Source organism: Scardinius erythrophthalmus (assembly GCF_964197995.2).
Source record: "Scardinius erythrophthalmus genome assembly, chromosome: 16".
Lineage (NCBI taxonomy): Eukaryota > Metazoa > Chordata > Actinopteri > Cypriniformes > Leuciscidae > Scardinius > Scardinius erythrophthalmus.
The window spans coordinates 24,883,333-25,004,220 of record NC_138236.1 but is presented as its reverse complement, the minus strand read 5'-3'; the positions used below and the strand labels follow the sequence as shown (position 1 = coordinate 25,004,220).

The 120,888-nt window shown below is 38.8% G+C and overlaps 7 protein-coding genes across 9 annotated transcripts; 1 reads left to right on the top strand and 6 right to left on the bottom strand.

Moving 5' to 3' along the window:
• Positions 1 to 3,607: 3,607 nt before the first annotated feature.
• Positions 3,608 to 6,302, bottom strand: hoxa9b (homeobox A9b). Its single transcript, XM_081389474.1, has 2 exons — positions 4,661 to 6,302; positions 3,608 to 3,981 (listed from the first exon to the last, which is right to left on the bottom strand). The coding sequence occupies exons 1-2, from the start codon at positions 5,187 to 5,189 to the stop codon at positions 3,743 to 3,745; spliced, it is 768 nt and encodes a 255-aa protein (XP_081245600.1). The 5' UTR covers positions 5,190 to 6,302; the 3' UTR covers positions 3,608 to 3,742.
• Positions 6,303 to 7,875: 1,573 nt separating this feature from the next.
• On the bottom strand, positions 7,876 to 12,078 carry hoxa10b (homeobox A10b). Of its 2 annotated transcripts, none has more exons than XM_081388513.1 (2): positions 10,260 to 12,078; positions 7,876 to 8,832 (listed from the first exon to the last, which is right to left on the bottom strand). In XM_081388513.1, the coding sequence occupies exons 1-2, from the start codon at positions 11,050 to 11,052 to the stop codon at positions 8,558 to 8,560; spliced, it is 1,068 nt and encodes a 355-aa protein (XP_081244639.1). In that variant the 5' UTR covers positions 11,053 to 12,078; the 3' UTR covers positions 7,876 to 8,557. The 2 variants fall into 2 exon arrangements, with proteins under 2 accessions (XP_081244639.1, XP_081244638.1); XM_081388512.1 differs by having other exon boundaries at positions 7,876 to 8,835; positions 10,260 to 12,075.
• Positions 12,079 to 13,700: 1,622 nt separating this feature from the next.
• Positions 13,701 to 17,115, bottom strand: hoxa11b (homeobox A11b). Its single transcript, XM_081388234.1, is given in 3 exon segments — positions 13,701 to 15,208; positions 15,994 to 16,624; positions 16,626 to 17,115. Coding segments are annotated over 3 exon segments (1,002 nt in total). The 5' UTR covers positions 16,764 to 17,115; the 3' UTR covers positions 13,701 to 14,975.
• A 6,210-nt stretch (positions 17,116 to 23,325) lies between these two features.
• hoxa13b (homeobox A13b) lies at positions 23,326 to 25,073 on the bottom strand. The gene is made up of 2 exons (XM_081388514.1): positions 24,434 to 25,073; positions 23,326 to 23,756 (listed from the first exon to the last, which is right to left on the bottom strand). The coding sequence occupies exons 1-2, from the start codon at positions 25,056 to 25,058 to the stop codon at positions 23,515 to 23,517; spliced, it is 867 nt and encodes a 288-aa protein (XP_081244640.1). The 5' UTR covers positions 25,059 to 25,073; the 3' UTR covers positions 23,326 to 23,514.
• Positions 25,074 to 31,131: 6,058 nt separating this feature from the next.
• Positions 31,132 to 44,907, bottom strand: hibadhb (3-hydroxyisobutyrate dehydrogenase b). The gene is made up of 8 exons (XM_081388294.1): positions 44,761 to 44,907; positions 44,012 to 44,172; positions 43,762 to 43,871; positions 42,892 to 43,013; positions 34,832 to 34,965; positions 34,659 to 34,735; positions 34,373 to 34,529; positions 31,132 to 31,830 (listed from the first exon to the last, which is right to left on the bottom strand). Exons 1-8 carry the CDS (start codon positions 44,900 to 44,902, stop codon positions 31,672 to 31,674), a joined length of 1,062 nt encoding a protein of 353 aa, XP_081244420.1. The 5' UTR covers positions 44,903 to 44,907; the 3' UTR covers positions 31,132 to 31,671.
• A 235-nt stretch (positions 44,908 to 45,142) lies between these two features.
• tax1bp1b (Tax1 (human T-cell leukemia virus type I) binding protein 1b) lies at positions 45,143 to 84,395 on the top strand. Of its 2 annotated transcripts, XM_081389470.1 has the most exons (18): positions 45,143 to 45,712; positions 60,855 to 61,051; positions 68,844 to 68,946; positions 69,428 to 69,618; positions 69,703 to 69,861; positions 70,622 to 70,770; positions 71,713 to 71,803; positions 73,887 to 74,072; positions 75,081 to 75,332; positions 75,750 to 75,905; positions 76,021 to 76,078; positions 76,179 to 76,294; positions 76,371 to 76,496; positions 80,139 to 80,225; positions 80,870 to 81,053; positions 82,276 to 82,427; positions 83,210 to 83,289; positions 83,510 to 84,395. In XM_081389470.1, the coding sequence occupies exons 2-18, from the start codon at positions 60,875 to 60,877 to the stop codon at positions 83,703 to 83,705; spliced, it is 2,463 nt and encodes an 820-aa protein (XP_081245596.1). In that variant the 5' UTR covers positions 45,143 to 45,712; positions 60,855 to 60,874; the 3' UTR covers positions 83,706 to 84,395. The 2 variants fall into 2 exon arrangements, with proteins under 2 accessions (XP_081245596.1, XP_081245597.1); XM_081389471.1 differs by lacking the exon at positions 80,139 to 80,225.
• Positions 84,396 to 84,895: 500 nt separating this feature from the next.
• Positions 84,896 to 109,547, bottom strand: jazf1b (JAZF zinc finger 1b). Its single transcript, XM_081389475.1, has 5 exons — positions 109,330 to 109,547; positions 96,285 to 96,357; positions 92,651 to 92,847; positions 91,716 to 91,885; positions 84,896 to 86,809 (listed from the first exon to the last, which is right to left on the bottom strand). Exons 1-5 carry the CDS (start codon positions 109,442 to 109,444, stop codon positions 86,633 to 86,635), a joined length of 732 nt encoding a protein of 243 aa, XP_081245601.1. The 5' UTR covers positions 109,445 to 109,547; the 3' UTR covers positions 84,896 to 86,632.
• Positions 109,548 to 120,888: the final 11,341 nt, after the last annotated feature.

The following is a 120,888-nucleotide window of genomic DNA, read 5'->3' as shown; positions in this document are numbered from 1 at the left end:
TAAACAATATGCAAGCATAGTAAATGTTAAAATTAAACCATCAATTACTTTTTAAGTTATACACTGAAATTTGCAAGTGCACTGAAATCTGCACCTGTCATGTAATCTTAACAGTAAGCCTATATAATTTCCACGCATAGGTCGTGTAGCCAACAGATTTCCGGTGAAATATTCATTTATTATTGCATATTTAAGAAATAAACATGTCACATTTTGAGGTTTTAGCAGCTTATGCAGTGTCTCTGTCTACCTGGTGCACTTACTCTTCTTCTCTTAAACTTAAGGGGTTTTTCACCCCCCAAAATATGAGTCCTTAGGTCATACAATGAACATTAATGGGTCCAGTGTTGTTTGAACTAAAATGTTCTGTAGCACTTTTTCCCGTACGTACTATATGTACTTATAGTAATAACTTGGTAATAACACGGAACCTATACCTAAACCTAACCTTAACCCATGTTACCAGTACTTTTTAGGCAAGCACACTGTAAGTACACATACTGTAAAACAAAGTGCAACCAAATGTTCTTCTGAAAGGAAGTCATACAGGTTTGGAATGACATGAGGGTGAGTAAATGATGACATTATTTAAATTTTTGGGTGATCCCTTTAACTGATTTAACCCCAACCTGACACTCCACCTCCTCATGCATGATTGTGTACACAACTAATAATAGGTATAAAGGTCAAAGCTACAAAGTGTATCCTTGGTTCAGTACACTCCAACACATTCTAGCTCTTTCTCATTTTCCATTTGGCTACAAATCCATTTGGATACATACAACATCCAGTACACCCCTCTGATCTCAGTTAACACGTTGGGACCTGATACCATACTCGATTTGTTTTCAAGTTCAACTTAATAAAATTAGGTGATGGTTTGAATTGCAGGTTGTCGTCTCATATTGACTTATATTGCGTTCCCATAGAACCTTTCAATTAAAAGTTCTTAAAAGAACCATTTTTTTTCTCAGTGTGAAGATCATTTCTAAAGAACCTTTTTCCAGTATATACTCTCTTATAAATTGGCATCTGGTTCCATGAAGAACCTGTAACATCCATGGAACCTTTCCACTGGACATATAAGGTTTTTTTTATAGTGGAAGTTCTGTAGGTTCTGTCACACTAATATTTTTTTTCAAGAACTGTTCCCTGAAAGGTTTGTTGGGGAACCCAAAATAGTTTTTCTATCGCATCACTGTGAAAACCTTCTTTTGAAACCTTTATTTTTAAGAGTGTAAAGAACCTTTTGTCAGTGGAAAGGTTCCATGGATGGTGGAAGGTTTTAATGGAACCATATAGCAATAAAAAAAATAAAATAAAAATCCAGATTTATTGGTGAAACTGGGGGAAACTACATGGTGGGAGGTCATGTTTGTTCTTGTATATAACTTATAAGGGTCAGCATTCAAGAGAATTCAAATAATTTTCCAAACATCAATCCATGGTGTAGGCTACTTTTAATGGTTGATGTAAATAAAAAAAAATAAAAAAAACGTTATTTAAATCAAAATGTAACAGCATATAAAATTAGATGCACGTGATATGGGTTCTTAATTTTTTGCAATATTATCATTATCAGTTCAACTTGAAAGTCTTGCATTAACGCTCAAAATAAAAACTAAATGAAATGAGAATTCAATCTGACTTTGTCCACAGGCCTTTTTAACCAAAAAAAAAAAAAAAATGGTTTTGAACCTTAATGGACAGTTGTTGAAATATTTGCATCAATAAATAGGTCTTGTTCGTGGCTGGCTGGCCCTTGTTAAGTTAGGTTGCTGTAATGCAGAATCCGTTTTGTCACTTGGTATTTTGAAACAAACCGCTGTCGCCACCTGCTGGATACTATTGCTAGTGGCTCATGTAATGGTAGGCCTAGTGGTGGCTCATTTGGCCAGTGTGTTTGTTAAAATACAATATAATGTTTCCCAATTCTGATCAAGGAGGCCCCGCACTGCCGAGTTTTGGTGTCTCACTCATCAGACACACCAAATGTAGATCATGAAGCACTTTATTAATGAGCTGATTCACTGATGGATCGGGTGTTAAATAAGGGTGCAACTTTACCAAAACGGAAATATTTAGAATTCCTATAGTCATACCATTTAGCAAAAACGAGTGCACCTTTATGATTCATCTTTAAGGCTTAAAAAACAGAACAAGAGTACATAAAAGTAAACAAATTAAATAAATCAAGTAAAAAAAAAAAATGCTTAGGCTACGTTTAAATTACCAAAAATGCAAAATAGCAAAGATACTGGACACAGCAAGAAAAAGTACAATGCGTCAATAGTTTTGTTTCCGCAACAAATGGGTGATCAGTTCTGCAACGTTTTAATTGTTGCTGAGGAGTAATAAAGTAATTAGCAGAGGAAAAAAACAGGCAGTGTGGCTATAAGCCCCATTTTACGATGCTGTCTGGGTTAGAGCCTTTGAAGATCTGCAAGCAAGGTAGCCTATAGTTTTTTTTTTCTTTATTTTGTGTTTATTTAATACAGATAATGCAAATAATAGTAATAATAATAATAATAATAGCATAATATTAATAAGAATACAATAAAAAGTAATACAAAATAAACTTTAATTTTTAAATAAATAAAAAACGTACATTCAAAATTTTATAAAATATATCCCATGTAATTGTATTGACACGCCTACAAAAAGTCGTAGTTCCGCCCTCAAGCGCTTTGCACCCCATAAACAGTTAAGACTGTGATTGTGGTTTATTGCCGCACGGCCACTAATATCGCTCGCAGGGGCGAGGCACAAATAGAGCAGGCCTACGAGCATCAAACTAAGCTTTATTTATTCGGATAAACGGCGTCCTGGTCGTTAACAGGACACTAAACAGTGGGTTGCAAGATAACGGTAGCCTATAGCGCGCATGAGAAGTGTAAAACTTTTTGGAGGGCGGTAAAATATTTCTCGAGTAAAAATAGCACGGGATTGCAGTCACTGTCAAGCTCGTTGAGGGACGATTTATTAATGTTGAGTCTTTCATGATTCTGGAACTTTATGTGCTGTATAGCACACAAACACTTGACTGCAGTTATTGCTTTATCGATGCAGATCTGCACTTCATTAGCAATTATTGTAACCAATGAAACCCAAGAAAAAGTATTATTTTCGAATAGAGAGTCTTAACGAATACTATTTATCAGAAATTTATTTATTATGTACACATTTAATTTGAAAAGAACTAACACTGTTGATTTGAGGTATTGGCGTATGCAATTTTCACATATAACATTACAAGCACGTAAATGTTACAAAATTCACTGAAATATTACAAAGACGAACAACACAACATAAATTAATTCATCTTAATACATAGGTAGTTCATATACATCTAGGTAGTCACATTAAACATTGATACATTACGCTACCATTTATTTTTGAATAATAATAAAAAAAATAGTCATGCATATCATCAGCATTTCATATCGCAGAAACTATTCCCTGAAATCATGAACTGGTATAGGCTACTTAAAAAAAAAAAAAAACACTTTTAACATATTTAAAATGTACACAATGCGAAATGCAGCAGAACAAATAAGAGAACTATCACCAACAAGCTGTATACAAAGACACAATCATATATATATATACAAGCTCAGATCAAAGGTTTGTGCAATCTAACATTACAAAATGTTGGCTATTAATAATAATCTACTGTGGTTGTGCATGAGGGAAAAGACAGGCTAATTCACATCTGCAGTGCGCATTTACAGCTTTCCACTTTTTAAATGTCTTTTGGACGGTCTTTATTGCATTTCTTCATCTTCATCCTACGGTTTTGGAACCAAATTTTGACTTGTCTCTCGGTGAGATTTAGGAGTCTTGCCACTTCATATCTACGGTCGCGTGAGAGGTACATATTAAACAGAAATTCTTTCTCCAGCTCGAGAGTTTGATGCTTAGTGTATGGACAGCGCTTTTTCCTAGTGGACTTCGCGTGCAGCCAGTTGGACGCAGGGTTATCTGCAAGAAGGGTCGGAGAGAGAGAGCTAGTCATGTTGCCACTTGGAAAATACTGCGGCCATTTTATGGCCAGCGCGCGAGAAGAAAGAAGAGTCTAAAATAAAGGCTACTTGACTAGAATTTTTTATATGCTGAGAAATTGGAGAGCAATATCATGGATTAAATGTTTCCGGCCTGCGGGTATATAGTTTATATGATCGAAAATTTTATGTGCAAGCTATAATTTTCTTCCTTCTGACAGTTTTTGGCATCCTTGAATGAAGGGGAAACAAGGGCCTTACTGTCTGTTAGAAGAAAGAAAATCCAGCTTTATATATATACAATTTAATCCAATGTATTGTGTCTAAAACCACACTATAATTTAGGGCAGCACTTCAAAGAATTCTTGAAAATATGTGGTTTTTAATTACTGGACACTTTCCATTGAAACAGGCTGTCAAATGCAAATGCAGATTATTGCCACCCACAGAACAAAAAGAAAAAAGAAATGGCTAGAAGAACTTTAGCTTTAGGCCTATACTGGAAAATGCTGGATAGCTGATATGCATACAATCTACAATAGATCTCTTCTCTCATTACATATCAAATCGACTCCTATTGGATTCATCTGTTTGAGTAGTCAAAAACGAAGCCTGTTCATATATATGAAAAAAAAAAACATTCTGATAGTTGCACTTACTTGGGTCTATATCTAGCTTCTTCTCTGCTGGAGTTTTGTCATCCTGTGATCCGTTGGAAACCGCATCGTCTGGTACCTTCCTCTCCGCTTGGCTCGTATTGTTGTCAGTCTCGGCCACAAGCAGTGTATGCGTGGTGCACTCACCATTCCCAACCAGTGGTTCTAGTTTTATATCATGGTGCGTATCTGTGGATAATCCCGTGAAAGGAAGGGCAGGAAGCGGTTCCAGCGCCCAGGAACGCACGGATGCTCCATCGGGTTCTCCTGTTGAACATGGGTGATGAATGTACGGCTGGTAGGCGATAGATGCGCCTGGGGGGTGCACTGGCACGGGACCCCACGACGCCCCGAAAATTGACGATTTGGCCTGGAAAGTGTACGGCTCCTGTTCGCCATATTCAAGTAGCGTCAGTTCGCGAGCCTGCTGCTGGACCAAGGGTCCAGATGAGAACCTCGGTGCCAAATGATCGTCATTCTCGTGTGGAATGTGTGAGTCAGCGTAGTAACTCAGTGTCCCCAATGTCGACATAACAAAAAACAAGCAAAGAGAGAGCAGCCGGACGGATACACCCACAATGAAACTGCCACAAAAGCAGAATCCGTTGAAATCAAGTAACTAACTACTTGACTTCGCGGTGAACTACAGACCTCTGATAAGTTGAATCACTGCAGAGATTGGATTGGATGTGCTAGACACGTGACTGTGGGAGATAAAGGGGAAAGCCTAGCCAGTACGCACGGTTAAATGGCCTCCATTTTACAAGTCATATTTTTAATGGTATAGCCATATGCTTTTATGAAGGTGGATTTGCTTTTATTCATGTTGTTAAACTTCAGCATATAATAACCGAGCGTAACAAAAATGGTTATTTGAGACGCGTCGTTGTAGAAGTTCGTATATCCAAATTGTAATGTATTGGGCCTAGCCTACTGTTTGCGATAATAAAATAAATCCATAAACATTGCGTTAATACATTGTCATATTGTAGGCTATAGCTTAATCACTGGCGTCCAGTTCAACATCAACCTTGCTTTAGACGGAACATGTTTATTTTTCACAAATTCTGCAGACAAATCTATGATGAACACGTATTCCGCAATGCCTTGTCGAGCACAAGAAGACATAAAATAGTCCAGACATAAAAATGATCTTTACGTGAGCCGTATGTATACTTTATATGGCCATAAGTGCCACTTGGATGGTTGAGATATGACCTGCTAAGTGACCAGTCATTCAGTAACGCGCGCGCAAACCTTCAGTCTTCTCCTCAGCAAGTTAAACTAAATCTGAACGCGAACGACTGATTGTGAATTAAATCTAACTGAGAGAGAGAGAAAAAATAAAATAGTGTTACAAAAACTTGATCAGATGCTATTTCTACAATATAAAAAATTAGTTTTATGTTTAAAATTAAGCTTTACGCATCTAAATAAAATCTTACAACAGCTGTGAAATATTAAAATGTAGAGATTAAAACGGTGCAAATAAAGAAATTAATAAATGGTATTGTTCAACCCTGCAAAAACATCATCTATCACAATATTATGGAACAATCACAATTTTGTTGTGATAGGCTACTGTTCTTGTATTCGTTATTAAGATAATATATATAGCAGAAAATGTTTGTTTTACAATATCCCTCTCTGTAAAAAAAAAAAAAAAATATATATATATATATATATATATATATATATATATATATATATATATATATATATATATATATATATATATATATAGCCTATATATATGTATGATTAATACGTTATGACAACATATTTGCTTTAATCAAAATAAGTTTAGCAATTTTCAACTTTTTTAATAGGTTATAATGGAATCAACTCAATTTTTAAAGTCAGTGTAATTTAAGTTAAAATTACAAGTTGATTCTAGACTAAAAATTTTGGCAACAAATTTTTGGCTATATTCAGTGACTTAATTGTAAATATATTCGTATAATTCCAGTGGTTAAATTTAAGCATCGTTGGACAGCATATGTTATAATCACTCAGAAAATAAACAATAGCCTGCGTGATGTTTTGAATATCAGAAACGTTGTTATTGTAAACTTTGACTATATACAGTGTTGTTCTAATGGGAAATAGTTGAATTTAAAGCTGATAACAGTCAAATCTTTTTAGCCTTATCCTTGAAAACATTGACAATAGAGGACAACCATTGGCGACCAGAAGCAAATTCTCTCCCTCTGGTCAATGAGCATTGCTGTGATCTTGTCCTCGGAAGAGTGGATCTCTGGGCACTTCAACAGACTCTGTTTACAACAGGGGCTATTACTCTGTTTTTCTTCGGGTTGTAACTTGGCGGTCTGGCCTGAATATGGCCAATAAAGCCTTTGTGTTTTTTTCCTCCGGCCCAGCAGACGCATCCGGCAATGTGGGCGTGCTCTCAGTCTCCGGTGCGCACGCGGCTTTGGCCAAAGTGCATTGATCGTAACCGAGGCCTTGCTATCAACACCTGCGCTCCACCATTTACTTTTTACGCCGATCTAAAGATTTCAGTTCAACAGTGCAGTTCATGCATTCAAATAACGTCGTTAATATATCAAATGTTGTTTAGAATTGCATAGTGTTTTTGTTTTAGCTAGACTATATACAGCTGTAAACAAATATATGATCAATAAGAAGTCAAAATATACAAAACTTTTTTTTAATAAGTTATACAGGATCAACTCATTTTTTTAACGTAACTGAAGTTGAAATGAATTAAACAACTTTTTTTATAGTTCTAATTAAACTCTTCTCAGAGTTTATTCTCGCAACATATTTGTCTTGTTGTTGTGCTGAATCCCACTGCGAGGCAATTAAGACAGTTTCGTGTTGTGGGGATGTAAAATAAAGCCCAACAACATGAAACTACCTAAATCACTCAGCAGTTGTCTTTGTTTCTTGCTTGAGGAGATAAGATGGCAACGCTGTATTTTTATCTATTTATTGTATCGACATTGTGTGTTGCACAAGCAAATAAGTACAATAAAAGGTTTTTTTTTTTTTTGCCCACACTGCTGTGATCCCACCAGTGTGACTTTTCATGGGATATTCCGTTGTATTTAAATTAGATTAAAATAATCTGAATGTCGACAGGAATAGATTTGTCACAGGAATAGGAATGATTGGAATAATAATTTGCGTGTGACTCTTCACGGGACCAGTACTGTAAAGGAAATAATATAAATCGTTTAATTTTACAGTCAGTAAAATTACAGTCATCACTACTCCATTACATAAAGAAAATCAGGAGTGTTTCAAAGAATCGTTTAAAAGTAGGCTATCAGTTTTACGTACATGCCTTTATTTATTTTCTGTCACGTATGAATAATTAATTTACATCTGAGTCCAGCCTGTGTTTTCAGAAAGATTGTACCTGATAAAACAATATAGGAAGCCCCGTCATGTTTATAACTATACAAGTTTCTAAGAACTGGACTTATGCCTAGAACAACAAATTACATGACAAGGTCGTACTTAAGAAGAAACGTATTGTTATTATTTAAAATGGTTCCATAATACTTATTATTATTACAACATGCAAATATCGCAATTATATACAATAAATGTACAATATAGTCTGAATGCTATGTACAATGAACACCTTCAGCATATATTTTCCTCTCTTGCTTTTACAGTGAAGTCTTGACAGTTTATAAATAACCATGACATGTTATGACGACTGGGATCAAATAAAATTATACATAAACAGATAAAAACGTCAACAGTATACGACACACAATAAGTTATCAATAGTATCTTGCACCAAGTCATTTATGCGCACGCACACACACACACACACACACACACACACCTACGGAGACGGTTTGTTGTATGGCACTGCAGCTGATGGAGGAGGAGGGCGCCAGAGATCTATAAAGCGAACAGGCTTCATGTAAAACTGAAGTTGGTCGACAACTCTCGGATTCGGTTTTCTCGACTCATTTTCTTCAGCTTCATCCGTCGGTTCTGAAACCAGATTTTGACTTGTCTGTCCGTGAGGTGAACACTGCGGCTGATCTCGAGGCGACGCTCTCGTGTCAAGTACATGTTGAAGAGGAACTCTTTCTCCAGCTCTAGTGTCTGGTGTTTGGTGTAGGGGCATCGCTTCTTGCGGCCACTCTTCGCAGTCAGCCAGTTAGCTGTACTCTCACTTTTGGAATCTCCTGCTGGAAACGTGAGGGAAATATTAGTTCAGTATTAGCCCCATTCCACAACACTTTATAGGCTCAATACGCCTAATTATAGTCTACCAACTAATGACTAAAGGAGAACACTTTATTTTACAGTGTCATTGTTACACGTTACATGTAGATACTATAGCAATAACTATAAATTATGCGTAATTACATGCAACTTACCCTAACCCCACTGTAACAAAAGTTGCTGCATTCAATTTTTAAGTACAATCAACTTGGATGTTGAAGTAAATTCAACTTAAATTACACTAAACTGACTTTAAAAATGAGTTGAAACTTATTTGACGAGTTAAAGCAATGTAAAACAAATTGTCATAACTTATTAAACAGAATTTGACAGTGTACATGCAGTTACTTAATATTACTCAGAACTTAATTACAGTGTAACAAAGACACCGTAGTAATAACACAGTAACAAAATCCATAAAATAATTACACATCAAGTATGCATTCTGTTCAGCAGTTGCATATTAGTACTTGCGTAAATAATGTTTTAATGTAAATTATGACCCTTGTGAGATTATTGCGTGTAGCCATATTAATAATATTGGCGTGCGATTTATTAATTCAGTTTTTTTGACTATTATCTGAAAGTTAAATTTGATTTAAAAAAAAATCAATATTTCGTTTTTGCCTTATAAAGGCACTGATGACGACGCTTTATCGGTCGTTTCTTGTGGAAAGATTAGAAGTACAAAAAAATATATATTTTTGTTCACGGGAAGTGTAACTAAACTAACTCGCCATATGCATCTAGATTTTTTTATAACCCACAGTAGATGATCTCACCAGATATCATGTTGTCACAAACAGCCTAATGAAAAACAGGCTTCCTAAATACACACTGAAATGGGGATAGTCCATGGGTCCAGACTCGTGAGCAATAGGCCCTGTTTGTTTTTTAAACGTTTAATGTGATCGTTTACATTTTTTTTAGATACATTTAGGAAACTGAAGCACAGTTTTGCGTGTGACACAAAGGAATGTATTGCTATGTGAATGTGTGTGAACATATTAATAAAATGTGCACTTTTATTAAATTATATATATTGAGCAATATGTTTTAAATGCTCTGTATGCTATTAAAAACAAGTGCTTGAAAAAAAATCTATAAGTACATTGCATTTGTCTCGAAGGAATGTTATGTTATTCTGAATTGGTTTGCGTGCTGCACATCGTCCGAAATGTATTTCTAAATGAGAAGAATCTCGCACATTATTATGCTTACTAAACTTGCCTTATGGGGTGTTTAAAATATTTTTTCTTTACTGTATATGGAATCTACAAAAAACAAATCCATATATGTATCGCGCGCAAGGGCGTTAATGTTTCCATACGCGCCCAAAGGACGTCCAGAATCCTTTGGTACTTTAACAATGGGCAACAAAACTAACCTTTAGTAACAGTGACCGCCTTCTCCGGGCTGTCCGGTGGCTCGGGAGATGAAGCGGTGCCAGTGGACCCCCTTAGCTCCTTGTTTCTTCCCGGGGCACATGGTGCGCATGCGGGGGGTTCTTCGCTCTCTTCCCGGCTCGCTTCTGCTGCTATGGCTGAAAGAGAGCTGTCAAATCGGCTCGAGCGTTGAGCAGCAGCAGCAGCAGCAGCAGCAGAAGCAAGATGAGTCGATATAGACTGGTTGTCTGGAAAACCTTTTGATGTGCTGCAAGTCTGCGATAGACGGAAGTAACCGGGCACCGGAACACAGCCGTTATTGTTGCTAGATGGACATGAGTTCGGTGTCAGCCGCGAGTACGATATATCCTCTGTCACGGTGTCTTTTGGACACTTCTCAGACTCGTATAAGCAGTAAGAGTTCTCCTCTTTTATGGTGGGCGAGAACGAGCGTGGGGTTATTTGGTTGTTAGGCTGTTCAATGCGACAGGACCTCGACGTCTCCAGCCATGTTTCCATGCCTTGATACGGCCCACATGTAGCAGGCACTACATTTTGCGAATTGCCCTCGTTCCGTTTGAGTCCAGAAAAATAGCCACAGTTCGACAGTCCATAAGAATACTCTGAGGTCGGCTGCAAGTAGACTCCGCTGTTTTGGTAGTAGTGTCCACTTCCCTCGGCCCTTCCGTGGATCAAGGAGTCTACCAGAAACGAGTTTCCAGATGGACTATCGGAGCATGACATCTTTGTGGTAAAATTTGACGGTGGAAGAAGATTGCCCTTTCTGGATGACATTTCTTGTGCAAAACATGCTGAATATAATTACTGATAACTATACAACTCGGTGTGAGCTAACAGCCAATTAAATCGCAACGAGCACCGGTGACTCCTCCCTCTGTGCGCGCACGTAACCGTTGTGTCCCATATCTTTTTCAAGCTGCTTGATTTTTTTTAAAAGTCAAATCAACATTAACCTGATCACTCGTTTTTCGGAAAGTATAAGCGAATAAAAACAGAATTTAACTTGAACTGCGTTATGTTTACGACCACTGACTTCGTTAACACTGACATTGCCGCTGAGCCTCGCGAGCCACGTATAAAACCAAAAAGCAACAAGGTATCGAAAAGGAGATCAAGTGCTAAAATTGTAAACCTTTATGATACACTGTAATTGCCCCAACAGTCCTTTAAGCACATAAACAGTGAGTTACAGACTGCTCTTCTGGTTTTCATGCACGCGGTGGGTCAAAACAATTTATTTACACTCAAGTTCAAAACGAGAGGCGGATGTGGATTTCCATAGAATATTATAAACAGTTAGCATGTGATAATCTTAAAGCTACATATAGGCCTATTTAAGCCTATTTTTTACAATACTGTTATGAGTTAAATCATTTAAAAGATATAATAACCTTCATAAATATAGAGACAAATCTAACCACAAACCCATGGCATTTAAATGATTTACGGATAATTTTAACGCAATTGTTGAATGTGATTCACCTTTGCATATTTTTGACGCTCATGGGATATTTCCATCTGAAAAGCAGCCTGTGTGTGTGATGTCCGCAGTTGTAGGCTATGTAATTTAATTTGCATTTAATTACAGGAAATACTATTACAATTTTTTCTCTCAGATTGGTTACTTTCTTTTTTTTCTGACTATGCGGCTGAAAAATGTGGTTGCTTTATCTCTGAACTTTTCTTTCCAGCGGTTTTTAAATGATATTCCTACAGAGATCCACAAATAGGCATAGCTCTTTATACGTCCATATCATCAATCGTCTTATAGCTGAAATTAACATATTTCTGATAACAAGATTGCCATTAACATGCGCTTTTAAAAAGTGACTAAATAGAACAATTGGAGGACTCGAGTCGAAAGAACCATTGAAAAAAAATGGGACACCAATATAAAGAAATAAACTAATTAAACGAACTAATTTTCTTGATAGTTAAGTTGTCCCTGCTCCAATAATCATGTTTTGAATCACATAACGAGTGACAATGTCACCATAAGAGACATGCTTTTTATTGCCTAAAAAAAATATATATATTATTTGAAAGTTAATCTTTTCGGCTACTTTGAGCGATTAATTTTAACGATTGGAATAAGCTACATTTATTTAGATTACATTTATTACATTATATTTATTTAGGTTATGCTTTACGCATCATCAAATCAACGGGCATTGTTTTAAAAGGCAATGCAATTGCATATTAATTAGCCAATAAAAACGAATAAAGAGATAATAAAGAGAATGTGTTTTTATTTTTATTTAACACATCAAAATAATCCGTAAAAAGACGTATTTTTATATTGCTTAGGAAATATTTTGGAATAAAAAAACTACAGTCCATCAAGGTTAGGCCATCAAGAATCAAAACAAGTCTACAATTTCTCAAAATTAGCCTACTTTAAAAAAAGAAAAGCTCTGATTGGCTAACTATCAGGAACAAACAAACACTTTCGCACTAATACAACTAGTTACTACTTAAATTAAGTTTTTTAATCATTCAACTTTACATGTAGGCTACGTTTGGAACATGATTGTGTTATTGTTATCTAAAAAAATAATAATAAATGCAATTCTGACAAAAAACAGATATATATCTAAATGGTTGCTTGGCTATATTTACCTGAAACAGCGCCTTGTATAGTCACGAAGATGTTGTCCTTTGCCCGCACACAAAGTAAACATGTTTCAGCAGGGATTTTAGATACCCGGCAATGACATTGATCTAAAGTGCGCCACCCAGTGTACATGAAGTGTATCGTCGGCGCTGCGAAATAGTGAACAATCCAGTCGTGGTTCCATGATGGGACTCTGAGACAAATGATGGCGGAAAAGTCCGTGAACACAAGCTTTCAATGGTTCCAGGCGTTGTTTTCTAGCTCTTAGTCACAGTTAATAACCTTGGTTCTCAGACGGTTTATGGCACCTCGCTCCAATTCTACAAATGCTCCAGACTAAGACTGGTTTTATGGCCGAGTTGCTGCAGCAACGGGGGGATGTGCCGTAATTATAGAGCGAAATTCCATCGAGCCTCAAAGGATGCGCAAACCGTCAGGGTCATCGCGTAAAACAGTCCTTATTATCTTATGGTCGCCCAGGCTCGCCCTGGTTTATTAGACTTCCGAGTGGCATGAGCCATATCATATTTGTGACCCTCTCGCTCTGGATCATACAAGGAAACTGTACAATTAGGAAGTAACAAGAGACTTTTCATTGTTGTTGTTGTTGTTGAAAGACAAAATAACTTTCCTTTAATTCTCAAGAAGGTTTGAGATGTTACATGCTTTCAAAACTGCAATATAATATGAAGACTTAGGCCTATCTGGATGGTCGACATCTATAGAACAATTTGTTGAAAGGCCATTTGATTCATGGAAACATACACAGCCATGTTTTTGGGCAGTTCCGTAATGGATACTAGGCATTAATAACAGCAAACACTTGATCCTTGAATCAAAGAAAACGCGTGGAGGCAATATAACGCAAGATCCATCAAACATTTGATACCGCTCCAGGAAAAAGAGAGAAAACACGAGATATTTCAAGACTGATTTATATAACACTGAAGAGACGTCATAAACATGAGAGATTATTGTGAACATGAATGAGCTCCTGCAACATTGATATATATTTGTTTCACACGTTTTAAAGAAAAAAGGTGGACAAAACACAGAATTAAAATACAATTGAGGTTCGGGGTTTCAGAGGGACTCAAGCATTGTCCGTGCTGGTTCAGTTATTGCTTTTGCCTTAAATGCCCAATGTCTGTTGAAAAATAAATAAGAATTCTGCTCTTTTTCTTTTTCTTTTTTTTTTTTGGACATTTTTGAACACAAGTGTTGTTAAGTGAACCGATTTTACTGGAGAATGCGCAGTGAGACGAGTAATATCAAATATACACTTTAAGTTAACACAATTCAAGTATAAGAGAATATAGCGCGCGTTATGCATTTAGATCACAATCAGCTCATGAAATATGCGTCATTCAATGAGAAAATCTTTTTTGTCTAATAATGTAGGCCTATAAAACACAAGGAACAGTATTTAACGGTAACGCTTTATAATAAGGTTTCACTAGTTAACATGAACTAAGACTTCTACAGCATTTATTAATCTATCAGCATTTATTAAAATCAAATGTTTTTTCTTAATGCACTGTGAACTAACATGAAGAAACAAGGAACGACTGTATTTTTATAATTAACAAAGATTAATAAATACTGTAACAAATGTATTGTTCATCGTTAATTCGTGTTAGTTAATGCATTAAGTAACAAATGAGACCTTATTGTAAAGTATTACCTATTTAACAGATTGAAAACACCTTTATGTCCACTAGAATTTATATCTCGCCCTCCCAAACATTTTTTCCATCTAAACAGATTTCAAGCATATACTTACTGCTATATGACACATATGTAAAAACTACAGATCCTGGTCAGATAATAACAAATAATTATAATAATAATAATAATATCAAAAACAAAATCCCTGTAAACTGAATAGTCACTTAACTGAATAAAATGAAACATCATAATAATAGTTTTAAATTCAAACGGTAAAGATTACAGAGGATATAAATGCATGTTTATGGATGAAAAAGTCTGTCAGAGGAATAAAGGTCTCATCTCCTCTGGGATTGTTCGGATTGTTCATCCACGAACTTGAAATGAACCATCTCGCCCTATAAATGATTTCGATCTAAAGCAAAGGGTTCGTGGTGTAATACTGCAAACGGTCTCTGTTTAGTTTTTTCTCTTTCATTCTTCTGTTTTGAAACCATATTTTGACCTGACGGTCGGTGAGGTTGAGCATTCTGGAAAGCTGTAGCCTTTTTTCTTTGTTGATGTAAACACTGAAGAAAAATTCTCTCTCCAGCTCTCTGATCTGATATTTGGTGTAAGGACACCTCTTTTTCCGTGTCTTCTGTCCATCTGCAATAGAAAGAAGAAAGTCAGTCGATGCCTTTGACCTTTAAATTGAAATAATTGCATAAAATAATATAGGCTACAATTGAAATAAATGCTTATACAGAAGAGACAAATAGTTAATAGGCTACACCCAATTGCCGTTTCCCTAAAATTATGCACAAAACTGTTTCCGTTATCTAAATCTGACTGTACTAATTAAACGATAAATCAGTAATAACACATTATAGTCTACATTCAGCCCTTAAATTGCTATTTTAATGAAATATCGAGTTCTACAACTATACACACACGTGTAGGCTCCTTTGATTATAATGGAGGCTTAACATTTCACCTTCTTTTCATTCACCACAAAAGTAAAAAAAAAAAAATAAAAAAAAATACGAATAACCACATAAGAAAACTGATAAGATTTGCCTTTTAGTAGCCTATTTAACATGAACGCAATACCAAACAAAAATGCTCTTTAAAATTTCCTGACGTAAAACGTGCAGTCAGAGGCGATAAATAAGCACAGGATATCCATGATCTCTTAAATAACGCTGCATTAACAAATAGCCCGACTGTAATGAGTCTTGAAAGCATGTTTTAGAAGACTCGAAGGGAAATGGCCTATCATTCACGGCCAATTTCAATTTCGAGCACGTGATCTCGCGTTTATAACAAAGTTTTGTTAGGGTAAATATACAGGGCCCTCTGTAAACCTTATATGCTTATAAAACAGCATATAAAACCTTTAACAACAGCACGTTACATCTGAAACTTTCTCGCGGAACTGCTTGAATACGTACTGCCGCTGCTGCCGCTGAATTTCTCTTCGTTGTTGCCGGAAGATGGCTCCGGGCTGCTGGTTTCTTCACACCGCTCTGCCTCCTCTGTTCCCCGGCAACTGTCGCTGACTGAGTCCGCGGGCGGAGGAGGCGCCTTCCCGGTCGCTCTGTCCGCCGGGTGCTCGCTCGGCTGGTTTTCCACGTTCCCGTACGCTGTCTCGAAAAACTGGTCGAACGCTTGGGGAAGCACTCCGTTCCTCCCTACGCTGCCATGATACACGTTGGCCGAGTGGCTCGTGTTGGAGTGGTAAAGAACCGAGTTATTTTTCGATAGCATGTCCCCCAGAGTTCCAGGATTGGACAGGCAGTCCCTGTGCACCATGTCCTCGGTCGCGTAGCAGTGTGGCAGATTGCCCCTGGAGTGCCACTTACTGGACGTGTCAATGGCATAGTCCCTGAAAGACACTTCTCTAACGCTCTGAACTTGTGGCAAACTGGACGTGGAGTATGAGTATGTCATGGGGCATGAAGACGGGGTCTGGGGCAGAAAAGGAGGAAGGCTGGAAAATTCCGTTCCAGACACGTAATAAGTGCAGCCGGGCAAATACATGTTAGACCCAACGGGTACCCGCTCATCAAAATCCATCATGACACTTGGTTGGGCACGCCACAACCATAGCACTGCCTCGCATCGTCGTACAGAACTGCTTCAGCTTCAGTGGCTTTGAAGCAGATCCGCCGAGCAGAAATTTTTGAGACGTGAGCTGACGTGGAGATCCATCTCCATCCATTCCAGAGAGCGCCAGTCATGTGACCAAGGGCAGAAATTGACATGTACCTCTTAGAATATTGTATGCCAACATGTGCAGATGTTCAAGTCGTGGAGTGAGCGATACTTTAATTGATGAACGTGTGCATGCAGTGGACCACAGTTGGTTATGTTGACGCTTTGGATTGCTGGAGAAACCCATCCGCATGCTTAACAGCCAACGCGCCCTTACTAAACATCACCATGGCTTCTCGTGTTTATGGATTTGTTCTATTGTCTCAGACATCTCATTTCGCTGTAACTCTCTCTCTCTTACTGTATAGGCTCTTAAAAATAAAGATTCCAGGAATTTCGCAGCGATGTGTACAATTTGAATTCGCAAGTGAGGTTCTTGTTAATTGAGAGTTGCCACCAAAGCGAATGGTATGCCTGTGTGGGGGAAATAAAACAGAATTACGTTGTGTTTCATATATTTGCATTTCTTTCACAATAGTTACTTCAGAACATTAAATATCCTTCGACCAATTTGCGCAATAATACGTTACGCTTTTAACTCATTTGAAGCCCTTTCTGGGGTTTTACTATATTTGGAAATTTAGATGATATTGAAGCAATATTAAGGATTTTATTTTACAAAAGGCGCTTTTGGATGGGCATGATGGTGAGCTAATATTATTTATAATCACACTGTTCGAAATAAAGGTTCCAAAAGGGGTTTTCGCAGAGATTCAATAAAATAACCATTTTTGGTTCCCCAAAGAACTTTTCAGTGAACAGGTCTTTAAAAAAAAACGTTTTTTTTTTTTTTTAGTGTGAAGAACATTCTAAAAATACAAAGCCCTTTTCCACTATAAAGAACCTTCGGTGGAATGGAAAGATTACATGGATGTTAAAGGTTCTTCATGGAACGATCAATGCCATTAAATAACCTTATTTTTAAGATACCTTTAAGATACCTTTATTTTTAAGAGTGCTACATAAAATCTAAATTAATTTGGATAGTTTTAGTTTTAATAATATGCGTTTTAATTTTGACTGCAGAATCCGGCTACATTTAATCAATTACATAATATGAATAGGCTAGTACACGTTCTTGTACAAGTATAAGACTTGTTTTGAGCGCCATTTGGTTCAAACCTATACATAAATTAGCTATATGTTTTTTTATTTGCTTCTTTATTTCATAATTTTTTCACATATCTAGAGTATTTATTCAAAAACACAATTTACAATAAGGGTAAATTTGCGTTCTCCCGTGCAGAATTCATAAAGCGTTTTACGCTTGCCAAAAAATCTTTGAAGGTACCCTGTAGTCTGTGTATAAGGCAAGACAAAGGCAGAATTTGCCTGGGTTGGGCACCAGAGTCATGCAGTGAAGCGGCTTGAAACCACAGTTGAGGCCCATTAAGTTTTAGCTTATATGACCCCCTTAGAATTACTTTGGATTAAACCATGAACAAGATCCGAAAATCTCAAAATACATACATTTATGATGAAACAAAGCCTGTAAAGCGATTGTATGTGTAAAACAACGAAAATGAGCTCTTTGTGAGATTAGAATGGTTTGCATTTTCCCTCATTGTCAACGCTGATTTCGTTGGTATTATAGCTTTTAATGAGTAATCTTGTGCTGGGAGGCAACAAAAACTAAAACCAGTCCAAGACAGACGTGGTTTTATGGTGCTTTTGGTATCTTCCTCCAGCCATTGTCAGCTCAGACAAGCCATGGCCGTCGGAGAGTGATCATGAGACGCCACCTACTTGGAATTCGTGAACTTCAATGAGACCTGAAGTCACGGGTAACAGTATATTAAAGGGAGACAACGGTCCCGTGCGTTGTATCGGGTGAGAGTCCTATTTTTAGCTTCTTCCAGGCTTAAATCCACAAGAACAAATGCAAGTGTTCATCGAAGGTGATCATGCATGTTTCGGTCAGTAACAATAATCGTGCTATGTATAGAGTTAAAATAGAAGATGCCGTTCAGTGTAGCATTGCTGACCAGGCCCACGACTGGCTCTATATGACTCCACAAAGAAATAATTTAATCTTTACATTGCGTTTTGGCTTATTTGAGAGTGTGTGAGCAAGACATTAAGGGTGATGGTCACTTCCACATAGTAAGTGGTAGTTTACAAATAGCCCTAACAGCGCCCCGGATGAGGATTGAGGGTTTCCACGAGTATAGGCTTAATTGTATTGCACGGAACTTTGGCATTTTCGTCAGCATTGCTTTTGACTCTGAAAGGAATTAGGCAAATGACCGATAAACTTTTCGCACTGGATCAAGTTAGCACTTCTTTCTTGAGAGGCACAGTATTGGTACAGTCCAAGCCAATTTGTCATCACTTCTACTCAGAACAAATTACATTTTTCTGTGTTCGACTCAATCCAGTTTGAAAAGCTGTGGTTTTTGGATTTTTTAACAACCCAAGTCTCATCTGAAAATTGTAAATCGTTCAATTGTCGTGTAAAAGCGCGGTAAAGCTCGCGCAAAATTCTATTTGGCGAATGCAGTGAATTTCACAACACTATTTTCAGTTCAATGCATTTAAAGAAATTTAGATTTGGCTGTTTACCTTACAAAGCTCTTTAAATTGGAATAATGAAAATATGTTCTTATGTTGAATGACGACACCTTGAGAATGCGAAGATTATAAATAGAAACGACACTTTAAATTAATTAATTTTTATATAGGCTAGTTATAAACGTGCCATTATATAACAAAATAATTGAAAATCTTTTTAGTAGCAAGAGTCTGTTTTTCAAAAAGAATGCATTCAACGAATACAATATTGGAAAAGCTATTTTATTTGTAATTAAGATTAATAAAAGAAACGACAATGGTTCATTTTGATGTGAAAATGTGATCTTACTGTCTTTGGTGCATTTACTTAGCACAGATTGTTTTGTCGCAGTGCAGTTGAGGGCCCACTTTTAATATTTCCATAGGAATGATAGGCTTGGAAATGTATGTCTACGTTTTTACTCTGTAACCTCTTATTAATAGATGAATTCTGTGAAATGTTAAAAATATAGAAAAAAATAACCCCATGTTTTTGTTTTCTGATTCCCGTCACACTGACTGAAGAAGGTTGCTAACGAGTGAACGTAAACCCAACCTTTGCCTTGCACTTGCACGGTAAAGTTTGGTGAGTGTCGACGTTGATGTCACGCTGACCTGGGAAAACAACAGTTTTACAGGGGACCAAATTTATCTGAAGTGCAGACCCGCATAGAAACCAAACAAGTGAAATAAAACTGTGTCTGAATATGTTGATATGAACAGCTTTAATGCGCCCTTCACTGGGGAAAATGCGATAAAGCGCATAAAAAAAAGTATGAAAAAAGCACACTTTCGTCTAATTTATGTTATTGAAACATATCTAAATATTTATTAGGGAAAAGGGGCGTTTCATAAATTCATGTTAGTATCAGTAGGAATATCAGAATTTATAGTTTAGTAAAACATATTTTATTAGTAAACGCTTTGTTCGGTCATCATAATTTTATTTAAAAAAAACTAACATTTTGCGTCTGTAAACAAAAGTGCACAAATTATGAAACTTTCAAAGCTGAATTACAATTTATAATTTGGTGTGCACCAAAGACTTGCTCATGCCCATATAAGTCAGACGTATATGAGGTGTTTTTCAGAATAATTAATTTTATGATTTATTTGTAAACTTTAGGCTATTTCTATTTAGCCTATCCCATAGGCCTGCAGAAATTAGCCTATTAGACAAGTATCTAACGTTGAAATGCTTTGGATGAGAAATGGAAGAGCTTTGTTGTCGTTGTTGCTTGTTTCTTTCAGTAGGCCTACGGTTTCACATCTTAACGTGTGTGTTGGCATCATCGTACATTATCCTATATTTGTAAAAACGAATAGCCTTCATATCCAAAAGTAGGCTATATAAACACCAGCCATTTTCTTTCGATAAGCTGAAGTTTATAATATCTAATATTTAGCAATGTTATAAACTCATACGCAACAGCATCTGAATTCAGTTTACACAGACATCCCCAATGTTGCCTATACTGGTTTAGGCCTACTAAAATGAATTTTTTTTCAGTGCCTTTGGGTGGCAGCACAGTCTAAATTGAAATGTCCTTTGATACACTGAAACGCAAATTGTAAATCCCGTCCATATGTACTCCTCTCCACACTTTCCGAATGCGCAGACGTTTTTCAAGACCGCAGCTCATTGGCTGCTTTCAGATCCCACAAATAGATTCTATGATCATTTATTTGCGACTATTCATACTGTGATATAGGCTGTGACATAACGACAAATTGCATAACGAATCTAAATGTAGAGTTGTTGTTATTTAATGCATTTATAGAATACAATAAAATCAATGATCAATTGTTAATGAAACATATTAACGATTAAATGTATCAGCTTATTTGAAATGCAATTGTATCAGCTCTGTAACAAGCACAAAGAAGTTGATGATTAGTCAAAATATTTCCGATTCTTTAAATAATAATATTTTTAAAAACTTGTGTATAAATTAACTGCTTCTACCGTTTTTGCGGAATAAAAACGTTGGCGGTGAAACATTGTTACACGATGTGACTTAATTAATTTCGAGAATGCAAAGATTAAAAGACAAGTACACAAAAATAAACTGGATTATTTATTATTGCATTTAATTTCTGGTGTGTGTGTTTGTATTTTATTCTTATTGATGTCTTTGGTTTGCATTTAACTTGAGCAATTGGCAAATGTACACCGATACTTTGTATTTAAAAATGCATTTGTTGGGCAAGTAATCTTTAATATGTCTAATAGTTCAAAGTTTCTAAAAAAAATATTTGAAAAGACTGTCAGAAATGAATAAATTTGAAACGGGAAATGTTATGTCACTAATTATTTTATTCAGTTCACATCTGATCGGAAATAGCCTACACTGTACGTGTTTATTCATTTTCTTTATTTTTAATGTGTCATTTGGTTTTCTCTAATTTGTGGAAGCTGATTTCAACGGAACTTTTTGTTGGTATTTATTATTTACGTATCTGTTTATTTATTTGCTTGTTCTTTTTTGGTTTGTTTTAAAATGATGTCTATAAAACATTGTAGGCCTATGTATAAATATTTGTTAGTTGGGATTCTAGAAGTAGGCTACTCCGTTAAAACCGTAATTTGTAATTTTGAGTGACTCCAAAGGCTAAATTGTGAGTCTTTTTTTAGCTGTATTTGGCTAAATTGGGCATTGTATGAAAAAGATTATATACACCAATATCAGGCATACTCTGTCTTCTGCCTTTCACTCACTTCTTTCTCCTTCAGATTTTTATTTTTGACAATGTTATTCATATTAAAGTAGCTTAATTTGCATGGTGTAAGAAAAAAACACACAAAACACCGACACAAACATACTGTAATATTACCCCTACTTTACCTGTTTTTGGAATCCGAGTCAGTGATCTTCAAGTCTTTAACAAAGAAAAAAATCATAGGTTTTCTGTAGCTTAAAACCCGGTTCTTGACTCAATTTTAAAGAGCGCTTCATGCCATAAAGGTTCTATAAGGATAAATGTCTTAAATGATTGCATAATACTTTCATGTTTAATGGGCTATTTCGATTATTTTCTAGTGATAACAAATTATGTTTACGATCTGTTTAATTCATAAAATGTAATTTAAACTAAATTAATTAATTAATTTAAACTAAATTCGCTAAAATATACCATGACGGGAACCACTAAAAAGGTTATTAGCCTATATGAAGCGCCCAAGTGTGTAGAATCTGATGACTGAAAATATGGAAAAATTTCTATTATAACTTTTCGGTGCTTTGCTAACTAACTCAAACACATAAACCTAGTATTCGTAGATTTCAGATCTCGAATACTTATATGAGGAACAGTGACCCAATTGCAGGAAGTCAGGGCAAATGCATATGTGTGCCACTAGATGGCAGCACTGTTACGCGGATGGAAAAGGGTTATTTAAAAAAAAAAAACACTTCTCAGGGATTTGGGGAAAGACAACAATATGATATCACAGCCATTATTCACTCATTCATATTAGCAGCTGATTCTTCTATTTTGCTCATTACTTTCTGGAAATAGAATAAGCTACATTCAAAATAAATAGATATTATTATGTTTATGTTAAACATTTTGGCAAAAAAGTTGACATTCGGAATAATTATCAAGATACAAATATTGAAATACATCACTTAAAATGGGGAGTTTTATTTGCATAGAGTCTGCAGTAACACGTGCGAATTTGTATAGTTCGCAGATGCATGAAAGCGACTTTTTATTTACAAATGGCGCATGGGGTTCAAAAAAAGAAAAGAAAAGCTCGAAACAGTCTTGGGGTAAATTTAGTGTACAGTTAGCGTAGCATGCATATCCAAAGTCTGAAAGGTTCAGTTGTTTGTATGGAAACGTGATGTGTAAAAATCTAAATAAAAAAATAGGCCTACACGAATTGCCATGGTTTTGTCTGTTTACTTCTCTGATTTTCTTTCACTGTGTTGAGTTGAATTTACAATCCTCCCACGTGTTTCTGTCAAAGACATAGATTAAAAAGAATAAAAAAAATCTATTGGTGAATATGGGTATATTGTTCTTGTTCTTGACATATAACAATGTCAGTGTATTGGCAATATGTACACATTATTTTCCCTCCTGCGCATCTCCGCGTAATCTCGTGAACAGATGATGGAATGGATTTCAGAATAAATAATGTTGAAGGTCCTTCCATTTATACCCCTTTGGTATTTCAGTTTTACTTTTTTTTTTTCCAGAGCTTAACTGATGGCCTTGTACTTGTTGACCACTTTCTTCTCTTTCACCCGCCTGTTTTGAAACCAGATGGTCACTTGTCGCTCGGTCAGGTTTGTGTGAGCAGATATCCTTCTTCGTTTGTCCTTAGTGATGAATTTATTTGTGGCATATTCTCGTTCTAGTTCCTTCAATTGAACCTTGGTGTAGGGAACCCGCTTCTTTCTCCCTCGACGCACTGACGCTCCATCGGTACCTGACACAGTATCTAGGGGTCAGAATCAGATCAAAATCAAAATAAGTTTGCTTGCAAAAGCAGTGTCAAATAATACAGCATATAATAATAATAATAAAAAAACATTGATATATGTCTCCAAGGCAGTGCAACGAAAAAAAAATGCCTCAAGTAAAACATGCACAAATAAAAAAAAACATAGCCTCTAAATAAAATAAAAATAAAAAACTATTTGCAATCATGAAAAGTGGTGGGAATACCATTTGTACTTTTTAGATGAATAATTTCTAGTAAGCTCCTGTTTTAATTGATTAGAATCTTCCTATTCCCACTGTTAAAAATGCTGGATTGTTTCAACCTGTTTGTGTCGAATATGGACAAACCGTTGGTTTACATTTTTTAATTAAATTTGTAAACCCAATGGTTGGATTTGTCCATATTTGACCCAAACATGGGTTGAAACAATCCAGCATTTTTCTAAAGCTCAAAATGATCAAGAAGTTATAACAACATATATTTTTTGCATTGCTTTAACTCATCAAAATAAGTTAAGCAAATTTCAACTTTGTTATACGAGATTCAACTCATTTTTAAGTCAGTTTAATGTAATTAAGTTGAAATGACTTCCAAGTTGATTGTACTTAAAAAATGTAAGGCAGCAACCTTCCCCCCCCCCCTCTCATAATAAAGCAGAAGTGCAGCATTTTTACCTTGGATAGACGATTTCCATAAGGTTGTTGACTGTGTTTGGTCTTTCGGGCAGTACACCGGACTACTCCACCCGTTCGTGATAGCCCAGGGCTGGTAGGTCTCAACAGGCAGAAGAGACTCGTGTCTCGGTTCCGCAGGGCTGCTCAGCGCAGGTACGACTGGCACGTCGAGATAACTCGGTACAGGCTGGTAAGGGCCAGACGAGTAACCCTGGTAGAAGGCAAATTCCTTAGCACGAGAGGGGAACTCCTCTCCAGAAACAGACGTGTCCATGTATTTTTCCCCATAGGAGGTGGGCTGCGGACAGGACTTGGGCATCCTACACGGGTAGTAGCTGCCGCCAAAGTATCCATAGGGCAAAGACGCACTGGGAGAATTCTGCACGGCCGAACACGGACTGCATTGTTTGACAGGTTCTCCCATGCCCGACCCTGGCACCTCACTCGACGAGTATGTGCTCGGGGCCAAAGAAGACGGGTGGGCAATAAGATTCCTGCACTGATTTGCAGCAAAATTGCCTCCCACAAATCCTTCCATGTTTTTGCTCATATCATCCAAGCCGTTGTCATAGAGAAACATCACCGGGTCAATCCAGCGGGAATGGAGGAGTAAAGACGCTGTCATAGCACGCCCTACATGGAGCCTAGCAGCTCTTTTAGAATTCCCCAAGACTGAAAGAGAAGCAGTGGATCAGTGGAGTAACAGATACCCATGCGTCCCGTGTGCGTCAAGATCCGACTATTATTGGACGAGCGGAGGCACGTGATATGCAAAGAGGCTGATAAACGTCTAAACTGGAGATAACGCCGATCTAGCAAGACATACAAACTGCGCTGAACCGAAACAAAGTGGAAGGATTTGGTCAAAAATACCTATAAAGATTCTGATGATAAGCTTTATCCTAAAGAGGAAACCAAGTGGCATTCCATTGCGCAATGGCACTACATTTTACGCACCCTCATATATAGCTATTTAACAGTAAGATTATTACAAATTCGTAAATATCATATTTTCATATGGGCTACTATTAAAATACAGTTAATGAAAAAGACAACGCGGATCGTTTTTCTAGTTGGTGCGTTTCAATCACCATATATGTTGTAGTAACATGCCTGCAACTGTTTTGGTTTATTAAGCTATTATTATTATTATTATTTTAGAAAAAGAATAATTTCTTCAGTCTAATTTTTTATCTCCAAAAATATTGATCACGCAAATTTAACAAGGAACAGAAAAAAGACTTAAAGTAGCTATTTTCTTTCTTTCTTTTTTGCGCCGCTACAAGGAACCATCTCTGTAATGCCATCGACTATATTTCGAGCCCATGAAATTGTCAAAAAACAAATCACACTTTATGAAAATGACCACCAGTTTATTACTCTATACGGCTAGAAATCCAGCCCACAATTTGGCAAGCCTCGTTTACATATGAGTTACACACGGCTGGAGGCCAAGGTCAAGTTGAAAGTTGCAGTCTAGCCAGGGCCCTTGTTGTCACTGAAGGCTAGACCGTCTGGCAGGAAACGACCATCTCTGGGTAAATTGTAAACAGGAGCACACAGGTATTACAGTGCTTGTGTTGTGATGCCACAGATTCAGCATTAGCGTCTCTTGATCAATGTTTCCAGTACAGTTCTGGTTATTTGTTGGCACAGAGGTCTGGCACTGCTGGAATTAAATAGCGAGAAGCTAAGAGAGGCAATATTCAGGCTTCGTATTATAGCCTATTATTGCTATTCACTGTAAAGATTGTTTTTTAAGTTGCTGCTTAATTTTTTAAGTAGCCTACAATCAACTTGGATGTTTGTCATTTCAACTTAAATGATATTAAACTGACTTAAAATGAGTTGGATCTTCTATAACATAAAAATGTTAAAAATTGAGTTAAAGCAACGTAAAAACATGTTGTCATAACTTATTAATAATATAATTTTTTACAGTGTTTTTATTATTACACTTTTATGCCTAAATTTGAAGTACAATCAAATTGGGTGTTTAAGTCATTTCCACTTGAATTACATTAAACTGACTTTAAAAATACGAGTTGTACAATTTATTTAAAAAAGTTATAAACTTATTTTGAGTTAAAGTAATGATAAAACTTTTACAGTGTGTGCTGTTATCATCACAGTAGGACACTATTATTATTATAATTATAATTACTGTTATATTGTTACCTCAATAAAAATGAAATAGTCGTTTTTCGTTTATTTAACTATTTTCAAATCAGTTTTCTTCTTAATAGCACACGGTGAGCGACTATGTGAGTAGGCCTAGCCTATGCGAACCCAGATTTTCATTTTAAACATGATACATTTAATCAGAAATTTGTAAGTTTCTTGTTGCGGTTGAATTAATAAACCACCTTGATTTTGGAACGATCCTTTAAAATAGTTAACAAATAATCTGAGAAACAGCGAGTCCCTATAGCTTTCATGAATAATATATCAGCCTCAAGAATACTGCAGGCTACAATTACGATAGATATGATGATTTATTTTAACAATATAGGTACATTTAAAATTACTATTATGCATTCAGCATAGCTGTTTGTTAGATGCATAGATGAAGGATAAAAAAAAAAAAATCAGGTCATTTTTAGTTACCGAGGGGCAGCCGTTTGTATAGCCTAGCTACAGCAAAGTAAAGTACACAGGAAACAAGCTCGCTGCTGGCGTGGAAACACTGGCATGTTAGGCGCCAAGTCCCTATTTGATCTTTTTAAGGTTTCTTGAGCTATTAGCGTTCAGCGTTGTCCGACCCTCTCACAATAGCTGAACGGTGTAAAGACAAAGTCATCATGTAAACAGGCGGATGTGAGAATTGTTGGTGCACAGACTAAACCCAGAAGATTCAATGCACAGCTACATTGACCTCGAAGTTTGAGACAACCGGCAATGGGCTACATTATTCATCAACTTGAAAAAAAATTATGATAATAATAATATTTTTTTCCCCTCAAGATTTGACATCTAAACCACAATTGTCGTGTTTGTTCGTCGTAGCCCAGGCCTGAAGTGGACTAATGTATGCGTTCTATTTTAGGCTATATACACAATCACATAGCATATTAAGGATTTAAGATGATGTTTATTAAAAATAGATGCTCTACTGATATTTTATGAGATGCAGAAGAAGAGAATTGGGATAATTTAAATTCTTGCATGCTATTTGGCTATACATAGTCACAGAGCATATTAAGGTCTTAAGACGATGTTTATTAAAAATAGATGCACTGGTATTTGTGAGATGCTGAAGACACTTGTATAAGGTTTGGGATCATTTGGGAGAACTTTCTAACTATATGTGCATGTGTAATTGGAATAGACTGAAATAAGTCTTAAAACAATTTCAACCAAAGAAATAACGAGGCTTGGATCTAATTTCCTCTCAAAAACACGAGCAAAGAACTGGAACTGAGTGAACTATTGCCTAAGACAAATTTATAAAATGTTAATTTCAGGTTCTAAACGAGCTATACTTCTGCAAACACTCATGAAAGGCAATATAGGCAGAGTCGGGGCTGCTGTATATTAAAAGTAAATATTTGAAAGGCACGAAACCTTCTGTCCTTATTTTGTACACTAGAACCGTGGCTTAAAATCTCACCTGGTAATGTATCTGTAGGCTATTTCAGACACACTGATATTGCGAACAGGTAGCTTATTTAATTAATAGGACTTTTAAAAAAAGAAAAATCACTTTCCAATCAAATTTTCGTTCAACGCAGTTTGACAGTTCGCGTAATCTTTTAAAATTTGAGGTAGCTATACTGGAAATGTTCAAAAATGTCTTTTATAAATTGAAATAACGGCACTGGTTTTAGCTACTTATAGCCAGATACATCTAAAACACATGCAGAGCACGCCTATTAATATAGGTAATCGATTATTAATTATCTTAATTATTAATTTACTTTAACGGATTTAATGTTAGGAACATCTTTTTCTGACGTTATTGTAATTAAATTATATTTACATAAATGTAAAATTTTCATAAACGTCACAACTTCGATGCAAGCATAAACCGGATGTCCAGTTTATTTTGAGAGTAATGTGGAATTATTGCTCCCTGTCAGTTCTGATCAAATATCACCAACCACCTTTATTACGCAATAATGAAACGTTACCTCAACGAGTAAAAAAAGAAAATGTAGCCTATATTTTAATAATCTATTTTGTGTGTTGTCCCTAAGCAAAGATCACATAACATTAGTTAATGTTTTAATGAAATAGACTCGAAGAAATTGTTTTATTGGCACATCATGATTCAAAGTCCAAACATCCGTCACATGCATAATTCTCTTTCTCTGAAACCAAACAGTTTGACTTACAAGTTTTATTTGTGTGTGTGTGTGTGTGTTACACGTGTGTTATAGCACGACATATAGGCTAGCTGCGAAAACAGCTGACTAAATATTTTCATTTTTACTCTAAGTTCCAGACTATACAATAAAATGATATGGGGTACAGCCAGGAGTAAATATAATTAATTATCCTAAATAAAACGTTTTTAATAAATCGGTCAATGGAAACTGTATGTTTTTTTTTTGTCCCAAGGTAATATTACATTTACATGCAAAATGATTTTTGATGGAACAAAACAATAGCCATATGTGAAAATAAATAATAAAATAAGCTTGTTTTGAACCAATATAAAGGCAGCTAAATATAAAGGCAACGACGAGCCATCTTGTAAACACACAGGTCTTCTCAGCTAAATGTCTAGCTATAAGCCTATATTGTGTTTCTGTTTTCCGAATTATGAAGCCTGTCTGTTCTGGAAATAAAGATAGTGAGGCATTTCTTCAAGTAGTTAAACCTAACAACTTTACACCTAGGCCTAGCCTACTCAAAACCCTAGTATAGCTAGGCTACATCCTATTTCGACCACACCTGGAGATCGTGTCAAGGTCCACACAATTAGCTTAAATAAAAGCCATTAAAATGTAGCATACTTATTTCTGCCACATAAAAAAGAAAATTAAATTAGATAATTTGTTGAGGGTTTGAGAGTTTTTGAGAACTCGTAGGTCATTCAACACGCTTTTGAAGCTTTTGAAGGATGTCTAGTAGCCTATTATTGCAATTGGTCATTTCAGAAAGCTTATTTTAAAGTATTAGCTAAGTGAATACCTCCTGAAAACAAATGCTTTCTTGTAAAGGTACAATTACAATTCAGACTACAGAATGCACACACTTAACGAAAAAAAGCATCGTTAGGAGCCATTGCATCTCCTATAAGAGTTTACACCTGTTGGATATTTTTAGAAACATGTTTAATGTAATCAATACACCATTAAAGGATATAGGCTACCAATAATTATAAAATGCAAAAATAACGAAACAGAAATTGAGATGTAACAATCGACGCAGAATTTGTCGCCTGAATGCGTGTTATTCACCACGTGGCCTTAAGCAGTTTGGATGATTGTTCACGATCACATTTGCCAAAAATAATACAAATCTGACGTGGCTGCTGCCGCCCGGCGACAGAAGTGAAAACTCGACGAATACTTATTCGAATAAAAAGAGCACAATGAACAACAGTTAGAAGATAAATGTTTCATTTTAGAAAATATTTACCTCTAAGAAAAGCCTGAGATTTTTTTTTTTTTGTTTCAATGACCAGAGAATGTCATGCGTTAAATGGTTCAAACCGGAATGGGATACCGGGTTTTGGGCTGTCTGAAGTCTAACTACCCCTTGGTCCTCTGTTTGTAAGACCTGCCAACCAGATAACAACACAGCACTTGGGCCTCCATGCTTAATGGACTTTTTATGGGGTTGTCCTGTGATCATGTGACCTCTAGCATTATGTCCTCTCTGTGGCTCTTAGATCAGAAACATACCGCTGACTGCATTTTGGAAACTGGGAGAGCAAAAGTGAGTGTGAAAAGAAGCAAAAGACAATGAGAGAATATGAGGCGGCAAAGAAAAGTTCTGAGGGTGAAGGGAGAAATAGGAGCAAAGAAAAACAAAGTGAGAAAGTGAGAGAATGAAAGGTCATGTCTCGACTGTATCATTAGCTTCATGGAACTGTGACCAAAGCCATCCGGGACACAGAAATAGACATTACACATTTATTTATAATTGTTCTAATATTTTTACTGGGTTCCAAACCGTAACCCATTTTGTCTTTGAAACACAAAAATGTTTTTTTTTGTCCACTCAGTGAAAGTCAATGGGGTCTAATGTTGTTTTAGACCCCATCAACTTTCATTGTACAAACCAAAACAGCTTCAAAATATATTTTGTGTTCCACAAGAAAAAAAACGCAGGTTTGGAACAACATGAGAGTGAGATAATAATAGAATTTTTATTTTGGAGTGAACTTTCCCCTCAAGTCCAACAAAAATATTACAATTTCCTTGATGTGCAAAAGATCCCTAGTATTGATGACTCATATTTATTGTGCAATGTGCGTTACGTGCCACAGAATTCAAGGTGAGGCTTCATAAAGCATCAAAAGACATTACACTGCAAGTGACCTTGAGGAGAGGAGACCAGATAAAATGTGTGCTGTGTTGCATCACTTCCAACTGGTAAGCTACATTCGTTAATTGTAAATCTGGCTTAGTTCCCTGGCAATACCACTTCTGATTCCAGGTTTTTAAAACCCTTAGAGTTTATGTACAAATGAAACATTGGTGTTATATGAATGTGTATTCATGTATCAACACGCCACAGTCTTAACGTCAAATCAACATATCTCCTGCTTTAATTTCCAGGGGTTTTAAATTTACATGAAGACGATGTAGATCCAACACTACTAACAATTACCAACAGTAGCCAACCCAATATGACTCAAAAGACACATTAAGAACATAACTAAAATTGTACATATGCAAACCTGTTCGCTATCAGAAAGCTTTAAGGAGTGTTATGGCTGATCGGAGCTTGAGAATGAAATGATACATTTTTAATATTTTGTTAACATACATAACAGCCGCACAGGCAAGAAAAAAAGTCATAAAACTTCAATTCACAGCATCTCATCAATTGATTGGTGGATTACTAATTGTGCATGATGGGCCAACATGAGTAACATAATTCCATCAGGAACTTACAGCCTCAAACAAACAAGTACAAACAGTCTTTTCAGTCTATTAATTCATTCACTCAATCATTCATGGCTCCCAGCACATGCATGCCAATGAAATCACATAGTTGGGTCAAAGTTTTGCAAGGCAGGTAGTGCTGGGTAAGGCTGTGGAAGGGGCATAGAGTGTTGCCATCTACTGGCCTTCCTCTTCTCGAAGGAACTGGAAGACAGATGAGAAGTCTTTGCTGGCGTAGCCGCGTGCACACATCATACGGTAAATCTGATGGGCCAGAGAGCCCAACGGCACTGGGGTCTTTGTGTTGGTTGCTGTGTTCTGAGCAAGTCCCAGATCCTGAGGATAGATGTCAGTAAAAGTCAATTAAGGATGTGCATAACTACACATTTTAAAAATTAACTAGCAAGTAGGTGGCCTCATTTGGATTCCCCATTAGACACATTCTTGCATTTAAAATAAAAAATCCTGTTTGAGCAGAATACAAGATTGACACAATTTTAAGAAGTAGACCAAGTTTAACATGGCATGTTAAAAAACAGTGCTTAAGGCCCCACTCATGGCGAAGCTCTTTTTTGTTTTTGTTTAGGGGTGAAACGAAATACGTGACCAACGATATCGAACGCTATCGAACATCTGATGCCACCCACTCTGACGAGAGCGACGTTTAGATGGATATGTAAATATGTGCTGTGCGCTTTCCTCTCAATAACAAACACACAACAAAATTAAGACAGCAAGCATTTTAATAAAGCATCTGATCATAGCATCGTGTACATCAGGGTTCCTCAAACTCGGTCCTGGAGGGCCACTGTGCTGCACAGTTTAGCTCCGACACTGATCAAACACACCTGAGCAAGCTAATCAATGGCTGAGTCCCAATTCGCCTACTTATACTACGACCTAAAAGTATGTACTTTTTTTGTGATGAAAAAGTACATACTTTTGAGTGTGTAGCAAAAAAGTATGCACGTTATGGGACATACTTCGATGACGTCATGCAACGTGAACTTGAACGTGGTTGCCTAGTTACGCACACCGCGACTGTTAACAAAACATTTAACATTCCATTCATTCTTATATATCCAATATAATTTTATTTACTATTCCCATCTTTTTTTCCACAATACATTTACAATGTGTTTACCAAATTGAGGAGTGAAGCAGGGCGTCGTCGTAGATCAACCAAACGCAGGTCGTTCGTGAGGCGGCTGGTTCTGACGTTCATGTGCAAATGTGTGTAACGAAAGCTAGCGCTACTTATTTTCTGAGTTAAAATATTTAAAGTTTATAGTGTAACTATTGTTTAACGTATTTTATACTTAATCTTATACTTATGTATAATACTTAAAAATACCCCGATGAAAATGAACCATGCTTTTACTATAGTAAAAGTGTAGTAACCATGTTTCTTTGGTTGGACTGATAAAGTTAACATATGTACAGCCACAGTATAACTAGCCTACAAATAAGTCAGACAGAAACAGAAATACATAAAAAAGACACTTGCATGACACTGTAGGCTACTAGAGCCTTTTTATTTATTGTTTTGTTGCCTGCAATGAGGCGCTCGGTATCTTCGTCGGACCCTACAAGATAAACACGGTACTTTTTTGGCACAACATAAACCCATTAATATTACGAGACAATAAAACATAACTTTAATTAGGGTTAAACATTTGAATTCTTACACTTAAAAACTGAGGGCGCATCTCCGTTGCTGCATCCGACTGCCAGGTTTACATCACCATCATCACCGCAAAGCTCCTCCCTCCCGCACGCAATGGGTTGTGGGCAATATTAGCCGTTAGAGTGTGCATTGATCAGCACTTCGAATTCTAACCGGAAATAGTAGACCATCCGGGTATCTTTGGAATACTCATTTCAACATGCTACGATTTGGGACGTACTAATTCTAGTTTCGCATACTATTTAGGACGGATAGTATGCGAATTGGGACTCAGCAAATGTCTTTAGGATCACTAGAAACTCACAGCTAGGTGTGTTTAATCAGGGTTGGAGCTAAACTGTGCAGGACAGTGGCCCTCCAGGACCGAGTTTGAGGAACCCTGGTGTACATGTTTGTACGAACTCTACAGCACTCCAGTAAAGTCACGTCACGTTTATTTATATATCACTTTATTCAGTAGATGTAGCCTAAAATCAAGCAGCTTTACCGTATTAAACATTGAAAACAGTCAGTGTCTCGTTTCATCAGAAGTACAACTTCATTTTCTACTGTAAAGCAGCTCTGCAGTGCGTTCATGTTTTCACTCAGGGACGTCTGATCTTGACCGACTGAGCAGGCCAAATGATCCAGAAAAGATGGCGGCCCGCGCACACCAACCTATTACGTAATCGCCAGAGACCAATGGTAGAACAAAGGTGTTTCGCACTCCCAAAATGAACTTTAAACAACAAACTGATGTGACATCATTTTGAACAAAATCAGGCCGAAACGATTTCGCTTGAAGTATATTGGGGCCTTTAGTCTTAGCCTCAGACAACCGTGACAATGAGCACTTATCAGGATCAACTAAATGCTGGATTTTCAAAAGTATGTGAATTTTACGCCATAGACTCTTTAAAATATGTCCAAGAGTTTGACATGCTGGTCTGTTATTGGTACGGACTTCGATGTTACATTTTCTTGCCCCTAAACATGGCGCTGAACAAAACGAACTGTGATTGGTTGCTTTACATGTCGGATGGCATCTGGGGGGTGCTTGGCCAATGAAAGCTGCGATGGAGTCCAGACCTTCTGCCGTCAGTCTGAAGGTCTGGCTAAGCGAGACTACACAATGCTCAACAACATTGGGAAACATGATACACTAGCATGAATGAAGTTAATAAATAAATATATTTTTATATGAAAGCAAACCTTGGCCATTAGTGTAGTTCCAAAGCCACCCTGGTAGTTGTTTGCTGAGGGCACTCCCTCCATCACTCCCGGGACAGGGTTGTATGTGTCACTTGACCAGCAGCGTCCAGAGCTCATGTTCAAGATCTTTGCAAGAAGCTTTGGATCAAGCCCTAATCTGTGATTGCACAAGTAATCTTCAATAAATAATGATAAAAGAGGCTAAAAAGTAGAAAATTCAATCTGTAGCAAGAGTAACAGCATCAAGATAGCTGTATTATTGAAGTAATTCAACTGTAAACTGCACCTGATTCCCAAGTTCATGGTCTCTGCTGTTCCAATCATCCCAATGGCCAGCAGCATATTGTTGCAGATTTTAGCTGCCTTCAAACAAGGAAGAAAGATTATGAAACCCTGGTCAGCATAAATCTGCACCTTTCCAAGAATGCCACTATATTCTTAATCACATCCTATTTGTACCTGTCCAGTGCCAACTTGGCCGCAGTACACCACATTAGCGCCCATGCAGGTCAGAAGCTCCTTGGCTGCATTGAACTCCTCCTCTGGCCCACCCACCATAAAGGTGAGCTTACCTGAATTGGCAGCACCAACACCTGAGAAAAATAAAGAACACAATGCAAATCATTCATATTACACCTAAGCCTTAATTCAATTAGGGTATTTAAGTAGATTTTATCTTTCAGACAAAACAATGGCACTGATATTTTAGGGGACCTATTATGACCCTTTTTACAAGATGTGATAAGTCTCAGGTGTCCCATTTTTGAGTGGAAGAAAAAAACATGCTGCTTTCATGCATGTATCTTTAAATGCAAATGAGCTGCTGCTCCCCACCCCCTTTCCAGAAGAGGGCGGAGCCTTTACAGCTGTGCCTCTGATACTCTGCCAGAAACTAACAAAACACGCTCACGCGGCATTGCAGTTCTTCATCATCATGAAAGTTTATTATCTGCATGCGTTTTAAAATCATATCAGTCTAAACTTCTGATATATGGTTTTCTGAGCGCACAAATCACGCGCACAGAGAGCTGGCTGTCAGACGGTGCGTCCCATGAGTATTAAACCAAGTTCTATTTCACAACTTAAGGTCCTTGCAAACTGAGTCCGAAATGTTTCGCATGCGTTTTTTCGTATTTGTGAATAATCGTGATTCGGTGGCTCTAAATTGTCAAAACACCATTCAAAATGCTTGCTACGGATGCGAAAAACGCAGAAAATCAAACCTGATTCGAATTTTTTTTTTGACTGACAAAAGTTTCGGAGGCAGTGTGCAAAGCGTGATTGACACAACGTGAGGTCGTATTTATTTTTTAATGTGCGAAAATTTCGGATTTATTGCGCTAAAACTGTCAAACACACAATGTCATGTCAAAACACACAAAGTTCACAAACACAGTCAGTCATTTCTGTAAACGTAAACAGCTAGTAAAGAAATTGCATATGTATATTAGATCTGTATTAAAGTGAAAGCAGCATAATATACAGTACCTACTGTTATATATGCTGTTAATACGAATCAAACAACAAAAGAAAAACAGAAAATCACTCACTGCTCTTGATTGAATAACTTAGTAACTTTAATAAGAATACATTTCTTAGTTGAATGCTGCTGTTAAATGCTCTGACGAGGAGATAAACATGGCGGACTGTGTACAGCTCACTTTATGCTAATAGTGCAGAGTCCATCAGCAGGCGTGGGCAGGGCCTAAGCATTTGTGAGTCACTGCACAAAAACTGAAAACGGCTTGTTCTGAGACACTCCTTATGATTTATGGGGATTAAAAAAAGAGGAGTGGGTGGATTATCATCACTATAGAGTGGCTGTGTACACACACTGCCGACAGACATTTGTGTTCAAACACCGTGTAAAAGTAAATTTTGCATAATAGATCCATCCTTGTCAGTGCAAGTTGCTTTCGGTTAAAACAGCTCAAACAGGAATTTTAGTCTGGTACTAGGCTTAAGCCTTGTCTGTGAAACCAGGAGCTAAATTATTTGCATCACAGGGATAGTTCACACAAATGAAAATGGTCATTTACTCACCCTCTTATATTTCCAAACCAGTATGACTTTTTTGCAGAATACAAAATAAGGTATTTTGAAGAAAGTTGGAGCTGTTTTTGTCCAAGATGTACAGATTTATATGACCAGAATTAAGCCTTTATTCACTCTGAATTAACACAGACTACATAAAATATGGAAACACAAACTTAGTCATGCTTGGTCATGTGACATCCAAGAACCAATGAGGTTTGATGTTAGCTGACATTTGAGGTTTGTGTCCGTTTTGATGTGATTGTCTTTGTTGTTTAGATTTTGAGCTACATTACATTTTCATTTGTTCATCAATCTTAGTCACTCCAGAAGACGTCGTATGGATTAATGTTCTTTTTGGAACTTGAAAATACTAGACGATAGATGCCAGTGACTTTCATTGTCAGCTCAAAAACAGCTGAAACATTCTTCAAAACAGCTCCTTGTGTTCTGAAAGAAAAAGTCTGTACAAGTTTGGAGCACGAGGGCGAGTAAATGATGCCAGAATTAAAATTTTTGGGTGAACAAACCTTTTAAACTGACATACAAGTTCCACAGAGCATTGTAACAATTACAATGGATGTGGAGATTCGCGTAAAAGTGTCAGTGAAATGACCAATCAGAGAAGAGCAAATCACCTGCATGAACAAGTGACTAATTTAGTTGGTGACTATAGTCCTAATGTGATTGTTTCCACATCCCGCTAGTAACCCGTTTTAAGCCTAAAAGTTTGAGAGGATGGATCTTTAAAAATGTAACACCATCTAAGTGCCATAATTACTCTTAGAGAGGAAAGTTCTATAAATACACAAGCACTTCGCCATCTGCTGTGAACACAGAAACGCATGACGTCAAGGACAGTTTGTTGTGGCTCACGTTTCATTAAACCTTCTTCACAGGCGCTAACACGGAGCTGAGAATAATGTCTGGAGGGTCTAAGTAAAGAGAATGAGCAGGTCTGTGGATTTCTTATGACTGCTTCACAAACCAAGAGCGGGTCCAACGGTATGTTAGCCAAACCCCACTGACGCATATGAATTGGGAGAGGCAACAATTTAAGGAAAGCAAACTAGAAGCACATTGTTTTTATGTGCCCAAAGACCAGAGGGAACAACTTCCTGATTAAAAAGGAGGATCGTCATAAAGCACAAACTAGCTGTTGACTGAGTTAAACATTTCTTGTAACGCGACAACACATGCAGTTTTCACACCTCAGTCAAGTTTATAAGAGGCGCACAGAATTGAACACAGAGAAAAGTATGTGTACAGTACATCACACTATACAGCCAATTCTTAATGCTATTTTAAAGGGATAGTTCACTTTGAAATTAAATTTTGGTATGTTTTAGCTTACCTCAAGGGCATCCAAGATGTAGGTGTCTGTTTCTGCAGTAGTTTCAATTTTGATATTTTTAGGTCAAACTGTTCTTGTCTGTCAGTCATATAATGCAGGTCTATGGTCACTGTCTCAAAGAGCATGCACAGAGAAGTCCAAATTAAACATGATTTAATGACTCGTAAATGTAAGCACACATTGATGGCCTAAGACACGAAACGAGCGGTTTGTGTGAGAAAACGAACAGTATTTATATCGTTTTTACCTCTTGTACACAACCACGCAGACTAAGCCAGAACGCGTGCATACGTCACATACCAGGAAGCGCGCGCGCCCTCAGATCATTTCTACAAGAGGTAAAAACGATATAAATACTGTTCGTTTTCTCACACAAACCGCTCGTTTCGTGTCTTAGGCCATCAATGTGTACTTACATTTACGAGTCATTAAATCATGTTTAATTTGGACTTCTCTGTGCATGCTCTTTGAGACAGTGACCATAGACCTGCATTATATGACTGACAGACAAGAACGGTTTGACCTAAAAATATCAAAATTGAAACTACTGCGGAAACAAAGACACCTACATCTTGGATGCCCTTGAGGTAAGCTAAAACATACTAAAATTTAATTTCAAAGTGAACTATCCCTTTAAGTGTCTTGAGTCAAAAAGGTTGCAAAGCACTGCATCAAATTTGTGGAGGTCCCTCTGATTGTTTTCTTTATTTTACAAAAGCACAATGTTTTGTTTTTATTGTGAGTGTACTGTATACAAATAAAAACAGACCCTTTACGGTTTCTTAGGCCGTTTTCACACCTATAGACTGTTTTTGTCCCAAAACAGGGACTTAATTTGTTTCTATGTTGCAATTTCTTCTTGGTTCGGTTCACTTTTACAAGGCAACCTTTCAAAGTGTACCAAAATGTGTTCAGGCAAGTCACATGCGAGTACTGTCCTCTTATTGGTCAGCGTTTCCTCTGTCATCCATCAAGATGATTCGCTCCATGAGCTTATTGTGGCTTTGTTTGTAACTTTCGAGACACACGCAAACACTATACGAATGTAGCCGTCATTGCCGCGGTTAAATTATATACAGTATTACATTCGCATCATGGAATCAAAATCATGGAATTGTGCCGATTTGCATCGTGGAAGTCTCTCTACTACAGTCCAGTGATAAAATGCGCGTGTCCAGAAAATGGGAAGCCTCAGGTACCACTTCATTCACTGTCTCTGCATGGACTCATCTTTCCAGCAATTTCTTGAAAAAGCATAACATTGAACTTTGTGCATCTGCCATTGTCACTGCATGTTAATGAACTTTCACTGCACAGGTTTTATTTTTCATTATTCTACTTAATTTGTACTTTATTAACAAGATATGCTTTTCAGTTTTGCAGCTGATTAGGTCCAAATACCTTTTTTTTTTTTTTTTTTTTTTTATCAGCCCTACAAAAAATTAAAACCTATGCAAGAGTGTATTCTGTTTATGCTTAATACTCTAAAGGAGACTGAACTGTACCAACTGGCTAAATGCTGCTAGGTGGCGCAAACTGTAATTTGCACTACTGTCTGTTCAAAATAAATGTTTTTTTTAAAAACCCTAGTTTTGGTTATCGAACCATGACCCCAAAACCGAGGTACGTACCGAACCGTGACTGTGTACCGCTAAACCCCTAATAGGCACATATTAACGATAAAAAAACTAAACAAAATGTTGTTATAAAAAAAACTTATATTCACTGTAATATGTGACCAAAGCTCATCCCAGAAATACACCCCCTCCTCTCTAACACTTTACTCTGCTAAGCATAGATTCATACGATGCAATTTCCACCATTGCACTGGATCAGTCATTTAATTCTGGGGCTCGCACTGTCTTACAACGTCTTAGAACAATCTTGCTGGCCACTGTGATGCATACCATAATAACAGAAAATACACCTTTTGAAACATTTGGTATTTGGGACTTGTCACCTAATAAGGAGAATTTAGGGGTAAAATATATTTTGGTAGCCTGACTACGTCAGACTTCGTACTTCCGCTCAATTTCATTTCGCTTCTGTACTCCGTCTGAGACAGCGTCATAGCTTTCCGTTTTCCTCCGGCCTGAAAACAGCCAGGCCAATCAACGAACAGAGGGCGGGCTGAGAGCCGTGACGTAGACGCTGATTGTACCGTGGATGCGTAGATTTACTTCACATAATCTGCAAAAGTCGTTCACAGCTATGTTCACTCCGGTATTTCGCTCGATGGTTTTTGTTTTCGCATCATACATGTGTTTACAGTGGAAGTTAGATGCGGCTGAGCATGCGCATAACACACGCCATAACCAAACGTTATGTGATTGGCTTACGGGTAACCAATGATTTTAAACTTCAGACAAGCGACCCCCTGCGAGAGAGAAAACACTTCTCTATTATGCCATTCCAGACTCTGTCTACGAAGCAAAGCGAAGTAGCAGAGTTTGGTATTACCAGGCTAATATTTTGGAGCCATACCAGCAATTTATAACATCCATAACTTTGACCAGACTACATTGCCAAATACAGGGTAGAAAGGTACCCATCTCAAGCTGGCATTTCCAACATAAATTATCATTATTATACGACGGATAATGTTTCTGTGACTGTTCAAAGCATGTGAATATGAGGTATGCGATTGACTGTCGGTTGCTAAGCATCTATTCATAACATTCTAACACCGCTTTGTTTCACTCTGCACAAGTTTGGCAACGCAATGCGGGGTTAACACAGCAAAAGCACTGCTAATCCTGCTCCTGAGGTAAAACACGGTGTTAACCCCGTTTCTGAATTAAAAGTGTGAAACAATCCCTTACCTGGTGTTAAAGGGATAATTTACCCAAAAATAAATTCTGTCATTAATTACTCACCCTCATGTCTTTCCAAACCAGCAAAACTTTCGTTCATCTTCGGAACTCAAATGAAGATCTTTTTGATGAAATCTGAGAGCTTTCTGTCCCTCCATTGACAGCTACGCAACTACCACTTTGACTCTTCAAAAAGTTCATAGAGATCGTGTATGTAACAGCCCCTATTTCTAAACTGAGCCAGTGATTTTCTGAACTGAAAAAAATTGACTGAGATAAGCAAATGTTTAAAAAAAAAAAACACATACTTTGCTGAAGACATGAAGTTTTTGGTGGGTGATTGGCATACTAGTTAAATAACAGTCTGATCATGCATTGCTAGTGGTGATCAGGTAGGCTTTTGTTTACCTTTGGTCATTGTTGTTTATCCATGATTTCAAATAACAATCCCCCAATGGCTTTTTAATGCAAATCATTAGCCCAAATTATGCAAAGTTACTACTTGAGCACTAGTTAAAGCCCAAATTACGCAAATAACGAATTGAGTTTAAATCATTTGCTGTCCCCCCCAGTTAAAAAATCCTATCTGCGCCCGTCAATCACTGCTAGTGCCAATGAACGCCTCAATCTCACACCAACAATACAAAGTCAGCAACAGAATAACTTCAAAACATTCAAAGATTGTGAAAAGATAAAGGACAACTACTTTTGCATGATAAATCAAATCAACAAATATGATAACCAAACTGTAAAAGCAACACTAGTTCAGGAATGACTGGAGGAACCGTTCTTTCCAAATACCGTTTAGCTTAAAACTGCCCCAACCAGGTTGAGTGTAGAAGTGGATATCTCCAATTCAGTGCAGTAGGAAAGAAAGCAAATGCATAAGTCTCAGTTAAGCAACTAGACGGCTACAAAGTGAGGCTACAAATTGGACAGAAATAAAACTAAGGCTTGAATCATTCTCTGTCCAGTTAATTTCACTTTCCTCAGTTCGCAAACCTCACTGCTGCCCTTTTTAGTCAAGACGTATCTTTATGAAACTCAGTCTACCGGTCTTGGTAACGACATAGGACAAAACCTTTGTTTGGCAAATTGGCACATTAAATTATTTTGGTCAAAATGATCTTATATTAAATATTGAAGAATGTAGATCTGCACAGATTCAGACAGTGTGTCCAAATTTGCAAACTAAGTGCTATTCTTCACTATCTTATACTGTAAACAGAGAGTAGGGTGTTCACATTGAAAATGAAAAAACAAAATTTCAAATACCCAGATGATTTGAGCACAAAACGAAGTGTGGAACGTTGAACTCTGTCATAGATTTCCTTGTTTAGCAAAAGGGGAGGGGCTACCAGACTCCAATGCTTGAGGACAAACTAACCTAATAAAAATTCATACACTAGACAATAGAGTATACAGTGCATAGTGTATTATATGTCATTTGGGACACAACTAGAGTCTATTCTTCCCATGCCAGGTCAGAAATACAAGCATGGACAAATCCAAACAAATCAGAAAGTGTCCTATATTCCCTAGGTTTCTAAAATAAGGGTTACATGGGAGATAACCACATAAGTCACTGATTTTCAGCACTTGTCTCCATCTCCACCATAAGCTGAGGTCATAAGATCAATTCCCAGATGCTGACTTTTGAATTAGTCTATAACTCAAGGAGTCCACACCAATGGCTGGATTAAGAAAATGGGCAAGATGAGGCAGGTGATAAAACTCTTTCCTATCAACAAACCTGCAAATCACCCACCACACACTGAAACAGAGGACAGAAAGAATAAAACATGCGTGTAACTTGTGTGTCCTGAAATTTGACTTTGCAAACCTAGATTTGTTTTTTGGCATGAGTTTTCACATTCAATGTCCCTCCCTCCTAGCAAAAATTCTAATAAATATATTTAAATATAAATGCATCTTTGGCAATTACATTTAAATATTACATTTATCTTTAGCAAACTACACTGTTGTAGGTTTCAATAGAGCAAGGACAAATAAAAGCCGGAGGATGGTCATGATTGGAATTGGAACTGGAATTCCACTATTAAACACACGAAAACCACAATGTTTGAACTAGAGCCAAAGATTTGTACTTGTACCTCTTCCCAGACAGTGACTAGTTTTGTAACTGTGACTATGGGTGTGTGATTTATGAAACCTTAACAACATTGTCTACACTTACATAAGTGGTTTGTGTGCAGTCAGGGTTCAGATCAAGGTTACCGCATACAACACGAGTCACTGCATCTACGGCTGCCCTTCGTAAGATGATGGAAAGGAAGTGAGAGTTTTGGTCATCTCACCTCCAGACACTGGGGCATCCATAAAAACGGCTCCCACTTTCTCTGCAGCAACTGCCATCTCCTTGGAGACAGCTGGATCAATAGTGCTGGAATCAATGAGTAGGGATCCCTTCTTCACTTTCCTGTTGAATAAAGATTTTAGAATACAAGACCTGCCCGGTACAGAGTACATGTGTCAAGTTTCTCACCACAATCAATTCAGCTAAAATTAATCTATGAAATCGGTTTAAAACTTGCAAACTAATAATCGCTGGCTTCCGGCAACGGCTGATGTAGGACGTATGATGTAGGTGTAGTAGTTAGAAAACAAAATGCCAGTCACAAATTTGAAGTCTAAAATGTTTTAAAGAAAAATGACGGAGGATTTCGATAAAAGGGAAGAGGAGCTATGTCATACATCAGGTCAGAAGTCATCCTTCTGACATGCGTACGCCCGTTGCCAGAAGCCAGTGATTATAGTTTACGTATAGTATATAGTTTTAAATATAAATATTCTTAAGGAAAACTGTCGCTTTGCTTCAAAAGGCATTTATTAACTGACTGGATTCGTATCGTATGGATTACTTTTATGATGAATGGTGGAACTTTTAGTCTTATGATTTATTTCAATGCCATTACAAAGCTGGGAAAAACCAGGATACTATTTAATATAACTCCGATTGTGTTCGGCTGTTAAAAAAAGTCATATACGCCTAGGGTGGCTTGAGGGCGAGTAAATTATGGTATTTTAATTTTTGGGTGAACTGTTCCTTTAAGTTTGGCTTAATATATGTTGGATTTGACTTTTTTTTTAATTCAGGAATTAAGTTTCCAAATTAAACTGACGTTCAAATGTTGATTATTTAGCCTGTACAGAAAGGATGTTCTTACTTCAGAATACCATTTGCGCCTGTATAAACATCTACAACATTAGGGCTGGAGGGAAGCATTGTGATGATACGATCTGCATTGTCCGCCACATCCGCAGGGTTATCCAGGATCTGAGAACAGAGCATGAACAGTCAGAGAGGCTCATTCAAAGGAACAACTAAGATGTAATCAATCATACAAAGCTTGTACATCATGGCGTTTAACGCAAGTCAGATGTGAACAAGTTACGTTTTATGTCCGTTATCCTGACCTGAGCTCCAAGCTCCTGTAACTCTTTGCAGGACTCTGGAAATACATCTGAGGCTATCACTGGATATCCATGTTTTATGAGGTTCTTTGCCATTGGGTTTCCCATGTTCCCCAGGCCAATGAAGCCCACCTGGGTTTTAGAGGCCATGGACCTGATGGAGACTAAGAAGAGACATGAACTATCTATTTAGTGTCAAATTTAGAATATCACATGGGATATTTCAGCATTTAACTGTAGCAAGATGTGCAAAGTTTCTGCATGTTGATCTGACATGTCAATTTTAACATTTAATGTTTAATATATAAAACAGAAATACAAAATTAATCAATCAATTAACACAGATCACAAAAGCTCAATTAAAAAAACTCAATCAAATGCTTTCATATTACTTGAATCCCAAGTATGCTTTGTCCCTTTACAATTTGCAATCTGTTTAGATTAACTTGATTTATTAATGACATATTACATCTCACTCCCACATTTATCGGAAAAGACTTGTTAGCAAATGCAACAATTTAACAACTGTCCATAATTTAGTTCAATGGCGGCAGATTCTGGTGACATTTAGTAAAATTGTCTACTTGTGTTTCAGTGACATACACACGCCTGTGACTTTAGCCTAACAGCTATCGAAAGCTCCCAGTACATTGCATTATATCAGATGTTGCTGCACGGAAAATATGCATGAAAATCCACAGTAGCAGGAAAAAAACCCATACAATTTTCGGATAACATTGCAAACACATTACCCTGCACGGCGCTGACATGGTTAAGACACTTTCCTACTAGACACCTCGAACCCCTTAACAGAGCGGCCATGCTGCTTCGCTCTTGACCTTCGACTGAGAGTGACGCGATTGGATAATCGATGATTGACACATGTGCCTCCATACGTTTTATTCAGCTCGGATCTCTTCATCCAATGGCATTCAAGGGAAGGCGGGACATCCTCAAAATCTCATAATAGATTTATTTAGAACTTGTAACTGCCTTTATTTAGTCTGTTATTGAATTAATCTCAACAAACTATTATTATTTGTATGTAATACAAATATGTTTTACTGCTTTCCTGTTTTTTAATTGTACATGCAAACAGATTTGTCATGTCTTATTGTTCCACTAACGTTACTCACTCTTTGGACATTTAACACGTACGGAGTTTCATTTATCTATAAAACAACGCGAGAATATAACTGAATATGTTAAGGTTACTTGATACATATAAACATGTAGCATAGAGTTTGAGTACATCATATGTTGACAGTCATGTATTGCTAGTCACGTTTCTATTACTATGTGCCAGTGTTAATTTATTAGTGACAAATTAGCCTCACGGAAGTTATAACTAAAGAACCTCAATAATTATAGTGTTGTTTTTGTTATTTGTAAAAGTAAAAAATAAAAATGAAAACATGAAACATTTGTACAGTTTAAGTCAGTGGTTTTTCGTAAAATAACGTTAACTGAAGCACGCGCAACTAAATGCTTTATCTTCACTTAATACGTTTTCTAATGGTAGTTTCATACGTTAGTCATAGCCAGGTGATGGTCGAAGATATGTCATGTGTGTGGTGTTGTTATTGTGTTGTTCCGGGAAACCACTGACACGGACAGACAGGGGATGTACTTGCGCTGAGAGAGACTGGAAAGTGCGTCAAACACAGCGCTGGGCTTTTTTGTGATACTCAGCATTAGAATGAGGTATTGTACCGTCTTTTTATTTACTTCTATTATAGGTCTGTATGAGTATTAGTCTTTCCTATCTACTATGATTTTTATTTGACTAACTTGTAATATAATTTTGAGCTCTGTTTTGGTGAAAACCAGTTGGTCGGGATCATGATACGGGTTATTCATTAACTATCGGCCTCGCACTTTGACTAGACTTAAAATATTAACTGATCTATTTTTATAGAGAAATAAAGAGCAAATAAGATGTTGGTTTGGGATGATTGAACAGTGGTTAAATGGCAAAAGCTAATAAGCTGTGATTGTCTTGACATTATGGTTTGTTATTGTTTAGCCAGACGGCTAAAACCTGCTAGCAAGCTACATCGCTAACACTAGCTTAGCTAATATAGAAACTTGATGTCTAGACTATATATTTGGTATAAATATACATAGACTATATATTCTGTGCGGAATATCGTTTATTAAACTAACTATTATTTCTCGCTACAACATGGTAAACACTAAAATTAAGTTGCAAGTGTCCGTGCTAGTAATTTCGGCCTAATAGAATCACATTAATGTCTAAAAACGGTAGTTTTGAGGTACATCGTTTTTTTGACAGTCATTTAAACGTATAACTAATTAATTGGTTGCTGTATTATCTAATGTCATACTTTTGTTTGTGTTTTGGCAATACTCTGTGTTGTGACGACCTTTGGATTGCCAGGCAAATTAGTTTCAAGGAAGTTATAACTAAATTGCTGCAATAAATGTACGTTAATTTTGTTGTAACAGGGCTAGCTGCTAACGTTAAATGATTGTGTAAACATGAAAACGTGAAGCGTTTTTACAGTTCAAGTTAGTAAACACGTCACGGGTGACGTCACTACTCGGTTAAAGGTTATATTATTTTTATTTTTTTTTGAAAAAGGAGGAGTTATTATTTTGATGTGCTATTGTCGGAAGTTTACACTCGGGCAAATGCTGAAATATGTCGTGTGAAAAAAATAACCGATTTGTTTGTTCGTTTTTTGTAGAGCTCAGCTGTTTTTAAAGCTTGACCGAGTGTCAGCAAATCCATGCTCTGCTGCTGCACTTACAACTCTCTTATCATAAATTATATTAAATAAGAAAAAAATATGTGACAGTTTAGTGAATTATATGAAAATAAGGTTTTCATGTTTATCACGTTTACAACTATTTTTCACCTAATACAAACTAGTCAGTGAACCACTACACACAACCTTGTTCTCTGCCACTGAAATATTATTTTAGGAATTACCATGATTACAAAACAAATGACTCTATCTTATCAGTGTGGCTAGTGTTGACTGTTCACAACCACGCAGAAAAAAACCCCTTGACAATCAGAAGACTTTGTTCATTTCTTACTACTGAGTCATCATCTCCATATGAGCGTGAGACATAGCCTAGCGAGCTTTTCAGTCAACCTTAAAAAAAAGTATATTTCCTAGTGTTTGATAGATGTGGTAATAATTCTATAAAAATTTTACCCAGTTACCTTAGATACAATAAATGCAGATTGCATTAATAAATTATTATATTAATATGCTTGGGTTAGTTCGCCCAGAAATGAAAATTGTCCCATAATTTACTCACTCGTAAGCCATAGGTGTATATGACTTTCTTCTTTCAGCCAAACACAATCAGGGTTATATTAAAAAATATCCTGGCTCTTCCAAGCTTTAAAGGGATACTTCAGGATTTAGGATAAGTAGAAAACCTGTAGTATTTTCGAATTTCCATGCTTTCCTCCCTCATATCCCCCTGAGACGAGAGATTTATGTATTTTTTGTCTGGAAAAAATCCTCCGATGACGCAAAAATCGTCATTTTGCGTCATCGGAGGATTTTTTGGCCAGAGGCTAGAGACTACAGCCAGTAGTAGGAGCTCGTTCCGCATGTTCTCAACCCGCCCATAGGGGGTTGGATCTCACTCACAGAATGTACACACAGTGTCAGCCATCTTTTATTTGGAAGCTAAGCTAACGGGTTCTTATTCTGTGGAGAAAGCTGAGTAGTTGGGTTTTACCATAGCCTACATCCTCTTTTTCCCGGACATGTCCGGCCATTGAGATCGTCCAAAATATCCGGGATTCAGCTTTTGCTTTCTGCGGTCGCCATTCATTGTTTACATGCACACCTTTTGTTTCAATCTAACTGAATTCATTCAGATTGGTGAATCTGAATGTAGTGTTTACATGAACGCTAAACAAGTGATCGGTTGATGTGCGTTTTAACATTGCTAAGAAAATACCCGCTCCTCCGTGAGAGATATGAGACCAGTGCGTCTCACAGGTGTCGCTCATCAGTAATCACGCCACCGGCCTCGCGTCGTTCTCCCGCGGCCCTAGCTTCGTCCTGCTCGCCACAGTAAACGTGATGAATGGCGACTGTAGAATGCAAAAGCCGAATCCCGGACATTTTGGGCGATCTCAAAAAACCCGGGCAGACTTGTCATGGAGACTCACTAGTAGCTTAGCTTTGTTGTTTAACTGCTCTCTAACCGGTAGGCGTGGCTTGGGAGTGACCTCCTAGGGCAGCGAAGCAAGTGCATTCTGGGAGTTGTTGTCTTTCATCCACATGAGCCAAAAATAAATTTTCTGGCTTTTCTCAGTCTAGAAGGCTCCAAATTCAAAAATAATTTCACATTTCTACTACATAACTGACCCAATTTAAATACACATTCATCTTTCCAGAGGTGATAGGATGGAGGCGTAGTGTAAGCTTAGGTGAGAGTAGACGCCTCTCACGGTTTAAACAAATAGGACTGGGCAATAAACTTAAGCTCCTTTTCTCTTATTTCAAAATTCTCTGACATTTCTCTTTAAAAATTCTCATTTTAGACTTCTAATTTATGGCCAGTGTTTTGTATTGCTCTATCCTCTGCACTTCCGCATTCGTCAATGCATCATACTACTCGTGTATGGCTTATATATATATACAGTGCTATGCATAAGTTTAGACACCCATGCTAAAGTTGACTAAAAAGAGGAATAAAAAATCTAAAATGGAAATTGAACTTAATGCCTTAATTTAAAAAATTAGGAAAAATCCAACCTTTAAGGACACCAATTTTCTTTGTGAATGAATAATGTATCGTAAATAAATAAATGTTCTTCCTTAAAATACAGGGTGCATAAGTGAGTACACCCCTATGTTAAATTCCCATAGAGGCAGGCAGATTTTTATTTTTAAAGGCCAGCTACTTCATGGATCCAGGATACTATGCATCCTGATAAAGTTCCCTTGGCCTCTGGAATTAAAATAGCCCCACATCATCACATAGCCTTCACCATACCTAGAGATTGGCATGGTTTTATTTCAGTTAGCCTAATAGCTAGTTTGATTTGCATTGAGAGATGATCTTATGGAAAGTACCCCATGCCAATCTCTAGGTATGGTGAAGGCTATGTGATGATGTGGGGCTATTTTAATACCAAAGGCCAAGGGAACTTTATCAGGATGCATAGTATCCTGGATCCATGAAGTAACTGGCCTTTAAAAATAAAAATCTGCCTGTCTCTATGGGAATTTAACATAGGGGTGTCCAAACTTATGCACCCTGTATTTTAAGGAAGAACATTTATTTATTTACGATACATTATTCATTCACAAAGAAAATTGGTGTCCTTAAAGGTTGGATTTTTCCTCATTTATTTAATTAAGGCATTAAGTTCAATTTCCAAAAGATGATTTTTATTCCTCTTTTTAGTCAACTTTAGCATGGGTGTCTAAACTTATGCATAGCACTGTATATATGGATATATGGATATTTTTATATGGATATATATATGGATATTTTTCTTACAAAAATGCATTGCTTTACTTCAGAAGGCCTTCATTAACCCCCTGGAGCCGTATGGATTACTTTTATGATGGATGGATACGCTTTTTTGGGCTTCAAAATTTAGGGTACCATTCACTCCTATTGTAAAGCTTGAAAGAGCCAGGATATTAATTAATATAACAATGATTGTGTTCAGTTGAAAGAAGAAAGTCATATTCGCAGAGGATGGCTGAGTATTTTAAGGTGAACTAACCCTTTAAAGAGTCTTTATTAAAAATATCCAGAACTTTGAGGGAGCTGAGAAATATGGAGTAGCTGAGTGCCCCTTGATCTAAGATCAAATTGACATGTGTCCACTCCTTCAGGGTTCAATCCGCATTCCTGTAAACATTTTCTAAGTTCCAAAGTCCAAACACTGTGTACTTTGGAGAAAGTTTGCACTTATTGATCTATAGCGGTGAGTGACTTAATACAAATTTTTGAGACACAGGACAAATTATCCCAGAACTAAAAATAGTAACATTTCCACTCTGACATCGCTCACTGATGAACCACCTGACCTAACACCATAACTCAATACTTCATATGGATAAAAATATAACACACACACACACACATATATAGTGCCGTTCAAAAATTTAGTGATTGGTAAGATTTAAAAACAAAAAACTAAACAGTAATTTTGTGAAATATATTAGGCCTACAATTTAAAATAATTGTTTTCTATTTGAATATAGGCTATTATAAAATGTTATTTATTCCTGTGATCAAAGCTGAATTTTCAGCATCATGTTTTCAGCATAGTGTTTCAGTGTCACATGATCCTTCAGAAATCATTCAGATATGATGACTTGCTGCTCAAGAAACATTTATTATTTTTTATCAATCTTGAAAACAGTTTTTCCAGGATTCTTTGATGAATGAATAGAAAGTTCAAAAGAACATCATTTATCTGAAATAGAAATCTTTGCTCACAGAAATCCGCTTCACATACAGCACACCAGTACAGATTTTTTTTTTTTCGTCTGATTGCGCTTGAATGGTTTAATATCAATTGAATGAGTGAAAATGTGTTCATATACTGTAGCGTAGCCAAAGGATGACAGAAAAAAAATCATCATTAAATGAACTCATTTTCATAGATTGTTTTACGTGGATGTTGGAACACAAGTAAAGAACAAAGCCTTATTTACATAATGAATAATTTAGCAACCAAATGTTTGATCGCGAATATAGAAACATTTGGATTTGTGCCGAATGAGAGAGTTGGCCTACGTGAGCCCAATGCCGTTTCAGTTTTGCTTTAAATAAATTCATTTTGGCTTGATGTTGAGATATTGTTTATAATGAATGCCACTATAGCCTTATTTGTGTTTTATTTTATAATTAAATTGCTACTTTTTTTTTATTCTTGTTCTGTTCTGAATAGCATACCGATAAATTTAAATTTGATGTGGAGTGAGTGAGGGAAATGTTTAGTTTTATTTACCGTTTTTTAATGTTCTTAATTTTATTGTTTATAATCACGAGGTTAACAGGTGTATTTGGTGTAAGATCAATTTCTCTTTCAAGATCTTGGCCGGGTTATGTTTCTCCATCTCGATTGTTTTGAGCCGCCATATTTATCAACATGCGATAATTTGTATGATGGGATTGGCAGCGTACAAATGTTTCATGAATCACACGTGAACCCTGACTTCAGATGATTTCTGCGCTCGTTTCTACGTTGGATTGATAAATGAGGCCCAATAACTTTATTTCCGTGCACTTTGATCTTCAAAACTTTGCAAACCTTTACGTTCACAAACTATATTACACACTGCATGAAAGGTAATATTTGAAAAAGCATAAAAGGGGCATTTTATTCCTGGTTGCATGACAACAAAATATATTTATTAAAACAATACAAAATCAAGCAATATTAATGTCAGCTTGCATCATGATGTTCCTATTCTCATACTTCATCGTTCATTCATATAATGTTAATCAAGTCCAGGCAGGCCTTGCTGAGTTTTATAGTTTTTAAATATATAATTTTGTTTGTTAGGGAGCCTATTATTAAGCTTAGTAGCCTACTTAATTTATTTAAGACACAGTAAGCATCAATTACATAGAAATGACTTGATTGATCTCAGATGCAAAGGTGTGAACTGTTATTTTTGTATTTGGCGTCTATCCGTTGTTTTGCCTGGTTCTTGATTTGGAATAATATCTTGCAATTGTAGGCTAGATAATATCCAATCAAAACTTTGCTCTTTGAGCCAACCTCCATAGACACACATTTTTAGAATGTGTTGAAACTGTTTGTGCAAGTAAATCACTCGCATGTGAGACAAAATTTTCATGCTAGCTAGGCGACTCAATAATTGTTAGATTTTGCTTGCCAGTGTTTGAGTTAGAGGCTAAGCACAAGTTTAGCACAGATATATTTTCACTCGTCTTGAACACTCTGAGTGCTTGAGAGTTTTGCTCTGTCTTTAAAGCGCACTGTTGCATTTGATCTCAAGGTCAGCGTATTTGATGTACCACAACAGTTTAAAGGGGTCCTATTATGCTTTTCCAATTTTCCAACTTTAGTTAGTGTGTAATGTTGCTGTTTGAGCATTAAAAAAGGTTACAAAGCTCAAAGTCCATTCCAAAGGGAGATGTTTTATTTAACAGAATCCCCTTTTCAAGAACTACAACGAGCGGCTTGTTTGGACTACAACGGGATTTTTACGGATCTTATTAAGTCATAATGTTACTCATTTAAATAATCCACGCCCCCACGGAATATGCAAAAAAGGGACCAGGCCTGGTTGAGCTGCATGAGAGAAGACAGTGTTGTCGCTATGTCGAAGAGACATTTTTTTCCAAAACTCATTTGTTTGACCTTCCTAAGGCTGACAAACTTAGAGTGGTTAATTTATTTTAAACAGTGTTCCTGAACATTAAAATCCCAACTTTTATCTGTGTGCTGCACATTTTATGGTGAACAGCTTGTTTTCTTTTGCTTTAGTAAGTTCTCGAATTTTGTTGGTTCACCGCTCCTTAGGAAAATTAACCATGGTTTTGTGATCGATTAGTGTTTGTATTAACTTAGTTTTCTGACAAATATCACGATTAAATGGTGGATAACATATCTTTAATGAATAAAATATTTACAAAAAAAACCCACACCACTCTGAAACGTCCTGTAAAATCTGTGCTTGCAAAGTCTTTGCATGAAATCCGTTCTGCACGATCCTCTTGTTTGTTAAAATTGTCAGGGTCTGAATCAGGCTTGAATTGGTTCGAAATTTGTTAAGTGTGGAGAGAAAGATGACCCAAGAGCGAGATGCAGCAAATCAGTCTTTTAATTAAGAGTCAGAATGTCCAGAGGTAAGAACAGAAACTTTCAGCATATTATAATAAACAACGAAAATCTTCCGGAAAACTGTAGCCGGGAACTTCAACTCAATTCCTCCGTCAAAGCAGCGGAGCGTCTCTGGTAGTAGTGGTTACCGTGAGAAAGCCAGCCGACTCCGGGACCTCCAGGATCAGAACAGAAGGCAACGAGCGCAGTCACAGGTACTCTGTAACAAGTATAGCTTAGTAGCAATTCACAGTGGTAGAACAATCCTCTTACGTGCACAGAACAGACAAAACAGGACAGGACAGGACTTCGACACGGCAGGATGTTTGGCAGAGAATTCGTACGCATAACTTCTGAAATAATCTGGCAAAGAGACAGGGGAAAACAAGGCTAGAAAAAGAGAAGATAATTAGGGAAAGTGATGACTGGTGTGTAACTGATGATGAGAATAATAAGTAATGAAAGAGAACACCTGGGAAGAAGGCGATGTGTGTGCGTAATGACCAATGAAGTAATCAGGGGTGTGAGAGCGTAAATGTGTGTGTTTGAGTGTGTGGGTGACCAGAGGGGGGAGACAAAGTAAAGGAAGAACCAGGATCATGACAGTACCCCTCCCTCAACGAGCGCCTCCTGGCGCTCCCGAGGAAGGGGACTGACGAGACCGAAGAAAATCATCGACCAGCGAAGGGTCCAGGATGTCCCGGGCAGACACCCAACTCCTCTCCTCCGGGCCGTACCCCTCCCAGTCCACTAAGAACTGATGACCACGACCTCGGCGACGCATGTCCAAGAGTCGACGGACCTTGTACACAGGAGACCCCTCGACACGAATAGGAGGAATAGAGGGGCGTGAGGGCGCACGAATCGACGGTTTAATGCAAGAGACATGGAAAACGGGGTGTACGCGACGAAGATTAGGAGGAAGCGACAGCTTGACTACGACAGGACTAATGATCTTACAAATGCGAAATGGTCCGATGAAACGAGGGACCAACTTACGAGATTCAGAGTGGAGTGGCAAATTAGACGAAGAAAGCCAAACCTTCTGGCCGCGAACGTAGCGGGGACTCTTTACGCGACGCTTGTTGGCTGTGGTGCTCATGCGTCTCCTCGAGCGACAAAGAGCTGATCTCACCGTTCTCCAAGTGCGCTTGCAGCGATCGATAAACGCCTGAACGGACGGGACATTAGATTCCGAATCCTGCGAGGGAAATAACGGGGGTTGATAACCCAGGCAACAGGAAAAAGGAGAGAGACCCGTGGCTGACGAGGGGAGCGAGTTATGTGCGTATTCAGCCCAGGCGAGCTGCTCTGACCATGACGAAGGATTACGAAGAGCCAGACTGCGGAGAATGCGGACGACAATCTGATTGGCCCGTTCGGCCTGACCGTTAGTCTGTGGGTGAAACCCGGACGAAAGGCTAGCGGAGGCTCCAATGAGACGACAAAACTCCCTCCAGAATTGTGAGGCAAACTGTGGTCCCCTATCAGAGACGATATCAGTGGGCAGACCGTGCAATCTAAAAACGTGATCAACCATGACCTGAGCCGTCTCCTTTGCGGAGGGAAGCTTGGAGAGCGGAATAAAGTGAGCGGACTTAGAAAAACGATCAATGACTGTTAGGATGACCGTGTTACCCGCGGAAAGAGGGAGGCCGGTGATAAAATCGAGTCCTATATGGGACCACGGGCGCGAAGGGACCGGTAACGGACGAAGAAGACCGGCTGGAGGAGAGTTACCGGACTTAGTCTGGGCACAAACCACACAGGAAGCGATAAAACGCCGCGCGTCACGGACCAAAGTAGGCCACCAAAAGCGTTGGTGGATCATGGCAAGAGTGCCCCGCACGCCGGGATGGGCAGACAATTTAGAGGAATGTCCCCATTGGAGAACAGCCAAGCGCGCAGGGACGGGAACAAACAGACGATGCTTAGGACAGGCGCGCGGGACAGCGACACGGGTTAGTGAACGTTTGACCAACCTCTCTATTCCCCAAACTGCCGCGCCCACCACACAGGCAGAGGGAATGATCTCCTCTTGGGTAGTGGCGGGAGTTGATGAATCAAAGAGGCGAGAAAGAGCGTCAGGCTTAACATTCTTAGACCCGGGGCGAAACGAGATGGTGAAATTGAAACGTGTAAAAAATAGAGCCCAGCGAGCCTGACGAGCGTTTAATCTCTTAGCAGAACGAATGTATTCTAAATTTCTATGATCCGTCCAAACAATGAACGGAACCGGAGCTCCCTCCAACCATTGACGCCACTCACCGAGAGCCAAACGAATGGCGAGTAGTTCGCGGTTACCGACGTCATAATTGCGCTCCGCGGGAGTGAGGCGGTGAGAAAAGAAGGCACAGGGGTGTACCTTCTCATCAGAAGGTGAGCGCTGAGACAGGACAGCCCCGACCCCCACCTCCGAGGCGTCGACCTCGACGATAAATTGTCTCGAAATGTCCGGAGTGAGTAAAATGGGAGCCGTAGTGAAAAGAGTCTTAAGACGATCGAATGAGCGTTGAGCGGAATCGGACCAGTCGAATCTAGAGTTAATAGAAGTCAAGGCGGTGAGAGGAGCGGCCACCTGGCTGAAGTTGCGTATAAAGCGACGGTAAAAATTTGCGAAACCAAGAAATCGTTGGAGCGCGACACGAGACTCGGGGGCGGGCCAATCGGTGACCGCCCGTACCTTGTTGGGATCCATACTGACTCCCTCAGCAGAAATGACCGAACCGAGAAATGAAACTGAAGAGACGTGAAACGAGCACTTCTCTGCTTTAACAAAGAGTCGATTCTCCAGTAAGCGCTGGAGGACTCGTCGAACGTGTTGCACGTGCACTTGGAGAGAGGGAGAAAAGATCAGTATGTCGTCGAGATAGACGAAGACGAAAATATTAAGCATATCCCGAAGGACATCGTTTACGAGGGCTTGAAACACGGCAGGAGCGTTGACCAGGCCGAACGGAAGAACCCGATATTCAAAGTGACCGAGTGGCGTATTAAACGCGGTCTTCCACTCGTCACCCTCCTTGATGCGCACGAGATGGTAGGCGTTACGGAGATCGAGCTTGGTAAAAATCTTTGCTCCCTGCAATAACTCAAAGGCAGATGACATCAATGGTAAGGGATAGCGATTCTTTACAGTGATGTCATTCAGCCCTCGATAGTCTATGCAGGGACGCAAAGAACCGTCCTTCTTTTTAACAAAGAAAAAACCAGCACCGGCTGGAGACGAGGACGGGACGATGGTACCCGCATTTAACGATTCTGAAAGATAATTCTCGAGTGCTTCGCGTTCTGGGGCTGACAAGGAATAGAGTCTGCCGCGCGGAGGAGTGGTACCCGGGAGGAGATTAATGCTACAATCGTACGGCCGATGAGGAGGAAGAGAGGTTGCCCGGGACCGACTGAAAACCTCCCGCAGATCGAGATATTCCTCCGGGACTCCAGACAAATCACCTGGCTCGACCTGTGAAGAAGAGACAGAAGAGACAGGAGGAATAGCAGAGGTTAAACAATCAACATGACAAGACAATTTCCATGATAAAATCGAATTATTAGACCAATTGATAAGGGGATTATGTTTGACCAGCCAGGGGTGTCCTAAAACCACCGGACTAAAAGGGGAAGAGAAAATTAAAAAAGAAATAGTCTCTTTATGGTTCCCCGAGACAGTGAGAGAGAGGGGGATGGTCTTCCTTTGAATCCTAGGAAGCGAACTTCCATCTAAGGCAAACAGGGGGGTGGAGTCTCTTAAGTCTATGAGGGGAATACCTTGTTCTAGCGCCCACGTCTCGTCGAGGAAATTTCCTTCAGCACCAGAGTCTATAAGGGCAGAACAAAAGACTGAAGTGTCAGGCCAGTGGATAGAGATAGGAAGAGAAGTACATGATCCAGATGGAGAGTCCTTGGAGTATGCGCTCGCCAGTAGCCCTCCGTTTACTGGCGAGCCCTGGCTTTTACTGGACAAGCGCTGACGAAATGGTTAGGCGCGGCACAGTACATGCACAGACGATTGGTAATTCTGCGCTCTCGTTCCTTTGCAGAGATGCGTAATCCACCAAGCTGCATCGCCTCCGGCTCAGAACCAGCAGAGGGCGAAGTAGAAACGACAGGCGGAGCAGACAGCAGAGACGAATCCTGACGGCGCGCGCGGTGACGTAACTCAAAGCGCTTCTCTATACGGATCGCCAGGTCGATGAGCGAGTCGAGGCGAGCAGGTATCTCCCGAGCGTAGATCTCGTCCTTGAGTTCCGGAGAGAGTCCCTCCAGGAAGCGGGCCACCAAGGCTGGCTCATTCCAGCCACTGGTGGTAGCTAAAGTGCGGAATTCGACTGAGAAGTCCGCCGCAGAGCGCCTTCCCTGGCGAAGAGTAGACAGTAATCGTGAAGCCTCCTCTCCATAAGCCGAGCGATCAAAAACTCGGATCATCTCTGCCTTAAACTGGGAAAAATTAAACACACAGTCCGCGTCGATCTCCCAGTTAGCAGCTCCCCATTCACGGGCTCTTCCGGCCAGGAGAGAAATGACAAAGGCGACTCGAGCACGATCCGTAGCGTAGGTCGAGGGCTGGAGAGAGAAGACAACTTCACATTGCGTCAGGAAGGCGCGACATTGAGTGGGCTCACCGGAGTAACATGGAGGATTATTTATCCGCGGCTCAGGCAACTCACGATGATCCTGGGCGGCAAGTGCTTCAGGACGCAGATGAAGAACTCGAGAGGAGAGGTCCGACACCTGAGAAGACAGGGACTCGACAGCCTGTCTAGCAGCAGAGAGCTCCTCCTGATGTCGGCCCAGCATCGCGCCTTGGAGTTCGACCGCTGCCTGAAAGGGGTTGCTGCTCGCTGGGTCCATTCTTGGCCAGATTATTCTGTTAAGTGTGGAGAGAAAGATGACCCAAGAGCGAGATGCAGCAAATCAGTCTTTTAATTAACAGAGTCAGAATGTCCAGAGGTAAGAACAGAAACTTTCAGCATATTATAATAAACAACGAAAATCTTCCGGAAAACTGTAGCCGGGAACTTCAACTCAATTCCTCCGTCAAAGCAGCGGAGCGTCTCTGGTAGTAGTGGTTACCGTGAGAAAGCCAGCCGACTCCGGGACCTCCAGGGTCAGAACAGAAGGCAACGAGCGCAGTCACAGGTACTCTGTAACAAGTATAGCTTAGTAGCAATTCACAGTGGTAGAACAATCCTCTTACGTGCACAGAACAGACAAAACAGGACAGGACAGGACTTCGACACGGCAGGATGTTTGGCAGAGAATTCGTACGCATAACTTCTGAAATAATCTGGCAAAGAGACAGGGGAAAACAAGGCTAGAAAAAGAGAAGATAATTAGGGAAAGTGATGACTGGTGTGTAACTGATGATGAGAATAATAAGTAATGAAAGAGAACACCTGGGAAGAAGGCGATGTGTGTGCGTAATGACCAATGAAGTAATCAGGGGTGTGAGAGCGTAAATGTGTGTGTTTGAGTGTGTGGGTGACCAGAGGGGGGAGACAAAGTAAAGGAAGAACCAGGATCATGACAAAATTGACGCCATCCTCAATATTTACACTAGAGAAGAACTCGCAGTTATGGAGAGGCGGGACATTTCCCGAACAGACACTAAGCGCTGCCAATCACAACACAGTGGGCCAGCTAACCAATCACAGCACATTTCATATTTCGGAAGGAGGGGCTTCATCGAAATCAGCGTGTTCAAGCCAGACTGGGGAGAGAGGAGCTGTAATAATGTAAAATATGTGAAAAATAATGAGTTTTTTTAACAATCAAACATGAAAACATATTCTAGACATATCTCAAAAACAAAATCAAGATTTTATAAAAGGACATAATAGGACCCCCTAGGGTTGTGCCGATAGACGATAGTATCGTGTATCGACGATAGACAGAGATATCGCCGATGGCAGATGCCTTTGACGATATCAATACGATAACTGGCTCGTTTTCCTATTAATGTATTAAATCATTATTATTATTATGAAGCTAGTATATTTACAATTATATTTGCCTTGCCTAAATTCATAACAATAACCACACTTGCGACATCACATAACCACACATGCGACGTCACCGACGCGCGCGTATGAGGACTCCTCAAAGAAAATATTTTTAAAACAGACTAAAAAAAACTACATCCCACAACGAAATTTAATTGCAAGGTGATCCATTCACAAATTGCCAAGAGTGCTTGTTTTAACAGACGCATCATTCTTATACAGAGCCAAGATGAAGACGCGGCATCGTTGTTCGTCAGTAGCCTATTTTGTTTCCATAGCACATTAACAAAATATTTAATGACAGTAAAAACACTAAAAACAGTACAATTACAAAATATTAATTATAATAATAATATCAATAAAATTATATAGGCCGCCTAGGCCTAATAAAGTTACACGAAGCATCTGTTGAACTCTGCCTGTGAAAATCACAAGCAACTTCGAACTTGTTTAACAAGAAATATTCTTCTATTTTTTTCACTGTCAATAATGTAAATCCACAAGAGAAATATTAAGCCAGTAAATTAAGATGCTGTAGCCTACCGTTATATCCACCGTCGTCTCTGAGAGAACGCGCCGTTAATGCAGTGAAAGCGCAGTCCGTTTCTGATTTCACTTTCAGGGAATGAGCGCGTTTACATGCACGTTATTAACTCGATTATGCTGAATAAACTGACAATGCATGTGGTCATGTAAACGGATTAACCCATTTTCCTTTATCAGAGTCAAGTCATAAGTAAGTACCGATCGACTTTTAGATTTTTGCCTCTGATTTCTCCCGGCATTTAAAACCCGCGTTATTTGGGCTTATTGAAGTGCGGTGCGCATAAGTGAAGTGCATCCAGACAGAGGAGGACATATCGCAGACTCCGACTCTTTCTTGACGCAATGAATTAAAACGTGTTTTCATGATCTCGTGCAGAAGCAGCCTACAGTCAAAATGCTGCATCTGTAACGGCATGAGAGGATAATGTGTGTCCGTAAATTTCCCGCTGACATGTTGAAATATACAAGAATGGTCAGATACAAGAATGATTAGGATCTTTTTTTTTTTTTTTTTTTACCTCACTATACCAGGAAATAACCTGATTTAGCCTATTAATAAACACTCCACCTTTGCTAGCAAAATAGAAAAAGATTCTCATTTAAAACGTAGTAATAAAACAAGCAAATTGATGAGTAAATAAGCAAGTTAATAATCAAATAAGTAAGCCCCGCCCCCCTCGCGATAATATCGTGTATCGCCGATCTCACAGGCTGACGATAGGACGATATGAAAATGGAGCATATCGCGCAACCCTAGGACCCCCTTAAGCACAATAAAATGTGAAAGAGAACTTAGTTCAGTACTGTGAAGGTGTGTGACTGTGCTTCCGTTGTACTTGTTCAAAAACACAGCGAATGAACAGCGTGCGAATTAAAAGTTTAACTGGCCAGTTAAAACGCATGCAAATAAAAAACTTTCGGGATGGTGAACTGCAATATCACGTGAGCGCAACCTACCGCTGTATTGCTAAACGTGATGTGAATGTATGTCGCAGTGTACAGTATGTTGGGACGGGGGTGCCAGAACTGCAACTGATACTATGAAACGATGTGAAACATTACTACAATCTTTCTTCAAAAGCAGATCATGGAGACATTTTAATCGTTCATGATCTAGAATCATGATATTGCACACCCCCACATAAAAGAGTGTTCATGATTCTTGAACTCTTCATGTTTCTTTTTTTCTCACATAGTCAAACAAAGTTCAACTCAAATCAATATTTTGTATCGGTTTCTTTCAGTTTATTTATTTGGTAACAAGTTGGCGTACAGTCAATACAGACCCAGTGTGCCTGCATCAGAATCATTTTACAATAATATATCTGGATGACCGTTTTTTACTTGTGTGTGTGATTTTGAAAATTGATTCATAATGTTACTTAAAGACATTCACCCTAGATTACTGTAGAATCTGGCACAGAATATTTTTAGATGTTTTTTCTGTTTCACTTCTCTTATGGGTCCTGTCTTCCCACAGACACAGCTGCTGATAGACAGATGGCTTTATTCCTGGAGGGGACAGCAGCAAGCAGCACCATGGAAACATCCAATTTTGCCCATGTCATCTTCCAGAATGTGGGGAAAAGTTACCTTCCTCATGCAGCATTAGAATGCCATTACACCCTCACGCAGTTCATTAAACCAAATCCCAAGGATTGGGTCGGCATATTCAAGGTGAGACTCGCTTTCATTTTGCCTCTGTTTTTACCTTGCTTTTCTGCCATGTTCTGTACAATTCTTGAACATGAAGTATCTACCAAAAGAAATATAGATAAGATATTGTAACTTCACTTGGCTTCTTCTGTTTCATCTCATCACCATTCCACCTCTAAACAAGGCACTGCCACTTACAATTATAAGATTCTTCAAAAAATTTAAATAGACTATTTCTCTCTCTCTCTCTCTCTCTCTCTCTCTCTCTCTCTCTCTCTCTCTCTCTCTCTCTCTCTCTCTCTCTCTCTCTCTCTCTCTCTCTCACTCACTCACTCACTCACTCACTCACACACACACACACTCTCTCACTTTTATTCGCTTTAATTCGTTTTCATGCACATTATCCATGCATTGCGCTGGAGTGAAAGTTGTGGTGGCCACTGTGGCTAAATGTGAAACTGGCTGTGCATAGAGTTAAAATATAATATTTGATATCCAACTATCCCATTAGATTCAACTAAATTATATAATGAAACAGTTATTAAAGTGAAGTATTAAAATTCAAGTATTTAAGTCAACCCAATGTTAACCTGTTGGGCTTTCTGGCCCTGCTTGTTTTACGTCAGATCTACCTTCACTTATGTTCAAATCAGCCAAGTTGGTTTCCTACCATTTTATTGGAATCATGTGGGATGTTCCTGCAACTCTAACGCCTTGATTCCATTTTCCCATCTTCAGTTTCCACAGTGTGAAAATTACAAGGCCCTGCCGTCATATTTGGCAGTGAAATATTTGGGGAGCCGCCATTACTGGTGCTTAACATAATATTGGATTTACTGCTGGTCACTTAAATGTTTCCTGCTGTAAATGATTTTCAGAACCATATTTCGCTTTAGTCTGACCCAGAAAGGCTGCTTTTTAGTAGGTATCATTTTAGATCATATAACTGATTCTATATAGAGAGTTAATGTCTGCGCTTGATGCATACTAGATTCCGGTTCTAAAGCAGGCTGTATAGCCAGGTCAGTTCTCTTTTCCCTGCAAGCCATTAAAGGGTTAGTTCACCCAAAAATGAAAATTCTGTCAGTAATTACTCACCCTCATGTTGTTCCAACCCCATAAGACTTTCGGTCATCTTCGGAGCACAAATTAAGATATTTTTGATTAAATCTGAGAGCTGGCTCACTCCTCCATAGGCTTCTTTGTAATTGAAACTTGACGGTCCATAAAGTTAGTAAAGACAATGTTTAAAATAGTCCAAGTGACTACAGTGGCTCAACCATAAGTTTATCAAGCGACAAGAATACTTTTTGTGCGCAAAAACAAAAATAACGACTTTAGTTTAACAGCGCTTCTGGGTTGTACGTCAGGACGTAGGCTCATTATTAGCCAGCATCACACACATCACACGCATGACCAGCGTCGGCCAATAGTGAGCCTACGTTCTGATGTACAACCCAGAAGCATTGCACTGTTACACTATGTGAACTCACTCAGAGGCCGACACAGATGAAATGAATAATTGAGTCGTTATTCTTGTTTGTTTTTGCGCACAAAAAGTATTCTCGTCACTTGATAAACTTAAGGTTGAGCCACTGCAGTCAATTGGACTATTTTAAACATTGTCTTTACTAACTTTATGGGCCAGCAAGTTTCAATTACAAAGAAGCCTGTGGAGGAGTGAGCCAGCTCTCAGATTTAATCAAAAATATCTTAATTTGTGCTCGGAAGATGAAAGAAAGTCTTTTTGGGTTGGAACAACATGAGGGTGAGTAATTACTGACAGAATTTTCATTTTTGGGTGAACTAACCCTTTAATTTGCTTGTCTGCTATGGTTTTTGAGGAAAATGTTTGGTCACACTTTAGTTTAGGATCCAATTTTCACTATTAACTATGACTTTTGCCTCAATAAACTCCTAATTATTGCTTGTTAATAGTTAGTAAGGTAGTTGTTAAGTTTAGGAATTGTGTAGGATTAGGGGATATAGAATATGGTCATGCAGAATAAGGCATTAATATGTGCTTTATAAGTACTAATAAACAGCCAATATCCTATAAATATGCATGCTAATAAGCATCTAGTTAATAGTGAGAATTGGACCCTACATTAAAGTGTTACCAAATGTTTTTATGGAGAGCTCATTAGGAAATCAATCTTTTTTTAAGCCTGAAAATGTGTTGCGACTCCCTGAACCGATGCATGTCTTGTTCACGTTATTCGGGAAAAACTGTGAATCATATCCAGGAAAATCTCAGTCACAAATGTTTCCCCTTCTAACAAGGTTTTCAACAAGTGAGCATGAACATTTACTACCCGCTTGTATAACAGAATGCGGTTTGAGTATTTGTGAAAGATCTTGGCAGTTTGCTCTGCAGTGAAAAAAAAAAAACGAAAAAAAAAAATACCTATAAAATATTACAACCCACTGGTAGTTTGAAAATTCCACTATGTTGGCACAAAACAGTGAGTCATGCCAGAGTGTAGTTGAACGCGAATGTGGACATGACGGTGTGCATGGGAATGAAATATGTGGGTTTGGCAGAATAAGTGGGGTGTTTTGGCTCCGTCTCTGCTTTCTGGAGTTCCCCAGCTACTGCTGAATGAGTGAACATAAAACAAACTGTATTTACAGCATTATGGATGTGAACTGTATGGTGAGAGGAAATAAAAGAGAACATCTGACTGCTGTAGGTTAGTGGAGGGGGAGTTGAGTGTGGTCACTGTCAGGGTTTAGTATCTGGGTTCGGATCCGACCAGATCAAAGTGGTGTTTTAGAACTTTTTACTTTGCGTGTGATATAGCGAGTCTGATGAAGCTGTTTTATGGCCAGCTGTCAGGAAAGCTGCTGCTTCTCAGCAGCTCTATCACGTTGTGGCCAATGTTCTTGATTAAAAGATACAGTCCCACCCCCCATGAGAAACAGGTACCCCTTTTAAATCTTTGGAAGGTGGATTAAAATCTCCAAAGTCCACAGACCATCTGATGCGTATCACACAGAAGAGTTGTCTGAAATCACCAGTTTTGTTCTGATTGACTTTGAGTTTGTTAGGTTACATTTAAATGATTCAAAGATATTTAAAGTTTTGCTCAAGTAATAAAAAACAATATATCCTTGAGCACTAAGTGGTATATCTGATTTCAAATGAATGAAATGTATGAATGAATGAATATATCTGATTCAATTCTGATTCACAAGCGGTAGATTTGATTGCAATTTTCATTTGATTGGAATTGGATTCAATTCTAAATCATTTTGGCATATTCAATTACAATGTCTGTTTTGCTTACAGGTGGAAATAAAATGTTCTTTCTCTTAATGCTGTAAATTATTCAGAGAACCTTCTAATGTGGTACATTACAGCAATATTAAATATTATTTTCACACATCCATATATACAAATATTCCCCTCTATGGGGTTCTTAAAGGATTAGTTCATCACGTTGGAAAGGTGAACTAATCCTTTAACTGGAAGAAGCTACAAGACTTTGTGACAATAGTCAAATATCTGGTTTTGAGAGGTTTAGGCTACGTTCACACTGTCAGTTGTTACTTACAGGTGTGACTCTCAATGTCCTGTTCACACAGCAACTTACAGTAGTGTCGAATACGGTCTGTATGTGCAACGGTAACAGTGACCAAAGTAATATCAAAGATTGCTACATCCAATAAAACTGAAAAGTCTTTGACACAACAAGAGTCCAATCAGTATTAAGTAGCCACGAGTTCAACCGTCAAATCTTCATTAACCTACAGCAGCTTTTATATCTGGGAGGAAAGCGGAGCACTAGTTGTCCAGTCTGGTTTCATTCACACAGCAAGGTTTTTCCTAGAATGCGGTTGTAGGCAGGACTTAAAAACTCTTAAAGGGACTTAAAGGGAAAAATATCAATCGCTTCATCATGAGCAGAATCTATATTTTACGTTTCTTGTGACTAAACCTCGTAACTCCAGTGGATCCTCTAACTGTCGGCAATACCTCATAGGGCTCCACTCGCCCTGCACACATTTTGGAGACCATCTCTGCTTGTTTGCAGTATAAGGGTAAATGAAGAACTGGTTCTTTGAATAAGTACAGCGTTTTCTTCACTCAAAAAACATGATGTTTGTAATGGCTAATATTTGATGTATTTGAAGAGCAGAGAAGAGTGTCTTAGTTTGGTATTTGCCAATACAGCCTTTTATGACACAATATTTTGGCCAGATGTATTAAACGCCCACGTAGCAACAGTAAACTTTGTAACTTGCAAGTTGATGAAAACATAATGCAATCCGCTTACTGTCTCAGATGCGACCGTTCTAATGACTGACAAAACACAAATCTCTGACATTCCCAGGTGAAAAACCTTAACTCCGATTGAGCATGTTTCCTGAATAGTGGCTGTACTAACCTGCAATTTTCGCTGATTTCAAAACACACACCATGCTGGATATTAATCTGCTATTCATTTTCACTTAAATGTAATGTTTTAACGGTTGGAGACATCTCCTTGGAAAAACTCCTGAGATCCAAAAGCTAATGTCAGTGCATTGCCACTACTTACCTATGATGATTAGACAATTGAGACGCTGACATTTCGCTCACGTTGGATGTGAAGATGTATGAGTTTGGTGTGAACTATAGAATTCGGTTGTCACTAACTGAACTGACTGAAATAACTGAACTGTGCGTGAATGTAACCATATCAAGGGCTCAAATGCAGGACAGACAACCATATTCTGCTGCTGTGTGAACTGGCTTTAGAGTGTACCAGGGAAACTCCTACTTTTGAGTTGGGTAATCGTTGTTATTATTATGACACATGTGATGACATAAGATTACACTTAGAAAAGTTTGAAATTCACTAACCTTCTGTCATGTTTATTATGCTTGAAACTCTGAAGGCCAATATATTTTCGACTCCACTTGAAGGCCACAATATATATCAAATGCTGATGCAATCCACAAAGCTAACCATCCTCGTTTAATGCAGTAATGGCAGTTGGTCCTTGAGAACAACGGTTCTATAGATAATTGTTCTTACTTCCCGAAGGCAATCTGTTTATTTTCTCAATTATGATGGAACTTACTTCATTGTTGTTTGAAAGCGCTGATATATTTTTACAACATTATTATTGTGTGACGTGCCATTGGATAGCAGTGTCTTCATATACCCTGAAGGAAAGGCATGTTCCTCCAAACAGAGCTGACTGACTGCACCCAGAGAAACAGAATAACCTCTGGCGATGAAGGGCACAAGATCATAAATCTTAACATGGCTATGTCTGTGTTGACAGACAAAAGGCAGCCGTGCCAAACACCAGAAAATTGCAAGACCTGTTCCATGAGTCATTTGCCTGGAGCGGCAGGTAGTCGCAAGGCTATCATTGCCACCTAGTGTTCAGGAGAATAACCTGAATGCCAGCTTCATGAAAAGTCTGGGTACATTTCTTGAAATCAGTAAATCCTAATACAGTGTAATTCTGATTCAAACAGTGAAAAGCGACAACTACTTCCCCTTCTTAGTCAGTTATATCCGAGCCATAGCATTGTCTGTGTGACAAGATGACATGTAGGGATTTTTTTAAGGAGAAATCCACTCGGTGTCATTGACATTTGCCTTTTTGCCTATTTTCTTGTTTGAGCAGGCATGCTGCCTGTGGCTCTCTTGAAGTTGGAATGGTTACAGAGAGTGTCTAGTTGAAAAACTTGTGAGCGTCATGTTGGATTGTCAGAACACGCCATCAGACTAACCATGGAGAAGGTGAACACTGCTTTATAATTATCCTGTCAGCGCAGTAGATGTTCTCTGTACTGCATCCTGATATATAGACCCGCTGGTTCCAATGCAGCATGTAGCCAGCACAGACAGAGTCATGGGCCAAGTCTGCGTCATTTTGAGTCAGGGAATCAGGTACTTTCTCACAGACACTGGGATGTTCTGTTGTTGTCTGTGGAGTTTTATTCATTTATTATATGCATAATACATATACACGTTTTTTTTTTATTGCATTAGGCACCCCATACTGTGACAACAGTATATCATTTTTTAATGTGTTGCTTCAACAGTGTGCTTGTTTGATATTTTGGTATCTAATGCAATTATATAAATGTTAAAGTAATCATCCTAATTAGTAATTTTCCACTGTATTATTTTGTAGTCTATTTTTATTTGCGCATTATCGTTATTGTCAAATGCTGCTGAAGCTGCTCTCATTCTGAAATGTTCTTGTGTATTTTCTCATGCCATTCTCATCTCATCCATCTTTTCTCCATTTGGTCACCGTTCACTCCTCAGACCTAAATGAGAGACACACAGGGGCTTAATTCGCACCCTCCTTTCCCCCCTCCCCAAACGTCTCTAATGAGTGGAGTTTGGTCCAGGCAGTAATGACGCTCTGTATGGGCTATGCCTTTAATGGCTTCCTGCTCTTTACAGCTCCAGCACCTCAGGCAACTTTCTTATACAATCAGGGGATTTCTGCAACACTAATGTTCTTGTGGACATAGAGGTCAGCTATGGTTTGAGCAAACAAGCCACACCGCTTTCTAACATGACTGAGCTGTAGTGAGTTTGCATTTTTTTAGTGTGTGTCTCTCTGTGTGTTACTTCCAGGATACTATAGAGTTCCCATGTAGATGCCAATAGCAGGTACTAGGCTTATGCGTTTGCGTGTTCACAAACACAGGCAGCCCGATGTGAGTCTGATTTTGTTTGACAGTTTTATGACAGAGGGCTGAAATTATGGATGTATTTTCTGTACTCCCCCCTCATCAACCATCAGTTAACAACACATAAAATTCATATAATTACATCTTGGTTTCCATTCTGAAGTATGTATAAAATTTTCACCTATTTTCTTCTTCCTGTTAAGGCTGAGTTGTAGCCGCGCTCCTTCAACCGAACATATTCACGAGGGTTTGGCGAGAAACACGTGGCAGACAGGCTGAGTTTCACTCGCCCCGTAAAGCGCAGCCGAATCCATGTTTTTATTCTCTCATCTCAAAGGCTTTCTACTAGACCTAATGGAGATGAGAAAAATGCACAACGTGCCAAAGAATTTTGCTGCATGATGTGAATCAAGAAGTGGTCAAGACTACAACAGCCTGACAAAGCTTTTACAGTCTTCATATTTATGTTTTAATCTATATATTAGATAAGATTTTAGATTCTTGATTTTGTTTAAAAGAGTATAGATTTATAATATCTTATACGAAAGTGCTGTGAATGCTTGATTCTAATTGGTTGACAGATGTTCAGAGGCGATGACTACTTTTCAGTACACTGCTGAGAATTGTTGCAAGTCTTGAACGTGTTGCAGTTCCACATCACTTTGCCAAATTATTTTTGGTTACTTGCATCAAAAGAGCCACAAAAAACAAATACACTGACCAAGCATATAAATTTGACAAGCAATAGGATAAAAATGTCAAACAACTTTGTTTTATTTCTGAAGTATTTTGTAACGCTCGCTTTCTTTCTCTCCCACGCACATATACGCATACAAAAGCTCTGTGCACAGAAGCTCTCACGCACATGTAGGACCTTGTTTTCTGCAGTACCCTACCCTCTTCTTAATCAGTTTTGCTATTTAAAAGTTACTCTTTCAACATTTTCACCATTTTCACCCTGATGGCTTACTGATTTGTAAGAAAGCAAGAAAAGTTGCACACACAAGTGTTTTGGTAATTTTCAAACAGGTTTCCTGCCTGCCTGCCATTGGTTGAGCCAGTGTTAAGCATATTACGCTGGGAAAAGAAAAAGTATTTCAACATTAAGCTTTAAGACAAATATACTAACCCTTTTAAAATCTCTCTCTTTCTTCCTGACAGGTTGGCTGGAGCACCGCTCGTGACTACTACACTTTCCTGTGGTCACCTCTTCCAGACAACTACACAGAGGGAACCGCAATCAACAGATCTGTGGTCTTCCAAGGTAAAATAACATGGTCAAAGATGGGGTTTTATGCAACCATTTCTTCAATGGATGTTGTGTCAGAGAGAAGGCCTCTCAAAGGTGCGTTCAGGGTATGCGGTGACGGATGCAATAAAATAGGAAACACTGACGGCTCCTATTAGAAGGCTGAAGTGTTGATGGGCCAGTTTTACTGGAGTGGTTCAGGTCACATACTGGAATCTTTGTGAGGGATTACATGGTTTTTGTGGCATGAGTCCGGATTCCTTACGGCAATTGAGAAAAAAATACCATTGAACAGAATAGACATAAGTCTATCATAAAACTGCTGTGGAACTAAAGTTTTGATGTAAAGGTTGGACTTCAGGCTATGTTCATTAGTCTTATTAGTTCATTTGCTTTAATACCTATGGGAAATACAAACGGGTTTGTTGTAATACATTCCTACTTTAACAATAGGGCCGTTCTCTAAATCTTTGCTTGATTCTGGGGTATTTTGCAGGTTACTACGTTCCAAATGACGATGCTGAGTTCTACCAGTTCTGCTATGTGACACACAAGGGAGAGATCCGCGGGGCCAGCACTCCTTTCCAGTTCCGTGCCAACAGCCCCACGGAGGAGGAACTGCTGACAGTGGAGGATGAAGGAGGATCCGATATTCTTGTGGTCACCACTAAAGCCAGTTACCTGGAGGTGATTCAAATTACTCAGTTCAAACTGATAGATTTCTTGTCAGTTTTCCCATGCCAGAGTTGACACTTTTTGATCTTTTTCCAGCAAAAGATGGAACAAATTCAACAGGAAAAAAGGGAGCTTTTGGAAAACCTGGACCTATTTCAGAAAGAGAGAGATGAACTGATTGATGAGAAGAACAGACTACAGAAAGAATATGAGCTGGAGCAAGAGAGCAGCGCTCAGCTCAGGAAAGATGTGCAGGTGAGACAGGAGAGAGAGCCAAAATTTCACAAGTTAAAAACAGGAAAAGGTTTTTCTCCAGGCTTCTTTTGTCCTGACTTAACCTCATAACATTTTAGAAATATAAATGCTTTTTCCATGTTTTATTGCAGTGGTTATATATAGGATGTTTTTTATATATATATATATATATATTTACAGTATTTTCCCTCTCAAATATGACAAAAAAAAGTCTTTCTTTAATATGTCATATAAAGTTTAAATCTAAATGGTTTTAGAATATAAAGTTCACAGGCTGTCAGCACCCCCTAGTGAGAGTCTCTCAGACTCTTTTCATAAAAAATACATAAAATATAATAATAATTTACATCTTTACTGACATGACAATCATCAGCACCATTTGTTGCTTTTAAGTGGCAATTTTCATAAAGTATAAATGTATCAGCTATGAGGCTGAGCTGGTTTAAAGATGAAAACAAGCACACCCATTTCTGGCTGTTAATTTTATGACCACACTTTTATATGTTTTTTTTATGTGCTGCTAAAATAATTCTAAAATTTCTGCACATGAACTGGTACTGCAGAAGAGACTGAAGTGGGAATTGGAGACCTGCTTTTCCATTAGTCATGTTTGCAGATTCTCAGAGACCACACACAAACACAACTCAAAGCCAACATTTTTTCTGCAATAACTCCCCATCCTTTCTGCACTAGCTAGACATACTTGCGTAAAGAAAAAGAAAAAATGATATATGGCTCATGTGTTTGTATGTGTACACAGGAGTTGCAGTTGTCTGCCCAGAGCTTGCAGGAGGAGAAAGAGGAGGTGAAGAGAAGAATGGAGGAGAGTACAGCACGACTGTTGCAGTTAGAGGAGGACCTGATCGGAGTCACCCAGAAAGGCCTGCAGAAGGAGACCGAACTAGACTGGTGCCTTCTTTTAATCATATTGAAGTAGCCATGATTAGCTAATCAGAGAAAACTATACAAATCTCTTTGATTATATTAACAAGCTAGGGTTGTCATGATACCAACATTTCCAGTCAATTCCAGTTAAATTTTATTATTATTATTATTATCATTTATCATTATTGCAGGTGCGGGTCGTGATATTTTGGTCATATTTTCAGCATAAAGCATTTGGATTTATTTCAGTTTATTGTGGACTTGTTCTTGTTTGCTGTTTTTCTTAGCAAGATCTTGCAACACGAATGAGTCAAGGCTCGTACCGCTTTCCCTGTGATTTCTTCCACCGCACATAAAGAAGAGAGAAACATTTCTGATGCATGTTAAAATACGTAATGAACAACTAGTTGTTCAGTTCGGTTCCGTACACACTGCGTAGCATTTTTGTAAATGCCATTGTCACTACCTGCATTTTTTTATTCGGTTGTAGAATACGGTTGTCACTCCCGTAATTACTAAACTGTGTGTACAGAACAGGAATACGCACTAAAAGATGAAGATACCACAGTTAACACAATATACTATTGGTCCATTTCTTCATTAAAAAAAAAAAAATATATATATTAACAGATTAAATCAAAACAAAGGCATGTAGCCTTATCGTAGTATAGTTTCTCTCAGTGAAGTTCCCAGTAAACTTTAAGCAACAACTGCTGGTACTAGCCATACTGTAGAAAAACTGATATTGTTAATATGCTAGTATCGACTTTGGTATTGAAGTACCAGTACTTTTTACATATGATCATAAGATTAGAAGATGTCATAACTGTAGATTAGATTTGTTAGATTCATATCTTTAGAAGATCCACTGCTGGATTTGAGAACTTTGACGAGTTTATTTAACGTATCCAAGATATGTTCCTTGTATGAGTGATTGATTGATTGATAATGGCTCTGATTTGACAGCCTGAAGGATCGAGTGAAGAAGTTAACCCTGGAGAAAGAGGCTCTTGAATGTCAGCTGAAGAATGAGAAAGATGAGAAGGAGCTCTATAAGGTAATGCCACTTGCTCACTACCTCACACATCCCTGTTATTATATGCTTTCTGTGCTAGGTGTGTAAAGTACCCGAGTAATTGCACTTCATTTCTATACTAAAGTATTATTTTAAGGAATTTGTACTTTACTTCACTACTACTGAAACTGAATACTTGTGGAAAACTTCACTATTTACAACAGGATCTGCATTTTCACGGGTTTAAATAAAATATTTTTGTTATAAGAGACAATAAAAACAACTCCTTTCCTTGAAAAAAAATGAAAGAAAAAGAACTAGATTTTCAAAAGTCAACGAATTTGCGACAGCTGAATGTAAAATTTCAAAAAAGTCGGTCTGAGTAACATATAATTTATTTAAGCCGCAAATTAAACTTCATTCCATAAAACAACTATGCATAAAGCATTTTGAACATCCCCAGCACATTTTAGAATTATAAAAAAATCAAACAGTTCACCCCTTACGCATGTTATCATGTCCGTCAAAAACTTAGTCTGGCTGTCAGTTGGAATATTAGAACTAGAAACATCGACATAACACAATCATGGGCATCAATCACTTAACTGAATACTTGCCGGCTAAGAAATAAATTATAATTACCTTACGATCCATCTGTTTTCAAATTCAAATCATTTAAATATCACTGCATCAATGTCTGTCAAAAAATAACATGCACAATACATGGTAGTATTTACGAGAAACGAAGGTCCAGGGTGTTCACGGAGCTTCACGCATTACCTGGAAAACCCACACTACCGGATGTTTTGACTATGTCATCGTTTTCCTAAAAGAGGGTGAAAATTGCAGCTTGAGCGGCTTTCATTTTCATTTGTTTCATTTTCCATTATACCATGGTCTGTCTGAATACTCTATTCTGATTGGCTGGAAGGTGTACAGTCAGTTTAATCTCCATACTATATTAATGCGCTGTTTTCATTGAAGCACACACGCTTATGTCACCCAGCGATTGGGCTGTGCACACACAGTAACATTCAGGAGCACAGAAATTTATCAACGCTGCCCCACGACTTTTATTAATAAAATAGCTTTGCTACTGATTTACTACATTACATTTCTCAGCAACGAGAGGGTTACTTCACTGGTTTTGAAGCAATTACACTCACAGCTTATAGAGAGAGATGCTAAACACATAGGTAATTCACACGCATCTCTCCTCTCTCTCTCTCTCTCTTTCGCTCGCTCGCTCATGAATTCAAATAAATGCTATAATCATTAATTCAAATCAAAAAGTCAAATTGCAGTCTGTAATACAACTACATTCATGTGTCAAACAACTATAGACCAGATTCTCTTGCAATTATTGTTTAACGATTTCAGGTTAAAATAAAAAATACAATTGCAAATTGCTTTACACAGAAGCCAAAAAGAGGTAAATATTTCACTTTTGAATATCCAAATGCAAATAAATGTGGAAACTTTTGTTTGGTTTAATACTTTGACTTTTAATTAATAAAAGTGACACCCATCCATGCATAAGTATAATTTCTTGGCATTTTTATACCATGCTTCATTCCCTCTTTTTTATCCCTAATCTATTTAATTTACCCAAAACCAACAAACAGACATTTTTTTGAGCTGCTGTTTTGAAAAGGCTTATGCATTTATCCATGGAGAAGTGCAATACAGGCCCTCATTCTTTTCCTAATTACTCTGACTAGCACTTTGTAATTCTCACTCTCCATCACTCACTTTGTCTCACCCTCTATCCCCACTTTCTTGTGGCGGGGACAGGAACTGGGCGTTAACGCTGGGCTGTAGCCACGGAAACGCACTTCACAGCAGCTGCCCGAGGCACAGACAGAGAAGAGTGGGGGTGGAGCAGAGTTGCTGCTCTCTTACTGCTGCATTATAATTAGGTCTAGCTCACATACTTCCTCACCAGGCGGAAATACACCTCATTGTAGAGATTGTGTGGATAATTGGGGGTTCGTCCAGGGTCTGGAATGGCTTTGGTACACTGCTAGTTTTATGTGCCATGTGCCCAGGTTATTGCACAGCAGATGTGCAAAGAGAAAGTCAAACAGTCTACTTGAATGAAGTATCTGTGTGTGTTTGGCAACAGATTCACCTGAAGAACCGGGAGCTTGAGAACACTAAGCTAAGTACTGAGCTGCAGATGCTGAAATCAGTGGATGTGAATAAGGAGAACACCATTGCTCAGCTGAAGGAGGAACTCACAAGAGTCAAATCCTGCCTGGCAGAGAAAGAAAAACAGCACCGCCAGCTACTGGCCAACAGTTCACCCTCGGTACACACACAAAAAGCTTCTGCTTAACCTATATTTTGTATAGAGTGCTGCAGGAATGAATCCTAAAACCTGGAAATGTGTTAATACTTTTCCACTTCTGGTTCCAACCAGAGTTATTGGGTTTTTGGTGCAATGCCTGAAAAAGGTCTGTATTTAAAACAAGCTTAAGATATTTTCATGTTTTATTCTACAACATAAAATGCATCAGTACTCAACTCATGATTTTTTAAGCTTTTACGTGTCCTGAAAAAGTGCTTGCTAAAAAGTGGCCAAATGGGACGAATGGGTGAACAGGAAAACTCATCTACTCCCTAGTCCATTTTTACAGTCTCATTGTGTTTGTACTTGCATTCTTGCAAATTATTCAACTCAAACTTTCCAGCTTGTAGATTTTTTTATAAAAATGGAAAGAGCTGTCAGAAACTTTGTGGTGGTGACGTTGAATGCATCCATAGTGTAGTTTGTTTATAGCCTAACTTTAGTTACTTCTGGCAATTGTATTTAGACTTCAAAATGAATAAAAGAAAATTATCTTTATGGACAAACATGTAAGAATCATGAACTTTCGATGATCACAGACTTATTTTCTATAATAATCCAAAAGCCAATAATCCTATTGGCTTTTTGTCATAGGAACTTCTGATAGCAACTTCCAGGTTGGTCTACAAATATAATCATCCCTGCAGCACTCTATATTGTAGGGATATTGATCCGTTAAAAACATTATGGTCGGAGCTGTGGGCTAGTTGTTAACACATTGAGCCGTTGTGCTCATGTGAATGACTTGAGTTCATATTTGGCTTCATGATCCTGTTTCCACCTCTTTTCTTTTATAATTTCTTGTATGTATCAATAAAATTGGCAAAAAGGCCAACATTCAGAAAACGTATCAGTTTGGAAAACAGATTATGGCTGTATTTGTTAGCTTTATTAGCAGTAGAAATGCGGAAATGTGTGCATATTTGTGTAGGTTTGTATTCACATAAGTGTTATTTTTGTGTTTGTCAGGGGGAAAGTAATGCTCTTAAGGAGCAGCTCAGGCAGAAAGAGGAGCAGTTGCAGGCTAGCCAGCAGCAGGCAAACATGCTAAAAGCTGAGCTGCGCGACTCCTCCAATGCCCGTGACAGAAGCATGGCCGAGCTGTACCGTATCCGCCTGGAGGCAGAGTCATTAAAGAAGGGACAGACAGAGGCCCGGGCTGAGTGCAGCCGCCTGGAAAAGCAGCTGGAGGAGATGAAAAACTCAACCCAGCAGGAGGCGGTAAAGAGATGCCCACCTGTTTGACCATTTTATCATGTTTGTGATGTGCAACAGACTTCTGTATTCTGTAAAACAGGTCGCATCGCTTCCAGTTCAGGTCTTTTGTATATGCTTTGTTACATATAGACCCGTTTTACTCAAGATACCTTCAGAGCAAGCAAAGATGAGCATAACCGCTCTCCATCGCATATGCCGATGCCGACACATATGATGTTCGGCATAAAGCCTATTGACCAGGCCACAATTACACTTTAAATAATCACCTGAATCCAGGACGCCTTAATCAAGATAGCCCGCCACTTTCCAGGAATAAGTCTATTCTATACCGTAGATTGCGTTCTGTGTTCTAACTAAAGAATGTTAGGAACTGTTTTTGTTTTCATGGTGTAACTGAATAATCTCTCTTTCCCTCGGCAGTGTAAGGAGACGGAAGGTTTAGCTGTTGTCGAAATGCAGAGAGAAATTGAAGATTTACGGCTCAGGCTGCAGATGGCTGCTGAACACTATAAAGACAAATATAAGGAATGCCAGAAGTTCCAGAAACAAGTGGCCAAGCTTTCTGAACAGCCAGGAGTGAGTAAACCCTCACTTTGCAATTATATAGCTATACCACCTGCAGAGTCTTGTGGTTTGAGTTTTTAGTGGTTTGCTAGTTTTTAAAGTAGGCCTACCTTTGTGTTTTGCTCAGGTGAAGAGAAGTCCAGGGTCTGAACCTTTGTCTGCCAGTCCAGAGGCATCTGCACCAGGTAAGTTCAAGCTAAGCGATACAAACTAGAAATTCCATGTTTTTAGGATGTCTGGGGACATTGTATGAACATGCTGTTGTGTTCTCTGGACTGCTATCAGGAAGCCCAGGTACTTCAGATGCTGTGCTAGATGCCATCATTCACGGCAGGCTGAAAAGTGCAAGCAAGGAGCCAGACAAAAATGACAAATACAGGAAATGCAAACAACTGCTTAATGTAGGTTCTTCTTTTTTTGTCTCTGACATACTGGATCTGTTTGATATACTAAAGTATTTAGTGTACCCCCCTGCAGGAGGAGAGAGAGCGGTGCAGCATGATAAACGATGAACTCACAAAGATGGAGGTGAAGCTAAGGGAGCAGATGAAAACCAACGAGGGCCTGCGAATGCAGCTGGCTGCTGAGGAGGATCGCTACAAGGTCAGCATTACCTACTGGTCCAGAGTTTAAACTAAAAATGTATTATATACTATACTAGAGGACATTTGGGCTTAACATGCTAGTATGTTATGCAAAAAGACAGATAACATTAAAGGTAGGGTAGGCAATTTTAGAGAGGCTAGCAATAGCAAGCTAGCTTTGAAAGCATGAGGTCCCACCCTCCCTTCAGAGTCATTACAATAATAAGGAACATTAAACTATCAGAGCTCTGACTTGTACCACATGACTGCTGTACAGCTCCTGGAATAATGTAACGGGTTGTCATCTTGTAATTACGGATACGACATGGCGTGAACGCAGCATAGCCTAAGCTTGTTGTTTTGGTTCAGGAGAATCTGTAAAAGATGGTTGCTCTTTGTTAACAACCACAACAACTTTGCATAGCCTTACGGAACGCACTGATGAAGTGTGATATCTGCGCGAGAAGGGTGCTTGGAGGTATGGAAATACATATGTTGACAGGCAGGTAGGACATCCTATCATTGTATTCGGACCGATTGGACGAAAAATATTTTGGTCCTGAGACTTCCACAGGAGATATATGTGCATGTTTTAATATTTAGACCACTTCTAGTATTGATTGCTATCAGGATATGAAGAAAATTTCAACCAGTATAACAAAAGTTGTTTATTTAAAAAATTGCTTACCCTACCTTTAAGTCTGGAAGGCTGGATTTCTGAGCTACATGACTCAGAAATTCATGCTTCCAGACTTAATGTTATTAAAGACAGATGACAACCAGATGACCACTGCTCGGACAGATTCCACCAAGTCTAAAGTTGCGTTCTCATTCAAAACAAATTTTTTGATTTCAGATTCTGAAAGTTTTGTTTATAGGAACCCTAAAAGTTGCAATCTGATGAACATATACATTTACTTGTATCTGGAACAATACTTAAAGGCATGCACAGTGCCCGGGTAACGTGTTCAGAACCAGAGAAAACCACTGCGATAATGTCACCGGAGCTACCGAGAGCATATTCCATTTTTAGCGCAATTTTCCACCGGATAAATTGCGATTGTTAACTCATGATTTCTGTTCTGTGCGTCTGTGCGCACCAATCTTGCACTTCTATCTACTCCTCAACCAGACCACCTAGAGACTTCGGGTTTTCGGCATTATGTTAAGAAAAGGTCTAATCTCAGGAACGCAAAAAAAAAAATCCAGGAAAAGATTTACTATCTCTTAGTGTTGTGATCCCATGAGGTGAGAAAATTGCGCTAAAACACTCATTGAGTTTTTATTACTTGTTTTGCCTTGACGACATATCTAAAAAGACAGATAACATACTGTATGTCAGAAAAGCTTTTTATTAAATGTTTAGTAAATATATTCCTCCACTGACTAGTTTGCAAGACATAAGACGTAAATAAACACACGCGTGTAAACTTGCGCATCTAACACCATATCACCCTGTAGCCCAAGACTGGTTGCCCACTGAAGTTAAGCAGGGTTGAGCCTGGTCAGTACCTGGATGGGAGACCTCCTGGGAAAACTAGGTTGGTGCTGGAAGATGTGATAGTGAGGCCAGCAGGGAATGCTTACCTAAACACTATACTGTAAAAAGCACTGTCCTTTGGATGAGACTTTTAAAACCGAGGTTCTGACTCTCTGTGGTCATTAAAAATCCGCTTTGGGTGTACAATAGTACATAATAAAGCACTATATAAATGCATCATTTATTCATTCGCTTATTAATCACGGCACTGCACGTGTGCAAGGTATTTTCGAATCCAGTTGAAAATAGCTGGATTCAAGCGTTTACATGCTTAATTTATTTCTTGTTGAGGCCGCCTTTATCTCCACTTCTCCTAATATTACAGTGTAGTCTCTTTCTGCTATAGGAAGTATCAAAAGCAATGTTCAGCGTCTAAGATCTCAACAAAAGGAAGCTGTGCTGTTTTTTTCTCTTTCTTCTTTTATACAGTTTAGAACCAAATGACTCAGATCAGGGGGAAATGTGATCACAGATAAGCAGACCTTCAGATGTTCTGATAAGAGATTCAGGAAGACCTTAGTACCGTTTCTCCTCCACACTGTTTACGGCTGCTCTGAGTCAAGCCCGGTATTGTTGCATTAGCACAAATACACTGACTGTGCTGGTTTATGAGTGTGTCACTGAGGAGACTGACTTTTACTGCTGTTTACACGAGACATGGAGACAGTGGAGGAAGGACAGTTGGGAGTCCTGGGATCAAGACAGGATAATGCATCTGCTGGCTGCCTCCCTACACAGCAGGAGACGGAGCGAGGGTCTCGGTTCTGTTTAAGTAGGAAGGTCATGTACAGATCAGTGGTATACTTCAGGCGAAGTTGACTTTTTCTGTGCGTGACTCACATGGAGCCATGCAAAGACAGATGTAAATGAGTAGCAGAGAAGGCATCTTGTATCATTGAGGTTTTTGTATGCATATCAGAAAGCATTTTCAAGACCGTTCCTTTATTATCATTTTTTTTAGTTCCCACATTTTTAGTGAATAAATGTTATTATATGGCTCTGGAATACTTTCCACGAAATATAGAAAGATGTTCCACGTTCCTTTCGGTGGATTCAATTATCTTTGGGAGGGACCAAACCAATTTTTTGGATTGGGAGCCGGGTCACAAATGTAAAGGTCCTTTTTATTTAAAGTCGGGATGAAGTCAAAGCTGCAATAGTCTTTTCTTCCCTATTGTGACATATATCCGAGTAAAACAGCTTCTCGAACAAAGAAAAATGTTGGAAGGATCTTGATTTTGTCCATGGGGAATTGATTGGATCATTGGATGGTTGTGGTTTACTATTGCTGTGATGTTTGTGAGAGACAGAGAAAAGCGTCAGAGGAGAGATGTCACTGCAAGAGGGAGGGAAGTTATTTTGATTAAAGATTATGAGGGCACATGAATTTTTAAAAAACAATGATTTGCATGGATAAATCATTTATAATAAATACTGCAATCCATAAAAAAATAAGAATTGTCCATTTTGATTTTGAGGTGACTTTAATTTAATATTAACATTTTTTAAATAATATAACTAAAGCATTTAAAGTGTTTTAAGTAAAATAGTAATTTTTAGAATTTATTGTAAAGTAATAGATTTTTTACTATTTGCAAATAATATTATTTTAAAATATGCATGCATTCACTCGCAATCAAATTACATGAATCGCACAGATTATATATTTTCAATTCAAAACAGCGAAATTTGGATTGATCATTTAACATTTCTTTTGTAACAGTTGTCAAAAATGAAATGTTTCGCTTCTTACCTCACACTTTTTCACTGTAAAAACTGAGCGATGTGCTTGAATTCATGTTTTGCTTCTCTATAAGCCTGTCTTTGATTTGATTGGCCATCTCTAACAATTGTGACATTAACAAGTGCTGTTTTTGTCATCCTAACAACATACAGAGCAGTGCATAATAGAGTACAACAGTACATCACCAATATCACACATTGGGAGATATCTGATATCAATTTGGCCATATCTGATTATTGGAGGGGACTTGTCACCCTCAAGGCTTACAGTCCCCCCAGTACATTATTTCTAACATATTAACTGATAATATGTGACTACTCTATAGTCAAGGTTTTTAGCAAATTAATCTAAAAAATAATACCCTTTTCTCATTCCAGAGCCAGGTGGCAGAGAAGGGCCGAGAACTCAGGGAGCTGAAGGACAGTCTTTTTGCGTTGACCAAAGAAAAAGAGAAACTGGAGGGGGTGCGTGCTTTCGTTTTCATTTTCTGTAGGCCTCTCTCTGCCAGTCTAAAAATGCAGTTGTTTTGCTTGCTTGTTGTTTTATTCTCAGGATCTGGTTTGGGTTTAACATATCTCTCTAATTGGGCCAGCAGTGCAAGTGAGTCCTTATTTTCCATTCAATTACCCTGGACCACAGAGAGGGACGCGTAGTCGAGGTATAACACAGAACTCGACGCTCGAGAAGCAAAATGGCCCAATTTGAGGTTCAGACTAAATGAAATTGGCGCCTGTCGAAGACTTCAATAAAAGGCAGAGCTCTGCCTCCCTTTGAACAGGCAGAGGAGTTTTAATGAAGGGCCTAATTAAACTGTTTGTGTGAGGGTGGCGAGTTTCTCTACGCCGCTGCCGCTGCTCACTGTGGTGAGTGATGTATTGTCTGGACTCAGAAGGAAGAGAAGGATGAAAAAATGGGACCTGACTCAATTAATGTCAATACATCACGCCTGGCCTCAAATTAGACTTTGCTTTCAGTTTTAGGCCAATTTCACCCCTTTTAGTTTTTAATTTGCATTAAAGTTTCAATTGGAATGTGTGGATCAGGTAATTAGCTATTGATTTCAGTCATCCAAAACTTAACAGCCGTGGTGTTTCCTGTGTCCCTTCAGGAGTTGCAAAGGAGTGTGAGCAGGGAAGAAGAACACGGAAAGAAAGATGGCAGTCTGGATGTGCAGTCGGTTTTCTTGCAGTACCCGATGCCGTACCCTCTAGACGACCCATCTCCTCTGCTGGTGCCCCAGCGCCCCACTGATCTGATGTTTGGGAACCCATACTCTTCTACTGACTCCAGGGGTATATACGATACTATCTTCATCATTTGTTCACTTTAAACAAGGGGTCAAATTTTATCAGTGAGCGCACCATAGAACATAAGTGTGGTCGCATTTACCATTGTTCAGAGATTTTTACTGTGGGGAAAAAGCCAGCCCTTTTAATAGGAACTTATGCAATTGACAATTCTGCATGAGGGCAGATTTCGCAACGGGTTCAAGTTTGTCATGCGGATTTGCAGCATTGACCAATATAAAGCTGTCTAGTTTGAAAGTGACTTTAATATCCCTGAACTTTTAAATCGCTACGCTACTGCTGACGGTAGACAATGGAGCTTTTATTTTCTGTGATATTTCACCAAAATTTCGCTAATATGACAACAAATTGAGACATCAATCTTAATCGTTTAATAGAGTGCAACGGTTGGGTTCCGGAAGGAAAATCTCCATTCATTTTCTCCATAAGGAAATTGATTACAGACAGACCTACTGTGAGCTACGAGGTTGTTAATACATGGTATTTGCTTCTTCTGGAACTACATTACCCATGATGCTGTAAAGAAAATGACACCAATCAGAGAGTCGGAAAAAATCAACAAGCTCCGCCCACTCCCATGAAGCACTGCGAATGACGTAATCGAGTCGATCTATATGCATATTTTGCAATAAACTTAAAATATCTTGTTCTTATACATGTAATCAACATTTGTAAATGAGTAGTTTTATATGTCTCCATCGTTTTTAGTTCGATTATGCTGTTTGCAATGCTTCATGGGATTGTAGTTCTTTCCCTCACTAAAACCGCTAAGTACAAATTCTTTTGTCTTTTTGTCTGATTTTCAAAACCTTTTTTGCTTGAAATCAGAGTTTGTATTGTTGTGATTCACCCCGTAGCTGATTGGCTTGGTTCATAAATCCCTATGGGAGAAATGAATGAAAAGGTACTTCTGGAACCAGCGCCGCTTAAAAAGGGGGCAGGAACTTTGCACTCTATTGTTTTAAATAAACATTGTAATGACACTGACACCTAGAATTGCTATGTATTATTTTTTTCGCAAAATAAATGCCATTTGGTTTGATATTTTGTAGCTAATATAATGACAGTAAAACATGCGTGACCTGAGGCTTTAAATACTGTTTATGGCCAACTGTACATGCTTATACTGTATTTGTTTGAGCTAGGGGGTTTTCTCAAAGGTATAAATCTAGATATTAAGGCATTAAAACGTTTCCTTTCCTGACAGATGGAGCCGATGGAGAGTTCTCTGATGACCAGATGCCCCGACTGCCCCCAGTTGGGCCCCCATCCTGGGACAGCAATGTGGTGTGCATACAGCCCGCCCGTAACCTCAGTCGTCCTGATGGACTGGAGGAACCAGAGGAGCCGCAGAGCGCTGTGAGTTCATTAGGGCTTCCTCCACGTTCAGCCGTTAGAAGTGATATAGAGGTGGGATTAAGGTTTTAATCAAGTCAGAACTGCGGATGGGTTTAAATTCTTCCCAAATCTCTGTCTTTCTTTTATCTGCGCTTCTCTCTCCACTGCGCTGGCCTCCGGCTAAGCTAAGCTGGCATTATTAAAGCCCTGGTAACCCGGAACAGACCCATTAAGGAAGTGCTCACGCTCGCAACTAATTGAGCTCATTAGCCTTGCTCGGATAATGGTGGATATACCCAACTAAACATGGAAGAGGTTCAGTCAGTTACTGTAAACCTCACTTTTCATCTGAACCGACTTGAGGCCTATTCAAGTTTGATGTGACTGAAATATACAAAAGTATTAAAAATGTTCACAAATAGTTTTTAAATGGATAGTTCACTCAAAAATGGAAATTGTCATCATTACCAAGCCTGTATGACTGACTTCCATTCCTTAAAGCTGCAGTCCGTAACTTTTTTTGTGTATATAATAAGCGAGTACGTCATGAATCCATTTTCCAAACCTTGTTTTTGTCTTATCGTGAATCACTACAGTATAGTAAGTGTTTATATTGGGACTATTTTAGACTGGTTTGGGTGCACCTACGTGACTCGTCATAGACATAAACAGAGAGAAGTATCTCAGACTACAATGTTCTTCCGCAAGACGCATGCAGTTCTGTTTATTAACCGCCAAAAGTTACGGACTGCAGCTTTAAATCCGGAGTAAAATGACAGGAAATGTTTTTCTTCTCTCCCCAGCCAACTAATGATCAGCCTACAGCCACTGACCCTGCAGAATTCCTCAATGATGGACAGATACCGTTCTGCTTTGAACCCAGGTAAGGACACACACACAAACATCACGGCTGTTACCTATCATGTGGTTGAGCTTTGGTTGTGGTGTGAATATGCGCGTTAGCCCACCCACATCGCCTTCACACAGATGTTGTTTTACTGCCGTTTACTCTCCTGTTGGTCCGGCACCAACTTATTCACAATTTGTTTTGTATTTTTATGCAAAGGTTTCACCCAGTTTAATGTAATTTCTCTCTCTTGCAGTGGGGAGCAGAAGCGCTGTCCGCTGTGTGAAGTCATCTTCCCTCCTCATTACGACCAGTCGAAGTTTGAGGAGCACGTGGAGAGCCACTGGAAGATCTGCCCCATGTGCAGCGAACAGTTCCCTCTCGACTGCGACCAGCAGCTCTTCGAGAAGCACGTCCTCACCCACTTCGACAGTAACGTGCTCAACTTCTAGTCGAGGAACAGGATACTCGCCTCCACTTCACATTCACATTTGTGTTGCAGTTAACAGCCACTTTAAACAGCATGTTTAGCTTTGAGCATTCATCTGTAGAGAACTGATTCTTTATTTAAACACAGTCAAGGTGAAGGTTGGATGTGGATAATGAATTTTAGGGTCTTTTATTTGTGTCCATTTTAGTTGGGGATTAATTTCGTCTATAGGACTGTGCTGTTTGTTGTAGCTCACTTTAACGCCTCTCATATCAAGTTGGCAGGGCAGTTGGTGAAGAATACTTTCAGAACACTGAGCAAATGTCATAATTAAGCATTCTGTTGAGAACCGTCCCCAGGTTCAATAGTGTAAGTCAAGTATCGCCTACTATACTCTGTGCGAGGCAGAGCACAGCTTTTTCTGTCTGGGCATATATGTGACCAGCTAAGAGGGTGATTCTATATTATAAAATTATTTTAGAATAAGCTTTTAAAGATAAACCTTGATAATCGCACTTTCAGTTAGCGTTTTTTCCTTTATCTATTTAAATCACTTATTTTAATTGAGTTGCATGCTCACATTTCCTCTGCACTGAAATCACAAACCTCTTCTTTTTTTTTTTTTATTTCTTTAGTTATATACATTTGGTCTCTTACTGTGTGAGTGTGTCTTACATACTTGATCTAAACTAATAAAGATTTACGGAAGCAATATTTATTCTGGTCATGTGGAGTTAAAATATTTACCTTGGCTTACAAAACTGCATTGTAAAACCTGATTTTGAGGATTATCAGTAATAAATAACATTTATTATTAATCAAGAAATAATTAGAATATATTTCTAACAGTAGGATTATTATTATTATTATTGGAAAGTTTTAAAGGAACATGGTACAGCTACTTTTTGGGAACTTACGTTTTTGGAAGTTGTCCCACTAGAACTTTGACAATATTGTTAAGACAAAAAAACTAAATTTATACTGGTTACAAAATGTTATCATTATTATTATTGAATACTCGTACTAAAAACAAAGTGGCCTGAAACAACTGAATTATCTTTTACTCTGTTATATTATTATAATTATACACTTTTATACATAACTGTACACACACACACACATACATCTATCTATAAAATGTAATGTGTGTACGTGTAGAATATATTTTTAAAAAATCCTAGAGAGAATAAATGACAAAGAAGAGTCATTAATCGGATCAAAGGCCATTTTAATATTTAAAATGTAACCAGGTTTACATTTACGAAGCAGCTTTTTTTTTCTTTTTTTCTTTTTTTTTTTGAATTTTGTTGCAGAAAATGTCACCAGTTCCAAAACAACCACTGGTGTCTGACTTCATTACACGTAAGAACATTGTCGTCCAGAAACTTAAGAAAATATAATTTAAATCACTCACATTGAGACAATACATTAAGTACACAATATATCAAATACTTCCCTCTATACTGGCAGTGTAATACTGTTACAATGTTGCATCTAAACCGACACTGCAATTCCAACAACATTAACGTCCATGCAGTGATGTCATAATGAGCGATTGGCAGGCCCTGATCTGGCTGCGATCTCTGGAGGGACTAGCGACCAGCCCAAAAGCAAATCAAACCAAGCACCTTTCCGATTCAAGGTTTGAGAATCTTCGGGTTGGCTGTAACTATACATCATCCCAGTGACACACGGACAACACCAGAGACGAGCCAGAATCAGGGTCGACAGACAATCTGAATCACTTGGCTACACATATACTTACTGGAATGCTGTGGTGTACCACAATTCAAGGCAACCAGTTTCAATAATCTCACAACTAACAAGCACACTGGAGGTATAGCAAAAAGAATGAATTCCCTTAGCTGGAAAGAAAAAGAAGAAAAACCTTAGAAGCAGAAACCTCCAAAGTGCCATATTAGTCCTTTGAATTTGGCAGCTGATTCGCAGACTACATTCTGCAGCATCAGACTCGTTGGCAATACAAAATGCCCTAAACAGGTTGGCAACTGGTCACTACAAAGTGCTTTATGTTCTTCACCTAAAGATCGCTGTGGGGTTCTAGAACGCTCTAGAACACTCCGGCCACAGCGTGTAACAGCTTACTCTAAATACTATCGGAGAAGTCGGGGCAGGATTATGGTTGTGAAATGCTGGTGATTTGTCACCTGAGAGTCATTTGGTGCTTTTCTGAGATTAACCGAAAAACTGCACATCCATAATCGATCCATCTCTGAAGTTCGGATGAAAACATCCAAAATCAAACTTAGGAAATAAAGTATAGAATCTAGATCTGACTATGAACAATTATAGCATATAGTTATATACACAATCTGTAGCTATGAATGTCGCTTATATAGGGATAGATATCGTTACATTACAAACATTCAGACTTTTCAAGGCTTTCCTATTTCTCACAAAGTCACCGACGTCACGTCAGATGCGTTCGGTGCGAGGCTGGTAATCTAGTCACGATCATCTCCATTTCAAACATATCATCAGTCTTTTACAATAAGCACCTTGCATAAAAAATAAGGAAACAAGGAAAATAAAAAGAATAATAACGAATGTGCAAAAATACAAAACTGAAGATATAAAGAAGCAATAAAAATAATAGAAAAAAAGTAAAGCATGCAATTCAGAGTGTAGTGTTTCGAAGGATCGGTTGGATCAAATCCTCCTCATGGAGGTACGGAATGATACAGGGATTCAGGGAGTCTTCCTTGAGGAAGAGGAGTATAAAAAGATTAAAGTTTCCTCCTCATGAGGAGTGGAATGAACAGGGAAAATGAGGCTTACTCTTCAAAGAGTAAAATACAGACAAAAACGTCCTCGAGACAAAGCTTTTTGGGATGTCCTCCAAAACTCTGCGGACGAGACGGATGAAAGTTAACGGATGGATATGGAGCGGTTCAGTGTGTGTGTGTGTGTGTGGGATGTTGGCACTGTTTACTGCTGCATCTTGCGGATGATGTCGGCAGAGACGGGCGGGTGGAAGTTGATGGTGTGGTGTCGAAGCCCCTGAGAGCTTTTGTAACTTTTACCACACCGGCACTTAAAGGGCTTGCGAACGCGGATCTGAGTGCGGTGGCCGTTCTTGGCGTGGTACTTGATACCATTCACATTCTGCAAAAGAGAAAAGCACAAAACAGACGGTCATCTAGTATCCACAACAGATATTAATCTCTGATATTAACAGATCGTAATTCTTGATTGACCCACAAAACTGTATCTGAATATTTATTATTTATAATTATGTATTTATAATATAAACACCACCATTCAAAGATTTGAGGTCAGTAAGAATTTTTAAAGAAATTAATACTTCTAATAAATCAAATAAATGCTGTTTTTTTTTTACTTTCTATTCGTCAATAACTACTGAAATAAAGGTATCAGTTTCCACAAAAGTATTAAGCAGCACAACCGTTTTCAACATTGATAATAATAATAATAAATATTTCCTGAGCACCAAATCAGCATATTAGAATGATTTCTGAAGGATCATGTGACACTGAAGAGAAGACTGAAAATATAGCTTTGCCATCACAGGAAAAAATGTAATTATGTTAAAATATATTACAATTAGTGCTGTCAAAACGACTAATCACAATCTAACATAAAAGTGTGTGTGTGTGTGTGTGTGTGTGTGTGTGTGTGTGTGTGTGTACACATAGCCTATACACAAACTTTTATGTCAGATATTAATCGATTTGACAGCACTAATTAAAATAGAAGGCATGGTTCTAAATTGTAAAAATATTACACCATATTACTGTTTTTATTGTATTTTACTGTATTGACTTCTTTGAAAAACATTGAAAAAAATCTTACCAATGCCAAATTGTAGTGTATAAAACCATATAATTGGACATTAGGGTAGGGTTTAGGCTAAGCTAGCAAGCTAATTGGTTAGCAGCATGTAGGGAAAAGAGTATATCCATCAAAAGTTCTCTCAGCCAATGGAATGGTTTTGAGGTCCGAGGCAAACTCAGTTCCAGATAGGATACAAATGTTTTTACAATCCAATTCAATTATCACCAATTTTAAACTCTGTATTGATATTATAACATATAAATATCAATAATATGATGGCATACAAAATGATCCGTGACTAAAAAGGCCCTTTAATAATTCCAGACATATAAACCATCCAGTGTTGTGTGAAATCATGAAGGAACCCGTCAGCTGTTTGACAGAGGTGAAGACTGAACCCGAATAAAGCCACATCTGAACAGGCTGTCATCATCCATTTCCTCGGCCTGAATGCAGCTCTCACAGGCTGTACATCATTTATCTCCGCAGCCAGGACCAGATGGCAGTGGAAAATCTCATAAAACACACGGGCCTTGCAGTGGACTGCATGTGTGTCTTTAAAATGTATGTCAAGCTACCAGTCTTGTCCATATTACAGCTCTTAGTGTTAATAAACGGTTTGACGGCTAAACAATGAGAGGCCAGCATTCACTGTTTGATCACATTTGTGCCACTGGTGATTGGTATTGTTAATGGATGTGTGCTGTAAACTTGCTTTTTAGAGAATGAAAACCTCAAACAGGTTTAAATAATGGTGGTAATACATTTATCTTCATATATATATATATATATATATATATATATATATATATATATATATATATATATATATATTCAAATAATTTATATTGCAGGGCTGCTGAATGCTTGAATCTGATTGCAGGGTTCCCACACTTTGGTTAACTTGAAATTCAAGGAACTTTCTAGGACTTTCCAGGTCCAAATTCCAATACCCTCAAATTCAAGGACTTAATGTGGGGACACATTTCAGTGAGAGGAAGGTTACATCGTGTTACCTTGTAAGATACATTGTTGCGCGTGTTCTCTAGACTCCGTCGCTATGGAAACAAAGACGCTAACATGCAATCACCCGCATATGAATGTGTGGGTCCATGTAAAATACATAATTTTACCTTTAAATACGGGACCATTCTTTGTAATCTTCTTTGGTGAGCCAGATATCTTGAAATTAGCATTTTCCAGGCATCACGTTTCTGCGGTTTCAGCCTATTTTTGCAATGTTTCACAGTGTGTCTGTGAACTATGAAGGTAAATCAGTAGCAAAACTCGAGAGCACGTAAATGTGAATTTGAGAACTTGTACAATAAATATTCGTACTTGTACATGAACATTTACACTCACAGCTCCAATGTGAAAACCTGTAAAATAAAAATCTGAAGTTGAATGTTGAAATTTGCACTCGCATACAATAGTCACAAACCTGTATTCTGAATCTGAAGCTGCAGACAAGTAGACACAAATGTGTAAAATGCCATTCACAGAAATACAACGACAGACACAAACTTGTAATATATATTTTGCGTTTAATCTTACGTTCACATTCGCAGTACAACCTCAAATAGGCACTTGCAACTTCTCAAATCTGTCACTGCAATTTCAAATTTCGCGCCTTGACTTTTGCTACTCTTTTCGCGATATATCAGGTGCAAAACTAACTTGTGCACTTGAAACTCAGAAGCGGCGAGAGAGAAAGGGGGGCGGGAGCTGGGGTGTTCAAAGGAGCCGTTTTATTGGTTGGCAGCTAGCCAATGAAATGGGACTTCGATGATGTCACGAAACCCGTGTGCACTGAAACGTTAACATGGCTTTAGACTGATATTAAAAAAATAAACGATTTAATCAAACTCAGTAAACACAATGCTTATAATGCATACTACAGAAAAGCAGATGAGCACAGAATATGAACACAACGCGTTTAATTGAGACAGTGGTATTAAAAGACCAAACTCAGGAAACACCATACAAATAAAGCAAAGCAATTGAGCTCTGAATATGGATGCAACGAGTTTAATTGTACGTTTTCCTCCCATAGAAAACCAAGAAAACGCTTAATAAGACTTAATGGACCAACAGTTATAAAATAAATAAATAAATAAAAATAAAAAACACACATAATTCGTTAAATTATTAATATAACAAACAGGCAGCAAGTTCATTTGCACTCAACACACATTTGCTTTCTTTCGTCATATTCTGTGCTCATCTGCTTATCTGTAGTATGCATTATAAGCATTGTGTTTACTGAGTTTGATAATATCGTTTATTTCTTTTAATATCAGTCTAATGCTTTTTTTTTTATTGCATTAACAACAATTACAGAACATGAACAAAAACAAAATATATATATATATATAAAAAGAAGAGGCCAGGGTTAAAGATATACAAATACACAATACAAACATTAAATGAAAACAAAACTAAATAGACCTAACAAACAATAAAAGGCTTTGACATTTCACAAAATCTGAAAAGTGTTCAACAAATACATGGTTTTATATCAGTCTAATGCATTTCAGTGGGTTTCGTGACATCATCGAAGTCCCATTTCATTGGCTAGCTGCCAACCAATAAAACGGCTCCTTTGAACACCCCAGCTCCCGCCCCCCTTTCTCTCTCGCCGCTTCTGAGTTTCAAGTGCACAAGTTAGTTTTGCACCTGATATATCGCGAAAAGAGTAGCAAAAGTCAAGGCGCGAAATTTGAAATTGCAGTGACAGATTTGAGAAGTTGCAAGTGCCTATTTGAGGTTGTACTGCGAATGTGAACGTAAGATTAAACGCAAAATATATATTACAAGTTTGTGTCTGTCGTTGTATTTCTGTGAATGGCATTTTACACATTTGTGTCTACTCGTCTGCAGCTTCAGATTCAGAATACAGGTTTGTGACTATTGTATGCGAGTGCAAATTTCAACATTCAACTTCAGATTTTTATTTTACAGGTTTTCACATTGGAGCTGTGAGTGTAAATGTTCATGTACAAGTACGAATATTTATTGTACAAGTTCTCAAATTCACATTTACGTGCTCTCGAGTTTTGCTACTGATTTACCTTCATAGTGAACCGTTGAGGAACCATCGTAGTAGTTTCGTGCGCGCGTCAAAGTCATGGCAACGTACAACACAAAGTACCTCACGCGGGAAACACGTAACGTAACGCGCAAATGCGCGTAACTAAAGTAAATCAAGCAAGCTAGTACGCATAGGCCACGAAGTGTTGGCGAAATAAAACATTAGCGAACCAGATGGATTAATATGGATTTTTTCGAAAAAAATTCAAGGACCTGTATGTATGTTCATTTTCAAAAACTTTCCAGGGCTATGAAATTTTTTTTCAGATTCACAAACTTCCAAGAATTTCAAGGACCCGTGGGAACCCTGTGATTGGTTAACGAACGCAAGCAATTATTTTCAGGGAAACGCACAGCTAAAGTAGTTCCAGGCAGGTCTTGACCGCATTACAGTTCCATATCACTTCGCCAAATGATATTTTCAGTTATTGTAAAAGGTCCTTACAGCCTACAACAGCAAAAGAACCCAAACCCACAATGACCAAGCAAAAAAATATAGTAAACAATAGGATAAAAACGACAAATTATTTCCATGTTTTTTGCCACATAATTACATTTTATTATGTACGGAAAGCACATCCTCTCTTTCTCCCACTCTCTCTCCCACTCTAACGCACGCACACACACACATACAGTATGCTGCCCTGGCGATTTTATCAATAAAATAGGTTTAGAAACTTAAAAGCTACATGAGATTTCTCACTAGCAAGGTAATAATGGCGCTGTTCTAGAGGCAGATAAACTTACAGGTACACTATTAGTAGAGACGCTGATGCCAAACACTGTTAAGACATGCACAGACTGAGGTAATTCACACACACTTAATCTCTCTCTTTAATAACTGCATTAATAACGACATTAGTCTGCTATCAGTGGCTCAAACCTCTGTTACTGACTCTAAAATGACGTTTTGGAATTTGGGATGAAACGCGTAAGAAATTAGTCCTACACACAAGAGCGTTTTAAGAACCAAAACCTGACAAATGTCTTGAAATACAACATCTGAACAACAAGTATTTTTGTCCTGCATGTTTTCCCAAGTTATCAGGATCTCTCTAGTCTTGAGGATCATTCACAAATATACAGTGAACAGACACTTGAACCTATTTATTTGAAGTCCTTTTACCTTGTATCTCTTTTTGCATCCGGGCACGGGACATGCAAAGGGTTTCTCATCACCGCCATTCATGCACATGGAACTGAGGATGGATTCAGAACTAATGGCACTTTCGGTGGTCCATGACTCGTCACTGTCGGACTCTTCGTATTCTGCTTCCTCCTCATCGTACTCGCTGCCTGAGAGCACATAGCAAGGACTCATTTAGTGATTGATCATGTTATGGAACAGTCAATGCTTCAAAACTTACCAGGCCACATATTTAACCACTACACCACCAGAACCAGAAAACAGCATTTCCCATCAGCCACCACAGCACAAATACAAAAGCTTTAAAGTCGACATGAAACAGAAATTGTTTTATCCATCAGGAATTGATTGGATGGTTGTGGTTTGCTATTGCTGTTCTCATGCGAGTGACAGGTTTGTGCCAGTAAACATGTGATTTCATTTTTTTAAGGCAAACGGGTAAAGTAATCTTTCTCACAGTCCTCATCAGAATACTGTGCCCAGCCAGCAAAGCATTTGCATTTTATGCGAAAGAATCTGGAAGGCATAAGAAGGTCTAAGAAGGTTAACGCACAGTAATAGTATGATACCAGTAATTTGGAGACTATTCAGTTTGTGTTCCAAACCCACACAAATAAAATGCCCAAAAACATCTAATTGTGGGAGAGAGAGCACATGCTGCTCTAGAGAAGGCCATGGGAAACAGCAGCTATGAAAAAAAACAGTGTGTGACTCAGATTGTGATTATATTATTATGTATTACAATGCAGTTATTACCCAAAATTCATCTTTCTAGGAAACATAATAAGCATAAAACAATCAGTGCACATAAAAGCCGTTACAGATGATGTGTGTGTGTGTGTGTGTGTGTGTGTGTGTGTGTGTGTGTGTGTAAGCCAGAATAAACAGCATGAGCGTGTGTTTGATGGGACTACCTGTGGGGGTGCTGCTCCTGAATGAAGACGAGGGCGTGATTGGCGGGGTCACGGGTGGGGTGAGGTTACCGCTGTTGTGGCGGGGGGGCGTGGCTACGCTATTGCGTGAAAGGCTGCCGGTCAGTGAGAGTGACAGCTTTGGCTGAACTTTCTTCTTCAGAGATTCATGCTCCCGCCGTGCTGCGTCTGTCATAAACCTAGAGAGAGAAGTGAACTTTATTAGATGAAAAAAAAGGAATGTACTTAAAGGTGCACTGTGTAATTTTTAGAAGCATCTAGTGGTGAGGTTGCGAATTGCAGCTAACAAGTTACGGTGGCCGACAGGAAAAGATGTCGTCGTCTGAGACAGCAGAGAGTAGCCAGTTAAGCAATGAGGTTTCTTTACAAAGATAAATTAAGAAATTAGGTTTACTTAATTATTCAGTAAAACGATGTTATTGCGAATATTATTGTTACTTGTTCATCATTGTGTCAGTGTTTTATTTGCTGACTTTAGCTAGCTTCTTTGCACGAAGAACGACATAGTGACGAAACGCGGGCGACTGTAGAAACATGTCGGCGCATTTCAATGTAAGGGGACCGGTGTTGTGCCGAATTTCGACCCCCTGCCAAATTATTACCACCCTCGTTGAAGTCAGTTCCTGATTGCCTAATCCTAACTCCACCCCTAATCCTAACCCCTCCCCCACAACTAATCCTAAACCTACCAATACTAGGGGGTAATAATTTGGCGGGGGTCAAAATTCGGCACAACACTGGCGGTGTATGTAGATAGAAATGTCTCATTCTAAGGTAATAAAAAACATAATGGTTCATTAAGTAAGGTCTTTATACACCACTGAAAACATAGTTATGTATGTGATATTGCATTTATGTCGACAGATCCTCAAATATTACACAATACACATTTAACCCAAATGTGTAACATTAAAGTCCAGCCATACAAACTGTAGCACATTTGCCATCTTCTGTGTTCCCACACTTTTTGACCAATCAATTTCCATACTTTTTTTAGGTGTTTGTGAGTACTGGATAGAGATTTTTAATTTTTTTCACTTGCTACAAAAAGTTGGATATTCCCAGCCCTGTCTCTGTCCTCTCTAAATGAAAGAAAAATACCTTGACAAGATACAGACACAATTAACACAGTGTAACAATGAAAATCTTGGGGGGAAATGAAGCACATTTGCACTTGTATTACACATGCATCAGGTTTAACTAAACCAATGGAAAGTATTTTAACCAAATAAGACAATATATATTAACATTTGAAAGTATACAAAAAAAATATACTTTCAACTGCTAAAACAACACAGGTTAATTCTAATGTTTTAAATCATTTAATTAATAATTAATATTTTTTACATTAATACATACATTTACATTTTTATCAATAAATAAATAAACAAAGAACAAGTATTAGGGGTGGAAAGATGGGCAATGGAGGTCTTTCTGGATTATTCATTTTCTTTTTTTGTAAATGTTGATCAATGTACTCTACTGGAATGAACTCTACACAGGAATAAATAACATTTTAATTATATTAAAATATGAAATGTTTATTTAAAAATGTAATATTACTGTTTTACTCGGGGTGTGACGATACACTTCACAAGACGATACAAAATATTTTAACACTATTTTTTAAGAAATCTTCAATGACAAATTATATGACTGGAAAAATTGTCTTTTATTTGACAAAGTCACAAAATGCAAAACAATGCAGGTGCATTTTGAAATGTTTTAATTAATCTAGCCAGGCCGTCGCTAATGATTATTTTGTTAATCGAGTAATCGGTTGTAATCAGATCATTTTTTGTGTGTGGTAATAAAAATAGACCTAAGTGAACTAATAAAATACATATATAATAACAAGGAGGAAAATGATCAAAAGCAAATAATCGCTTTACCTGTTAGCGCATATTTATTTAATTCAATCGCAGCCTTTGTGATTTCACAATAGCACTATGCTATATTATGATTTTTAAGTGGTTTTAATATGCTGATATCACCAGACATCTTTTCACCTTGATGAGAAATATTGTCATGTTTTAATATTGTGAGTTCTCGTGGCACGAGATCTTGTCACACTCCTAGTTTTTACTGTATTTAAGATCAAATAAATGCAGCCTTGGTTAGCATTAGAGTCTTCTTTCAAAAACACTGAAAAATCTTGCAAATCCGAAACTTATGAATGGTAGTGTAAATGTATCAGGCGGGCGTCCTTGCTGTTAGACTGGAAGAGTCTGTTTCAAGTTAAAACTGGTCTTGGTTCAACTTTAATAAACATGTCTTAAGACATCTGCATTCTGTTCTATTCGATCAGTTGCATTCCATCTATCTGTGTCCGAATGCAAGAACATGTTCTGTGAGCAACGGCCCACAATTCTTTCCAACAAGAGTGATGTACAATCCCTGTCCCAACTCTAACCATTAGGACCACAAAGTAAAAATGAAATGTTTTCTCTCACTTCCAAAATACAGGGACAACCTGCTACAGTTTTCTTCAATACAAATGAACCATCTGTCATATAAGTCTATATGTTGTGACTCAGCTGATTCAGTAAGGTCTAAAATCCACCTCATAACACCTTGTTTGCGCCAAGTTATTGTGTTGCATTATAAAACTGTAAGTAAATATATGTAATAAAGCATAAATGTTCACACATATATTATTAAGGCTGGTGTGGAATTAACAGATTACCAGTAGAAGCCACTTAAAGCAGTAATACAAGGACAAAAGCGCAAGAATTTCCACCACCATTCAGCCTATTAAAGCTGTTTTTAACACTGGAGCTCTGAGTATTCCTACACAAACCACATTCAACTGAGTCGAGTGGAGCTGAGTGTATGTAAAGAGAATTTGGGTGCTGGTTTGAAGTTCATTATAGCTTCATAAACTGACCTTAGAGGATGTAGAGGAGACTTGACCACACACGGCCATTTCCCAGAAAATACAGAATCCCATTAAGAAAAATGTTAGACTGCTCCCATATGAAGAGAATCATCTTTGTTATTTGGTTGCTTAACAGCTTCAAGGTTGAAAAACCCAATACAACATAAATTACTGACCCAAGTCTATTAATTAGCTGATTAATCACATTTTTTTTTCTATATGTAAAAAGTTTTTAGGTTTAGCCAACTTGTAATATTTTAATGCATACCATTTCATACTTTGTTTTATCTTTACGTTTGTGTTTTTCCAAAATAAATTTTAAACATTGTGGACAATAAAGTACAGAAACTAAATAAAATTTGGCATTTGCCAAAAAAAAATCAATATTTACTCATTTGATAATAGGGATTTTACACTATTGGAACTCTGTTAGGAGGCCTTCTAACAGAGTTACAATAGTGTAAAATTCATATTATCAAATATTTCTGAGTAAATATTGTGGAAAATGAAAATGCTCTTTATTTATGAAATATGAAATAAAAATACACAACTTTTACATACATGTACATATATATATACTATCTGTGTATGCATAATGTATGTACATACATTTATATGTTTAACTCTCTCTCTTATATATATATATATATATATATATATATATATATATATATATATATATATATATATATATATATATATATACTAATAATACCTTATATAGGCATAGTACTGTACCTGTTAATGTAGCTGAGGGCGACGTATGTGGGCTGCTGCAGTTCCTGTTTCTCCAACACACGAGGATCTGTATCTAAACGAAACAGAGAGATAAATAATTCACTACAAGACTGACATGGATAAAAACAAACACACCACAAAAGAACAAACAAGACCACTTTGAGGCTTTTTGGTTTTCAGTGTACTATGACAATACATGCTGAACAACATTCACAAAAAGCATATATAAAACTCTTCGGGTGACAGCATTGTTTACCTGTTTGAATCTGTGTCACTCACCCACATTTAGTCATTTTGTGGCATCAGAGTCAGTGAGTTTATGGAAGCTTGCGTGTCATTGCCAGAATGAAGCTATTACTCACTTTATAGTTAAAGTCATTGACTTTCAAACTCAATCCTAGATTCTGCCACACAACACGTCCACAATCACTTGCAGATGGCAATTAACTCCATTAATCAAGTTTTTTTCATTAAACTCTGTTTAGCGGCGGAATAAATCAGCACTTCCCAGAGCGTCTGCATGAGAGAGAGACTGGACTGGGCAATGGAGAGCGTTTATCCATTAGCTGTTTGGTAAAACTTGAGACAGCCATTTGGTTAGTGTCACACCACACTCAACGAGCTCTCTGCCTGCCATTCCTCCCAGATGTGCTTATTTTCTGCACTCCAGGGCCACCCAGATCAACCTCAAACTGGATCCAAATGCCCAAAATAGATTTTTGTCTTGTTTTTAGTTATGAATATTAAAGAGTCGACTTCAAAAACGATGATATCTGTTTTGGGTCTGTTCTGTCAAAACGGCATCTGATTATGTGGTCAATGCTCTCACGAAGCGCCCCTGATGCTCCACTGTGGACTACGCTGCCATCTTGTGGCGAATGTGTATATTTTAAAATTCTTTCTTTTAACATTCTAGGTTAAGTTAGCACACACTCGCTTGTCGTTATTTTAAGATTCCATTCGAACACAACCCAGCTAAAATGTCTCTAAACTGCGTTCCATTGCCTACTAGAGCAAAAATCCGCTTAACGTCCCTTCTGTGGTCGGCGGTGCCCGCATACCAGCGGCTCTGCCAGGGTAATGTTTTTCAGATGCCTGTCTCTCAGGGCATTCTCCAACACCATTAACACAGGCTCTGCCAAAACACGATTTCATCTAATGAGCCTCGCCTGTACACCCCCCGTGATGCGTCTCAATGCCTCTTTTTATTCTTCTGCTGTGAGTAAACACATTTCTTTCTGCTCCGTTTAACCCGAAACATATTTGTCTCAGCTCTCCGAAACCACGCGGCACCCCGGCGTGTGAGACCTGCGATTCCGGCCAGCGTGGCATCATCACACACTCCGTGGCTCTGCCCTGCCACCTCATAATTACGCAGGCACAGACGCTGCCACCTGGTTGTAATGCTAGACAACTGTATTTTAAGTTTTAAAGAATTGGTGGGTAAAGGTTCGGTCACACTCACAACACCACAAATTTTGGGCACGAAAATTCGATCAGATTCTCGCATTCAGTTATGTGCCCTCTTAATCTGTATTCAAGACAAATTCCCCTCCCACTTGCAGCGACATATCTAATGACGTATTTACTGGCGCGAGGGCGGGAAAACCTGTCACTCACATGACATCACAGCAACAGAGTGCAAGCGCCCACCCACTTTTTCCATTAATTTTTCCCATATAGGGATTTTAAAACAGTCTTTCTTAAAAAGATAAAAGTCACGAACCATGTCAATCAGCTACAATGTGAATCATAACACTTTGATTTTTAGCAAAACAATTTTTTTAAATTCAGAAAAAGACAAGACTTTTAAACAGCTTTAGTGAGTGAAAGAACTACAATCCCATGAAGCATTGCGAACAGCATAATGAACTAAAAATGGTGAAATACACAGCTACTCATTTGGTTAACTTTTAGTTTATTGCAAAATATGCATATATATATATATATATACACACACAATATTTTCAAATTTGTACAACTCCAGTCATATGTTTTTGTACATAATTTTATATTCTCTTTATTCCCCCTTTTCTTCCCTAAAAAAATTATAAATCTAAACTAAATCATCACCTCGTAAAATGGTTGTGTTTTTTTCATGAGATCGAGAATTGGGTCAATTAATAACATATTGATACAATGCGAACTGTCCAAAAACATGATGCTTCACAGTACAGCACAGACGATGGCATTGCCAGTGTGGGGTTGGTTTCGGTCGGCATCTGAACGCCGGAGTTTTGTAGAGCATGTAGGATGTAGGTGTGTCGTTCCGTCTCGGTTCATTGTTTAAAGCTTTCAGCTCGGCCCGCACCTCAGCTAAAGTGTTTCATTAGCATTGATTTAACTACTGTGAGAAAGACCCCACAACTTTCTTCCACACACACACACACAAATCATTAGGCACTGCGCTGTTCCTATGCCAAGATAAAGGAGTTTTGTACGTGTGCATATGACCCGTGCAGGGAAAAAGCCCCAGAAAGAGGAGAAACAAGAAGAGCTGCATACAGTCACACACACATGGATCAATCCGCACACACACTCCGTAAATCACACATAGGATTGCCAAGGTTCCTCAGGGCCTGAAGTCACTAAGGGGCCCCAGAGCTGCTGCCTACCAGAACCCCATTACAGGGAGAGGTGGTCCACAAGTACACAAACAGGTGGTCTACCATGGTGGTCTCTCTCTCACACACACATACACATTATTTCACTATAGAGCTCAAGACCAGGAACACTTTCAGAGGTTGATCAACAGACTGTTTGGATAATTAGGCTAACAATTATCTGCATCATCTGCTAATCTAACAGTCGTAGTTCCAACTTGTATGAGTTTCAAAATCAACTGACAACCTTGTTCACAGATAAGCATTTGCTTACAGTAGTGAATTTAAAGGGATAGTTCACCCAAAATTAAAATTCTGTCATAATTTACTGATTTTACCCTCATGTCATTCCAAACCTGTTTCTTCGGTGGAACAAGAAAGAAGACTTCAATTGTATCGGCCATAAAAATATAAAGGCCTATTTATTTTTGTTACCCGAAGAAAAAAAGTCAAACCGGTTTGGAACAACAGGGATGAAAATTATGACAGAATATTCATTTTTGAATTCATTCATCCCTTTAATTGTAAACAAAATTTCTGAATACTTATTTTCACATCTCATTTGTCATCATTAAGCTGTATATCTGCATTATATACAGTATATCAGTATTAAATCGGCCATTGGTCACCCTACTCTCTAGATATACTGGCCATTAAAAAAACACATCTGTCAACTATATATATATAAAAAAGAAGCATATGAGATTAGATTCAATAAGAAGCAATAAGATTATTTGAGTTTTGAGTTTATGAGGTTTAAATATGACAAGCAATGTGATTTATTGATAATAAACCTATAATTATTATCATTTTCTGGCTGATTACAGACAATATTAAAATTCTATTTTACTTTGTCTAAACAATTAAAAATGACTAATTAAAAAACAAATAAATAAAAATCATAATTTACAGTAGTAAAATTAATTTTCATTTTGAGATTTGCTAAAAATTACATTTAATTTTTTTATTAAATTAGTGTTTTAAAGATTAACTTTAAGTGAGCATTTGGTGACAGCAAAATTAACCTAAATGTAAAAATAATAAGAATGCACAATTAAATGTCCAACGCCGAACGAAACATTAAAAAATCCCCAATATCAGCAGATACATAACAAGGTACAAATTTATCATGCATACGTAGTGTAATTTAATTTATTTAAAGTGAAAACGCATGCGAGATTCAATTTCACACTCTTGGCACTATTTTCAGAAACTCTTGGCATTCATTGTGTAATTGTGTGAATTTGTGTCTGTGTAATCTTGCACTGGCTGCATTTTTCGGGCCAGCTGGAGATCGCTGATTCGCTGTGTCCGAAATCGCCCCCTATACCCTTAAATAGGGCACTATTTGAAGGGACAGCCATTTATAGTGGTGTCCGAAACCATAGTGGACGTAATCGAGTGCACTCATTCAATCCCACAATGCACCTTAATAACAAGTGTACAACAGATGTTCGCTCAATGGCTAGAGAATACCCATAATGCATTCTGAGTCACGCGCGGAATGAATTCCCACATCTGACCAGAAGATGGCGCCTACAGCTGAATCATCCATCCATTTTCCAAACTGCTGATCCAATGTGGCTACAGCGTAATATCATACTGGTATAAAATCCTATTTAATTGATTATTAAATTGTTTAATTAAAGTTTACACATAGTTTCCATGACAAAGTTCAAGATAAATCGTTTCATCTTACTACTGGAGCTATCAGTTTGCTAAGTTTCAAATGATTATTAAACAGCAAGCACAAATTATGCAAATTATACTCAGTGTCCGAATTCACTCACTCGTTTTCATTCACTCCTTCAAGTGAACTATATTGGTGGAGTAATGTAGGAAATATTGAATGAGGGTATAGGGAGCAATTTCGGACACAACCCTAGTCAATAGTGTATTCTCAAACTCCACTCTTTTTTCCCACCCACAATCCTCTTTTTACTCTACCAGACACATTAGGAAAGAAAATACTCTCTATATATTTATATCAGGCAGATGGTTGCATTCTATGTGACTAATATAGGATGATTATTACCTTCAAAAAAACGAGGAAAGATAAATCATGGTCGATTACATCCAACGAACCAAACCGCACTAGTAGCTGCCACTTTGTAACCTGTTGTCATTCAGAATCAGAAGATGCATTATTTAGCTGCTCCTCTGAGCATGGGTGGTCTTGTACGTGTGAAGATCACAACACACACACATCCAAAACACACAGACACACACGTTCTAAATCAGCGGCAGCCCCCTGCCATGGTTAATCCAGGTAATATCAGCTCTTCCTGTCATTAGCTGGCCTGCGCTGGGTTTGGATGGAGGGCTGGGAGGGAACAGGGGGTGTTGGTTTGAGGTAATTAGGTTCACCAGGTGCAGCTCTGGGAGCACCAGTCACCGCTGCTCAAATTTATTATTTCCGTTGAGATTTTTTTTTTTTTTTTTTTTACGTAGGCCATTCCAGGAGCCCTCAGTGTAGTGAACTCAGAGAGGTTCATTGTTCAGACACCTGAGATCACTCCTAGAGCTGACATCTTGAAAGCAGGAGACCTTGGCAGGGTTACTAGTTAACCAAAACTGAAATCTTAAATACAAATAAATAAGAGTATCCCATTGATAGGCTACTAAGAAAAACACTGGAGCTCTGTCCAACAGGATGAAGCTAAAATTTTAGGCGAGGCGTTTCAGAAACTGTGGCATTTTCACTGTGATTAAGTCATTGTATGTTAAAAAAATAGCCTCAGCATATGGTGCAAACTGTATTTTTTATGATAGTCTCCGATCAACAGGAGGATTTAAGCTAGCTAAACACTGTAGTCAAAATTATTCTGAGCGCTGTTACCCTTTCAGCTTCCTAAATCATCTCAACGTCATATTAACACTTTTAATGTGAAACCCTCAGAGGCCACGGCCTGCCAGTTTTAAATTCACAATTTTAAGAGCTGGAAGTCGAAAAAGAATCGCATAAGTTGTCACATCCAGCGAGAGTCTCGAAGGGATCTTTTGAAGGACACGTTGCTTACAAAACCCACACTCACAAATACGAACAGTAAAAGGTTTAAGCACACACCCCTTCTTCTCTTTCCCCGTATTTACATCGTTGCCTTCGTAAAATATAACAATCAAACCCTAGAGAGCGTGGCAACCACAAACTAGAATCTGCTTGAAGACAGGAAAATTCGAAGGTGATAAAATATTACAACCTTAAAACTTCACAAGCTCATTTGCTGTAAGCAATGAGGCCTATCGGCAACATTTCTCCACCCGACCTCGCAAATCTCCATGCAGTTCCTCTGCTAGCGTGCCATCGCCCCCTACTGGATGCAAGAGCACCTGTCGATGAACCCACCTCACCCGCGAGAATGTGAGCTTTGTTTAGCCGGGCGTTAATTAAAACAGAGAATGTTTTTAGCAGCAGGTCCCCAGATGAAAAGGAAGAGAGGCCAAAATCCACCATCCCACTTTGTAATTAGGCTTGCTCCAGGCCTATGTGGGGCCATGCCAGATTTCACACCTCGCCAAGAGCAGGGCTGTGGGTGAGGGAGGGGTTTCATAGGACACTAATTGCCTCATTACTGCGCAATAAGTCACTTTAGCCACACTCTCCTTCAACTAACACCCCGGCGGACACATGCGAGACGTGCGATCAGAGAGCAGAAGAGGCATTAAAACAAGCTCAGCTCAGGTCAGCTGCCTAGAGCTGATCGACCTCCATCTCATCCCATCAGAGAATGGGGCACCACAGTGTGTTGACACATTTAGTTTAGATGTAAACATGATGGTCCTCAGGGCAATTAAACTTAGCACATAAATCCTTCAGTGAAAATAAGCTAAACAAAGGTAGGCAGGCTAAGGCTATAAGTTTTCAGAACGACAGGTTTAAGAGTGCCGAGTGGAGCGGTAATGTTTTTCTAGGTCATTTTATTTTATTAGAGCGGTGCTCTTTTGTGTTGCAATTGTGGCAACTAGACCTCCATTTTGTGTGTCTTTGTAAAACAAGCCTGCCCTCAAACATTCAGCCAAAGTAATACCACAGCAAACACAAAAATGCAAATCAACCACGGTGGAATTTAAAGATGCACACAGTAATATTGTCTACTTAAAGTCCCCCGTCAAATAACTTTATCCCTTAAAACTCCTCTTTAATCACCAAAATGACATATTTAAATGTTTTTTCCTTGAAAAAATTCTTCATGACTTAAAATAGCTTGAATGTAACTCTACACCCTAGCCTGAGTTACCCGGTCCCCTGTAAACAGCCCCTTAGTATACGCGGTTCTATGAATATGCAAATTAGCCCCGCCTCCACTCACTCGCACCAGCTCAGAGATCCACTCATTGATGATCACACGTTGACGTGATTGGTTACAAAGTAGTTTGTGACGTCAGAAACACCAGCGATTTCAAACCGCGTTTTTGAGACTGTCTTTGGTTCACTGCAGTTTAAAGGAGAAAATACTCAGCAATGGTGTCTTATGCTGACTTATGGATTTGTACATGGTTTGTTTTAAAGCATATTAAAAACACCACATAGACATATTAACAACATTAAAAGCTTGATTTTCATCACAGGGTGACTTTAAAAAACGTTTTACACATAAAGGAATGAACAACACTTTTGAGAAATGTTATTAGAATTAAGTTCACTCACATAAGGACATAACAGTTTTCTATAAAATCAGGGGTTTTTTTCTAGGCTGGTCGCCCACTCATGGAAGCCACCATGTTGACATATCATGACCAACCATGTCGTGACAGACTTTCTACTACTACTAATAATAGCGATATATATGAAGAAAATATATTTTTTAATTTTATATTAAGATTTCAGTCATAAGCAAACCAAATGAATGATATGACAACAAACACAATATACTTCATACTAAACTACAGTGGAGCCAGAGTAACGCGTTTATGATCCAACAGAACATCCTTATTACAAAACAAACCACCAACACACAAAACAATTTAGAGATTAAATTCCAACAATGTCGATGGAGAAAACATGGACGAAAAGGAACTTAAAGTGAAAAAAAAAAGGCCAAGTATGGGTAACCTACGGAAGCCCTAAGAGGCCATGGATTGTTAATTTTTTCTATCTTGTTTTCTCGTGATCACGACTTAATTTTCTCGTGATCTCGAGATAACAAAAGTTGTTTTCTCGTGATCACGACTTAATTTTCTCGTTATCTCGAGATAACAAAAGTTGTTTTCTCGTGATCACGACTTAATTTCTAATATATGATCTCGACATAAAACCGTTTTCTCACGCCGTAATGTGTATGTATCGCGATTCGCGAGAAAATCTCGCTCCTTCTGAATGTTGTGTACGTTATATCATGATGTAGCCTACGTGCGAGCTGGTTTCTTTGATTTTGAAATCTACTTCATAAAAAGCCCGCAGAAGAGATGGATTTTATAATTGCTTTGAGAGAGAGAGAGGTGTCCCAGAGAGAACCTGGCCAGACTTAACTGAACCTCTCTGACCATTTCTCGGGTCAGCCGCAAAAAAACATTAATCTGCATCTTTCAAACATAATTCTGGTAGACATGCAGACGACCTGAAGTTGGCTGGCAATGAAACTGACTACACGTTCAGGGTAGCTATATTGTCTTCTACGATAAAGTTGCAGAACTGACAGCCTCCTCCTTCTAAGTGTCGGACACTGTGTGGAAGTCGCCAATCACTGACAGACATAGAACTATTTCATTTTGAGTGAGCCCGTTATCAAAGTAAAAGCGAATGCGATCATCCATGATGCTGCTTTATTCTGCGTTTGGTGCTTATACTGTTCTTGCCGACTACGCAGAAAAAAACAAGTCGTGATCACGAGAAAACAACTTTTGTTATCTCGAGATAACGAGAAAATTAAGTCGTGATCACGAGAAAACAACTTTTGTTATCTCGAGATCACGAGAAAATTAAGTCATTATCACGAGAAAACAACAGAGAAAAAAAATATTATCCATGGCCTCTTAGGGCTTCCGTAGTAACCCATACTTAGAATTTGTCCTCTGCCATAATGCATGACCCATCCATGTTAATACACACATTAAGAGCAGGGTTACCAGTCTGACTCTCAAACCATTAGGCCACGACTGCCCCAACATAAACAAAGAACTTTGCTCATAAGCAACATCAGTTATTAAACTAATTTAATGCATCCAGGCCAATAGGTGTCAGTATAAAGTCCAAGACTGCTGACACTAGTATGACAAATAATAGCCATATATAGGCTACTTACTGAGTGCACCTTTAACATGCTTTTGATATATTTTTTAAGTCAGACCTGCTCAATGATCTCTCCCTGTGCACATCCACATTGGTTGTAATCATAGTGCCAAGACGACTATGTGTGGAGGTTGCTTGAACGTACTTAACATAAGGTTAATTCTGCTAAAAAGCAAAGTATTAATGTTAATTTTACCACTGACATTGGGCCGTTCATTGGTGCCTCTCATCTACTATGCATAGTAATGGACCCAATCACTAGATAAAACCTTCCATCACTGTTATTCCACTTCAGATCAATGTTGCATGACTGAACGTAGGTTGCGTGGACCTTAACATAGGTTGGGCCAAGTAGAGAAATTCAAAATATTACATAGCAAGGTGAATATAAATTGTGCAATTTCAATGTGTCCAAGGAACTGGGTCAACTGCAGATGATTTTAAAGATTATATATGCAGGATTTAGTATGCAAAATGTTCCCTGACTATATCTCCTGTACAATCTTTATGACCTACTTGCATGTAAAATATCTAATTTGAAAACATGCCTTTAGCATCTGACACTTCAAACTACAGGAAGGCCTAGTTTAGATCAGACATTAAAGACCATGTTAGGGATGCAGCATTATTAAAATCTATACTAATTTATCTTAATAAAGTAAAATGTATTAATGATAAAAATAGACATAACAAAAATGAATTAAATAATCAAATTAAGTAATAAATAATACAAATAATATAAATATCATATACAAATAATACACAAATATGGACTGATAATGAAAAATGTAATTAATCTCTAACATCTATGACTGATACTGGTATATTTTGCACCATTAGATCACATAATTCTGCAAATACTTCCGCCTAACTTTAAAGTTAGCATGAAACAGTCTTTTCATCTCTATTGTGACATATATCCAAGTAAAATGACTTGCCATATTTTACTTGCCATTCACATTGCAAGTAAAATAATCCATAAAAAATAAGAATTGTCAATTTTGATTTGACAAACTCTGTGAGCTAGCACACTAAACTTTCAAAGAGTGATGCACACATGGCAAAATTCATTAAACTGCAGAGTCTGTATTGATGGCAGAAAGCACCTCAGGCTAAAACGGTTGACTGGACTGATGACTTACCACCAGTTCTCCTGATCCCCCTCTCACAGACCAGCTGAGCTAACAGGGAATGTAAGTCAGCAGGGAAGAAGGGGGGGGGGGGGGCTTTGTCTCTAGAAATCAGGTTTCTCCTTACAAATCCACTGCATACAGGCTCCTGCCAGAGTCTACTGGACAGGTATTTCAATGGTGTTAAATTACATCAGCAGAGTCCAGATAGAGCACCCTTGGCTGAGACATTCATCAGCACTATAGAGACTAGATCACAAAAAATGAAAGAGATATCAAGAAAGCATATTGATAATGACAGACAGGTGTAATCCCCCTTTTCAGCTTTGCTCAAAGAAAACCAGCATTCCATCTCATGCTATGCTTACATTTTCAGACGTCACTTAGAGGCCCTCAGTCATTTCATGTTTACTTTTGTTCTATTTCTGTGTATCTAACAGCCCAGAAAACCAGCGAGCACTGTTGATTTTGTGCACAACCTTAAGAACCCATTTTATTTATCACACATTTACACGCACACATCTATACAGCTATATCTGCATTAAGATAACCATAACACTATATTGATTCAGCAAGGCAATACAGGCCATAAAAGGGCCTTGACCCTACACATCTGTTCTACTGGATAAGAGTTCTGCAAGCTGGGATTCAAAGGGATTCCTGACCCCAGTGCGACCCCTGAATGACAACAAATCAGACCCTGATAGACTCCAGGGCCACCTTATGACCGAGATCTGCACTTGCTGCATGAATAATCGTTAAAAAATTGTGATCTTGATTCAAACACCAACACAATCTTACTATTAAACCTTTGAAAAAATCACACTGGAACATTCAAATCTGTGTTCACACTGCTTCTGAGCCGTTGCAACAAGCAGTTGTCATGTATAGGTATGAAACGGCTTCACAAACAGTCTTTTCAACTACACAGTATCGTTATTTCTGTCTTACAAACATTCACATTCTCACTAAAGTACTAGGATAAAAGATTGGAATTTTAAGTTTAAGTAACTTAGCCTTCAATGATTGTATCACATTGTTACACCAGTAGGTGGCGACAAGTGACCATTACATTTTTTTTTTGTCTTTGAATCTTGCATTCAAGAGATTGTTCAAAAACGCTGATTCATCTACATCCAGTAATGAAACAAGTGAAGTCTTAATGCGTAAGGGTACGTTTACACGACAACGATATGCTTAAAACAAAGAAGTTTTTCCTTTGAGTTTTCCACGTACAGACGACATCATTGTCAAAACGATCCGCGAAAACGACTAAAATCGCTGTATTCTGCTGCCAGGCCATTAGATGGCGAAGAAAAACTATAGACTGAACACGTAATACCAGGGGGGCAGGGTTTTATATTATTTTGAAGTAACCCCGGGCGCCGCCATTGGCTAGCGGACTCCCACCTGCTGTTAGCATCCCATTGACTCCCATTCATTTTGGCGTCACTTTGACAGTGAATAACTTCACATCTGAGGCGTTTAAAGACTCCATTTGTCCATTACTTATTTCTAAAGAAACACGAAAATGTATAAAAGGCTCCATTACCTTGTAGCTTACATTATGGCCCCGTAGAAGCAATTTTTGTAAAAATAGGCTAACGATTGCGTCAAAACCACGCGACTCTCTGTCGCACAGAATTACCGTATGGACAAGAGGAGAAGCTCGCGGGCAATCGGGGGGACGTGGAGGCAAAATGACAAAGTAATTAATCAGAATACTTAGCAAAAGTTTCTCCTGCTCTTAGCTCATGGACACTTCCTACTCACACTCTCCGTCTCTGCAAGTTTCGGAAGGGAATGATTCAGATTTCTCTCGGCACAGCTACTAGAAGACAGACGGGTTGCTCACGTCACATCTACTTCGTCAAGCTCAGTTTGAGTCTGCGCAGTACGCTCGACCCCCAGGAAGTAAGAGTTTCTAATTGACTTCACTTTGTCTCCGTTGAATCCAATGGGGTCGCTGTGTCCATTTCTTTTACTGTCTATGCGTAATACGTGTGTGCATGACGTCATCGGTTTCAGAGATTCGCGTTTTTGATGAACACACGGAGACTGTTTTCAAGAACTTGCACTTTGAAACCCGTTTTCAAAAGATTGTGTTTTCAGGCACCTAAAACGCCGTTGTCCTGTAAACGAATGGCCAAAACGCATAAAAAGTCATGTAAACAGCCCCTGAGTCATTGAATCATTAATTCAACCCAATTCAATCTAATTAGTTAAACATTTTGAAATATATTGCAGCAATTAATATGTTGTCCAACTTTATTTCTCATAATTATGATTTTTTATTTACAATGTGACTTATTTTAACCGTAAAACCACACTTACTCTAAGAAAATGTGTGATACTGGAATGTTGACGAGACAACTGAGATCTTATTGCACTGAAATTGAAGCCATCATAGTGTTATATTTCATACAGGACACTGTAATACACCATTAATACACACAACATAATACATAGCCTACTAATCTGGGCATGATTCAACACCAACTCGCATAGTCATCTGATGCTGATATGCCACTGCTTTCTATTGTGTTCATGTTATTGCCTATTAATGCATTTGTATGTCCATCTGCACATCATTATTATGACGCATAAGAATCATGACCATACACATGTACCCGTTACATTTAGCATATTAAGGAAGCTCTGATGGTGCAATAGTAACATGTATTTAATCACTTCTGGGGGACTTCAATCCGTATGATCCATGCGTTTAGTGTTTATGAGCTGCTCTGAGCGGGTGAGATGGATACATCTCAGCAGCAGCTCCGTGTCTGGGGGCCTTGCGCAGAAAATAACGTTCACATTGCAATACCACCGCTTGTGTTTACACGTTCAGACCATGTCACTTTGAAAGGGCTTAACGAACCCCGAATGAGTTTAGAACTGGTGCTATCGATACCTATAAGCGCCACGAAATCGAGCAAAACACAGTGAAGTCTTATCGCTTCACCACACCTAGCAACAGCGCCGCTGCGACGCAGGAAGTCAGTGTGATTGTGGTGCGCGCGAGCCGGCCATTGCTGCGCGCGCTGCAGCGGCACAGATTCTGTTTCCGCGAGCGCACTTACCGATGTGATTATCCTCGATGTGCACGATGAGCTCGGCCAGCGACTCGAAGTGCAGTCCGCAGCCTCCGAACTGGCAAATGTTGGAGAAGAAGGAGGCGGCGGCGATGCCTGTCATGGTCTTTGCTACATTGAAGAGCAGCAGCACCGTGTGAGCGGAAAGGAGATCGCACACACGCACGCACGCACGCACGCACCGTCAGGCAGGCAGACAACAGCAGCAGCAGCAGCAGCTGGAGCAACGCAGGACGAGAGCGCGCGACGCAGCAGGAGAGGGAGAGGAGGGCCCACTGACACACGTCATACCTGTTGATATGAAATACTGCACACTAGTCCTGCTTCATAAGAATCTGTACTTGGACACTTCAGAATTTGTATAAACATCAAACTGTATTATTATAAATAAAGGTATAACCATGGCTTTGGTCAACTTTCCAGAGGTATGAGGTATGATATTGTGTGTGAAATGTGCTTCCCTGTCACATTTGATTTATAACAAATACATACATAGATGGATGCATAGCTTCATACAAATACATCATAAATAGGCCTACCCACACACGTTGGGTTTCCATGTTTTATGGGAACTTTCCATATAGACATAATGATTTTTATACACAAATTATTCAAATTCTTCCCCTAAACCTGCCCATCACAGAAAACGTTCTGCATTTTTACGTTTTCAAAAAACATCACTTATGATTTATAAGGCGTTTTCCCATGATAAAAAAAAAGAAAGTTCCACAAGGTCAAAGATTTTTGGTATTCACACACACACACACACACACACACACACACACACACACACACACACACACACACACACACACACACAGGCCTATGATTAGACAATGATTATGTATTAGTTTTATTACAAATAGATAGAATTTATAGGCCTATATACAATTCCCTAACAATAAAGTAGGTCATACCAATGAGTTCAACTATAAGCTTCATATGAAATCATGAGATAAACGAGAACGTTTCTGATAGCTGAAAAGAGACAGTGGATCTACCATGGACATTTCTTCATAGATATTCAGGAAACTGGAAGAGGGTAGTCAAGTGATGTCATCAGTGTGATTTCTATTTTTGTTTGACGGTAACACCAGTGACGCAACTCCAGGGGACAGCTTACTTTCATTATAATTTTTATAATATTTATTCAGCATTTTGTTTTTTATGTCATTTACATGATATATTTGATAGTTATGTATACATTATTGTATAGGAAAACCTGTTTTTGACCTCAAAATAAAGTATTTTCCCTCTGTACATGAGGACGAGCACTTCTGTGGTGCTTGGAATTCTATATAATTAATTAAAACAAAAACAAATGTTGCCACATTGATGGCTCAAGAAGGTTATATTCTTCAAATAACATATTGTTTTGACATTTCCATGACCCATATGTCAGTTAAAACTATAATTGTTTTCTTTATTATAATAGGCCTATGTTTATTATAGCAGCTTTATTAGTTTATTATAGGAATTCTGAAATGTTCCACAGTTGAATCCAAATTAAAGAATCGTTATATTCCTAATGCCTGTAGGCTACATTTCTTCATTACCCATTCATCTTTACACGATTTACTTTTTTATATATATGGTTTGGCAATGTGGAGTTTGAAAAGCACGTAACAGACTTTGCTTTGCAAACACAAACATTTTATTTATGTATTGTATATATGTATTTTAACATGGTCTTGCAATAACCTGCATAGGTATGTACCTTATCAACATCAGTAATAAAAAAGTGTCTATAAAATGTGAAGTAACGGTAAATAAGTCAAATGCAGTGCAGTAGAAATCCACATGGTGGCAGTGTGAAATTACAAACGGAACTGTTACGACAATTCAGATCCGTATTATAAGCATTGTAACATTGTAGCACCACTGTACCATGTCCAAAAACATTGTAGTCCTATTGCGCTTCTTTGTAAAAAAATTAAATAAAATAAATAAACGTAAAACTTTATAGGGTATGTAAAGGTTGTAGTTGAATACTGCTTCTAAAACTTTTTGTTTTGTTTTGTGATTGATATTTAATAGGCTATAGAAGGTGGTCCATATAAAGCTCTAGCTATTCAAATAATATCTTTTTTAATACATTTTTGAATGATTTTGAGCTTCTGTATATTATCATAAAGCTCCTAATACGTGTATGTTCAATGTCATATACATTTAGCCAGTACATTTATGGCAGAAAGGCTATAAAAGGCCATGTGGTCACACACAGATGACTCAATCACTATAGTGTTTCTCCGCCAGTAATAGAGAGACCCAGTGGTGTGGACTACATTATTGCTGTTTTCTTTCCTCTTACTCGCGTTCACATCCATGTGCTTCATCCCTCTCTCCCGCCCTCTCGCCGCCTCTGTTTTTCCATGATTTCCTGTTCACGTTTGTTGGCAGAAGTTGCTGGTGCTGGTGTTGTGCCCGGTACTGTGTAATGGGGTCCTTGTTGGGTTGGGCCCCATGTACTAACTCACCACAGCAGAGCGCATGGGCAGCTGTGCACCCTGATCGGCCTGCTTTTTCCAGCACTGGAACTCGCCATGGGACATGTCTGTGAAAGCATTACATCATTGAGGCTTTCCAGATCTTACGGCATTTCATTTTGCTTTCAATTCTGCAAATAGTCAAATTTGATTGGATGGTCAGTTGTCAACCTCAGACTTTGCGATTGTTGATGAGTTTCAGATTCTATTGCTCAAGGCCACATTTTTTGGGGGAAAGTTGAATCTCAGAAACCATTTAATGTGGGCTGTGTAGTTTAACCCTATTGTATCATATTTCATACATTGATTTCAAAGCCCTCTAAATTATCAAAATGATAAAATATTTGCTGTTGTACACAATCAACTACATGCCTTTTTCACACACACACACACACACACACACACACACACGCACGCACGCACGCACGCACGCACGCACGCACGCACGCACGCACGCACGCACGCACGCACGCACGCACGCACACACACACACACACACACACACACACACACACACACACACACATATATATATATAGGCCTATATATATAAATCAGTATTAAATATGATCAGGCTTTTGAGGAACAGTTATTTATCTCTCAATCATCATTGCATTGCATTATCTTACTTAGACATATGGGAGATATAGATTGGTGACTGTAATTATATGCAATGCATTTTATGTTGTAGATAATGTTGTAAAGATCTCATTGATTTACATTATAAGCATTTGAATTTCATCTTTTTGGCCATATAAATATCAGCAACTGCACCAGATTGCATATTTTCTCTCAGTTTGGGCCTCTGAATAAAAATGAAGATGTTTTTTCCTCCTCGAGTCAGAGCTTCATATTCTCACTTTAAAAAAAATTTGCACGCATGTTATGTGTCTGATGTTGTAGAGAGCAATACATAAAACGCATTACCATTCTGATCCATCTACTTGTAGACGAATACGACCTTGTATGAGTGAGTGGAGGCGGGGCTCAATTGCATATTACGCAAATAAATCCACATATACTAAATAAAGCAATGGTGTAGAGTTACATTCATCAGTTTAAGGCATGAATATTGTTTTTTTTTTTTACAGGAAATATGTCATTTTAGTGATCAAATATGATTTTTAAGGGATACAAATGATTTAACTATAGGGGGACTTTAAATCTGGTTCAAGACCACACAAATAGATTCTGTGATGACTGATAGGGTAAAGACACTGCCGTTGAATATTTTGATATTTCAAAGGTCCGCAAAGTGTAATTCGGTCTTCTAATGTTACCAAACGTAAACCCCCAGACCTCATTAAGGAAGTAAATGACATAATGTTCAGACATACTGGCCTTCCCAAGTTCCCTCGTTGGCAACGGAAAATGCAGAACTCAGACGCACATGGCATCATGCCCTCACCACTGCAGTCATACTGTATAAACTACTCACAAATGCTGTCGTTCATTATGTAATGGCTACATTGTTCCACTTCAAATAGTTCCAGTGCACTTTCTGTTGGTAATAGTATTATAATGCACTGTGTGGTTTATAAACTCTTGAGTGTGGTACAGTGGTAGCCCTATGTACAGTATTTGTCTAAAGGTTGCCAGGTTTTGAGATCACAAGGTTTTTGGTTTTATTTTACCCAATGGCTTATTATACATTTCTAATAGGCACTCTACACTTCTCCTAAGCCCAGGTTATTGGCTATTGCTTTAAATTATGCCCTTTTACGAAGTCTTGGCACGGACTTTGCAAGCACAGATTTCACAGGACGTTTCAGAGTGATTTTTTTTGTGTGTGTGTGTGTGTGTTATTTTCTTATAGATACAATGTTATGCACCATTTTAATCAAATGTGTCGGAAAATTATGATAATACAAACAGTATTCGATCACAAAGTCATGGATAATTTTTTAAGGGGCGGTGAACAGGGGGGCAGTGTTCCGGAAAACATTGAAGCTTCCCCGGGCGCCGCCATTGATTAGCAGACTCCCACCTGCTGTTAGCATTCCATTGACTTCCATTCATTTTGGCATCACTTTGACAGCGAATAACTTTACATCTGAGGCGTTTAAAGACTCCATTTGCCCGTTGTTTATTTCTAAAGAAACACGACAATGTATAAAAGGCTCCATTACATTGTATCTTACGTTATGGCCCAGTAGAAACAGTTTTTGTAAAAATAGGCTAACGATTGCGTCATAACCACGCGACTCTCTGTCGCACAGTAGAGAAATTACCGTATGGACAAGAGGAGAAGCTTGCGGGCAATCGGGGGGACGTGGAGGCAAAATGACAAAGTAATTAATCAGAATACTTAGCAAAAGTTTCTCCTGCTCCAAGCTCATGGACACCTCCTACTCACGCTCTCCGTCTCTGCAAGTTTCGGAAGGGAATGATTCAGATTTCTCTCGGCACAGCTACTAGAAGACAGACGGGTTGCTCATGTCACATCTACGTCGTCAAGCTCAGTTTGAGTCTGCGCAGTACGCTCGACCCCCAGGAAGTAAGAGTTTCTAATTGACTTCACTTTGTCTCCGTTGAATCCAATGGGGTCGCTGTGTTCATTTCTTTTACTGTCTATGGCGGTGAACAGTCTTCAAAAAGCTTACAAAAGCTACAATAAACACTACATCAATACTGTAATGTTAGTTAGCAGGCTAGCGGAGGCAAAGCTTTGCTCTTTGTTTACATCATAGCTATCATAGCAACTACATAAAGCTTATAATTGGAACTGTTAATAGAAAACACAACTACAAATAATTAGACATACTTACACAGGGCTGCCAACTTTTGAGTTTAGCTTGGAGTGAGATTTTTTTTGGGGGGGATGCAAACATTGCATCACAATAAGTGTAATTTTGATTGTCAAAACATTTGGTAACTAAATAGAATTTTATGAAGTTTAGTGACAACATGTTACAATGTTTACATTGTACAATGACTGGTAGGATACAGTTTTTATTATTGCTTGACAAAAAATTCAAGATTTCAATTCCATTCTTGTGATTTGATTCCGATTTTGATTCAGTAGTGACTAATTTGGATACATGTTTATTTTAAATTTTATTTAAAAAAATAATCTCACCTAATGCTGTAAACATAGAGAGCCCAGTCTGCTGGTATTATTAAAGGTTAAAAATAACAAATTAAATTAAATATCATTTTTGTTATAATAACAATTATTTAATGACATAAGTAAAAATATAATAAATATGTAATATAGTGCTCAGCAAAATCTCCTCTCTAGCTATTTTTTCTATTCAATTAACATGCTATGGTCATTAAATGGCTTTCATGAGGTAAATGTAACGTTATGTGACATAATTGTTCTCCTGCTGTTATATATTGACCTCTTTCCGTGGCTGAAAAACACTAATTGGTCGATATTATGTATACTTTTGGTAAGTTGTACTGCATCTTTAAATAAAAAAGTAACAGATGATCGGTTCACGTGCACTTGAACTGAGGCGCTCAGCGATCTGTCACGTCACATTTACAAGCGCCAAACGTATTTTTGTCTGAATTTATAAAATTGACGGAATCTAAGAGCTGAGAATTAGTTTAATATTAAAAGTGCCTCTTTGCTCCGCAATTTTTCTGTGCGTGAGAAAATGGATGTGTGGCGTGAGAGCGTGAGAAAAGTGTCAATTGCGTGAGAGACTTGGCAGCCCTGCTGTGATCCGTAAACAACCATAGACAGTAAAAGAAATGGACACAGCGACCCCATTGGGACTCAATAGGCTTTATGCCCAGCTGCACTACTTCCTGAACTTCAGCCAGCTCCTTTGTTTCCTGTCTGCCATTATTGGACAAACTGATTAATCCAGGTGTGCCTGACCTCAGTAACAATAATCAGACACACCTGGATTAATCAGTTTGTCCAATAATGGCAGACAGGAAACAAAGGAGCTGGCTGAAGTTCAGGAAGTAGTGCAGCTGGGCATAAAGCCAATTGAGACAAGTGAAGCCCATTTTTAGCGATTTCTTAGCACTTCCTTTCCTGACGCGCAGACTCAAACCGAGCAAAGCGTTACACGGACCACGTGAGCAACCCGTCTGTCTTCTAGTAGCTGTGCCAAGAGAAATCTGAATCATTCCCTTCCGAATCTTGCAGAGACGGAGAGTGTAAGTAGGAATTGTCCATGAGCATGGAGCAGGATCAACTTTTGCTAGGTATTCTGATTAATTATATTGTCATTTTGCCTCTACGTCCCCCCGATTGCCAGCGAGCTTCTCCTCCTGTCCATACGGTAATCTCTCTAATGTGCGACAAAGAGTCGCTTGGTTATGACGCAATCGTTAGCCTACTTTTACAAAAACTGCTTCTACGGGGCCATAACATAAGCTACAAGGTAATGGAGCATTTTATACATTGTCGTGTTTCTTTAGAAATAAAAAATGGACAAATGGAGTCTTCAAACGCCTCAGATGTAAAGTTATTCGCTGTCAAAGTGACGCCAAAATGAATGGAAGTCAATGGGATTGCTAACGCAAGTGAAGTTCCGCTCAAGATGGCGGCACCCGGCCGACTTCAACTTCCGGTCGACTTCCTTCCCGCTTGGTAAACAACAGATTGTCCCGACAAATGTTTAGCGCCGTTTTTTTTTCCTTTTCTTTGTTTGTTTTAGAATGTAAGGGCCAGTTGCTCAGCAACAAACAACCAATCATAAACTGAACAGTGCTTGACTCATTAAATATTCATGTGCTCTACACAATTACAGAAACTTTCACACACTGTTTTTTTTTTTGTTTCAGCATAAACGCATTAAAGCAACGCTATGTAACATTTTTTACCTTAAAATAATGTTTCCAAAAATAGTTTCAGTGGTTCATCAAGTTGTAACAGGGTGAAAGGCACTTATGCCTCTTTGCGCCTTTTATCTGCTATAACCACACTATGTAAAAATGATTGCCAGATCGTGTCGCGTTTCTGTAGTTCTAATGAGACATAAGAAAACTACAAATTTGACTTGATTTACGTCAAGCGTTACAACAGCCCCACATTATTTAGTTTTTCTTCGTTTCTGATGTCGCAATACATCATACTTTCATGAAATCATGCAACATACTCTACCTTGTCTGTGGACATCGTTCATTCCAAAGCCGGTTGCGGGCGGCGAAATTATTTACGACAGCGGTAACGGACAATTCCGCTTCCAACTTGTAGGGCGACCGCAGAGGAAAAGTTCCATAGTGTTGCTTTAATTGGAGTGAAAGAGAGACAGTTTTAATTTTACAGTTATGACCCGAATAATCTATTTAGGACAAACTGGATGGTAGGCTATACAGACAGAAATAAGCCCAGCTGATGTATAATGTCGAGAGTTATTTCAAAGTTATTAAGGCCTAAGTAAATATTTTCTTCCATAACATAGGCCTACGCATCTGAGTGAAATGGATTGTCAAAAAAGAAAAATTGAAGGATGAGACTATAGGTTCCATTCCGTCCATTCATATCTGAATGTGAGCTTGCAGTCGATTACTGTATAAGAAAGGAGCAGGTTTTAAGTGGACTAAATGATTGGAGATGTCCTGCATAATTCACCAGAGAGTCTGTCATTTTTGTTGGACAAAAAAAAAAAAAATTGCAACATATGGATGATCATAATGAGATCTATAACATGCATCAAGAAAGTAAATAGGATAAATTTTCATTTAATGCCGACTTTAAAGATCACGTGTTTGTCTAATAAATTAAAATGACATCGCAAATATGTAAATGAGAACATTAACCCATGCTTAATGAATGTAAAGCATGACATCTCAATACCTTAATAGAGTAATTCTTAATGCTGGGTCAAAATTGATCCGTGTGAAACCCAGAATGACCAAGGGTTAATCTTTTTATCTTTTTTAATTTTCTGTGAAAAACCCTCTGAAGATTCAGAGTCTAGATGACCTTGCCCATAGTGAAATTTCTTCATGACATCACTTCCTCTGACATTATAATCAAGTACAGGGCATCAAATAATAAGTTTCTTTCTAAAAGTCTTCTTCTGTTGTACTTTGAGCAAAACAATGAGCTTTGTTGGGGGAGAAAGCATGTGTTATTATACCAGGCTGTATATACATCAACATTTCCATCCCTGCAGGCACTTCAAGATACGGAGAAGATGGAACATTCCGTTAAGAAGATCAAACAGCCAATCCACTTCCTTGCCTGATCATTCTTAGAATCGTTCAAACCTCTTTGAAACCAGATATGCATTTGACTTTTAGTTGCATTCACGTGAATGTAAAATACATCTTGAATTGTATCAAGCAACTATCAAAATCAGATACAGTTCTTATAATACATCACGGTTATGCCACACACACACACTGGACTGATATAAATATGGATCCATTTAGAATGCAATAAACAAACAAATAAATAATAAGTAGGCAAAACCCCTTGTATAAATATGTTGATCCACTTAAAAGAATGCAATGAATGAATGAAGAGGAAAACCCTTGTATATTTAAAATCTTTATTCTACACCTATAAAAGTGCAGTTTATATTCTAATTTGCACAGTTTTACAAGACAAAAAAAGATAAATAAATATAATAGATAGAAGCGTTTACCATAGGCATAGTATCTAAGTGTCTGTGAATCACCTGTACTGATGTTCTCCATGTAACCATTCCAATCTTATGAATGCAATTCAACTATTGTTGGACATGTTCACAATCAAAGTTAAATCTAGTCCAAGGTCAGTTTAAATCAAAGAGCTGATTAAACACATCTCACAGTTGTGTTTGTTGCCTATGAATCTTTGGATGAGGGTTTCTTCTGTCTAATGTGAATCAACGCTCTGATGTCTAATTGCAATTAGTTTCAGCTGTCTTGTTCTCCACTTGCAGTTCCTGGGATCGGACATCTTACGTGTGAATTTGTTATCATTTAGGTAACTTGAGTGTAATCTGCCATAATGACTGATTATATGGTGCTGTCAGGATTCGTATAGACGAAGCAGGCAAGATGGTAAGTTGAAATGCTTTAATTTGCAGAATGGATCGGTACAGCGTAACAGGTGAGTAAACAGTAAGTTGAAAATCAGATGATAGCTTAACTGAATGATAACAATGTCTCTCTTTCTCTTGCAGATGCAGATGATGAAGATTCTCTTGAAGATGGACTGAAGACAGACTGAAGAAGATGCTTACCGTCGTAAGCATGCAGGTAGGTGAAGTAGAGAGTCTGTGAGTCATGAATAGATGTGTGTAGACGAGACCAGACGAAGAGTGAGTGACTAAGTGCTGAATATAAAGGGCTTGTTAACGAGGGAGAGCAGGTGATGATGATGGGTGATCGAGTGCAGGTGTGCAGGTGTGCCAAGGAGGATGATGGGAAGTGTAGTGCACACACAGATGAAGACAGATGGTGAATGTGACATTACTCTCCCCTCCCGCAAGGCGCGACCCGCGCCGAAGGCGGCAGAACACGGGAGGGGGGTGGGGGGTGGTCATCCTGGAGTCCGTGACGGGGAGATTGACTGGGTGCAGATGGACGGACTCCAGGATGGTGGTAGAGCAGACCACGGCCGTGCAGGCTGAGCGGGGGACCACGGCGGTGCAGGACGAGGAGGTGGCCATGGCAAAGAAGACCCTTCGGGCGGCCACGGCGGAGAGGACCCTTCGGGCGGCCACGGCGGAGAGGACCCTTCGGGCGGCCACGGCGGAGAGGACCCTTCGGGCGGCCACGGCGGAGAGGACCCTTCGGGCGGCCACGGCGGAGAGGACCCTTCGGGCGGCCACGGCGGAGAGGACCCTTCGGGCGGCCACGGCGGAGAGGACCCTTCGGGCGGCCACGGCGGAGAGGACCCTTCGGGCGGCCACGGCGGAGAGGACCCTTCGGGCGGCCACGGCGGAGAGGACCCTACGGGCGGCCATGGCAGCATTGGGAACCGTGTCGGTGAGGCCTCCACGGTCCCCCCAGAGGACTTATAGCCCCCCCCCCAAATTTTCTTGGGGAAATTATCAGGCTCTGGTTCTAAGCTGGATGAGACAGGGGGCGAAGGTGGCTCTGGGCTGGACAGGACCGGCAGCGATGAGGGCTCCGTGCTGGGCAGCGATGAGGGCTCCGTGCTGGGCAGCGATGAGGGCTCCGTGCTGGGCAGCGATGAGGGCTCCGTGCTGGGCAGCGATGAGGGCTCCGTGCTGGGCAGCGATGAGGGCTCCGTGCTGGGCAGCGATGAGGGCTCCGTGCTGGGCAGCGATGAGGGCTCCGTGCTGGGCAGCGATGAGGGCTCCGTGCTGGGCAGCGATGAGGGCTCCGTGCTGGGCAGCGATGAGGGCTCCGTGCTGGGCAGCGATGAGGGCTCCGTGCTGGGCAGCGATGAGGGCTCCGTGCTGGGCAGCGATGAGGGTTCCGTGCTGGGCAGCGATGAGGGCTCCGTGCTGGGCGGGACCAGCGAAGAAGAAGGCTCCGTGCTGGGCAGCGATGAGGGCTCCGTGCTGGGCGGGACCAGCGAAGAAGAAGGCTCCGTGCTGGGCGGGACCAGCGAAGAAGAAGGCTCCGAGCTGGGCGGGACCAGCGGCGAAGGAGGCTCGGTGCTGGACGGGACCAGCGAAGAAGGAGGCTCCGAGCTGGACGGGACCAGCGGCGAAGGAGGCTCGGTGCTGGACGGGACCAGCGGCGAAGGGGGCTTTGAGCTGGACGGGACCAGCGGCGAAGGAGGCTCGGTGCTGGACGGGACCAGCGAAGAAGGAGGCTCTGAGCTGGACGGGACCAGCGAAGAAGGAGGCTCGGTGCTGGACGGGACCAGCGAAGAAGGGGGCTCTGAGCTGGACGGGACCAGCGGCGAAGGGGGCTCGGTGCTGGACGGGACCAGCGGCGAAGGGGGCTCGGTGCTGGACGGGACCAGCGGCGAAGGGGGCTCGGTGCTGGACGGGACCAGCGGCGAAGGGGGCTCGGTGCTGGACGGGACCAGCGGCGAAGGGGGCTTTGAGCTGGACGGGACCAGCGGCGAAGGAGGCTCGGTGCTGGACGGGACCAGCGAAGAAGAAGGCTCTGAGCTGGACGGGACCAGCGGCGAAGGAGGCTCGGTGCTGGACGGGACCAGCGGCGAAGGGGGCTCGGTGCT

Bases quoted from the DNA above. Each gene is read 5' to 3' on its own strand.
- hoxa9b (XM_081389474.1), bottom strand. From the start codon at position 5,189: ATGTCGACATTGGGGACACTGAGTTACTACGCTGACTCACACATTCCA. The intron at 3,982-4,660 runs GTAAGTGCAACT...CCCTTCTTGCAG, and splicing joins GAAGCTAGATATAGACCCAA to ATAACCCTGCGTCCAACTGG.
- hoxa10b (XM_081388512.1), bottom strand. From the start codon at position 11,052: ATGTCATCCAGAAAGGGCAATCTTCTTCCACCGTCAAATTTTACCACA. The intron at 8,836-10,259 runs GTTAGTTTTGTT...TCACGTTTCCAG, and splicing joins GGCGGTCACTGTTACTAAAG to CAGGAGATTCCAAAAGTGAG.
- hoxa13b (XM_081388514.1), bottom strand. From the start codon at position 25,058: ATGACAGCGTCTTTACTCCTCCATTCCCGCTGGATTGACCCGGTGATG. The intron at 23,757-24,433 runs GTAAAAATGCTG...TCTGACCCCTAG, and splicing joins ATGGAAATCGTCTATCCAAG to ATACTGTGTCAGGTACCGAT.
- hibadhb (XM_081388294.1), bottom strand. From the start codon at position 44,902: ATGGAGGCACATGTGTCAATCATCGATTATCCAATCGCGTCACTCTCA. The intron at 43,014-43,761 runs GTAAGAACATCC...TTTATTCAACAG, and splicing joins GGCGCAAATGGTATTCTGAA to GAAAGTGAAGAAGGGATCCC. The intron at 31,831-34,372 runs GTTTGCTTTCAT...ATCTATCCTCAG, and splicing joins GAACTACACTAATGGCCAAG to GATCTGGGACTTGCTCAGAA.
- tax1bp1b (XM_081389470.1), top strand. From the start codon at position 60,875: ATGGCTTTATTCCTGGAGGGGACAGCAGCAAGCAGCACCATGGAAACA. The intron at 70,771-71,712 runs GTGCCTTCTTTT...CTGATTTGACAG, and splicing joins AAGGAGACCGAACTAGACTG to CCTGAAGGATCGAGTGAAGA. The intron at 76,497-80,138 runs GTCAGCATTACC...TTCTCATTCCAG, and splicing joins CTGAGGAGGATCGCTACAAG to AGCCAGGTGGCAGAGAAGGG.
- jazf1b (XM_081389475.1), bottom strand. From the start codon at position 109,444: ATGACAGGCATCGCCGCCGCCTCCTTCTTCTCCAACATTTGCCAGTTC. The intron at 96,358-109,329 runs GTAAGTGCGCTC...TGTTTCGTTTAG, and splicing joins CATCGAGGATAATCACATCG to ATACAGATCCTCGTGTGTTG. The intron at 92,848-96,284 runs GTACAGTACTAT...TTCTCTCTCTAG, and splicing joins GCCCTCAGCTACATTAACAG to GTTTATGACAGACGCAGCAC.